At 40.2% G+C, this 144,179-nt stretch overlaps 1 protein-coding gene and 1 pseudogene across 7 annotated transcripts; one reads left to right on the forward strand and one right to left on the reverse strand.

The window, feature by feature from the left end:
- Window positions 1-14,976: 14,976 nt before the first annotated feature.
- On the reverse strand, window positions 14,977-76,855 carry DEG15 (protease-like protein). 7 transcript variants are annotated; one of them, XM_087699635.1, is made up of 17 exons: window positions 76,581-76,843; window positions 76,091-76,171; window positions 59,551-59,597; window positions 38,274-38,427; window positions 38,067-38,132; window positions 37,322-37,411; window positions 37,074-37,217; window positions 36,387-36,518; window positions 19,327-19,381; window positions 19,183-19,250; window positions 18,822-18,925; window positions 18,656-18,741; window positions 18,483-18,577; window positions 17,369-18,170; window positions 17,098-17,284; window positions 15,723-15,817; window positions 14,977-15,638 (listed from the first exon to the last, which is right to left on the reverse strand). In XM_087699635.1, exons 3-17 carry the CDS (start codon window positions 59,577-59,579, stop codon window positions 15,319-15,321), a joined length of 2,427 nt encoding a protein of 808 aa, XP_087555761.1. In that variant the 5' UTR covers window positions 59,580-59,597; window positions 76,091-76,171; window positions 76,581-76,843; the 3' UTR covers window positions 14,977-15,318. The 7 variants fall into 7 exon arrangements, 6 of the variants coding, with proteins under 6 accessions (XP_087555761.1, XP_087555753.1, XP_087555756.1 ...); XR_015694845.1 differs by lacking the exon at window positions 76,091-76,171 and adding an exon at window positions 15,958-16,039 and having other exon boundaries at window positions 15,501-15,638; window positions 76,581-76,855; XM_087699627.1 differs by lacking the exon at window positions 76,091-76,171 and having other exon boundaries at window positions 76,581-76,842.
- Window positions 22,579-24,392, forward strand: LOC148040467 (uncharacterized; annotated as a pseudogene).
- Window positions 76,856-144,179: the final 67,324 nt, after the last annotated feature.

A 144,179-nucleotide genomic window follows, 5' to 3' on the forward strand; every position in this document is an offset into this window, starting at 1 on the left:
ACATCGCTTGTTGTAGGCTATGGTTCTGCCTATCCTTCTAATCCAATAATCTATCCTTTTCCATCAAAGATTGTATATTCCCTTGTAATCTTGTCTACATATTTGTCAAGGCTTGATGAACCCCTGCTAATCCTTGTGTAACAAGTCCACATGTGTATCCTTACAATTCTTCATTGCCTTCACAAACAAACTTTACAAATGATGTAAGCTCTTCAAATTGTGGTGGCCTTTGAGTGATTGGATTGGGTGGATAAATGCACCCATCAACCCAAAGGTCCACATTTTTTTTCCCTGCATTTATTTCTTGTTGCATCTTGTATCTTATTGCATAATCCCTTTCCGCAGTTATTTTGAACATTGGTGCATATTCATCCTTCGATTGAAAGTGAATATCTCTCTTTCTCTTGGTATGTCCTGTACCTGCATTCTGTAAATAAAAATATATGCCAATTTTAATCAACATTCAAATCACACAATTATACCCCTTTGATTTACTATATTAGTGTTCTTTTTTACCTAGTTGGATATTGTCTTTTTCTCTTGATTTTAGTCATGATAGACCCTAATCAACCCTAATTAGTATGTAATCTTAGCTTTTAATCTACCTCTAATTAGCATAAAATCTTATCTTCTGTTCTATCCAAAATATTCACACACACACACACACACACACACACATACTTACTCACTCACACACACACACACACACTCTCTCTCAAATAAGAATTGATCAAAGATATTTAAACACATTTATACAAAAGCTTGGCTAGTGGAGAACAATAACATCATCTTATATTATGCCCTGCTTTACTCTTTGTTACTCTATTACTTATTTTCTTAGTTCATCTCACACAATCCTCTCTCTCTCTCTCCCCTCCCCCCCTTCTCCCTCTCAAGAAACTCTCAAGTAAAAAAGGTGTCTTTGGGTAAAAAATAATATTAAAATATGACGTATATACCATTTTATATTATTTTTAACTTCCGTTCTTTTAAGAGCAAGAATGAGAATGATTCCAATATAATTTAATGTTGAAAAGTCACGAGGGCATAAAAGAGTCGTATATTAATGATTGGCTCCATTTTAGAGAAAATAAAATTGTATTTTTTTAGTTATGAGGATTTTGAGAAAAAGTGACCTTGTCCTATGGTTTGGGAATAAAATAATAGGTGAAATCTATTGAAAATACAAATACGAGATTTGCTTGATTGTAAAATATCTCCTATTATAATATTATTTTAGAATCTCTTTTTAGAGAGAGAGAGAGAGAGAGAGAGGTGAGAGAAATCCCTTAAGGGGCAAAAAAGAGAGTCCATATTTCTCCTAATGATACATATATATAAGTATATATATATATATCATATCAAATTGACATATAGAAGTTTAAAAAAGTAGTTTAACTTTATGAAATTGTGATTGATTAAAAAATACATGCACATTGTATTATACATAATAAATTAAAATAAAAACATATACATTTTGATACTAATTTTCATAAATTATTTTAATCAATTTTATTTTTCACTAAGAAATTTGTTTATCATAAATTGAGTCAAAATACACTTTAGTGTAAAAAAGATTATTACCAATGCTATCAAATACATAATAATATCTAATTTGAATAAGCATAGTAGTGATGAAATGTTGAAAGTAATTAGAAATAATGTGTAGATACATAATTTTGAAGAATCTATAATGAAAAAATGTTGAAAATATTGGAGTTAGAAAAACATGAAGAAATATAATCTATGTTTACCTTGCAAATTTTAAATGATTTGGCAAATATTAGAGACTATGATTAGAAATACACAAAAAACATAGAAATATCTTGGTAACAATGTTTAGAAAAATATAGACGTATCAAAATTAAAAGAATAGGATGATATATGGAATAATTATAGATGCATATATAAAATAGAAAGAGTATTGGAACTTCAGGTTGATGTTATCAATAGAAAATGGAATGAAGCACAAAATGATGTTTTTTATAAGAATGGGCCTGATTGTACGTATAGTAATTTCAAAGTAGTCATCTCGAAAATACTATAAGAATGCCAAAATCAATGTTATTTACAAGCTTATCACATAGCGCAATCAAGTTTAGAGAGAAAATTGTAGTTGGAAGTCTTGGAGAATGCTATATTGTCAATGTTGAAGTCATTTCCAACTTTATAAGCAGCAATGCATATTGTGCAAAGAGACATAAATGAAATATAACTGAAAATATATATTCTTTCTTTTGTGAATAGAACATGCAGTTAATCCTTGGATGTCTGGTAAGATGTATAGGATTTACTAGATATTGATTGTTTGTAACAATTTTTCTTTTTCTACAATGGAGGCACAATTCATAATAAATATGTTTGAAAATATATGTTCTTTCTTTCACGAATAAAACATGCAATTGATCCATGGATGTCTTGTAAGATGTATAGGATCTACTAGACATCGACTGTTAGTAATAGTTTTCCATTTCTTCAATGGAGGCACGCTTCACAACATGCTAACATCTTTACCTTGTACAGAAGATTCATACAAAATGCATATTATTAGATTGTTATTTTGAGAGGAATATAGAAGCTATGTTCAAAATCTAGGTTCCAAGCTTGTATTGAATGATTCAAAAAGCAAAAAAAGAAAGACTATATGCATTTATAAAATCTATACCAAGTGTGATACATGGAACAATAGATGCAATGTTTGTGGCTCATAGATTCCATTGGATACAAGGAGATTTGCATTTTGGCAACTTAGTATTGGTTTTTACACAATCAGAAAATGTCTATATTTGTATTATTGATGGGGGAAAAACTATGCAACTAGTGGGAAAAAGAGCATCTTATGCTTATTTAGAAAGAGAAACAAGGCAAATAAGAAACAGATTGGTATACAACGATACGTAATGTTGTTTCATCAATGAAACATAAAACATGGCTAGCACCAAAAATTTCGGATTCTACATGTAAGAATGAGTTTTCGAAAGTATCATATATTTATGCTTTAGGATGGATAATATTGTAGATATATAGATTTGGGACAAGTATATGTATGCTTATATTTATACAAGTCCCAAGTAACCATGAAGATGTTGTAGTAATAAAAAAGGTTCAAAATGTTAGGAGAAAATGAAAGGTTTGTTCAAAATATTAGTAGTCATTGTGTACTTACAAATGTCAAAAAGAGATATAAAGCATGGGAATCCAAGCCATATCTTATTATGCAAATAACGTAAAAAATGTGATCTTGTTTATAAGAGTCTTGATTTTTGGTACTTCATTATATATATGAAACTGAATGCAAGAGTGAAATTTTACTTGAGAAATATTTGATTCTAGTTTTTTGGAAATGAAACCTTGTTTGTAAATTTTTGGATTTTTGATACTTCATTATTGTATATATTAAACAAAATGTAGGAGTGGTATTAGAAATTAAGTTTTACTTGAAAAATATTTGATTATAGTTCTATTTTCACGTGTCAAGTAGAAATGAAATGTTGTTTATACAATTTGTAATTATAAAATTCAATTATGTATATCATACAAAAATGCTAGTATACTATTATCAATCGAATTTAAAATATGTCATGATATAAAATGTAAGATTGATAATAAGAAGTACATAATTTTTACTTTTTGCCACTGAATTATATATATCAAACAAAATAAATGAGTGATATTAGAGATTAAACATGATTTATTTTTTTAACTTATAAAATAAAAAATATTACTTATGAAAAATTTAATTTAAAACTTAATTGTATGTTGAATAAAAATATTGGCATTGTATATGGTCTTTATTTCATATATTGAATGAAAATTCTAGTGTAATGTTGGAAAAAGAATTTAAAATTTTTAATTTATAGTATTTGATTCTTTATACATAATAAAATATATGATTGATATTATATAGTGATTTTCACTTTTAAAATACTAGATTTTACCTTTATTTTCACATATTCAATAGAATAAAAAATTATTAAAATTTTTAAATCTTGAAAATTGAAATCGATATATCAAATCAACATATTGGTGAAATATTAAAGCAAAATTTCATTCATAAGATATTTTATTTTAACTTGATTTTGTTACATGAAATAAGATAAATGTATTTTGAAATTTATTATGAATTATAATATGTTTTAAAATAATAAGTACTTTCATTAAATATAATACACTATTTTTATAATATATGAGAAAAATGGTAATTAATGTATATAAATAGAAATTAATATACATATAAAGAATTTCTGAATATAGTTTAAAATAAAATTTGAGTGTATCAAAAAGTATATGATTATGTCTTCATAATTAAATAGTATGTAAAGAATATATTTTTAGAAGAATAAATATGATTTATTTATTGTAATATAAAATAATTTAATAATATATTTTAATTTTTAAAAATGATACAAAATGCCACAAGTTTGGAGATATTGAAATTTCAATGCAAGAATTTAAAGGTATGCTTTTTATATTGGTATAAATGTACACTTTTTATGTCTTTAGAAAAATTGATGCAACAATGATTAGTTTTTTTTTTTTGGGGAATTTTTTTGTAGAACAAAACATCATAGTAAATCTTATTATAGAGTGTTTGTGTATTAAAAAATACATTTGCTTGATTGTATTGATGTTGATGTAGAACAAGTGAATCTTGCACCTAAACATTTTTAAAAAGAAAATACAAACGATATATATGAAACATATCCTATACAAACAAAAAAAAGAAAAAAAAAGGATGATTGTATTATAACATATAACAAGAATGTTGAGACTTTTGATGTTTCAAATGACAATATTTTAAATATATCTGATGTGAGGCCTAAAATTCAAAATGGATATTTTTTGGGGAGAGTGTTTGTAAAGTATGGTGCATATGCAATCCCTATTCCAGTAGATTATCCAAAACAATTGAAATTCAATCTTATAGATGTGCATGGAGAAGGTTCAATCACAATTTCAATCATGGAGCATCACTTTAAAGATTTTATATACATAATAAATTTAGATGATTGTACAATTTTTTTTGATTTTGTAGACATGATAAATTTAGATGATTGTATACTTTTTTTAATTTTTTGGAGTTTACCCTTGACAAAACCAAAGAGATGGCAAGATTAGCAAATATAATTTATCTTTTATACCTTCAACAAAAATAAAAAATGTTGTTAGTTTTATTTTGTTTTCACTATTTTATTGCTTCAGTACTATTAAAAACTATAGGAATAATGCTATACAATGGTTTTTAAACAATGACAATAAAATATGCCCAATAATAACACTTATTATCATCATATTATCTTTAAAAATTTAGAATAAGTACTTATAGCTTGATCAACATTGCTAAGGGGAGTGAACTAAAAGATTTTATAATGGTAAATATATAAAAAAAATAATAATATTATATTATCAATATTAAAAATATTTTAAAATTAAAAATATTTTTAAATATGTAGGCATACTTTTAAAAGCCAAAAAATATGATTTTGCGAATCTATTAAAATCCTTCACAAAATTAAATAAGGCATATCACATATTTCGAAATATGGAAGTATATAAATACTTATCTTTTGATGTTATAAACTTTTATTTTGGATGGTACTACTATAACACGAGTAGTTTGTCCTCAAACCTTTGCTCATCTAAAAAATGTGAAACTAATATTTAAAAATTTTCTTTAAAAAGGCAAGTTTAATTTAAACTAATATCTTGTTAAAAGTTGATCAAGTGAATCATTAAAATATTAATGTTAATTTGAATGATTTTTATGTTTTGTAGGTCAGAAGAATCTTACAGTTCATTGAGGTTGATGGTACAATCTATGAAAAAGTTTGTTGCAATTGTGAAAGCAATCATTACTTGGAAGAGTAACGTTTTAAGACGTCAATAATGTAATCAAACAATGACATTAAATTTATGATTGAAGCCTTAAACGAATTATCCAAAGTGAAGAATGTGATGTAAATAGGGCATAAACACCACAATTGCTGGAGTGCTAATAGATGAACTGATTGGTTTTAATGTAGTACAATTAATAAACATAAATATATTTGAAACAAGAGAGAAACTATATAGGTTTTATGTGTTTGGCACATTTGAAATCATAGATGAAAAACATACAACATTTTGCAAAGAAGTATAGTCTTTATATAAAAAAAACAAAGAAAGCTTATCCAAATATACTACTATTGAACTTGTTGTATATAAATAAATTACAAGTTTGTATATGTAATAGCCTTGGACTTTGACCACACATATCAAGTGATAAACATGTACATGTTGAACGTGTTATATATAAATAAAACACAAGTTTATGCATGTGCTACATTCAATTTTCAAATAGGCATGAGACAAACTCCATCTTGTAGAAACATGTATCAATAAAAAAAGTTTGTAGTTGAAACATGACTTAAAGAAGAAAAAAGAGGGTACACATCTTATAATTTACTTACAAATTTATTTCTAGTTTTATTTTAGTTTTCGAACATGACATTCAATTGTATATTTGATTGCATATCATGTGCATTAGAAATCATATAATATCACTAAGTTTACAAAAAACTATTCTAGTGATTTTTAAATATAATTGAGATAAAAACAATCAAAACTTAATCAATTACACTAAAGAAATTACAATGTTTGTAAAAATGATGAAGAAATTTTGTTTTTCAAATGTATATTGAACAAATGATAATTGATTTGAATATGAAATACTTACAAAATAACATTATATTATATTATCTAGCAAACATCTATAATTTATATATAATCTTAACGAATAACAATAGCAAGTAGAAATAATCAAAAAATGGATTAAGAAAATTTGAATAAGTTCAAAAGTGTATCATCAAAATAACACATAAAACATTATAAAGAAAGTTTTTCAGATAAAAATAATCTAGAATCATCTCCCACAATTAAATCTAGAATTTGCAAATCAATTGAGAGCATCAATATAGCACCAAAAAATATTGAATGAAAATTACCATGAGATTACTATTGTTGTTGTAGCCTTCATTCTTTGGTCTTCTTCCATTCAACATCACGGCAAAAGAGATAGCCTCATCCAAAGTAACATGCTTAAATATATTCACCTTCATATAGAAAGTAATTAAGGCCAAACATGAATTTTGATTGGTAGGTATCTTGAAACACTTCTTGTATCATTAGTAATTGAAGTAGAGAACTCTAAAACCACTCAATATACTAAGGAACTATCAATGTTCTTCTTGCTAAGCAAGAATATCCAAGTAGTGTTCTTGAGCTTGTATCTTGAACTATGAGTGGATAAAGCATTCAATAATATTTTCTTGGAAAGTGTCCCGAGTAAGAGGATGGTCAATACTCTTACAAATGACATTCCACCATAAAGGGCCTTTATCCACTAGGTAATGTAAAGCACATTTAATCTTCTCTTGTTCAAAATATTTTTTTTCGTCAAACTAATGAATTCAATAAAGAACACGATGACCATCTCTTTACTACCAACAAAAATACACTTATTGATTTGGACCTCCTTTCCATAAAGCTTGAGCATCAAGATTAGCAACCATGGTAAGAATGATTTGATTGGGATCCATCTTCATGTGGTCATTTGAGTGCAAAGAGTTGTTCTTAAAGTTGAATTTGCTCTTTGATATTCTTCTTTGAGTGGCATTGCTAGATGATTTAGTCCTTATTCCATTATAGGCAATGACAATGGTGAATTGAATACTTCATGCAATGATGAAGAGGATGTAAGATCTCCCATGGGGAAATTTAGATGTGGTGCTTGTAGCACACATTTTAAAAACCTTGGAAACATAAAATTCAAATGAACAAAATGCTAGAATTTTTTGTAAGGATAATTTTTTCCTTATAAATTAACATATATTGTCCAAATTTAAATCTTGAGGTTGATTTTTGACATTTCATCACTTCTTAGTATATCCTTAGATGTGAACAATCTCTTATACAGTTTTAAAGAAAGCCTTAATGAAAGGCTTTAGGGAAGCCTTAGTGGGCCCTCCTATATAAGGCTTTTTGTATTTTTCAAAAGAAAAGATTGCTAAATAGTTGCAAGATAAGCTATGAATTAAGGCTTGTAGTTGCCTTTGGAAGACTTTAACTTAAGGCATCCTCATGAAGAAATCACTTCTTAGTATGTCCTTATGTGTGAACAATCTCTTAGGAAGGTTTAAACAAAGTCGTAATAAAAGACTTTAGGGAAGGAAGCCTTAGTGGGGCCTTGTAATAGGTCATGATGTTGGGTTTATCAAGCTATATAAGGCTTTTTTCTTTAGGATTTTTATATTTTTCAAAAGAAAAGGTTGCTAAGTAGTCGTAAGATAAGCTATGACTTTAGCTTAAGGCCTCATTGTGAAGAAATCGACAACCACTTGTAATGTATAAGCCTATGAAGGTTGTTTAATATAGGCCTCCTACCTTTGCAATGAATAGCATCTACAACTTGGAGATGCGACTTGTGACTAAGCCTTGGAAGGCTTATTTAATAGCCCGTATGCCCATTACAGTAGTATAAAGCCTAACTAGGCAGTGCTTCACACCGAGGGTTTGATAGTTGGATTGTTCATGCGATTCCTTTGCTCAAGTCGGTTCATTCATTCATTAATTGATACTTAGCTTTGCAAACCTTAGGTATGACATGGCCCTCTTTTTACTTTCATATTTAAAAGGATGAGATAAATTGTTCACATAATTGATTCTCTTTCTATACACTAGTGTTCGCACACATGGAGCGCTAGGCCGTTGTGGAAGCGGCAAGTGATGACAACTTCGCTCGACAATCTATTCCTCCTCTTTTCCCCCCTTTATTTCTAAATTTTTCTTCTCTCTCCCTCTCTCCCCCCAATTCCCTATGTTTAATCTTCTCTCTCTCTTTCTACCTCTACCCTCTATTTTAGTTTATTTTCTCTCATCTCTTTGTTCTCTCTCAGTCTCTCTCTCTCTCCCCCTCTCTCTTTTTCTTCTCCCTCCCTATCCTCTTTTTTCATTTTTTTCTTCCTTCTCTCTCTCTCTCTTCATTCTCTTTAAGATTTTTTCTTTTCTCTCTCTTTCTCTTTTAAATTTTATCTTTTCTTTGTGTAATGCTCTCTTTGTATTCATATTCTCTCTCTACTTTTCTTCTCTTCCCTTCTTTCTTTTCTCTCTCCCCCCCTCTCTCCTCTCTTTTTCTTCTCTCTTCCCTCATTTTTTCTTTTTTAAAAAAATCATCTTTTAAATTTTATCATTTTTCTCTCTATAATTCTCTCTTTTTTATTCTTCTTCTCTCTTCCTTCCACTCTCTCTTTGCCTTTTATTTTAGTTTATTTTCTCTCATCTCCTTGTTCTCTCTCTCTCTCTCTTTCCTTTTCTTCTCTCCGCCCTCTATCCCTGCTTTTCTTCTCTCTCTCTCCCCTCCTATCTTTTCTTTCTCCCTCCCTCTCCTCATTTTTAAATTTATTTCTTTTCTCTCTTTCTCTTTCTCTCTCTTTTAAATTTTATCTTTCCTCTCTATAGTTCTCTCTCTTCTTTTTCTTTTCTCCCTCTCTTCTTTTCTCCTCTCCTTGGTTTTCTTCTCTCTCTCTCTCTCTCTCTCTCTCTCTCTCTCTCTCTCTCTCTCTCTCTCTCTCTCTCTCTCTCTCTTCTCCCCCTCTCCTCTCTTTTCCTTCTCTCTCTCTCTCTCTCTCTCTCTCTCTCTCAAAGTTTATCTTTCCTCTCTCTATAATTCTCTCTCTCTCTCCCTCTCTCTCTCTCTCTCTCTCTCTCTCTCTCTCTCTCTCTCAAATTTGATATTTCCCCTCTATAATTCTCTCTTTGTGTTCCCCCCTCTCTCTCCTCTTTTTCTTGTTCTCTCTCCACCTCTCTCCTTGTTCTCTCTCTCTCTCTCATCCCTTCCTCTTCTCTTTTTTCAATTTTTCATTTTTCTTCTCTCTCCCTCTCTCTTCATTCTCTCTTTAAATTTTTTCGTTCCTCTCTCTCTCTCTCCTTTTCTTCTCTCTCTCTCTCTCTCAAATTTAATATTTTCTCTCTCTATAATTATCTCTCTTTGTGTTCCCCCTTCTCTCTTCTTCTTCTTCTTTTTCTTCTTCTTCTTCTTATCTCTCTCTCCCTTTCCCTTTTCTCTCTACCTTTTATTTTAGTTTATTTTTTGTCCTCTCTCTCTCTCTCTCTCCCCCCCATTATTTTTCTTTTTTAATTCTCTCTTTTAAATTTTATCTTTCCTATCTCTATAATTCTCTCTCTTTCTGTGTGTGTGTTCCCCCCTCTCACTCTTCATTCTTTCTCTCTTTTTTCTTTGCTCTCCTTTTTATCTTTCCCTCGTCATTTTTGTTGGTGTTTTAACACAGAGAAACAAAGAAGCAATAATAGGATACACACACAGAAAACCCTTTGAACTACATACAACAAATTTGTTTTTCCTCCATAAAACAATAATTATTCACAAAGCTTGAAACCAGAGGTTTAGGATGACAATGGCAAGATCACCAAAGTGTTACAGCCCCTAATCTATGCGAATGCATAATAGGACTATAGTGCCTCATATGAAAATGCATTTCACTACTATAGGTAGTGTGGAAAATACCTAATACTGCATCAAGAAACTCATAGGAAACTCACAAAATAATGACATAGAGACATGGGAATACATACTTTAGCACTAATAATTAGCTAATCAGAACCATAGATCAGAGAATATGTTGAAAATAGATAGAGACACAGAGAATCATGGTACCAAAGTGTTGCAGCTCCTAATCTATGCGAATGCATAATAGGACTATAGTGCCTTATACGAAAATACATTTCACTGCTATAGGTAGTGTGGAAAATACCTAATACTGCATCAAGAAACTTATAGAAAACTCACAAAATAATGACATAGAGACATGGGAATACATACTTTAGCACTAATAATTAGCTAATCAGAATCATAGATCAGAGAATATGTTGAAAATAGATAGAGACACAGAGAATCATGGTGCCAACAATCAGATCTCATATATCATCATGAATATCCATCATACAATAGGTTATGAGTGTCAGGAGTGATAAAAAAACGTGAGTCATAAGACCTCTTTAGGTCACGCCTGAAAGCTACCTATATAACTATACTTTAAGGCATACAAATTCATTAGGCATCTAAAGACTGCTTCACATATAGAACTACTCTGACTAAGGTTTTAACCATGCTAAGGGGAAACATAGTGCATCAAGCCATGGCTAACACCAATGAGGCCATTAACATAAGGTTCTGCATCATGAAGTTGGGCGCCTATGAGTGTTTGTTAGAAGTGGATTGGGATAATCCCCAATTATGCTCACATCCACTGTGGAAGAGGCAAAGTCTCATTCTGATACCTAGAAAGAAATCAAGTGACTACTTAACATAAAGCTAGTAAGCCAAAAAATTAGTTAGCTAAAGCTTCATGAATAATGCAACCACTAAGGAAATGATTGCTAGTGTACCTAATAAAACTTAATAAAATTAGTCAAGAAAAGAAATCTTCTGGGAAGAAGGAGTATGCAAACATTTTTCCCAAGGAGTTAATTGAACTTCCATCTCAAAGAGAAGTTGATCATAAGATCAAGCTAGTACCAAGAGCTGCTCTAGTTGCAAAAATACCATATTGAATGTCTATCCCTGACCTATTGAGTTGAAAGAGCAACTCAAGAAATTATTGGATCTAGGATACACTTGACTAAGCAACATTGTGGGGAGCCTCGGTCCTATTTCAAAAAAAGAAAGATGAAACCCTTTGTCTTTGCAAGGACTACTATGGGGAAAACCAAGTTACACTTAAGAACAAGTACCCAATCCCTAAGATTGAAGAGTTACTTGATAGATATCAAGGATCAAAGATCTTTTCAAAGATTGACTTGAGGTTTGAATACTATCAAATAATGATAAAAGAAGAAGATATTGCTAAAATTTCCTTTAACATAAGGCTTGGCAATTATGAGTCCATTGCTATATCTTTTAGACTAACTAATGCTCTTGTAATCTTCGATAGATTAGTGCAAGACATGACGACGAACATGAGTTGCAACTCTACATTGTTCTTGAAATAATGAGGATGCATAAGATTTACGCTAAAAAAAAGATGCACACGAAAGACACATTGAGTACTGTAGATTTATAGTTTCAAAAGCAGAAATTATGGTAGATCCTGCCAAGGTCACCTCCTAAGGTCAAGGATGTACAAGAATGGATCCCCCCAATGACAGTCAAAGCGGTGTGTAGTTTCTTAGGATTGACTAGATGGTATCGAGACTTTGTCAAGGATTATGCCTTGATTGTTGCATCCCTCACTAGCTTGCTAAAGTAATAGACTTACACTGTATGGACTCCAATGAAATAATCTATCTTTCAGAGACTCAAGAAAAGTTTAGTAACAACCCCCATTCTAAAGTTTCCTGACTTAAACCAAGGATTTGAGGTTGTGATAGATGCAAGCTCTCTTGCAGTGGGTTGCATACTTATACAAAAGGGTCATCCAATTTCTTATTTCTTAAGGAAGCTAAAGACACATGAAAGAAACTATGCTACCGACCACGACTTAGAATTGTTGGCTTTGCTCCATGCTCTCAAGTTATGGAGACACTACTTACTTAGAGAGAAATTCACTTTAGTAACATATCAGAAAACTCTCAAATGGATCTTTGCCTAATAGGATCTAAATCGATCTTTACCCTACTAGAACCAAACATGAGACAATGAACCCTCCATTTTGGGGACATCTCGGCTTTGCCAAGACACTCGATGCAATTAGGAAAGGCTATCATTGGGTAAAGGTTAGAGGTAATGTATTTATGTATATCATTGAATGCATAAGCTGTGAAAGGGGGAAAACTAAGCATGTTAAAATTTCAAACAAACCTTAACCCATTTGATACCCCTCAGACAAAGTGGGAATTCATTAGCATGGATTTTGTGGTAGGGTTGCCTTCAATGTAGGGAGAATACAACTCTATCATGGTGATTGTGGAGAATACAAACTACAAGGCTTCAAACATTGCAAGGCTATTTGTCAAATAAAATTTTAAGCTTCATGGGTTGTAAAAAAGTTAGTCATTGAGATTTCCTTCTTACCTCTCGATTTTGGAAGAGCTAATTTGAAGCTATTGGTATAAAATTATGCCTTACTACAGCACATAACCCACAAACCGATGGCCAATTAGAGGAAGTCAATCAAGTCATAGAAGTCATTCTAAGGACACACTGTTGGAGAGAACCTAAGTGGTGGATATAATATTAAGATTACTCTATTCCAGGACTTGTATGGGCAAAATGCCTCATTTCTCTCAACTTTTCTAATCCAACGCTAAAGGTAGAAGCCTCCAAGAAGATGGATGAATAAGTTAAGGGCATAAGATAGGATATTCGATTTGCTAAGGATTGCCAAAAAGTGTATGCCAATCTTGAAAGATAGGAGTAAATCTTCAAAGAAGGAGAGATGGTGTTTTTTTGTGACTTGCAAAGAAGAGCTCACTAGCATTGGATGAATTCAAGAAACTAACCGTGGACCTTACAAGATCCTCAAGTGTCTACGAACCAATGCATACAAGTTGCAACTTCGCGAACAGCTAAAGATCCAAAATGTTTTTCATGATAGTATATGAAAGGACTCAATCCCAATTATGCACTAGATGATCAACAAATTTTAATGCTAAGCCAAGGAATCCTTGATCTCCAACTTGAGAGAATACTAGATGTAAAGGAGAGAATCCTTATGAATAGAGCTTTAAGAGAATATCTCATCTAATGGAAAGACTATCTTAAAGAGGATGCCACTTGGATCGACAAGGAAGCTCTATATAGACAACACCTCTAGTTTCTGTTGATTAAAAGGAAAAGCTTTTTGCCCCAATATCAACCCCATCATCAATCATCTGCAATGAATGACATCACCATCACTATCATCATCAACAATGTCAACTTGTGTCTCCTATTCACCATTGCGATGCGGAAAGGAAGGAATCAAGGATAAGAGTGATCAGTCTGATTGGATCATGAGCAAAGCAATGATATGCACCCAAAATGCACGAGAGAAGGAGAGATCCTCAAAGGCTTTATAAAGTCTTAACTAGGCTTGAAGTTACACATGCAAATTCTATTGTGTGCGCGCGCACACACAGTGTGAAGATAGAGAAATAGAGGAAGAGAGTGTGAGAAGATAGAAAGATAGAGAGAGAGGGAGAGATATAGAAAGATAGTGCGTAAGAAGATAGAAGGATAGAGAGAGAGAGAGAGAGGGAGAGAGAGAGGGAGAGAGAGAAAAAGAGAGATAGAGAGAAGGAAGATAGAGAGGGAGAGTGAGTGAGATAGAGAGAGGGAGAGTAAGAGAGGAGAGCAATAGATTGAAGAAGTAAATAGGGATGTGTGAAGGATTCAAAGAGTCAAGCCACTTCATCTCATTCTCCTCGTGAATTACCTTGCCCCTACAAATCACTCTTCTCGCTCCATCTACTTACTCCCAAATTAATCAACTATTGGTGCTCTAGGACCTCTTGCAGATGGTGTTGATCTAATAATGTGGTAAGTACCAAATAATCTGCAAGGCATTGCTGAAACAAATGCTCACTTCCCATGGCCAAGTGGGATACAGCATGAGTGCTCTATGCTGATTCAATCAAGGAAGGTTCTACGTTGGCTGTTGAAGTGCATGAACTTTGTAATTGAATGTTTTCCATTATGTTGCTTACATCAAGCAGCATGCCCTGACATTATGCTGTTGCAACAAAGGATCCATGAGGTAGAAGGTGTACAGTCCTTAGCCTGACCTACAGCCAGATTCCTCAGTAACCTCAACCCTTTATCCTAAATATTTTGATCAGCTAGGAGAACAAGACATTGAAACACTAATTATAGTAAACTGGAAGCACTTACCACCTATAACAAGTGCATTCATCAAACAACTACTCTTGCTAGTAATGTTTTGAAACTGGCACCCTCATTTTGCACATTAGCTGCATGAACAAATTGAATGAATAACAAAATGCTCAAAATGAATCTTTGCACACCGATTGCAAAATTTATAGAAATTACAGAATTCAAAGATAGAACTGTCTGACAAGCAAAGCAAAAAATGGACAAAAAGATGGATTATACATGTACATGTACCTTCATGAACTCAAGATTGTCCTCTTTATTGGTCAGTAACAGCTATAGTCCCAAAGGGCAGTGCCCATTTATAATGCCTTGGGCGATATAGTGCAATTGAATTCCTGTTTTGATGCCTGATAGCACTTTTGCACAACCAGATACCTTGTCGAATAATCAATAAATTAAGAAAACAATCATTGATGAGATCTTTACACTAGAGTTCCATAGGCGCGCTCTGATTACAGCCGGCTATGCAGAACTTGACCAGGTATAAAATCCTTGGAAGGTATGCTTTCAACCAACCACTTTCTTGACACTTGATCGTCTTTTGCCTGCATGGAAGGTGATTGATTTGGTAAATCCACATTCTTCTCGGAGAGGAATTTAGCAAACCGTGATCCTTTCAGTGCTGTCTTCTGATTATCAGTACTATCAACTTTGGGGAGAAAGGGCATGACTTTGGCTGGCCTTGGAGGTGTAGGAGGAACCAGGGCCCACACTGCTGCAAGTTGTTCATTTGGTTTACCGAGTGCAGCAAGCAAGGAAGAATCGTTCATGTCTACACACACAAAGCACCATAACATTAGGACCTTAATGCTGAGTAAATTTTGATTTCGTGTGTAGCTTTGCTGATGACACAAACCTCCAGCAGCATAGAGAAAGATTGGCTTTAGGGCTGCATAAGGTATGCTGAAGTTAAGATGAGGAATAACCGTTCCACCACTGTGCCTTGCATTGCTTTGTGTTCAGATCCAATAACCAATAAAACAAGAAATGTTCAGATTGAAACATGAAACTTTAGAACACCTCTTCTTGCTTGATGACACTAAAAAGTGATACTTCAGAAAACTATTGAAATACTAGCCCCTCCCACTCACCTCGAAACCATTCATTCCACTCCTTCCCAACAAAAATCTCCCAGTTTCCCTTCCTAGTTCTGCCCCCCTTTCCAACCTTGCCCTGCATCATACCTTGTATCAACCAAGTCAAACATATTTGATGATTGGTGGTGTCTACCAATGCCGACTGTCAAGGACACAACCCTTCACAGGTAAGCAGGCAGGTATACAAGGATGTTCTCAACTTAATTATCATTGGTATTTTCATACTTGGGTTTTGAATACAAGCCTTCATAGGTAAGCAGGCAGGTATACAAGGATGTGCTCAACTTAATTGTCTTTGGTATATTCATACTTGAGGTTTGGGTCCTGACTTTCGCATTCCAACTTCAAAAAGTGTTAATATATGCAACAGGCAAGGGATATATAGAGTCTTGTACATAGATGTGCCAACTAGAGGGATAAGTGGTAGAAATGAGACAGATTCCTCAAGCTTTCACCCTTCCTGCACTCATCATAATTTATCAAACCTAAATCCTTGCACTGGGGAAAATAATGGACTGTCGTTCTGCAGCAAAACATTGGAATAGTGGTAAGACTTTTTTTCTGTTCTATGGTGTGGTGCAATTGCAGATGTAAGTCAAACTGCCTGTAGCTTGATACACGGACCTATCCATATTTGTAAATTGAGTTGTCTAATGGTGGAACCATGGACTGGTCAACATTAGTTGTTTGCCAGATTTGATCTGTGTACTCCATCTACTAGAATAGAAGTCAGATTAAGGGGTTGATTCCTTAATGTTTATGATGGTCCCATGTCAAAAATTTCCAGTAGGATACAGCACGGCAAACCCATATCAATACTATTGTATATGCTGAGAGGATGGAATGGACAAATCCAAATTACTGCGAGCAACTTTATTTCCACTCTCACATGCTAATGCAGCAATGAACAAACATACTCAACCAAATATCAGATAATGTTGCAGAAACACAACCCTAAGCCCTGCGGAAGTACAACACATCATTTTACCAACATTGATTGTGATGTATTCTTGGTTTGTATTAAGGGGATAGCTTAGCACTAGAGTGTCATGATTTGAAAACATGGGACTTTTAAAGCACCCCTTTCAAGTTGACAGTCCATTCAAACTGATCAAAGTAAGATAGATTTCAAACCTTGTCACGAGACCTATCAAGAGACCTTGTTCATTTACCACAGCTCCACCACTTCCACCAGGATGAACAGCAGCTGTTGTCTCCAGCATAGCTGGTAGTTCTTCTGATTCTGAATGTCCACCTTGGCATGTGACACCTGCCTTCACGACCCTGGAAACCACACCTGCACTGAGAGAAGGGCACAACTCTGCCCATCTTCCCAAAATTAAACAAACAAAGACAAATGAACTTACATGGGAAGCATTTTTGACTGCCAGAAATGCATCATTACCTGAACGAGGACCAAACAAGCCATGCCCAATTACCACAGCTGTTGAACCTGGTGAAGGACACTCTTCTTCTGGCTTTATTGGTTGTAAACCTAATGGCACAGAGTCCAGCTGCAATAATGCGATGTCTAGCGGTCCTCGGGAGATATAAACCACCCTTGCATTATACCAAGAACGTGGCAATGGATGTTCCAATCTTACCCTTATCTTCCTGTAGCTTCTGTAGTTGATTTCCAATGACGGTTGCACAACGGCCTCATTACTAGCTACACCAGTTATAATGCCATCTACTTTGACAGCCCTGTGCAACTCTAGCTCCCTAACAGGGAAAGGTAAGTCTATCGGATCTACAAGATTGTTGAAAACTTTTAGGCCATCAATCTCATGTGCACTTGAGACCAGTGTAGAATTCCTAATCTGGCCTCCAGTTTGAGTACCATTCGCTACAGCTGAAAGTTCCCTTTCACCTTGTGCCTGTGAGAGCTGGGCTTTCCCGAAGCGCCAAGGCTCTAAAAGATGTGCATTTGTGAGTATCAAACCCCTTTTATTTACAATGACTCCAGAAGCCCAGGCTCCATCACCCACAGTGACCAAAACAACAGATCCAAGAGCCTCAGTAATGTTTGGTGAGAAATTTGACTGTTGTACACCATCAATTCGATCTGGATGATCCACATTTGGCCTGTGTGTGGCTTCAATAAATCCTCTGGTATGTACTGCAGGCAACTTTTTAACAGGCTCTGCCTCAAGGTCAATTCCAATCTCTTGGAGAGCTGGTACAATAGCATTCCAAGTTATTACCAACTGCAAAATTGACAAGGTAAAAGTCAGTTCAAGAATCAAGAATACATCCTCTGTCTGGACATAATGGTTGATGCCATGCATGCATGTGCAACATGCCTGTTACCAGTTACACGTACGGCACAAGTTGCATGTGCTCTGCTAGGTAAATGCCTAAAGAAGATGACAGTTTAAAAATAAAGCCTACAAACCAAATACTGGCTACTGGCAGCTTTCTAGTCACCATCCATGATGAATCAAAGTAAGTACCAAAACATAGCAGATAAAGAAAATGTGTATCTCTGATTATCAGCCTGTGGAAGTCTGTCTCAATACCTGCACCTCAGCACCACCACCACGCTGGCGCAAGGGTCTGGCAAGGATCCCAACAAATGCACCATCGCCATTAAACACAGGTGCACCCTCCATCCCTGCATTACATCAGTAATCTTCTGCAGACTACTCACTAACTACAAAAAACCATCAACACAAAGGATGTAAAAACTTACCAGGAAGGCATCTCAGATCAGCCATTAAAAGAGAAGCTTGAGGAGACGTGGGTGGCCAACAGTTAGCAACTATGCCCACTACTAAGCTGACAAGCAAGCAGAAGTGTTAGCAATGTAACATTTGCACTTGGCTTTAAACTGAACATCGAGCAAAGCAGCTGCAAACCTATTAAAGAAATGCAACGGAGATAATGCCCCAAATGGAGATCCAATCACCAAGAGGAAATTGCCCTTTTTGGGTGAATTCGCCAAAACTAATCCAGGAGTAATCTGCATACAAAGTAATGACCTGAGCAAGCAAGCCAGAGAGAACCAAGGTTACGTAGCAGGATGTACAATTAGATAAATCAGCAAAAGTAAGCTTTCAGACATACGTACGATATGAAGTATTTTATACAATGAAAAAATATCACATCTATGGAGTCACAGACAAGATGCACATCATGAAGCACTCAAAGGTGCTTGGCACAAGTCAAGTAACAGTTAATATAATGAGCAGAGTAAACGAGGTCTCATATCAATCTTACATATGAAAAGAGCAAATAATATCGACCTGGCTTGCTCAAACCATTTCGACCTTTAGCCCAGCCATTTCCTAGCCTTCAAACATGTAAACAGACATTTCCAGACTCCAGAGAAACAGGCTCTGAACATAACCTTACAGGTATTACCAGAATGTTTCCAAACTGAAGGCTTTGGGACCAGCCACTTAACACGACGTGTTTTCTGCAAATAAAAGAGATGAAAAACAGCTTGTAAAGGAAGGGGCCAATTTCTCCCATGGGTGTGAAATGCAAATCAAGTCTAGCTTTTTTAACCTCTTTGAGAGGCAGATTCTAGAACAACTCAAAACAAAATTGTCACATAGATTAATGTGTTAATTAATTAATGTGACAATTATAGGGAACACCTTAAGTAGTCATAACCATGTATGTATTATAGAATATACATGTCCGGGGTTCACAGGGGGCACAAGTAATAGCCCACGTAAGTGACACGTGTGACCAAGAGTGAGGATACACTAGGGTTTGCAGAGAAAATACAGAGAAGGTACGAACACGACTAACACGTAGTATATTCAGACAAGAATACAAATGAAGGAAGAAGAAGAGAATGAATGAATGTTGTATGCTGAAGACATTACAAAAGAGTGAGGAAGAGATTCAGGTCTAGGCTCAAGGAGGGAGGCTGTCCAATAGCCATAATTTGTCGTCAGAGTGGGCTGACAGAGTGTCAAAGAGTGTCGCCTCCAAGGATGGATCACATGTGCATCAAACCACCATTGTCGACGAATGTTGCGAGGCTGAGGAAGAGTTGAGAACAGAAAAACACAGCAATCCACCATTGACGGAGGTTGTCCAGGCTATGCAAACAGGAGGAGGAGCTCTCCAACCAGCTAGGTGGCAGGCTGATCTGCAAAGGCCCGCAGCTAAGCAGATGGTTGACAGGCTGGAGCATGGCAACAGAAAAGGAATGCAGGTAGAACAGATCCCAAGTGCACCGAACCGCCAGCGTCACAGTGAATGTCACAAGGCTGAGGAAGAGCTGTTCTACAGGCTGATCTGCAAAGGCCCGCAGCTAAGCAGATGGTTGACAGGCTGGAGCATGGCAACAGAAAAGGAATGCAGGTAGAACAGATCCCAAGTGCACCGAACAGCCAACGTCACAGTGAATGTCACAAGGCTGAGGAAGAGCTGAGAACAGCAACATAAAGCAGTCCACTATCAATGGAGGCTGTCTGGTGGTGCAAACAGCAGTAGGAGCTCCCCGATCAGCTGTGTGGCAATCTGATCTGCAATTCATGAAGCTCATGAATAGTGTCTTAGGCTTCATCTAGGTCATTGTGTTGTAGCCTTTCTTGAAGTCCTAATCTATAGTAAAACAAAGGAAGAATATTTATAGCATTTGTGTAAAGTGTTCCAATTCTTAGGAGCCCATTCCCTTTTTGCAAAAGAATCTGAGTGTGAATTCTTTGATGTAGAGATCAAATATTAAGCACATTATCTTGAAAGAGGGAATCAAGATAGATCCGAAAAAAAAGTTAGGGCCGGTATGGAGTAGACACCTCCGAGGAACCTAGAAGAGCTGTAGATCTTCTGGGGTTTATCTAGATTTGATCATAGATTGACTTGGGATTATGCCAAGATAGCTATTTCCATGATGGATCAGCTTGAAGTGATAGGGAAAGACTTTAAATGGGAAACATACCAAAGAGAAAGTTTTGAAAAGCATAAGGTAGCTCCTACAACTCCGGTTTTAAATATAGTGGAGTCGAACACAACCTTTTGTGGTTGAAACTACAATAGTTGTAGCATTGTTACAACTTACAAGAGTGTCAACAAATAGCTTTTGAAAGCAAGAAATTTGACTTTGCATAATAGAATTATTTTGTTTATGAGAGGGGGTTGTATGCACATTTTCATGCATTGAAAAAAATGGCAACACCATTTGTATGGTACAGAGTCAGGTAGTGAGGAGCAAAGTAACTCCCCTCTAGGATTGAAATTGGTTTGGCAAAATGTCCCCAAAAAGAATAAGTACTATTAGCATTGCCAAAAGGTTCAACATTTTGATGATGAATGTCGCTCAAAGGCCAAGAGCAGTTAGCCCAAGTCTAGATGAAACGGGTCTATGACTCACATAAAGTGGTAGTTCCTTCAATTAATACCTGGTCTTTTCACACACACACAAACAAAGACCTCACTCCCTCGCTCAACACCACATTGGCCCTGAAGACCGGCGCCCCTCTTGGTATTTCTTTATCAATTAAAAGATGGAAAAAAACAAAAATGAAATGTTCCAAAATACATAACTTGTGAACAATTGGTTTTCATCTTTTCTGAGTAAATCCCAGCTGCATAAGGACAGTACAACATGACCAAAACAACATCCCTTTTAGGAAAACATTTTCTATGACCATTACTCAATGATTCATGTGCAGAATTGCAATCTGCAGAACTCTGTATTTACTGTTCTTACTGTCCAGCATATCCAGAACAACATTCCTTTTAGGAAAGCATTTTTTGTGACCATAACTCAATGTTTCATGTGCAGAATTCCAGTTTGCAAAACTCTGTATTTACTGTTCTTATTGTCCAGCATATCCAGAACAACATCCCTTTTACCCTGGCATCATTCCAGTAGTAAAATAGTCCCACAAACAACACTAAATCAGAGCTGAAAAACCTTGTTCTTGTGTGGCATGGCCATCGCTTTCTTTAGTTCCTGCATTGGAGAAGCCAATAGCTGCTCCTAAACCTGGACAGTGAGGCTCTTGCCTCAGCAGAAGTGCAAAGAAAACATAGAATTGTACCTTTGATGGAATCAGCCCATCATTTAGAGCATTTCCTCTGAGAATAGAGAGAGAGTTGACCAGAGGGAGCAAGCTCTACCTTTGTACATGAGACAGAGACGAATAAGTACTCTCCATAGCTGATGTACTTGTAGCAATCTGCCCTCAGCTCCTCAAAACTTCATTCTCCGATCTGCCCCTCATGCCTATTATGTTTTTTTTTTTTAAATGCTCTCTCTATCATGATGGATTATGGATTAGTAGCCGAGCACTTGATCCATGCTAGAGATTTGGTGGCAGGATTCCTAGCTTACATGTTTAACAGAGCCATGTGTGAAGGCCTACCGGAAAGCTGGAGCACGAACACTATTGTGCCTATCCTCAAGTCAGGGGACCCTACTCTACCCAGTAACTATTGGACTATCATGGTTGGGCATACATTGGCTAAGTCATATGCTTCCATCTTTGAGCATGAGTTAAGCATGTGGACAGAGATGTGGGGTCTTAGAGCCTAGGGACAGGCTGGCTTTAGAAGAGGCTTCTCCACATTGGATCACATCCTCACACTCAGAGCGATCATTGAGGAGGGAAGGGCCCATGGTCGACGGACCTACTGTTGCTTTGTGGACTTCCGCAAAGCCTTTGACACACTACCGAGAGACAGGCTGATAAATAGATTGCATACCATGGGAGTACCGAAAGAGCTCAGTTGGGGTATTTTGGCATTGTATGAGAGAGTTGTGGGCAGAGTCCGGACACCTGAGGGCCTTTCGGCACCTATTTACTCCACCATTGGGGTGAAGCAGGGATGCCCCCTCTCTCTGACATTATTTGGCATGTACATTGATAAGATTGCTGACTATGTTTCACAGGAAGGAGATAGAAGAGCTCCACTAGCTGGCACTTGGATACCTCTCCTTCTGTATGCAGATGACATTGTATTGATAGCTGACTCTCCAGAGGGTCTACAGAGACACTTGGATGCACTACACTCCTATACTTTGGATAGTGGGCTTTCAGTGAACCTTGGTAAAACCAAGGTGATGGTATTTAATACTATACCACAGTGGGTCAAGAGATTACCACCTAAATTCACATATGGATCTGAGGAGCTGGAGTATGTGGATTCTTATACATACCTAGGAGTCTTATTCACAGGGCCCATCTTTTCTATGCGAGAGGCAGCAAACACTAGATTGACTCGCAGATACACAGCACTAGGTAGTTTGGAGAGGATGTGCTCATAAGTGCAATTCCAAGAATCCCGTACCAAGCTATGGCTCTTCGATACACTGGTCACATCCACAATACTTTATGGAGTACAGATATGGGGGCCTAGTCTTGACCACCGTAGCAGATCAGGACGCACTTATGACGAATGGAGGTCGATGGAGAAATCCCTAGTGTCCATGATATCCAAGATGATCAGACGTAAGGCCTCAGTGCCACATGAGATCATCCAAGCCGAGCTAGCAGCTACACTGATTGTGGTAGAGGCCCTCACCCGATCGGTTGCATACATACATAGCCTATGCGACTCACACAGACACAAATATGCACGGTTGGCCCTGGAGTCCTCCAGGCAGCTTGCCAGAGAGAGTGATACTTCATGTTGGTATGCACAGATGTCATTCTGGTTTGAGCTTGCATGGCTTTAGTATGGACAAGTTACCCCCCTTCCAGTACTCCCTTGATGCACCATCTCTTGATTTGAGCAGGTTAGAGATCTGCAAGATCATCAGGATGGATCTTACCCAGTTGGATATCAAGCGGACATGGTTGATGCCAGGGCAGGAGCTAGGGACAAAGATGGCTTTCTACCGTGTGCATTTCCTTCATACTACAGATGATGGATTTATTGTTTGCCAGAGATACATGGACACCCACCTTTCCCATGGGATCGGATGTACTATTGGCCAGTTGCGCACCTCCTCACATCAGCTAGAGATTGAGACTAGTAGATATAGATCCATCCCACCAGAGAAGCGCATATGCCAGATATGCCAATTAGAGCCAGAGACAGAGGAGCATTATATTTGTCATTGCCCAGCGTATTATGAGGTCCGTGGTCGTTTCCACTGTCTCTTTAGAGACAGATTTGGACCACTATCCAGAGTCATGGATTTTACCGAAAAAGGATGCCTTGGCCTCTATCTTCTTGAGATACGACGGCTTCGTGACATGCGCCTTAGGAGTACAGCTGCCCCAGGACATCGAGGCCCTTCACAGAGGCAGCTCACAGATTTCTTTGCAAAGAAGACTCAGAAGACTTCAATACAGTTACAGCCACAGTCCACACACAAACAAGAAGTATTGATTGATCGAGCCGTTCAGCTTAGCCGATCCAGACGTCCTAGGCCTCAGCACAGACACCGATGACACCTTCATAGGTGGATACAGGGGATTATTTCTCGGGCTAGAGCTAGGTCCTCCATACCCACATGAGACTGTACCATTTGGAGCTCCGTGTTACTAGATAGAGCTCTATGTTTTACACACAACTATAGTTAGTTTCCTTTCTTATTTTGCTTTGTGCTACATACATATTTTGCCCAGATAGTTGTACCATCATACACATGATTGTAACTCATGGTCTCATAGGTTATTTTGGCCTTTTGTAGACATTAATATATCATTTCATTTCATCTCTCTCTCTCTCTCTCTCTCTCTCTCTCTCTCTCTCTCTCTCTCTCTCGGAAATTTGTGCCACATGGCATACATGTAACAATTTTCCCATTTAAACCTTCCGGTCTAAAATTCTCCATGATTAGTGCAATATTTGATCTCGGCACAAACCAAATAATTAATCCTTGTGCAAAAACGAAGATAATGACGCGAACAGATTCTGGGGTCTAAAAATAATAACTCCCTAAATTTTAGGGGTGGTGACCCTTGCATTCCTCAAGTTGTTCTAAGAAATTTTTTATCATTGCAACCACATCAAAAAGTGTAATGTGGCTTAGTTACGGCGACTTTTATTCCGTGAGCATTCTCACATGTGCATCTTTTGTCTTGGCCAGGCTCATTGTCCTACACCATCTCCAGTGGGTAAGCACACAGTCCCAAACCATTGGCATTCTATTATTTAGTGCCCATTCAATATGGAACCAGTCCTAAGGACCAGACAAACCATTAGTCCAATTTGTCCCAATGACTGCCTCTTCTCGCCATGCAAAGATCCCGACTTAATCCAAGCAACAGCAAATAAAGAAAAGAAAAATAAAATATTTATACAAGTAAATAAGGAAAGCAACTGCAAAAAGTATCACCACTTCGTGACACTAGATCCTCTTTCCCACCTAGGAATTCAAGCACATTAGGTGAGGGCACTTCGACCCCACCTCCATAGCCGAGAGAGGGTCATCCACCTCAACAGGGTAGATCGGCTAGTCAAATGGCGGAAAAATCATTTGCTCCCACTTCACCAGAGGGGTCATCTAATTAGTGATCCCAAGCCACTACTCTGGACTTTGGTCCTCGAGCACTCCTCATCTCCCTTGAGGATAAACTTGATGAGTCACTAGCTCTTTTTGAGTTGCCCTCAACATTGAGTGTGCAACTAGACCCAATTGAGCCCACTTTCCCTCAAGATTCTCCTCCGATCATCCAGTGAATCGTGGTGTCTTCTACTGGTTCAAATGATGGTTACGCTGACCATAGACCTATTACGTCTCCCCCCTGCATATCTATCGATTCTTGCAAGGCACGCTCTAGTCTAGCTTCACTATTCCGCTACACATTCTTGCTACTTTCCTACAACTTTAGTGTCCCTATCTTTTGGCAGTGGGACATCTCAAAACCCAACACATTGCACTCACAACCACTTTTCATTGAAGTTGAGATATGCATGCTTTATGTTTTATGGTCTTATGTAGTATTTTTGCTCCTAGCTTGTCTTTTGTAGGTTGGCAGTAACCTTTACAAGACTTACAGGTTGATCAGAGCAGAGACTTGGATCGTTTAATACTCTTTACCTTGGTTACTCTTCCTTGATGGGCCTTTACTCTCTAGACCAGCAAGGAGTCTTTTCCTCCCGAGGCCAAGTTCTTGCCTTTCTTGAGGCACGTTTGGAGACCATTCATTACACAGGTTTTTAGTTGGACATGCAATTCACTCTTATTTCTTGGGTGCTTCTCGTTTTCACTATCGACATTAGTATCTTGGGGAGAGAGGAGATATGCTTTCATTTCCTTTCAATATCCAATGGTGAGAGGGGGTGGTCTTCTACTCTTGGTGTTTACAAGATTTTGATTACTTCAGAGATATCATCATTATTGTACTTTATATCATTATCCGTATGATCATGATTGTAAAAGGGTGCTTGGGCAAGTGAACAATTCCCTTACAAGGAAAGTATCCAAGTAGCATCGTTGCATAGCATTTTATATGAGCATGATGATTTGCATTGCCCTTTGCATTACCCCATGCATTGACGTTCTTTTCTTGTAAACATATATTTGTGTATATTATTCCTTTTTTATTAGAAAATGTTTAGCTTTGGATCCACCATATTCGCAACAGCTTCCATGACAGTCTCCAAGGGTAGTCTCCCTTGCTTTTCTTACCCCATATCCCCCATAGCTTTCTTCTTTATTAACATCCATGGGTAGTTGGGCTTAGCTTGTCCCTTTTATGATGTACTCGACCTAACCATTCCTTTTTATTCTCCCCTAAGAGCAAGATTACTCAATAGGATGAAAACTATCATTCAAGATACTCAAAAAAAAAAAAAAAAAAAAAAAAAAAAAAGAGGTTCCATCCACCTTGGTAACTCTTGGTAGGCCGATGGGCAACTGATGAGCATCCTTTGTCTGATACCTTGGCCTCTCTGGGGTGATCACTTGGGCTCCTTTCGTAAGATAACTATCGTCTTTCTAGTCTTGGTAGGTCATTGGGCAACCGACAAGTATCATTTGCCTAATGCCCTGACTAGTTTGGGGTGGGATGCCTTGAGGTAAATAAAAAATTGGATTTGAGCTATCTTGACTATCCCTTTCTAGCTCTAATTTTGGGCTTGATAGGAGTGTTGAGCTACAAATGCATTCCAAACTTAATTAACTCTTAATTACTGCCCCAAAACTCAAAATTACCAACCATTTATTGAAAGGAAATGTGATCCTAGAGAGTCTCTAGGTTCCATAAGCCAAACCCTTGATTTGGGAGGACCCATCCATTTATAAATAGACAAGCAGCCCACCACTCAGAACAATCTTGTTTTTGTAGTTTGCAAGTGCCTTCTCTTTGTTGTCCACACCCTGTTTGTGGAGGATGTCTCATTTCAAGCTGGTCCTAGTGCTGTCCATCATCATCTATTTACTATCCAACCCCCTACTACTATTGGCGACTGTTTCCAGCCTACTATCATCACCAGAACAACTGCATTTACTGCTGCAGATCATATTTCAGCTTGCGTTTCTCCTCTGCCTGCTGTCGCTAACTGCTAAGGTCATCAAGAGACCCTACATTTGTTGTACTTGCATTGCCACGTCAGCCAAATCTGTGTTTTATTGTTCCAGTTTGTTGCCCCAACAGCCACATCATCATGTAATTAGTGTTTTCTTGATTCTGCCCCTGGTTGCTCCATTAAACACCGATCTAGTCTCTCTTGAGCTGTGTTTGCTAGTGCCTAACATCTCTAGAGGCTATCCATCATCACGAGGATGTGAAATTTTGATGCTTTGCTTAGCATTTGATTAAGTGTTAATCAAATGTGCAAATGTGAAGATAAGCTAGGGCTTGCACTAGGGAAACATAGACTGTACAAACACGAATAAAACACAATAACTCAAACAATAACACAAAAACCCTAAATGTAAAATGCGAAACTCAAAAACGCAAAAGCACAAATACAAATAGAGAAAGAAGAGAACTCTAAAGTGAATGAATCAATGTTGTAAATGAAGGAAAGAGTGCATAGAATGCTTGAAGGTAGAGCAATGAATGAAATCAGAGTGTGATGTTCACCAAAGATGGATCCTGAGTACTATAACCATGAGTCGGAGCAAAGAATGTGCTGAATATGGAAGGGAAGCAGGCTGATCACCAAAACGCAGCAATTAAGGCTGAAATATGGTGAACACAGCAGTGTACCACATGTTGGAGGCTAAAAACTGGTCAGCAGAGCTATAGACAGCATTGTGACTTGAAAAATACCAATTCACACATTGAATGGCAGCATTCACTTTAATAGTGGGGGAAGGGCCTTCTCGAGCAATTAATTCAAGGAGGTGTGTGTGTACTGATGCAGGGTGGCCTGCAAAACAACAAAATGCAGGCTATTGATTGATAGTTGAATGTTGACTCGGCAGTACGGATAGGCTTGCAGCAAAACACAGATGTCTAGGACTTCCTACTAGCATGCCAACAATAGTAGAATGGATACCAAGTGTTGTAGATGATGTGGCTGCAGCCAATGATGGCTCGACAGCAGAAGAGTGAGGGCCAAAGGCTCAAAACTGGGTGGCAACAGCGATAGAGGATATCTGGACTGATGTAACTTGGAAAAAAGGATGGGTTGAATGGTGGGCAGCTTGTCTATTTATAGATATAAAAGGATCCTCCCAAGATAGGGTTTTGCTTATGGGACATAGAAACTCTCTAGGACTACACACCATTCAATGAAACTTTTAGCAATTTACATAATTTGGGGCTCTTTTTAAGAGTTAATGAGTTTGTAAGCATTTTTTGTTGAACATCCCCTCTCATGCCCAAAATTGAAATTGAGAAAGGATTGAAAAAAAAGCTCAAGCCCATTCGTAACCCACGGCATCCCACCCAAAAGCAGCAGAGCATTGGACAAAGGGTGTGCGTCAGCTGCCCAATGGCCTACCAAGGCTACAAAGACGATGGTTATCTTACCAAGGGAGCCTCAGCGATCACCCCAGAGAGGTCAAGGCATAGGATAAAGGGTGCTCATCAGCTGCCCAATGGCTTGCTACCACCTACAAAGATGGATGGAACCACATTAAGCTTTTTATTTTGGTTGTAGAAAAAAAGAGATATGGTTTGCGGCATGTTAAGTAACTGTGCCCTGAGGGGAGAATGAAAAGAGATGGTTAGATCTATCGCATCACAAAACAGGCAAGCTATCCCAACTGCTCCAGGGTGTCGATAATGAAGTAGAAGGGTAAAAAAGTATGGAGATGTGGTGCTAAGGTGGTATAAGAACCGCCAATGGAAATAGCTAAAGATCCGCTTAGAGGTGCTCTGCACAATGAGATGCATAGAGTAATGTTACACGATGAGATTGCGCATGCAGCAGGTGCCACTTGGATAGTGTCCCTTGTGGGAAATTTGTTTACTTGCCCAAGTGCCAATTTACAAAGATGATGATGATCATACAATGCAAGGGGGAGGTACAACAAGGAAGGGAGGGCAATATTGAAGACATGCTGAATCCTATAGAATATCATGAGAAGGGTAGAAACCCCCTCTCAACCATAGATATCGATGTCAAAGGAGGAAGAGGAACCTAATGTCGGTCTCAGTGTGCTGTTGAGAACCCTTAAGAAGGATATGGATGAAGCACCTCAAGTGGAGGAGCTAGCGTCAAGCTACCGTTATGATAGCATCAAGAGATGTCACAAGATGTGCCTTAGGAGGGGAAGCCTCCATGCTGGTAGAAGAGCAAGTCTTTAAGGAACGGTGAATTTCCCATGTCTCTAGCCTAGGTAGCACCAATGCAAATCTGCATATTAGTCCTAGATTGAAATACAAAACCCTGCAAAAGAGATCACAATATGCAAAAATAGAGGTTAGTAGTGAGCTACTTCAAAGCAAAACAAAGCAAAAGTAAAAGCTATAAGAAAGTGAACGAATGTGTGAATGGGTGAGTGCAACGGAAGACAAAGGAAAGAATGCGTAAGGACAAAATAACCTATGGGACCAACTCATTAGCCTAAAGAACTGAGAGTGCTAAGTAGTATGAGGCTAGTATAGTGTACCCTAAGGGAGCTAGCCTAACTATGTGGCCACCATCGTGTATGGCCATCAGTAGGTCTCTGCCAATGAAACTCACATTGAAGCAAGGAAATGATCTTAGGTAGAGGTGTAGGAGGAGACCTTGCAATGGATGCATGGAGTGCAATGAGGGATTAGCAGATCAATCAATTAATCCCTTAGTAGTACTGAAAAACAAGGGCTACTAAGATTATTTGTGTGTCACATGTCCAATAGTAGCTGTGCTAGAAGGAGAAAATGTTGCAATAATGAGAGGCATAGCCCCAATTGACTACCTAGGGGGACTCCATGCAGTGGCAACCTCCTGTGGTTTCTTAGCTGGGAGACCTTGAGCCTTAGTACGATACTCATCCACATGGCGGGATCTTTGGTAGTGTGCGAAAAACCTTTTCTTTTAGGGTGTTGTTCCCATATGGGTTTTGCTTCTTTGTTTTTGTCTGAGGAAGGGGTGTCACCCTTGGTTTGTGTTGCGTTCGCATCTTGAGAGTTCTTGCCACCGCCAATTTTCCCCTATAAAGAAAAGGCAACTAGACCCCTCTCTAAATAAGAATGTGGAAAGAACTTGTGGACTTAATCATGCAACCTCGCATAATATAAGAACTAACATTTATACTCATAGAACATTGGTAGCAGGGCAATGAAATGATGTGTTGGATAAAGTGGAAATACTTTTCAAGTAGCTTGTTTAGAAAGAATGTAATTTCATCGTCACCTGTGTTGCTAAGCCAGTAGCGGAGAACTAAACGACAGTGGCTGCATAAATTTGGCCACCTTGACTTTCACGCCATTCCCTTCCTTAAGGGAACTCAAAGTTGAGATTAATATATCGAGTTCGATCTCTCACCACATAGCGGTCAAAGAGATGACGCCAATGCTCAAATGCAAGGGGAAAGTGATATAATTGAGAATAAAATTGAAGAAGCAAGCCTTGAACTAGCTCAAAATTGGCTATGGCATTTTGAGCTCTCCATTGACAAATATGATCAGGGTTAGCCAGTTTGGGCATAGTTTCTAGACAAATGACTAGCTCCCAAAGCCCCTGAGATTGAAGCACTTGTTGCATAAATTTAGACTAAGTAGTGAAATTCAATAAAATGAGTCTTATCCATGAAGGCATTCTTGGGCGTCGCAACTAGAGTGGTGGTGATAAATAGAATAGGTAGGGTGGATAGGGTGGGGGAGTGATGTATAGTTCGAGACTAACCCTAAAGTGCCCACCATGCATGCAGGATGTGTATGCCATGGATCCAAAAGTGGGTATGGGCTGATTGGGCATGCGTATGATAGCCACATGTGTAGCCCATGGAGGAGGGATGGAAACATAGTAGGTAGAGGATGGAAATTCCTACGTGGGAGTGACCCGTGGAGTGAGTGACGGTGCACCATAGACACAAGATGGAAATCTTTGCATTTGAGAGGCCGATGGATGGGATAGGTGAATGTCCAAGGGTAGTGAGGGGGATGCCCATCATAGCCGTCCTAGGGTAAATACATGTGCTCACTTGTGGTTGTGGATAAGGCACAATATTGAAGGGTGGCATTCCCCTTAACGATGTACTAGGGTGTAGAATGGTATTCACTTGTGGGTAGCTAATGTGTGGTGATGAAAAAGAAAAGATACCAGGAACTAAAATAGATGATCCAAATCCTAGCATGTTGGATGCAGATGTGGAGTGCAATCCTAAATTATTGAAAGTAGAAGAGATAATCTATGTTTTGACCAAACGATGGAGGGATGGAGGCAGTTTGAGAAAAATAACTACTAATACCATGCTCAAATGAAATAGAACTGGTAGATAAACTTGCAAAAGTATGTCTACTTCGAGAGCCTCTTCAATTTACATTTACATACTCAAACTTGGGATCCTACATACCAAAAGAAAAAACAAGGGAGGGTTTTGATTCAATTAACTCAAAGGGGTTAGATGAACTTCACACTGGACTTGACTATGATGAAGAAAATGGATCGCCACTCATTCCAAATGCCATATGTCATCCATGATCGGAGAGGTGGTCAGCCTCACCACCAAGCTAGATGGATTAGGAGCAAGGGTTTCCAGAGTTCGAGAGTGGTAGTTGTGACCATACCTGATACGCAAGTATTTTTGGAACTCCTCATCTGCCATGAAATGTATAGCTAGCTAAGAAAAAGAGGGTGAAGGTGAAGCATCATCTTCCTCATCAAGTCCATAATGCCTCCTAAGGGCCTCCAATGATGAACAAGCTTGATAAGACATAGTAGGATCCCAAGAAGGAGGATTTTGAGACATTGTCAATTGGTTACATGCCATTTATGTCTTGCACAAAACCAAGCTCCCCACGATCACCAGAGGATACTCAGCACCAACTTTGATATCGTTTGAAGATAACCTATGGTTTGCACTGACACAACATAGATTGTACCAACACAACTAAAATATAATAACTCAGACAATAACGCAGAAACCCAAAATGTATAAAGCAAAACTTCAGAGCACAAAAGCACAAACATAAACAGAGAAAGAAGGGAACTTTCAACTGAAAGAGAAAGAAGAGAACTTTGAATTAAATGAATCAATTATGTAAATGAAGGAATGAGTGTATAGAATGCTCAAAGGTAAAGCAATGAATGAAGTCAGAGTATGATGTCCACCGAAGATAGATCCCAAGTGCTATAACCAGAAGTTGAAGCAAAAATAGTGCTGAATATGGAAGGGCAATAGATTGATCACCAAAATGTAGAAGTTTGGAGGCTGAAATTTGGTAAATGCGGCAATAAACCACTTGTCAAATGCTAAAAACTGATCAACGGAGTTGTAGACATCAAGATGACACCAGTAGTAATGTGTGTTGATGCAGGGTGGCATGTAGAATAGCAAAATGCAGGTTGTTGACTAAAACCTAGATATTAACATGGCAGTATGGAGAGGCTTGCAACAAACGCGAATGTCTAGGTCCTCCTAATAGCAAGACAGCAGCAATAGAATGGAAAGATCAATTTGTAATGCATTTTTAGCTCAACGTAAATGTGTGGTGCACGTGTTGTGCAAGTTAGTTATTTCAAAAGGATGGGCCAAGGACCCCCAGATGTCAATAGGTGTCAAAGGAAAAAGTTGTAATAAGTTGTACTTGACAACTACTAGGTGGTAGTTGGTGTCGAATTTTGGCCCAAAATATTTTTTTAGCCATTAATGTTAGTGGTGACATTAGGAATTAGACATTAATTAATTAATGCTAGTTTCAAGGGCTAATAAATGCTCAAGGATATTTGGGTGACAAATTGGCCTAGCCAATTTAATTGTTGGCTAGTAAAAATTATTTTTTGAGCAAGAATTAATAATGAAAATTCGTTTTTAGAATTAATCTTCTAAAAATTAATTTAAATGGACTGAAATTTGCTGAAAAATGCAATTAGAAGGCTGCCACTTGGCAAAACTTGCCCATGCAAGTGAGGGAAAGGCTATTAATGGTTGGCGGAGCCTCATTCTACATTGTGGAGGTTGGGGGGGAGAGAGAGAGAGAGAGAGAGAGAGAGAGCTACTACTGCAATTTTCCAGCCATTGGTGATCAGCCCAGCCATTGAAAGATCTCAAAGAGTTGCCCCCAGCTGATCAAGAGGCCATTGGAGGTAGGTGATAACCCTTGTGGGCTGTCTACAGGCAAGTGACAACAAATTTGGGGCCCATAAGGGCAATTGACTGCATGTGAGGCTCCTATTGATGGTGGGCTACAATCAATCAGTTGTTCATAGCATGACAACATTAAATTTCAGCCAATCTCGGCAATGAATCCCTGAAATTTCTCTCTCTCCAACTTCCTCTCCATTCTATCAACCAATTCACAGCTTCCCTCAAGAAATTTCAGCCAAATTCAACCCCATGGGTGTAATTAAAGAATTTCTGCTGCCAAACCAGCCAACCTGAGAAGAGTGCTAAAAAATTGAGGCCTAGTACTTGAAATTCAGCAGCTGAAATCTAGGGATTTCAAAGAATTTCAAGAGGCCAAATAGGCAACAATAAGTTTGGGGAAATTTTTGTCGTGCAAGGAGCTGATTGAAGGCCGATCCCCAAGAAAACCAAGGGGCAAATTGGTTTGAAGGCTTGCTAGTTGTTATGGATAGCAAGATGTATTGAAGATTAAAGGAGATCAAGTTGTATCTCAGTGCACTTCAACCTTAGCAATATAAGTTAAAGATATACCGCAAGGGGTGCTAGTTTTGGGACCAACATGGTGTTCATTATCCAAGATTAAGTGGTAACATTTGCATTTTCAACGTATATTAATTTTATGCTTATTGCAATCAATGTTGCTTAATCAAGTTATTTACCACCCTATCTAAGAAGGAGGGTTGATTTCACTATCTGTTGTGTTTTGGGATCCATCAAAGTTTGATACACTTTGAACCTCATACTCTCTACCTCGGTCCTTGAGACAGGAGAGTTCAAGGGTTAGTATTTTACCTTTGCATAGTGTGTTTCTTGCATTGAGCATCGTACATATATTCATTTATTATTCATTCATTATATTCTTTAGTGTTCATTGTCTCTGAGTTACCATAAGCCTAATTGTTTTCTTTATTAGTTTGCACATTGTCATATGATTGTATTTGTTATCCATACATGTGATTTTTTACAGGCATCTCCATGGAATTTTTATTGTTAGATTACCTATGGTGCAGACAGGCATGACTCTTATGTGGGTGTTTGTAAATACATAAATCAAAATGGCTAGATTTATTCTAACTTGATTTGACGTTGAAACTCCAAGCTGGCTTATACCATTGGATGACTTACAAGCAAATATTATTTCCAATAGAGACAGTAAGTTTAATGGTCACTTTTAGAGAGCTATATTTAGGAGGTTGGACACTAAAGTTAGTATGAATGCTGCAGATAATCCGCAAACTGATGCACAAACTGAAAAAGTTAATCAAATCCTCAAAGATATGCTCAATGCCCAATGGATATAGTCCCTTTATGCTAGTGTGTGGATTTCAGCCTAGAGCTTCTTATACATTAGGACCGCAAAAGAAGAAGGTTCAAGCACCCAAAGATTCCTTAGAGGATATGAATGAAATGCTAAACTTGCACAAAGCAGCATTAGAAAGGCACAAGATAGAGCCAAAGCCTGGGGAAACATTTTAAGGAGTTGTGACCATGCATACATTATAGACAAGGGGTTTAGGGAGGCATGACTAACAGCACATGTAACTGACGTATGTGACCAAGGTCTCATACAATTTCAAACATGGGGCTCCAGCTATACAATATGTATGCACAAGGGCTAGAGCCAAGTAAATCGATGATGTGACAAGCATTAACTAAGGATTAATGCAATTTATCACAAAAGGATTGTGCCAAGTTTGGGGGGTGAATTGTGCAGCTCACATAGGTTTCTCTCTCACCTCTTCATTGAGCAACAACTGAAACCCTAGTCTACAGATCAGACCAGCAAGTAGTAAGTTTTATTTTACAGGCGGCAGCTTCATTGAGCTGGCAGCTGCCTCTCCAGATCAAGATGGCAGCTAGGCAGTAGGTTGGCACCTCCAAGCAGTGGCTCTAGAAGATTGTGACATGGCTGAGTAGTATAGAGAGAAAGGCTGGAAAATGCTGGTGATAACTCCTCCAAGCAGAATGGCAGCTTCAATAGGTTGGTGGCAGCCTCAGCAAGTCATGGCAACAACTGGGCAGCAAGTCATGGCGACAGCTGGGCAGCAAGATGGCACCTCCAAACAGCAAGACTTGAAAAAGGAAATTTACAATATTTTTTTTGTATATGGTACCAAAGTAATGATTGTGTCTGAGTGAGAAAGCAGAGTATTTCAATGGATTTATTGTTGGATTGCATAAGATATAGATGGGGCACGACTTTGTGTACATAATTGTGGATAGGTTAATCAAAAAGGCTAGGTTTTCAACCTCATCTAATGTTAAAAATCCAAAACTGACCAGATCGTTCGTAGAGAATCTGTACTGCCTGTTCATAGAAAAATTGTCTCCTACGTATTGTGGTCAATACACAATACTTCAAAAGATATAGGAAATGGCTTACAAGCTCCAACTTCCTGCCACAAGTAAGATATGTCCAATTTTTCATGTAAGCAAGCTAAGGAAAAGTTGAGTGAAGCTAATAATCTTGTGACTCCTCTCAAGGAATGAGATAGTGAAGTTATTTGATAAACAGTCGCTTCCACTTAATACTAAAAGGATTTTACATGTTTATAATAGACAAACAAACTGAATATAGTTTATAGTTTCCCCACTGAGGGTTTGAAGTGACAGATGATTTACAATCCAAGCTTAAAAGTAAACAGAACAAACCGGTGATTTGTCCACTGTCTTTGAAGCATCCCAAAAGGTCAAATAAGCCAATACAAATCAAGTCTATTTAGTGTATGAGACTGATCAAACCAAGGAAAACAAGACTAAGCTGGCATAAAACTTAAGGACAATAAAAGACAATAGTTGAATGTGAAGTCTGAAGAATAATACTAAAACGCACCTCTGTCAGCTCAAAATCCAGGCTCAAGACTGCCATCCTTGTAGTTGCAGATGCCAGGTCATTTCCAAAATTCTGGATGCTAACTATTGTATCCCAGCCACCACTTTTGGGAAGCACTGTGGGATCATTTCCCTGTATGGATTAACACAACTGTCACATTGACTAACAGGCCCAGTCAATGAAGCACACTTGCTCATTCATTGAACGGAAAAACCTGACAATTCTAACTGGTGATAACCAGCAGATGACGTTCTTTAAAAAAACTTCACTTGTTGCAGATACCAACTCAGATGAAAATTATGAGTGCTCAAAGGTGCATCCCACACACCACTTTTGGAAAGCACTGTGGAATCACTTTCTTAACATAATGTAACATGAATTAAAGCACTACAGTATACTCACCTCCTAATACCAGCATTAAAGAACCTGGAAATTCTGAGAGACGACAAGCAGCTACTTTCCTTTCTGGTGGGTTATTTCTATTTCTTCTAGGGGGACGTGTTCTGCATTTTAAAAAAAGGATGGAACACTGCCCCTTGTGTGCACCACATTGTAGGTTTCATTTAGTGGTGGAGAATCAGGATAATCAGGGCCTAAATGGCCATCTTTTAGCCTCCAAATCAACATCATTTTTTCACATACAAATATGGACATCAGAAATCATGGTGTAAGGTTTCAGTTCCATACCTTGTAAGATAAAGAGCTCGATGCTTGAGATCGAGATGTGTCTCCATGAGCCAAGGCCCAACCAACTTCCCAAGAACCATCTATGCTTCCACCATGTGCATTCAGTAAAGCCTGTAAGGCTGACCCAGCTAAGGGAATGTCCACCTGGTCATAAAAGATGCAGATGCCAAATGCAATCAGTCCATCAATCATAAGCCTGCTGATCTGTTGGTCAAGAAAAGGCAATGAATTGAATAAAAGGCACACACCAGGTCTACAAGCTTGGCTGGTAGCCATGCATAAGGAGTATGATTGTGACCATCAGCCCCTCCACCCATGTAGTTCTTCCTTGACCTCTGCTGCAAAACAACAAGCTGTTACATACGGCAAATCTAAAAAGAAAATGACATATTGTATGCAACTAATTCTGATGCATTTGAATGGAAGCTATCAAGACCAACTAGAAGTGGAGAGATGAAAATAAATATTGAACAGGTACATTTGCTCTCTGATAAAACATCTAGGTTGTGTGCTGCAGGTTGTTTCTGATTATAGGGGAACAAATGAGTCCATCTAGGGATCATTGCATCATAGACACCAGCTAATTGTAGGCCAAATCCAGTGACCAAGTCATCTATTTAACAGTACATGTTACGAAGAGTTAAGTTTCTAGGCTGCCAAGTTACAGCATAAATCACAGATATTTAATAACAAGCCCTAGAAATCAACCTTTTCAAAATCTGCTGCACGGGACTTTGCACATTCACTCAAATGATACTTAATTGAGTCTATCAATTAACTGCACTGCACAGCTGAGTTGCTAGCAAGGAACTTTTAAATCATGCATGTTTTCAAATTAGGTGCTAAATTACCTTTCAGATAAAGCAGTTTTTTGAAATTACATCTAATTCTACATCAAGAAAACCCCATTTCTTAAGGCTCTAAGCAGAACACAGTGTCAAGAATCCTTTTATTACATGAAATGAAATGGAAACATATAAGAAAAACACTCACCTGATCTACATTCTCTATAAGCACATCAACCTCAGCTCCGGCGATTAGAGTGTGAGGCCTTTTAACCTACATGGTACATAGAGAATAGTAAGAGTCTTATCATATCAGCTTTATTTCTTGAAGAACTTCCATGTTGAAAACATCACTAATGTAATCCTTAAGCAGGTAATGTTTGAAGTCTTGAAAGACTAAGATAAAGAGATATACTGTATCTTTAGGTCCCCCTGGTAATGACTTCTGAAGGAATGGCTCCACAATAGATGCACATGTCAATACCGCCGAGTTAGATTTTGAAGTCTCATTGGCACTAACCCCAGCAGGGAGTAATAATCCAGACGCTGAGAGAGTTGTGTCTCCAAACCTAGAAGGAAACATCACGAATGACAAACATATTGATCTGTATAAATAGGTGTTTGAGTCACACACACCAGATGGAAAAGAACTATGTTGTGAGAGGAGATACACAACATAATACTAGAGAAACAGACCATACAAAGACATGAAACAGCCACAAGGATCAAGGCAGTAGCAAGCAAGAGATTTATGTGATTAGGCTCCTATGTAGGCACATAAGATCACAAATCAGAAATATTAGGCTTTCCTCTACCTTCTTCTCCTAATCTGCACAGCCATATCTACTCACAGGTTCCACAGAACCTGCCAGAATACGTGTCAGAATACATGGCATCAAGATGATGTTTACAAGCATTGAGGAGCAGAGAAAACTGCTGCAGAGGTGGAAATTTGATTGTTCATGGTGGCTTCTGTACAAAGAGCTCTCATTATGGGCTTTCAGGACAGATTTTGGTGTCAAAACTTGTCCCACAAGTCAAAAGCTTGGCCAAAAGTTAATGTAGCCTGCACAACAGAAGTGGGCAATTGTCTATAATCCTCAACCTACACAGATATGCGAATGTAAGTTAATCCAGATTCTCAAAAATCAAGGCATTACTATATCACATCATACTTTGAATAATCCATGAAGCAAACGTCATCTCCTAAAAATTGTGCCCCTATTACTAGGTTACCACTGATGTAATATATTGGAGATGTCCTTTGCAGCATTAAGAGAGACATCCTAGGGGAGCAATAATGGCATAGAACATAACATATTCATTGCAATGTCAAAGAAACTATGAAATACAAAGATGTAACTAAGGATAAGAGGTTGACGTTTCTGCATGGCTATAAATATAACATGCAGATTAAAGTCAAGATTTTACTTGATTTCATGCAACCAACCGAAGCAAAAGGTGACATTTAGCTTATGAGATAACCTGGAGGCAAGCATGAATGGAGCAATATTGACTATGGAAAGTTGACTGCATGCAGGGGATGGAGATGGGATTGCAAGAGGTGCAGAGGTCAGGGGGAGGACTTTCCATTGAGGTTCAGAGCTGCTGCAGTGGGTTCATATTACCAAAGGTTGGAGCAAGAGGCTAAGACAAAAGAGAGTGCTGCTTCTTGGCTCTAGGTAGTGTGACATGAGATTATAATCAAGTGCATGCAGGGACCTCAGAGAAATCCCTCACTCTTTCATCTCAACTCTTTTATCCCAACATCCATGTATCCCAGCTATCTGAGCAGCATCCGTTTGATGCTTCTGTACCTCCAAGCATATGAGCTTGACTTGGCTCTGGTTGATCAGTAGATAGGAGAGAACTGATTGCTGATTTAATCAGAAATTAAAGTTTCAGCAGTAAAGTGAAGACCAGAGAGAGAGAAGTTGTGTTGAGCTACTCAATTTTCCCTCCCAATCTTTGCACGACCTATTTTTGCAATCAATGACATTAATCCCTAACAAGTGTGTGCATGTGTAAATGCTGGGAAGAACATGAGAATGACATATTTTGAGCTATCCAACTTTATCGATTATCACCATAAAATTAAAATGTGGAGAGAGTATGAACACACACACACACACACACACACACACACACACACACACACACAGAAAGAAAGTATATATATATATTGTCCATTACAGAATAAAAATGAAAGTATATTTATGTCTGCTGAGGCTGAAAACAGCTATGAGACAAAACCTATGTACAAAGGTAATAGTTCCTGGATATCAAAGTGTGATGTGCTAAGTGGTAACCAGTGATAATATATAGTGCAGAGCAAAGTGTAAAGTGATGTACAATACAATGCCCATACAGGGATACTCCAGGAAAGAAGGGGGATGGATGGGTGGAGCACTACATGACTAGATGTGTAACTGAGTAATGATATGTGACACCATGCAGCACCATCCTACTGTCAGAAGTGGAGCAGCGGTGGAAACATAAACATGTGCTGAAATAAACTGCTGAAACACAAGACAAAAAGAGAAAAGAAAAGAACACGATATAGGTGAGAACTCAGATGTATGCACGGGAAATGGAATCCATATATCTGAACACGAGACAGTCGCATACAACAGTGGGTCACTGGTTGCGTGGGCACTGGCACTGGCTCCTCTCTCTACAGAGTCTGCAGATGGTGAAATGAAGTGACTGACTGAGGAGGAGCCACTGAGTATAAATAGGCTGAAAAAGTGGGGAGCAATAATGCTGGTCGGACAGCATTAAAGCTGGCCGACTGGTGCATAAAATGCTCCACTAGCATAAAATGCCACACCAGAAAAAACCTAAAATACCTAATAAAAATGCCCAGCCCAGATCAAGCTCAGACTCACACATGAGCTGACAAATACTCTGCTAACACCCTCTTTGAGATCATGAGTGATCTGATACAATACAATAGTACAATGAAAAGGGATCAGAAACTATACAACATAGAACCACCAAGTAGAACCATGGATACCCAAACAGTGGGTGATCAAGCCACCACCAAGGTGCCTCGGAGAGAACGTGATGTCGATGTCGATCGTACCAAACACCTGAAAATAGAGAAGATCATAGCATGTCTCTGTGTCCATCATCAATGTCTCGCAGTAGCATACAAGACCATCCGGTCAAAAATGCCTCTGAACATAGGTGACCATGGAGTCCCTGCCTTTGGCTAGAACGCCAAAGTGTCCCCTCATCTGAGCTCCAGACGAAAGCCTCCCGCTCTCTGTCAGATAACCAGCTCAGCATGAACCTGGATGTCAATCCCAGCTCCAGGATTTGATTCCGCCAGACTAAAGTCGATGCTCAAGGACGTCCCTCTCTGGAACCTGTGCACCTGTATAAAAATATAGATGAGGCGCAGCTGCCCCATCTGAACACCTGCTCACACTCCCTCTCTGGCACAAGAGAGTCGTGAGGGATGACCTCATCACCACCACTAGAAAGCAACCGAGGAAGGGGCCACGAAGCCCTTCCCACGATCCGAAGAAGAGGATCCCTTCCGCGCCTTGGACTTCACCTTGGTCGGAGGATCTGAGTCGGAGTCTGATGAAGGAGAGGACTCATCAATAGAGATAGCATCCCGCTTCGTCTTCTGCTCCTTCTTCCTGGAAGCCGCTAACTTCTTGCAGTCCTTCCGCAAATGTCCCTTCTTGCCACAGTGGTAACACTGGGCCTTCGACTTCGTCTTCCCGTTACCCCTCGCTGAAGCTACATAAGCCTCACCTCCATAATGTGCCGGAAGCCGCCCCTGTAATCTCAAGGATGTCTCATGCAACTTATCATCAGGGGAAGTGCACGGAGGAGCCATATGGAGAGGAGAAGAAGAGAAGTAGAGAAGAGATGGAATTTAGAGAGGAAACACAGTCAAAACACAAGCACAGACTGCAGAAAATGAGAGTTCACATGCAATATAACCCAAAATCTGATCAATAGAAGACAAAATCTGCTGCAGAAAGTCAAAAAATCAGTCAAAAACTGCCAAAAACAGAGAAAACGGCCTAAAGTAACAATCACCCAGCCACGAGAGACGCTGAATCAGCAAAACGCAGGCTGTAAACTGGAGAAAAACAGGTAGAAAACTGTCGCCAACAGCTGCAGATGAAAAACGCAGGCAGTAGAGGGTGCGTAGGCAGCAGGCGATGGCAAGACTGCAAAAAACGCAGGCTGAAAACAGCCCCAAAACAGGTCGCCTAGCTGCGACAACAGTCGTCTGATCAGCAGGGGTACAAAACAGTCCTGAAATCAGCAAGAAAACACAGCAGAAACACAAATCCTGAAAACTGATACCATGTCAGAAGTGGAGCAGCGGTGGAAGTATAAACACGTGCTGAAATAAACTGCTGAAACACAAGACAAAAAGAGAAAAGAAAAGAACACGATACAGGTGAGAACTCAGATGTATGCACGGGAAATGGAATCCATATATCTGAACACGAGACAGTCACATACAACAGTGGGTCACTGGTTGCGTGGGCACTGGCACTGGCTCCTCTCTCTCCAGAGTCTGCAGATGGTGAAATGAAGTGACTGACTGAGGAGGAGCCACTGAGTATAAATAGGCTGAAAAAGTGGGGAGCAATAATGCTGGTCGGACAGCATTAAAGCTGGCCGACTGGTGCATAAAATGCTCCACTGGCATAAAATGCCACACCAGAAAAAACCTAAAATACCTAATAAAAATGCCCAGCCCAGATCAAGCTCAGAGTCACACATGAGCTGACAAATACTCTGCTAACACCTACCTAGCTCCATCTGTTGAGGATCGATACACAGTATGTCATACATCCCTGACAAGATTGGCAGCATCTAGACTAGACTCTCAGCACTCTCATATGCTGCTCGTGTCGTCGTCAGATCTCCATCATCTCTCTATGTTGTAGTCTCTGTGTCTCATACCCATACACCCTCAGATGGTGTGCAGCTCTGATCTACCCTCTACTCTTTGGACTGTCACCCCTCTTTGTGTAGGTGCAGTGTGTGTGGTCACTGTCTAGAAAAAATCCGTGAGCTATGAATACCAGCCCCCTCTTTGCATGGTGCCTGACTCAAGAAATGTGTGCAGAGCCTCTCAAGCTCAAGTAGGAATTGGCCCAAGCATTGCTTGTCAAGGGGACGTTGAGCTAAAACACACGTTACAACTGATTAGCATCTTTAAATAACCCCAAAACACGCTTAATTAAAACACAAATTTGGTGCACGGTTTGAGAGAGTTTCAGTGGTCCCCCCAAAACCCTAATTTTTGGGGCATCCTTCAACATCTATAGACAGGCTACCCACCATTTAACCTCATCCTTTTGTGCAGGTTTCTAACTCTACCGTGCAGTTTTCAACCATCAGCCACCGACCATTCGCTGTCCAGCCATCATCAACTGCAGCCTATCACTATCCACGTGATGGCCTATTTTCAGCCATTGCCCTACTGTTTGGTAGGCCTCCATCTGCTGCATCATCATACCACCCGATCAGCCTGCATTTTCAACATCTCCCACCAAGTGACTACTACAATACCTGCGTTTTTTTGTTCAACAAGTTGTCTATATCAGCAAACCTCTCCTGTTGTCACTTGACAATTCTCTGCCTTGGGTGATCAATTCTCGGCCTTCCTCTAGTGGTACACTGCTTTGTTTACCAGAATCAGTCTCCAACTATTGTGTTTTGGTGACCAGCCTGCTGCCCTTTATTATCCAACACTCTCTCATAACTTTCCCATACAAGGCACGAAGAGGGCTGTTGGGCAAGCTGAGGCTGATTCCAATCATTTTGTGCATTGTGAAGGCTGAGAGAGAGAAGAGAGGCTGTAGACAGCAGGCACCAGCTGCTCCAGGTCATTTCGAGCCAGCAAACAGCAGTCCGAGGCTAGATGACAAAATCTAGAGACTCGAAAATTGCTGGTGACAACATATTGGGCTAGGCAACAACATTTTCTACCCTGTTGGCAATAGGCGACAGCTTCCAAGCTCATCCCGAAAATGGTGGCAGCAAATCTAGCCCATTTCTCACGACAGAAATACATAATCTCTCTCTCATGAAGTTTCTCTCTCACTACCAATCATCCTCGGTGGTTCTCAGCCACTTCTAGATTTCGGTAAAGAGCAATTGAAGAAATTGCTATTGAACACTAATTTACATATCACAAGTTAGGGTTTCTCGGCCATGTGCCCAATTACTAAGACCCTGCACTCAATTTAGTGATTGAAGACAAAGAGTTTGCAATTGATCTGAGGTGTGAACCCATTCTCCATTCACTGTGGCCCACATGCAAGAGAGTGAAGATCCAATTGTGCCTGGATTGTAGGACAATCAAGGGGAAGATTGATTCCAAGAGGTTCTAGTCATTTATGACAGCCATTGTATTGAAAATCAAAGGAGATCAGTCCATATCTCATGGTATTTCAAATTTTGGAAATACAAATTTAAGAAATACTACAAGGGGCACCAATTGTTGGGGCCAATCAGGTGTTGGCTATCCAAGATTATTGTAGTAAAATGTATCTTTAGTTTTGTATGTGTTATTGCTTACTCTAATCTAAGCTAAATCACGTCATCTACCACCCTTGCCAAGAAGGTTGATTGGTTTCAAGGGCACTAAAGTTATATTTTTGAACAGCAAGCTTGTTTTTTACTTTGGGTTTGCGTCATGACGCATGGCCTTACCTCATCAATGAGTGGCTCACCTGCATCTGCCACCATCACATAATCAATCGAGAACTCAAACCACTCAAGAGGACATCTAGCTCTAGCAGATGAGTCAAGGCTAAAGAGCTTGCACATTCTGTCTACCATCATGGTCATGGGCACCGAAGCACCAACTACTATTATAGAATGTCTAGCTGGTTGTATGGGAGTAGGAGGCTCCTCTTAAAATATAACCCTACATATCTTACCTATCCGCTTAGAATAATTATGCATCTTCTTCTCATGGAAAACTACATCATGGCTGCGGATGACTTTTCAAGCCTGTGGATCCCATAGGCGATAGTCCATCTCACGTGCATCCCCATAACCAAGAAAGATGCATTTCATAGACTTAAGATCGAGCTTTGTGTGCTTTTCCTTGTGTACATGGCAGCCGCTACATTAACGGTGCTCTTTTGTATACAATTTTTTGATTAAGTGAAGGAATACCAAGCTCATCATCTAAGCTCTCTAAGCTACTAGATTCTCCATCAAGAATTGTATGATTGGTAGATGTATTATTACCATCTAACACTTTCTTCTTCCCTTTTACATTACTCTGCAACACTAATAGATGCACCCGAATATGTTAAGTTTTGGCATGTGGACGCATCCCATGACCCCAAAACATCAATTGATACTAAAGACAAAAGTTGTCAGAGTGAAGCAATGCGGAAGCGAATGACCGTGACAAAGAGTGAACAAAGAGAGGAGAGAGAGAGAGAGAGAGAGAGAGAAAGACAGTGAAACATAGAAAATCTATAGTAAAGAATGTTGTATAAGGATGCAGAATTATACATGGGTGCAGAGAAAATATCTGCGTATGTCTCCACCTTGAGAATCTCGATCTCCGACAGCCCTGAGAGCAATCTCCACAATTAGCAGACTGAAATCTGTCAAAGACAATGAGTAGACTGCTGAAAACTCAGCCTATTTATAGGCTGTAAATAAACCAATAAATGATCAGGTCGGCTGCATCAAATGCAACCACTGTCCGCCGACTGCTGCCACATGGCACTGCTGGCGTGGCCGCGTCCAGGAAATGACTCTCAACACCCCCTCTCAGATCTTGGACAATGCAGCAGACGGAGAGATCTAGAGTGTCAGTGAAGTAAAGCTTGGAAAAATGCCTTTGTAAACAAATCTGCAAGATTGTCTTCGGTCTTACAGAATTCCACATCAATGGTCTCGTCCAAAAGCTTCTCCCTGATGAAGTGATACTGGATCTCTATGTGCTTTATCCAGGCATGGAAGATGGGATTCCGTGCCAAGGCAATGCAACTCTCATTGTCGCACTGCAAGATAGTAGGACGAGTCTTGGGGCACCCAAGCTCCTCCAACAACTGCCGAAGCCACACAGTCTCACATGTGGTAGAAGACGCAGCCCGATACTTTGCCTCAGTCAAAGATAGGGATATCGTGGGCTACTTACTTCTTGCTACTCCAAGAGATAGCACCTGCACCCTAGGTAAAACAATAACCTATAGTAGATCACCTTTGATCCACATCACCACCCCAATCTGAATCACTCCAACCTACAAGAACAAGATCAGAAGCACCTGTACCTGCTGGATAGCAAATCCTGAGGTCGGAGGTCCCCCTCAAAAACCAAAGTATCCTCTGAGCAGCCTACCCATGGACCTGTTGAGATACACTCATGAACCCAACCCAAAGACATACAACAAAACACAGATCAACCCGTGTGTTGAGGAGCCAAATCAATGATCCAATCGATTGTGACGCTAGCGGGCAGCATCTGCCAAAGGAAAATCTGCGTGTGAAATGGCCTTCCAGTTCAGATCCATAGGAGTAGAAATGGACCAATAATCCTCCATCTCAAAAGTCACCAAGAGCTCCTGTACATATCTCTGCTGAGAGATGAAAATCCCCCTCTGAGACAAATAAATCTTGTGGCCCAAAAAGAAATGGAGAAGTCCTAAATCCGTCATCTCAAACTTCTGATGTAGGGCTGCCTTCGTCTCTTCAGCCTTCTGGGCACGATCACCTGTAACAATCAAGTCATCAACTTACAAAACAAACAACACATGACCACCCTTGGAAGTGTGCACATAAAGCTGCGGATCGGCCCTAGAGCACTGATATCCCAACTTGGCTTGGAGAAACGAATCAATCTTCTCGTTCCAAGCGCGCAAAGCTTGCTTCAGGCTATACAAGGCCTTCAGCTTGTAACCTTCCCATCTAAGGAACCAAAGCCACGAGGCTGCTCTACATAGATATCTTCCTTCAAATTACCATTCAAGAAGACCGACTTTACATCCAACTAAAAGACACGCCATCTCCTATGACCAGCCAAGGCAAGAACAGCACGAATAGTCACCATGCGAGTAGTAGGGGCAAAACTATCATGGAAATCAACACCTAGGAGCTGTGCAAAACCTTTAGCAACAAGGCGAGCCTTATGCTTGTCCAAAGAGCCATCACTATGGTACTTGATCTTAAAGACCCATTTGACACCAATCACCTTCTTATGAGAGGGACGAGGCACAAAGTACCAAGTGCCATGCTGCTCAATAGCCTCCGGCTCGGCTTTTATTGCTTTTCGCCAATGATCAAACTGTAAAGCCTCCTTCACTGATATAGGCTCTCTATCCTGCATAACACGAGACATCAAACAGTAGTAAGAGCAAACAAACTCCACAGTACCTGCCTCGTGCCGCCGTGACCTCCGCGGTCCATCTTGCAATTGCCAATCCTCAGGGACCCCCTCGATCCCTGGATCTCAAAGCGTGTCACGGGCCCAACAAGGAGAAGGCCGAATCTCGCCTCGGCACTCTCCATCCGCTAAAGTTCCTAGAAGATCTACCAGCAACAGAGGACCAATCAATGAATCCAGTGGCTGGGTAGGAGGCTTCTCATCTAAAGAAGAGTCCTCAAAAGGCACAAGCTCGAGAGGAACAGTCGGTTGGGGCCCAGCTATCACCGTGATCTCCAAGTACAGGGTGATCCTCACCCCCCTCTAGGCCTAGAATCCCACGAATGGAACATCACGGCTCGTATAGACATCCCACTTAACAAAATCATACAATCGATAGCCTTGAGATTGCGAGCTATAGCCCACAAACACCTCTCTTCTACAAGCCACTTCAAATTTGTCACGCTGTGTCTTCGGTATGTGAACATAAGCATCACACCCAAAAACCTTGAAATAAGAAACATCAGGCTTTGACCCAAAGTACGCCTCAAAAGGAGTCATACCAACAATAGTGGAAGTAGGAGGATGATTAAGGATGTAAATTGAAGTAGCCACAACCTCAGCCCATAGACACTGAGGTGTCTCACGATGCTCCATCATAGTACGGGCCATCTCGATCGCACTGCGATTCTTCCGCTCCAAAATGCCATTCTCTTGAGGGGTGTTTGTATTGGCAAACTCCTGGTGTATGCCACGATCTGCACAAAACCGAGAAAACTCATTAGAAACAAACTCTCCACCCTTATCCGATCGTAAGGTATTCCACTTCCGCCCTAATCGCTTCTCCTCAAAGAGCAACCAATCCTTGAAGTTGGAGAAAGCCTTGCACTTCAGCTTCAAGAAATAGGCCCATGTCATCTTGTTGTAATCATCTACAATGAGCATGAAATACAAACTCCCTTGAAGGGATTCCGTTCTCATCGGTCCACAAAGATCAGTGGAAACAAGCTCCAAGGGTGCTGAAGACCACCTCGAAGCCTTGTTGGGAACAACATCACGAGTCTGCTTTCCATGGATGTAGGATACACAAAACTACTAATTCACCACAATATTCGGCAAACCTCGAACAAACTGGTCCCTAGACGCCTTCAGAAGGTATTCATAATTAAGGTGACCAAACCAAGCATGCCAAAGCTCGGACTAAGTTTGGGAGGTAAGAATAAGAGAAGTCAAGGCAAAAGAAGACCATAACTTGTAGACTCTATTCTCCTTATAACCTGAAGAAAGAACAGCTCTCAATCCTTGATTAAGAATCCGAAAAGAATCCACATCAAATTCGACCAAGAGGTCGAGGGCACAAATCTTGTGCACCGAGAGAAGATGATACCCCAAAGCTGACACATAAAGTATCTCAGAAGCATAGGCACCACCACGCCCATCTGGAATAAGATGCATGTTGCCCTATCCCTGAATAGGAATAGACGAACTATCACCAATAAGAATCTGATCATGAGAAGGCCGCAAATGAGTAATACCTGCTAAAGAAGGGGTCATGTGCCTAGAGGCACCATTGTCAACAATCCACTCCTGAGTAAATGGGGCCGTCAACACCACATCAGAAGCCAACAGGGTCGAATCCTCAACCACCTCCAAATGGAGGAAAGCAGCTGATGAGGAAGCAGCCACCACTCCGAAATCCTTCGAAGATTTCTCTTTCTTCTCTTTGTCAGGGCAATCTTTCTTCCAGTGACCTGTTTTACCACAAATGTGACAAGTAGACTCCTTGACTTTGTCCTTCTTAGATTTCTCTTCCTTCTTCTTATTTTGGTCCTTCCCCTTCTTCTGATAGGATTGACCAACCAAAGCTTTAAATTTTGAAGCATTGGTTCCTTTCAATTGCTCCTCTTAGTCCAAGACCATAGGAACCAACTCTTCCCACTGAAGAGTCTCAAACCGCCTTGAAGCAATCAAGGTGGAATAAAAACCACTGAAACAAGGTGGTAACTGTGAAAGAAGAGTTATCGCCATGTCTTCAAAAGTGATCACCTTCCCTACGTTTTGAACCTACATCTAAAGCTACCTTAGCTTGTTGATATGCTTCCACATGGATGATGACTTGTTGACACTCATAGTCCTCATTTGCACTTCCAAAGAGACGCGCTTCGTGTCGGTCATCCAATTATACATCTGATCCAACTCCAGCCATATCTCCCTAGCCACCATCAAATGCTCTATGTGAGAGATAACAGTTGTAGTACATTAGAGAAATAAAAACGAGTGAATATGTGCATTGAGTTTATCCCAATGTGCCTGAGTCTTTGCCAACTCCACATTCTCACTGAAAGAGAGTCTAGACTCATCTCATGAAGGATAATTGATAGCCTCCGTAACAAGCTCCGCCAAATCATAGGACTTAAATATGGCAAGCACCATGACCCGCTAAATGCGGTAGTTCTCACCATTGAGCTTTTGATCTAAAGGAATAGCCGGTAGAATGGCCACCTTCCGGTCCATGATCGCCTGAAACTCTATCTCGGCCTTAGAAGACATCTTCACCTACAATGCCTACACAAAACACAAAAAACAGCCCCCTCTAATTGTGAAAATACAACTTGCTAGGGCTGAGGTTCACTCATCCCATTTCTTCTTCACCTGCCGGAGGTGATGAAAATGTAAAATCTGCTCTTGAAGGCCAAAAACACAACCTTCTTTCTTCTCTAACAACCATCATGACCCGCCAGATGTGGTAGTTCTCACCATTGAGCTTTTGATCTAAAGGAACAGCCGGTAGAATGGGCACCTTCTTGTCCATGATCGCCTGAAACTTTGTCTCAGCCTCAGAAGACATCTTCAAAGTTCACCTACAATGCCTGCACAAAACACAAAAAGCAGCCCCCTCTGAATATGAAAATACAGCTTGCTAGGGTTGAGGTTCGCTCATCCTGTTCCTACTTCAACTGTCGGAGGCGATGAAAAGGTAAAATCTGCACTTGAAGGCCAAAAACGCAACCTTCTTTCTTCTCTAATAGTAAAAAAACAGCAGCAGCTTCAGCAAATCTTCTCTTTTCTTGCACGCCCATGCTCGCCTTAGCCTTGTTCTAATGCGCAGCCCACCTACTCGCACTTGAACACGCTGAAAACGCAGCCTTGTGTCACACTGAAAACTTCTCTTCAGATAGGTCTACCCTAGGTTAGTCCTTGAATGCTCTGATACCATGTCAGAGTGAAGCAATGCGGAAGTGAATGACCATGACAAAGAGTGGACAAAGAGAGAAGAGAGAGAGAGAAAGAGAACCTTTTACGAAAAAAAAAAGAGAGAAAGAGACAGTGAAACATAGAAAATCTGCAGTGAAAAATGTTGTATAAGGATGCAGAATTATACACGGGTGTAGACAAAATATATGTGTATATCTCCACCTTGAGGATCTCGATCTCCGTCAGTCCCAAGAGCAATCTCCACAATCAGCAGACTGAAATCTGTCAGAGATAATGTGTAGACTGCTGAAAACTCAACCTATTTATAGGCTGTAAATAAATCAATAAATGATCACGTCGGATGCATTAAATGCAACCGGACTGTCCGATTGCTGCCACGCGGCACAGTTGACGTGGCCACGTCCAGGAAATGGCTCTCAACAAAAGTTGTAATAAGTTATGTTTGATAAGTACTATGTGGTACCCAATGTTAATTAATGCCGGTCTAGGGTCAATGACTACTCGTGGACACTTGGGAGACAATTTGGCGTACACAATTTATTTATTGGTTGGTGGAATTATTTTTCTCAGCACTAGAATAATTATTAAATTAATATATTTTGAATATTAATTCAATAATTTTGATAATGCTTAAAAACAGAACTAGAAGGCTACCACTTTGCAAAACTAGCCTATACAAGGAAAAAAACGCTATTGGGGGCTTGTGGAAGTCTATTCCAACCATTGTGAGAGAGAATGAGACTCTTAGAGAGCAAGAAGATGCTATTGATATGATTTGTAACCATTATGGACCACTTCTACACTAGGCAACAGCAATTTGGAGCCTTCCAAGTGCAAGTGACAATAGCCCAAGGTCCTTCTTGTACAAATGACAATATACATGAGGGGGCACTAACCTTTCTAGCGGTCCTAAGCTGTAGGTGAGCTTCCATGGGTATTTGAGTAGAGCAATAGTAGTTTTTCAGTCTTTCTCACAACGAAACTCTGAAATTTCTCTCTCTACAACATTCTCTCTTATCCCCCAACCATCTCTTAAGTTAGGGTTGTCATGAGAACGTGAAATTTTTCTTGCTTTACTTAAAATTTAGATAGATTAATTTTTAATCAAATGTTTAAGTATATATTGCACATGTGAAGAGTGCAATTGAGATTATTTCACATTTACAAGCCAAGGATCCAAGGAAATTAGTGGATGTCAAAGGCAAAAGTTGTCTTAAGTAATGTTGTATAGATACTAGGTGGTATTTGGAGCCAAAAATTGGCCTTAGACATTTTATTAGCCATAAGTGTCAGTTGATAATACTAGGAATTTGGCATTTAATGGTACTTAATGTTAATTTGGGGACTAAACAAGACTCACAAACACTTGGGAGATGAATTGGCCTAGCCAATTTAATTGTCAGATGGTCAGACTAATTTTGAGGACACTAAGATAATTATTAAATTAATTTTCAAAATTTTAAAGCTGAAAATTAATTTGATAATGCAGATAATGCTAAAAAATGGGATTAGAAGTCTGTCACTTGGCAAAACTTACCTATGCAAGTGAAAATGACATTTTTGAGGTTGGAGGGAGAGAGAGAGAGTCATTCCAACTTTGGGCAAGCTAAGAGAGACAGAGAGAAGGTTACCATAGCTGCTACAACAATTGACAAGCCATTTCCGGCCAACAAGGGACCCTCTAAGAGCTGGTCACATGCCCTGAAGAGACTATAGTAGTAGATGGCAGCAGTTTGAGGGTAACATCATATTCAATGTGTTCCAACAATGCAAACAGCTTTCATGGTTATCTAGACAAGGCAACAGCTTGATTTCTTCCATTTTCTCACAATGGAAGTCTAAATTATCTCTCTCTTCAACATTCTCTCTCATTCTTCAGCCATTTCCCAACCTTGCTCTGAAGATATTAGCATTCTAATCCTTGGAGACTGAGAAATTTGCATTTTTCTCTGCTACAAACCTTATTTACAAACAGAAATTAGAGTTTGACGGTAACCTCGAGAAACATGCCAAGAGATTGAAGCCTCAAGACTTGAAGTTTCATGGCTGAGAATTAATTCTCAGCAAGATTCAAGTGAGGGACCATCCAACATTCAAATTTGCAGCAAATTTCATTTCCCAAGGAGTTAGTGAAGGCCAACTGCCCAAGCAAATCAAGGGGCAAATCAATTTGAAGACTTGCTAGTCATTATTGATAGCACAAAGGGGATTGAAAGATTCCATTGTATTCGAATTCAATTGCAATTAAAGATTTAAAAATACCGAAAGAACTGTCAGTTTTGGGGCCAACAAGTCTCCAATGTCCAAGATTAATTGGTAAATGTTTATGTTTCAACATTTCATTAATTATTGCTTGTTGTAATTAGGTTATAATCAAGTAATTACCATCCCTCCATGGAAGGAAGGCTAGTTTCACCCCGCATACCCCCGTAGTTGCTTCACCACACTTAGCCTATTTTCTTTTTCATCGATACCCAATAGTGGTTGGGATAGGTTGGTTTGTTTAATGAAGATCTTCAGGCTGACGATCCCTATCTCCCCTTGAGACACTGTTACTCAATCAACTGAAACCTTCTTTGAAAACCCTCACTCCCTACTAAATCTTTTAAAAAACAACACAAAAGCTCTCTCCAAAAGTTTAAAAAAAGATGGGCTTGAGCTTGTTTATAGTCACTTTTTAGTTCCAGTTTTGGGCCTAAGAGGGGGTGTTGAACTAAATTACCATTAGAATTCATTAAATAGACACTTACTTAATGAATTTTAACTATTCTTTTAAACCAAGAGAAATTCGAAAGAGTTTTCGTATCCCACATGTAAGTCCTAATTTGGAAAGTCCCAAACTTTCTATAAGTAGACAATCCGCCCTCCCATTCAACCAATCTCGTTTTAGGAAATTTCACATACTCTAGCTTCGTTGCCCATAAACTGTTTGTAGAGGACATCTCAACTGAAGCTGCCTGACATTGTCTCCATCCATCCAATGCCTCTTTCCAATCTCCAACTCACAATTTGTGCACCCTTTTGCTATTTGCTGTTGTCGCCAGCCCTCCAAAGGCTGCATTTCCAGCTGGTGACAACTTTTTGATTGCGTTTACTGCCCTAATGTCATCCCCACTAGTTGGCAACATCATTTGGAGGCTGCATTTGATACTTGGAGGCTGCGTTTGACATCATAATATTGTGTTTACCTCTTTTTTATGCTTTTCTGCCCATCGCCCTATACTAGAGGATGCATTTGCTATCTTTCTCTCTCCTCTACATGCCTATCCATACTACTGCATTTATTGCTGCCAGACATCTTAGAGAATGCCTTGCTACATTTGGGGAAATGTTCGGAGTATAGCACACTCTCCAACTCATTGCCTCTACCTCAATCCTCAAGACACGAGAGTTCAAGATACAATATTCACTCACTACCTAGTGTGATTGCTACATAAGCATTGTATTATTCAGATCCATTCATTTATGATCTTCATTATGTTCATTGTCTCCACCTTACCCTAACCCTAACTATGTTTTATTCAATTTGTACTTTATAAAGATATTGTGTATCCACCAATGTGGAGGCAATTTCAGCCTATAAGCAACATCATTGATCCTCTTAAACACAACACGTAATCTCCCTCTGCAAACTGCAAAGCACGTCTATACCGATCAACTATTTTCTTTTGCTTCTCTTGAGACCTCTAAACGGCATAATTAACCTTTGCATAGGCTGTGTCATGGTTTTATACCAAAAGGGCAAGAAAACAAAGTATGCAAATTGAAAAGGATTTTTGAATAATCTAAATCAAGAACCTTAATCTTGGTATGAGAAAATATATATATATTTGACTACTGATTTTCGAAATAGTCCCATTGGAAGTACAATATGTGTCAAACAACAAAGGGATGTGCCTTTGATCATTTTGATTTATGTTGATGACTATTAGAGCAATTCTTAGCATTAGACCATTTCAGACCCTTGCACACTCTACCTTGTCGTACTGGCCACTGCACTAATGGTTGTTGTGGTCATATCTATTTGACCTGCTTTTGACTCTTAGCTAGATATCTTAATGTCGCTCTTATAGGGGTTTATTTGTTCAAACTACATTGAGAGTATGTGGTACAAGTGCAAGTAGTTACAAAAGTTTCTACATGAGATGATTAGTTAGTATAACAAAAAAAATTGAAATTAATGATCAGAGTGCTTAAGGGAGTGGAAACTCATCCCTACTTCTTATTGTCCAGTTCCTCTTCATGAGCAAGTGGAAAAGTATGTATGTGGGCTACCTAAAGGAATCAAGGATTTTTGCATTAAATCCACTGTGTCTAACATGTCTTAGCTCATGGAGTCTACTACTACAACTAATGCTTTGCTACATGGGACAGATTCAGGCTTCCAAGAGAGTGGTAAGAAGCCAGATAAAAAGTTTTTAGAGGCTAATAAAAAGGGAAGATCTGAAAATAGGGCTGAAAAGAGGCCAAACAGTAGGGTAGACCCTATAAATGTGTTGCACATCATAGGAAACTCATGGCGGTGAATAAATGTTTCATTTGTGATGAAGAGGGACACATGGCAAGGAGCCATACTAATGAACAATAAGCAAATAGGGCTGAAAATAGGAAAGATGCAAGAGGGTAGAGACCCAAAACTTCAGCAGGTTTAGTGCTTGATGTGGATAGTGATCAGCCCAATGATGATGCTACAAAGCTTTGTGGAGCATGGGGGGAAATCAGGGACCACCATGAATTAATCTTCTTTCATAATGGTGCTAGAGCGAATTATATCTCCATAGACTTGATAACATGTCTAGGCATTAGAGACAATGAGATGGACCCATGGGACAAATTTGAATGGCTTGTAAAGGCCATGTAGAGCTTGTCACATTGCTCATTGGGAAGCGTCGCTTGCATATTTAGAGTTATGTGGATAGCACAGACTTCTTAATTGCACCACTTGAGGGTTGTCAGGTTTTGCTTGGTATGCCATGGTGCCATAGAGTGCATGCAGTCATTGATTCTCATGACAAAGTGATTATATTTTAGGGCAAGCCCCATACCTTTGATGTAAAACTTAAAGGGGAATCGGTCCCTATTGTATCTACTTAAGCTATTTCAAAAGCAATGAAAAATCATCCTTCTGTGTACTTGGTCTTCGTTAAAGATAAAGACCAATGATAATGTTGATGATGGGAATGTGACTAAGTTGGATAAAGATCGCATTTCATTTCTGAACATGTCTGCTGATTGCTTTTCTCAATCACTTACAGGGCAGCTACCACCTGAAAGGTCTGAAGATCATATAAGATCTGTCATGTAGAAGGCAAGGGACAAGACAACCTGTGGATGTAGCAGACACAAAGGGGGAACACCACCTCCAACTGACGAGAGTTGAAGTGCAAATTCATATTATTGAACCAGCCAGAATGAATTAACCTCTGTAACATGGAATGATTGAAGTGTCAGAATAAGCAAGCATGGGGTTCCTTGTGAAACCGATGCATCTTGGACATGATCCAATGCCCCTGCTCAGATAGAACAATATCAAATCTGGCTGAATCTGTCAAGCACCAATTCAAGAATAGGGTCTACTGGGGGGATCAGAGGGAGGGGAAACTGATAGATGAATGATGCACCATATCTCTGTCAAGGATGAGCATCACATTGGGCTCTGCATTTGACAAGCTGCCCAAATACAAAATACAACCAGGGGGATTGGAAAAGAACCAGCATGTTGCCGTATAACACAACTGGCTCAAGTGTCTCAAGCTTCTTGTTGGCAGGATCTTGGTAAAATGCAGCTGTTCTGAATTACATGCTGGTTGGGCCTTGGCAAGGGTGCAAAAAAATGCAGGAAGAGCCTCTGCTAGAAATGAAGGTAACCAGCCTGCTCAGAAGAAGTTTGCACTGGACAGCATACTGGCACAAAATGGAGTTTCTTGATCAGCACTGGTCTGAAACCACAGTAAACCCATGTGGCTGACCAAAAAACACAAGTACTTGTACCACATTGCCCAGAAATGGTCTGAACAGCAGTCCCTCTCTTGTAGACAGCACCTGCAGAAGGTGAGAAAGCAGGAAAACAGGAAAGCAGCTCTGATATGCTGCAATCTAGATCTGATCCAATTGTAATCTGCAGCCCAAATTGCAAAGGGCCTACATACCTGCTGAAAAACACAAGCACCAAACATGTTGTACATAAACAATAATATGTTGAACACAAACACATGAATAAAACACAGAGGGCACACTGGAAGATGCCAAAAGGTGATACAGAGCTCATGGAGATAAGGCAGCAAACGTCAAGTTGTCCTAAGTGGAACCACTCTGTTTTCATGCACAGGTATGTAATTTCATTTTAGAGCTATGCCAGGAGATCAGATCAAATTTGAGGTCAAGGTAATCACTCGGAGAAGGCGCATCTATCTTCAGAGAAGTTTTTTGATTGCTGAAGCTGCGTCCTTTTCACCAAACAAGATGCCAGATACACTCTAGGGGGAATCTTTGACAGCTCCAATCTGACCTGATCAGGAGTTTGTTGGCGGGTCCACATTGTGCCAAAAGGGCCGATGCCCAACCTACTGAACTGAATATAAGCCAAGTAAAAGATTGAAGATGCACTGAAGGTTTTGGCAAAAGGCCCGATGCCCAATCTGCTGAACTGAATCTGAGCTGAGTACAAGATTGAAGATTCACTAAAGATCATGATTGTGGACTGATTTGACTGATTGACTCATGGAGGATCATGAACCTCAAGAGGCTTTTAAAAGCCAAAAATTCGAAGTTACATGTAGGCCAACCTTCCTAAAAGTAAATACAGAGTCGATCAAATCATAAGACGCTGCTTTTTAAAACAAACAACACAAGCATCTAGGTTAAGTTCTTACGCCCATAACTTTGACCAATTATGTATCTATGGTCTAGAAGCCATTCTCACAAGGTTAGGCTCAATCTTAGTTGCACTAGTACCACATACAAAAGGTTTCATACTATACCATGCTTTAGGTACCGTACCTTACATATTAGTACCATAAGGTAACAACTTAATGGATACATCTTTTCCCGTTCGAATTGCACTTTGGGATGAGCTAAATGCTCCTTATATTAATATGCTTCTCCCATGAGAATTAGAGATTCAAACAATTTTCTCTCAACCTTTCTCTCTCAAGCCCACACTTCTCTTATTTGTATGATCACTCGTGTATGATGAATCCACTTCCATCTATGTAGTTGTAAGTTGTAGGTAGTAGTAGCGCATGTTGCCCATTAGGTTTTGGCATGTTACCCTCAAGTATTCATCTTATATACTCTAATAACATTGCTATTTAGACTTGAAATATCTATTATATTATCTTTAGTCCTAAATAACCAAGTTTTTTTGTTCGTACTAATATCATATTGTACCTTATAAAATCTTCAAGTACCATTTAGTATCATATTTTATTGTACCGTACCGTATCATACCTTTTGTACTACCTGACGACTATGGGCTCAATCCATCACTTGAAACAATCTATTTTGCGAGGATATCTATTGCCACAATCACACATGCAATACATTCTTTGTGTGCATTCTTGGGGCATTGTATTTTCATTGCCCTTTGGTTTACAACCATTACTCGCTCTATTGAGTTAGGAGTTTTTCCAACTCCATATCGAGATGTCTTGGCCCCAGTCCAGTATGATCAGTGTCATGAGCAATTTTACCTGACTAGGTTGGCCCCACTTGGGGCTGTTGCAAGTCAACCGTATTTGTCTATATCAGATAGGCCAGCTCCATTTCTCCTACCTATACATAGGCCACCCATAATTGTACTTCCCATCAGCTTGGACTGGGAGCTAGTGTGGGATCTTTTTGCCTCCATTTCATCATCTCCTTGCTGTCCACTCTCGTCAAGCTTGTCACTGCCCTTTGGTTTACCAGCTGTATATAAAGGAATATTTCTGTTCACAGCCTAGATCATTGCTCTGTGTTATTGTGGGGTGGTGGTTTGAAAGGGATTGCTCATGTGATCTTACTTTGATTGATGAAACCCACAAGGGAATAATAAGTTAATTGGTTGTGGCTAATGAGTTATTGGTACAAGCCTTCTAGGTCAACATCCCTATTTTGGTTCCATTATTCACACTTTAATGTATAAAAGTTATGATGCATAATTGCTGTGAAATGCAGGGATAAGCACATTCACCCATGAGCTGAGTCTCTCTTTTGCATGTGACATCTGAGGTAGTGCTAAAGTATCAGCACATCTGACAGCATGATGCACTAACAAAGTCTGCTCAATAGAGAGTGCAAGATTAGCAAAAGAAATGTAGAGTTTCAAAAATTGGTTGCATGAAAAAATGATCATACTTTCTGTCTTATCAGCAGAAGAGATTGTCTGAAGAACAATGTCCTTGTAATGCAGCTGATTGATCAGATTATCGATTGGATGAGGTACATATATTGCTCAAACTGCCACAACTCAATGATCACATCATGAAGGCTATAGTGAAGGGAACACAAAGAAAAAGGAGAATGTTTTGCATGAAGCTTCCAAGATTAATGAACGTCATCACCAAATCTTTTAAAAAGAAGCTGGAGAACCAATTGACTTCATGAATCTTACACTCCTAAGGACGACTACTTTTCTAAAGAAGAATTGTACACTGGACCGCCCCTTGAGGCAGCTACCTTTGGATAGCGAGCTAAAATCTCTTATACATACGCGTAGCATGCTTGTCGCACATGTTCTATACACTGTACACCTTCTGCCCTTCCTCTAGCTAACAAAAGATGTGTTTTTGCATATAAGAATGTTTTGACAAGTTATGTGAATGAAATACTGTACCAGCAATTAAAAAAAGAAAGAAAGTTCGAAGTCAAATAGATGTAAAGTCAATGGATCCAAACAAACACATCCGTACTAAGAGAGAAAAAGTATCACATTAGTACGACTTTTGAGCCATAAGACATGTAACTTTCTCAGTAATGTAAAAGTTTCTGGCACAACTGCACTTTTCATCATCAGATATCTCATGTAAACACTCTTAGTCTCCTGCTAACTTTAAAAACACAGCTAATATTTATGGCCTTCATTTTGCAACCATAATTCACATTTACAAAAATCTGTACATACTCAGAATGATGGAATGCATGGTTCCGCATCTTCCTTCCCTTGGGATCCTACAGCAACAAGAAGAAAAATATTAGCACATTACATATCCACCAAACCATCTCTCCCTCCCTCCTCACACATAACAGCATAGACCATCTTTTACCTCTCTAGTACAACCTAGCTAAGCTGTGCACTCAAAATGCACACAACATGACATCGATGGGACCATTCATCCATAGCACCTTACAAATAGCACTTTCAAATGTGCAGTTTCAAGGACAGTAGTTCATCAAGATCCTCTCTCTCTCTCTCTCTCTCTCTCTCTCCCTACACGACTATGCACCATCTTCCAACACCTATCTATGGAACCATTCATTGCTATCTATGTATAGACAACACCTTTGAAAAGGCAGCTCTTGCTGATATTTGCTTACAGACTGTAGATAACACCTTCAAAGATACAGCTAGACACCTAAAACAACATCTTCAAAGATGTACCATAGAGTCTAATTTATCCAGTTCATTGATAACAAGTTTATTCAACAATTCAATATGTGAGCATCCATAGTGTTATTATTTTCATCTCACTTGTGAGTCCCATCACTAAGATGGAGTATGTCTTGCCTAGGGCATCCAATGATCCCAATTCTTTGTTAGCACCCTCTTAATAGCGTTCTTTTCTTGCCAACACCATCTCAATAGGGCACTGCACAACAATTTCACATGCAAGGCTTGAAATACCTTGGCCTTCATACTCCATTCATCTTGTTTTGTGCCTTTCATCATACATGTTCACTCATTTTTCCATCTTGCTACCAAGGACATCTTGACATGGTAGCTGTGAAGAAAACTGCTAGGGTTTGCACTGAGGACACACAGAGTGTACGACCACGACAAAAACACAAAGAGACTGACATAGACACCGGGCAAAACTCAAACCCTAAATGCAAAACTCAAAACTCAAACCCTAAACACAAAACTCAAAACTCAAACACAGAAACTCAAACACAAACAGAAGAAGGGAGAGAGAGAACACAACTCTGAAGTGAATGAATGCTGTAAATGAATGTAAGAGTGTACAGTGTGCTCAAGGGCAAAGCAATGTCGGAGTATGACATCCAACAGAGATGGATCCAAAGTCTATGACCACCAGTCGAAGAGTGAAGAGAGAGAAAACTGCAAAACGCTGACACCGGGGGCTGCCAAAGACAGAGGTGACAGCTGCAGAGTGAGGAGATGACACCAAGCGGCTCCAGAAGGATGCAAACGCAGGTTGTAGGATGTCGTCTGATGTTGGAGATGCTGGCGATGGCAGCAGGAGGCCAAACACAACCTAGGAGATGGCGCCTGACAGTGAACGACAACTAAAAGAAGGCGCCAAGGCACTGCGAGGCTGAAGGGAGAGGTGGCAACAATCGCGACGAGGGCTAGAGAGCCACATGGAGGTAGACTGATGGCTGAAATCTGCACTAGAGAGTGTGAAACCTGCACAGGCCGAATGAGGCTAAATGGGGGCAACCTATCTATTTATAGATGTGGAAGGGTGCCCAAAACTTAGGGTTTTCACTGAACTCTATCGAACCACTCCCTGTTTTAGGGTTTCCACTGGACTCTCTCGAACCGCTCCCCGTTTTAGGGCTTTTACTCTAAAATAGCATTTTTTTAGTGTGTTTAGGGACTGTTTAAGAGGCTAATCAGCAAGTAATGCATATTTTAGCTCAACACGCCCTCTCAGGCCCAAAACTGAGTTGAAAGGTTAGGCCAACCACTATGATGTTTATTGACACCAAGGCATTCCACCCCAAATTAGCCAGGGCATTGGAAAAAGGGTGCACGTCGGCTGCCCAGTGGCCTACCAAGACTACAGAGGCGATGGTTATCTTATCAAGGGAATCCAAGTAGTTACCCCAGAGAGGACAGGGCATCGGACAAAGGGTACACGTCGATTGCCCAGTGGCCTACCAAGCCCTACAAAGGTGGATGGAACTACATGGAACTTTTTTTTTTAAATAAGTGAGGTAAATTTTATGGGATGCGGCCGATGGAGTAATAGTGACCCAAAAGACGGGAGTAGAGAGGGTATACCCAACACATCACAAAACAGTACAAGCTAACCCATCCACTCAGGGTATTGATGACAAGGAAAAATAGGTGATGAGATATCCATGTGATGGAGGATGGTGGTGTGGTAACAACAATCACCGGTGGAAACAACTTAGGATTCGCTCAAGTGGTGCTCTGCACAATGAGATGCAAAGTATGCTACATGCGAAAGAATGCTCATACAGTAGGTGCTACTTGGACAGTGTCTCTCATGGAAAAATTGTTCACTTGCCCAAGCGCCCTAGTACAAAGATGATGAAATCATGCAATGCAAAGGGTAAGGGACAACAGGGGGGAGAAACTGATGTCGAAGACAAAGTGTTGAAGTCTGTAGAATACCAAGAAGGGTAGGAGCCCCCTCTCAACCTAGATGTAGATGTGCTGAAGAAGGAAGAGGAGCCTGATGTCGATCTTCGTATGGTGTTGAGAACCATAAGGAATGAAAGAAGATAAAGTGGATAAAGTGGATGAAATGGATGAAGCACCCTGCTAGAATAGCAAGGTAGAAGTCACCGTCATGATAGCATCAAGAGAGAGATGCTACGCGATCCACCTCTGGAGTGGAAACCGCCATGCTGGAAGAAGAGCAAGCACTCCTAGGATGATGAAACCATGAAAGGAACGGTGCGCATCCCCACGTCTCTAGCCCAGGTAGGACCAAAGCAATCTGCAAGTTAGCCCTACACTGAAAGACAAAACCCTACAAAAGATATGAGAATCTGCAAACACAGAGGTTAGTGGTGAGAGACTCCAAAGCAAAACAAAACAGAAAGAAAATCTAACTCAAGACATGCAATGAATGTATATGTATGTGAGTAAATGCAGCGGAAGTCAAAATAATGAAAAAGCTAAGGACAATGAATCCTATGGCCCCAACTCTAAGAGTGCGAAAAATGAATGCTAGACTGACCTAGGGTATCCAAAAGGACCTAGAGACATGCTAGCCTAAGAAGGTGGCCACCATCGCGTACGTCTAGTAGCAAGGCTCTGCCAAGGGAACGCCTAACGAGGGATCAAAACCTGAAGAACAATCAGTCAGTCCCTCAGGGGTAGTGAAAGAGATCGGTTGCTGAGGCTGTACTCGAGCTACATGTCCAACAGCAACAACGGGTGATGAAGGAGCGGAAGGCGTAGCCCCACTGAACTGTGCAGTTGCAACAGTCTATAGAGGCTTTTTAGATGGAAGACCTTGGGCCTTGGAGCGACACTCCTCGTCCACATAGTCTGCTCTCTGGCAATGTGTGCAAAACCGGATTTTCTTAGGGAGTTTGAAACCAGCATTCCTTCTTGGAATGGGCGGTAATAACCTGATTTAAGAGTTAATTACAGCAATAAATAAATGCACATAAAATGAAATACACACTTTACCATAACATTCTTGGACAGTAGACACCCTATTGGCCCCAAAATTAGCGCCCCTTGCGGTATTTCTTTAGCTTTCATTCAATTGGAAGGAGTACAACTCGAGATTCTTCAATCTCCTCCTGCTAACCAATTGCTCTTGCTGTCATAAATGGCCAGCAAGCCTTTTGGGTCATTTGCCCCTTGATTTATCCGAGACTTCTTCTCCAATTTGACCTTGGTTGGCCAAATGCTGCCCCAAATCAATTTGGGATGGGTTGGCTCCTGAAATCCCTTGATAATCTTCAATTATCAGTTGCTGATTTCAGTCCCTTGAGCCTTCAATCTTTGGCACGAATCCCAAGGTGGCTGCTAAACCCTAATTTCTACTGTAAATTAGGGCTTACTGCAGAAATTACAGATCAGCCCACCAAAAATGGCTAAGATCTCCTCCGAATGGCTGAGAATTGCTAAGAATGGCTGAGCATAGGCTGAAGGAGATGAGAGAATGTTGTAAAGAGAAAATTGTAAGATTTGTCACGAAGAACTAATCAAAATCAGCTGCTGCCCTGCTGTACCAGCCCCAAACGGATGCACCAACAACAAGACGAGCATCAGAGACTGTGATCTTCAGGAGAAAGTGCATCAGCAGCAATTATTAGCTTCCCAAGGTCAAGAAATATGCAATCTCCATCACCAAAATGGTCTCCAATGGCTGGGAAATGGCCCCAAAAGCTAGCAACAACAGTCCAACAACTCCAAAATGAAAAACCGAGATTTCTCTCTCCCTTCAGCCCTATTTAGCTTTTCCCCCACATGCATGGGAAAGTTTTGCCAAGTGGCAGCTTTCTTAATCCATTTTCAGCAATTTCCAGCCATTTAAATAATTTTCAGAATTAATTAATTCTGAAAATTAATTGTGCTGCCAGATAGGTTTAGATTCTTTGGTTCCATCTGAGGAAGAGGAGTCACCCTTTGATTGGTTTGCCTTCACATCTTGTGAGTTCTTGCCACTGGTGGTTTTTCCTCCCGAAGAAGAGGCAACCAATCCCCTTTGCTCTGAATAAGACTGTGATGAGAATTTATTGTGGACTTGATCATGTAGCCTTGCATAATGCAAGAATTGATACTTAAACTCGTAGAAGGTTGGCAATCGAGGTTGGGAGATAATGTGCTGAATGAAATTAAATTATTTTTCGGATAACTTATTCAAGAAGAATGTAACCTAATCATCATCTAACTTTGGAGAGCCAATAGTGGCGAACTCGGCAAGTAACTGCCTATCTTCAACTAGCTTGACTTTCAGATCATCCCCTTCCTTAATAGAGAACTCTTAAAGCTCAAAGTTGAGATTGATGGGCTGAGTACGATCACGAGCCGCATAGCGGTCGAGAAGGTGAATCCAACGCTCTGACGCGAGCGGGAAGTGCTGCAACTGAGAGTAAAACTCAAGAAGCAATCCCTGCATCAGCTCAACATTGGCTGTGGCATTGCGGGCTCGCCATTGACGGATGTAATCAGGGTGAGCTAGTCGAGGATCCGGCATAGGCTCTAGACCAATGACGAGGTCCCAAAGACCCTGAGACTCAAGCACTTGTTGCATGAAATTAGACCAAGTGGTGAAATTTGACCCGTTAAAACGTGTCTTATCCGTGAGGGCATTCTTGGCCATTGCAACAGGAGTGGTAGTGCTCGGAGATTGATAGTGTGAAAAAGTGTACTAGGGATAGGATGGGGGAGTGAAGTACACTTGGGAATGGGCCCCAAAGTGTCCACCAAGCATGCGGGTAATGTGCAAGGTGGATCCATATGTAGGGATGGGTTGACTAGGCATGGGCATGGTAGCCACATGAGGAACCCAAGGAGGTAGGACGGGGGAACACGAGAAGCAGAAGAGGGAAATCCCTGCATAGGTGTAACCCAAGGAGAGTGTAAAGACGCACCATAAGCTGAGGATGGAAACCCCTGTGTATGAGTGGTCATGGGAGATGTGAAGCTGGGGATAGTGAGGGGGATGCCCATCACAATCGACCCAGGAGTTATGGATGTGCTCATTTACTGAAAGGTGAGAGGCACTGCGTTAAAGGATGGCATTCCCCCTAACGAAGTACCATGGCACAAAGAGGTAGAGAAAGGGGCGGAGAAGGAAAAAGTGCTAGGACCGGGGATGGAAAATCCAACCCCTAGGGTGTGTGATGCAGATGTGGAGTGTAATTCAAGGTTTTGGAAAGATGATGAGGGGTGATCAAGGTGTGATATGGAAGAGGGTGGGATGGGAGGAAAGTGAGAAGTGTGTGTGATATGCTCAAATGAAACAAAAACTGTAGATGTACTTGAATTCCATCTGCTTCGTGAGCCCCCTCTATTGAAGTTCACATACGCAAAGCCATCCACATCCTATACCTCAAAAGAAGAAACAGGTGAGGGTTTTGATTCATGCAACACAAAAGAATTATACAAACCTGACATTGGACCTAACTGAGATGATGAAGATGGATCGCTAGATGTTCTGAATAACGTATATCCTCCATGATCAAAGAGGTGGCCAGCCTCACCAACCGGTCCGGATGTGGTAGCAAAACTGGTAGGAGGGGTGTAAACATGACCGTACTTGTTGCGATAATACTCCTCAAAGTCCTCTGTCATACTAGTGAAATCTGATGAAGGTGGAGTGTCATCATCCTCACTGAGTCCATAATGCGGTCTCAGGGCCTCCAATGATGGAGAAGCCTGATAAGGCATCATACAAACTAGAGAAGAAGGTGTCTGGGACATTGTGTGATTACGAGTCGTATTGTGTGCCTCCCACAAAGACTAGCTCTCCACAATATCCGCAGGATACTCTTTACAAGAGCACCGATTCTGATACCGTGTAAAGAAAATTGCTAGGGTTTGCATTGAGGACACACAGAGTATATGACCATGACAGAAACACAAAGACTGACACAGACATAGAGGGAAAAACTCAAACCCTAAATGCAAAACTCAAAACTCAAACACAAACATAAGAAGGGAGAGAGAGAACATAACTCTAAAGTGAATGAATGCTGTAAATAAATGTAAGAGTCTACAGTGTGCTCAAGGGCAGAGCAATGTCGGAGTGTGACGTCCACCAGACACGGATCCCAAGTCTGTGACCACCAATCGGAGAGTGAAGAGAGAGGAAACTCCAAAACGCTGACACGCCAGAGACAAAGGCGACAGCTGTAAAGTAGGGAGATGACACCAGGCGGCTCCAGAAGGATGCAAACTCAAGTTGTAGGATGTCACCTGATGTTGGAGATGCTAGCGATGGCAATTGGAGGCCAAACACAGCCTGGGAGATGGCACCTGACAATGGGCGACAGCTGGAAGAAGGCGCCAGGGCACTGCGAGGCCGGGGAGAGAGGTGGCAGCAGTCGCGAGGGCTAGACAGCCACATGGAGGTAGACTGATGCTGAAATCTGCACTAGAGAGTGTGAAACCTACACAGACCAAATGAGGCTGAATGGGGATAGCCTGTCTATTTATAGATGTGGAAGGGCGGCCCAAAAATTAGGGTTTCCACTGAACTCTCTCAAACCGCTCCCCATTTTAGGGTTTCCACTGAACTCTCTCAAACTGCTCCCCGTTTTAGGGTTTTTACTCTAAAAGAGCATTTTTTAGTGTGTTTTGGGGTTGTTTAAGAGGCTAATCAGCAAGTAATGCATATTTTAGCTCAACAATAGCATTGCCCTACTAACTTCGAGCCTATTTTTAGCTGTGTTTTACTAGTTTTGAGCCTCCCATAGCTGTATTTTCGACCTAAGTCACCTCACATTGTGTCGTTTACTAGTTTGCTTGACAACTCAATGTTTGTACACAATTACTACACTTCCTTTGTCTATCACCTTGACTTTCAAGAGAGAAATTTTCTATGCTTTTGTCCCCATAATAGCTTGTGTACAAAAGAAATGTAGTTTGTAACAGTCCCATATAACTAGGACTAACTATGTTCTCACAATCAACAACATCTATTGTTTCCTAGTCCGGCCAATTTCTATCCAATAGGATGAAGCTTCTAGTACTCTACTTTTCATGTCACAATGAATCAAGGGGCAAAGGTGGCTGAAGGAGTGGGTGTTGGAGTGTGTCATACTCGTTCAGATCCTGAAAATGCAGCAGGCAGTCTCTGTGATGATCAGCTGGCTGAAAATGCAGATCAGTGTTGATGATGTCAATCACACCTGTCAGAATCAGTACGGATGATATCAGTCGCACCTGTCTGAGTCAGACTGAAAGCAGAGCTGAAATCAGAGGCCACCAGAAGTCTGCTGAGCAGTAAAACGCAGATGAACAGCTGCTGAACAAGACCTCCAGACTGAATCAGGCTGAAAACAGAGCTGAAATCAGAGGGCAGCAGCACAGGGAAGTCTGCTGAGCAGTAAAACGCAGATGAACATCTGCTGAACAAGACCTCCAGACTGCAAAATGCAGGGCTGAGAGTGAAGCCTGCAGTGACTGCAGAAAATGCAGGCAAATCTGGTCCCGATAAGCAGGAGACGAGCTCTCACAAGTGGGTAGCAGTTGGAGACTGAAACACAGGCAATACAAGATGTCAACCAGCTCCAAAAAGGCTCCAATGAGGCAGGTGACAGCTGAGAGCAGGTCACCCGGCATGAAAAAGACCGTAGATAGCAAGAGCAGCACTCGAACACACTTCACAAATTGGTGTCGGCAACAGTGGATGATGAGAGGGCTGAAGGTGGGGCAGGCTGAAAATGAGGGAATCAAGATGTAGGATGTGCAAAGTGGCTGGACAGATCCCTATGTATGAACATGGGAACCAACCAGCCGTCTAGGGTGGCACCTAGGCTCTATTGGGTAGCACCCACACATTTTGGATGCATTAAATGTCTAGGGTGGCACCTAGGCTCTATTGGGTAGCACCCACACATTTTGGATGCATTAAATGTGGCCACTTGGACACTTTTGGTACATTTAATATTTGAGTTTTGAGGATGTTTAACAAGCTGAAAAAGGGGATTAAAGTTAAGTACCCCTTTTTGGCTTAAGTCCCACACATAGGGTTAGAAGAACAACACTATACTACAACAAATGGGAAAAAAAGAAATGCTGTAAAATACATAGGTAAATATGAAATACATTCAAGCATATGGAATGGTAGAATTGTTATTAACTACTGAGTGAGCACTCGAGATAAAACAATCCTCCATGCATGCTAGGATGCGGGAATGTAAGTGCTTCAAACAACGTACTATGCTTGGAATTATATATTCAATCATTTTCAAGGTTTAATCATTTAAGAAAATAGAAAGAACAAGTACTTGAGGGCTCAATATGACAATTATTTAGAAAACACAGTCATGAGTACTTACAAGAAAGGAAGACCAAATGAGGATTAAAGATGGGCCACCCCTCCAGGAGCGTATTTCTACTTAACCCATGTCCCTTACAGGTTAAGCTCAATTACAATCAACCTATGAGTGAGAAGAAGTTACTCTCACTCTCACAAGATCATGTGAAAGATGTACATGCACACATGAATCACATATATACCCTTGCTATAAAGTAAGACAACTAATTTCTTTACAAATTGAGAGTGAGATTAAGAGAAAAACGGCCCTTCTCCATGATAGATCAGTAGTATATCAAGATGGATTCTTTCTTGATCTTGCAATGAAAGAAGAGCTTCAGAAGAAGATATTGTGTTGGGTTTTGGGGATATTTGATGATGATGGGAGTTGAAAATGATGATGGAGATGGATGGGGCTAACTAGCTTCAACTACTATACATGAGTTTACAACCAAGAAATTTGATGTAAAATGATGGAAAATGAGCTTCTTTTATAGAAGAAAGGGAAGAGTTAGTGAAAAATAGAAAATTGGAGTAGCACAAGACAAGTGTCCCAACCACATCATAAGGTGTAACAAGTGGTGGGACACTTAGAAGCTTGTGTGACAAGTGTCACACTTGTCTCTTCTCTGTGGCCTTCATTTTTGTATTAAAAGCTATCAAGAATAGAAGCAACCAAATTTAGCGAGCATTGTCAGAACACAAAACTTACTATTTTTAAAATGTCATCTCTTTGTTTAAAACTACTATCAAGAATAGAAATAACCAAATTTAGCAAGCACTGCCAAATACAAAATTTACTATTTTTAAAATATCATCCCTATGTTTAGAACTAGCATTTTTAGGCCAATCCAAGGCTCCTAAGATTTAGGAATCTCCTAAAATCTAACAATCCTCTAAAATTTAGAAAGTCCCCCTTGCCCCAAATATAGGTGTCATATAAAAGCTATTTTTAAGTATGTTATAAAAACAGTGTTAGAATCTTCATACAAGTTTTGTACACAAAGATATGCATTTTAAGCTTTCAATCTACATATGCACACGCATTGTACAAACATTTCATGATCATGTCATCTTGTTAATTGAAATTGTCTTATCATAGCAGATCTAGCCAATACTTCAAGGTATTAATCATTTATATGTTTAAGTCCTAACTCTCATATGCTTGAGTTCCGATCATACATGCCCAATTGAGCCATATTAGTAAAATTGTGTACTATCTTTTTTCTAACCCACTGTATGGGCCCACCATACTTATGACCACTCAATAGTAACCAACTCTAATACATTTTTCTATATATCTAATAAGTGCAAAGGAAACAAATTCAGTAAATAATTAAATACGCAAATTAATAGAAGAACATAAATTATTTTTCTATTGTGTTATGGTAGATTCTTCTTTTGTTGTGTTGTGACAATCCTCTAACTTTTATTCAGTTGTCCTCAGCTGAAAAACTTCTTTATATGACTAAAGGATATATGGGTAATCCTTCATAAATTTTTCATCTACCCACTGTGAATATGTTACGGATAATTTTTGAATTTCACAAGACTTCTTATGGTTTGATCCTTGTGAAACAAAAATCTATTTAGGTTCGAAGAGTTGTTCTATTGCTTTGACTTCTGGGGGATCTTCAGTAATGGGTTCCTCTGATTTTGGTTTTGTGCAAGGGTTTAGCAAACTTACATAGAAATGATTGTGTATTTCCAATGAGGAGTAGAAAGCTTTATTTTGTCAATTACTTTGAAGGGTCCAAAGTATCTACTAGAGAGCATAGGAAAAGATGAATTTTAATCCAAACTTCATTTTAACCTGCTTTTATCAAATTTGAGTAAGATATATTGACCATTTCCAAAAGTCAAATGTCTTCTTTGTTTGTCTACTTGCTTCTTTTGACACTCTTGGGCATTTTTTATAGTGGCTCTTTACTACCTATAGTTGCATTATTTCTTGCTTGAAGATTTTATGCATATTTCAAGTTTCCTTGAGTGCTAGAAGTACCAACCTCCTATTTCTTTGATGATGACATAGCATGCGTGGACATCCAACCTATGACATCGCACAAATAAATGCTTATTGTGCCTCATCCAAATCAGCAACCTTGGCATCAACATTTGCCTCGTTTGGTTGCATCCGCATATGAATTTCCAGTTTACTTCTTTGACATTAGTGGTGAAGCTTCACAAGCTTCTGCACCATACCATTGTAAGAACAAAATATCTGCTCCTAAGTGCAATGGACTACCATCCCATGTATGCATACAATACTTGCATTTCATTGTACACATGCCTTTCAAAAGCTTTTGGAGAATGGTGACAAAATCCATGCTTGTCTTTTTTCCCCTTTCCATTCCCACAATCTATAGAGGAAAAGAAAAATCTTCTTCAAAATCCAAATTGAAAGACCAAGAGACAAGAAGAAAAATTGTCCAAGGATCGCAAATGAAAGCATGCGTTAACAAACACGGTAAATACAAGAGAAAAACAAGCTGAAACATGACATTACATTCATTACAAATGTGAAGCTGAGAGAGGGACTGTGAACTTTAAGGCTGCTGGTTTGTGCAGTCAACAGCTGGTTGTGGGCTGGTCTGTATAGTCAACCGCAATCGATAAGCTCCAAAGAGTGCATAGCAATGTTTGGAGACAAATTGACAACAAAAACAATCCAAAAAGTGCCAAATTGTGGGGGGGGAAAGGCAGTTTTCCCTTTTTTTTCAGCCAAGGCAAAGTATGGTATTTTTTCATATGTTTTCCATACCAACTATTTGCAAATGTTTGATATTTCAACCATATCCATATGGAGAAAACAATGCTTGATACCATTCTCTCCCTAATCCTCCTTGTGTGGTCATGAGTCTACAATTGGCTTGTGGTGTGACCTATTCAAGTGCCCATATTAAGCTAAAAGAGGTGCATTATACCTTGAACCTTCATTAACACATTAAACAATCCCAAAACTCAATTATACTGAATGTGTTTCAATGTCCCATAAACAAACCCCCGCACTTTTGGTTGGCTCCATCTCTACAAATAGAAAGCGTGCTAGGTCAATTGTATCCTTTGTCATCACTTGGACACCCAATCCCATCCTATCCCACTCTGTCTACATCATCACATGGCTGCCGGCTCCATCACCTGTTGTTGCCACCATCTCCAACTACAACCATGACCACTTGCTACTACCACCTTCACCATCTCATGGCTGCCCTCATCGACATTTATTTCCAACCGGCTAACATTACCTTTATGAGTTGTCATGGTCATCCTACTACTCTCGCCATCACTTCCAAGTGGCTGCCACAATTGTTCTTTCCTAAATCATAAAGGCAAGCATGCACGCATCCAATTCCGCCATGCACACCCTAATCCTCGCTAGTTACACACTGAAGTCAGCAAATCAGCAACCATAACACAATCATGTTCCAGTCTAAGGCCCAATCTCCAGTTTCCTTCCCTAGATGCATCAACTCTAGATGAGAAAGAAGTGTGAGAAAATTCTGTGTTTTCAGCCCTAAAACAATGACCACCATCAAAATCCCCAAATTTGCCTCTTGATTTTAGCACATGCAGGTACACATTGGGTCTTCTACACTTGCATACGAGTCAACTTGGCTATAGATGAGCAATCCTCCCCCAATCTGCTGTCATTTCTCAGATTTTCAGCAAATCCCTTATTATCTGACTGAGATTTGATGGCACGCTTCTCGAGACAAGCTGATAAAACGTAACTTAATTTTTGCTAAAGTTAGAAGTAGATCAAGCCTAAGAAAATTTAAATCCACCAAGGAAGAAGAGATGAGCATAGCCAAGAATGTCCATTGTGGAAACAACTCCTCAGTCATCCATGGCCTAGGTTGCGTCCATTTTGATACTAACAAGGGGCAAGATCTCGCCTCACTAGGAAACATGGTATTTCTCCATGTCTACCCAAAGAAAAGCTCAGATAAACAAAGATCTCGCAACAAATCTTGTCAAGGAGTCATATCACTCGAAGTACCACTCTCAATGAGCCAAGGTCTCTCTAAAGATGAGACAGGCGACGAAGAAGGCTCCTCCATCTCGTAGATGTGAAAGAACACAAACTCATGAGTAGGAGCTCGTGAAAAAGTAGAGAGGGCTCAGATGTTTTAGCTCCATCCTTTGCTCCTAGACAAAGGTGAGGGTATCTCTTCCAATACTTCTCCTCGCGATGGGTACCCTTGCCATAGTATGGGCATTTAGGCTTTCTCTAAATCAGTGTCAAAGCCCAGGGAAGAGTCTGAATGTTTAGCCTTCTTGTTCTTGTTCTTGGCCTTCTTGTCCTTATTCCTCCTCCTGAACCTTCAATAAAAGCTTTAGAAAGGTTGGATCCACTGTCACCAATCTCTTTGAGTCTCTCTTTATGTTCCCAAATAAGTAGAGCTAGCTCTTCCCATAGAAGAGTCTCCCAAACCCTAGAGGTAATCAAACTCATGTAGAAGACATTATACTTGGGAGATGGCAACTAAGTAATGAGAATCATCGACATGTCCTCTAACGAAACTGTCCTGCTAAGGGATGCAAGCTCATCTTACATGTCCTCCATCTTGTTGATGTGATCTTGCATAGAAGAGAAATCATCAACAAAAAGGATCTGGAGTTTTTTTTATCTATGATGATATGGTGGGTAAAGATCTTCCGGTAGTAGAGGGAAGAGAGCTTCGTCCACACCTCCACTGTAGTCTGAAGTCTACACACATGCACAAGGACAAAATCCTATAGACTGATGAAGAGAGAAGATCACGATCTAGAATTAAGCCGATCCCAAAGTAATGCTTCATCCATCGTAGAACCAATGCAAGGGTCCTCCGCTGGATGAGGGATTGGGATAGTAACAAAGTCCCATAAGTCGAAGGTGTCAAGGATACACTCCACTTTGCAAGACCAAAGGGAGTAGTTCACACCATCAAATCCATCTTTTTCAGGAGAGAAGTACTAGCACATGAACAAAAGGAGCCATCAGGGCTATGTGAGGACCTATAGTATGGGCCCTGTGAGAAACATATGGTGCAGTAGGGAGAGGAGAAGGGGGCTCTGATCTTCTCAATCTATCACAGCAAAACCAGGCTCTGAATATCGATCTTCACGTCATTCTTTGTAATGGTCTGACTAATGCGACTGCCTATCGGTGGAAGATTAAATGGTCTCTGCATTGCAATCATCAAGAACATTAAACTCGTGGTAATCCATAACTCTTCAAGAATTGCACTGTGCAAACACACTTTAAATAATTTTGTGTTTGGAGTCGAGTTGGCCAAATGGAGAGAAAATCAGCTACACCCTACAAAGGGAAGTTATAGATGCCCCAAACACTTCATATGACTTATAAGGCCTGAACAAGGCAAAAAACATGTATGTTCTTTGCCAGAAATCTACTCCAAATAGAAGTTGAATGTGATTCTCTTCATGGAACCTCTAAGTTCTCACATTGGTTCTAGTACCATGTGAGTGCACAACCGAAGAGAAAACATGAACATGGAGAGAAAAGGAAAGAGAAAGACTACAATGAAAGAAGAGAATGGAAGAAGAAAATCTGCACTGAACTCCAAAGGAATGCTGAATACAAATAAGACCGATCAGTCTCTCTGCATGCAGCCCAAGGTATCAGTGAGGGCAATGGATTAGGCTAATGATGGAAGGCAGCACCAAAAGATGGAGGAGTATCCCTGAATGTTGGAAGTGTACTGAAACCTACAAAGTTGAATGTCCAGCCAATTGAGGGTCGGGCTATAAATAGCCAATTAGCAAATAAACTGCCCGACTGCTCTATAGGAGTGCCAAAAATCCAGCCAACTATTTTAAAAAATGAAGAAAATGCAGTCATCTACAATATGAGCTGATCACCACAAAAAAAAGGCATGAATACATCCTCCAGTCCTAAAAAAGAAATGCAAGGCTAGAAATAAATTTCACCCACTACGAACACACCTAAAATGACTGAAAAAGAAATGCATGCAATGCATGCTCTAGAAAGGGCTGCCTCTTCCGTTAGAATACATGACAAACTGAATATTAAGAGCTCCTAATGTCCTCATCTGACTTGACTTTGACTACAGAAGATGATTGTGCAAGGCACACGACTACTAATAGGATTTAGGATTGCATGAATGTACACACACAGCTTGGAGAAGAAGAAGCTTGAGCGCACACAACACAAGGTGTATAGACAAGTATCAATGTAGAAGATCTAGAAGACTAAGCTTGCCCTATAATAAATTGGTATATATACATGGTACAGCCATCCTGCTGGTTGTAGCGTCTCTAACAATTTGTGCTTCACCTAACAGCCTAGACAGCAGTGGACTGCTGTGTTTTGCTGTTCTCAGCTCTTCCTCAGTCCCTTGGCATCCTTCATCATCAATATTGGTGGTTTGCTGCACTCAGGATCTATTCTCCGAGGATGAAACTCTCTAATGCTCTCCCTCAGCCCACTTCCACAAGAGACAATGACCATTCAACAGCCTTAGCTCGTTGAGCACACTTTCATTCTTGTCTGAGTTCTCACTGCCTGTGAGTTGTGTTTATGCACTTGGTGTTTTCTACTAGAAGGAAGGAACTGCAGTGTCTACTTAAGTTTGAGAGGTACTCTATGAAGAGTTAGTCTGGGTTGATAAGTCACGGTTCAGCAAGGATACTTTGTGCCTTCTTCAAGGCTATCAGCAGGTGATGCAATTAAGAACAGACTTAATTCTAGTGCAGTACAGCACAACAAAAAAAGGCCTAGTTGGACTGCCACATGGTAACAATAGTTAGGCAGACATTATGGCAGGTCGAGCACTTCAGGCAAGTCAAGCATATCGAGCAGCATTCAGGAAAATTGAGCCCATCAAACAACAGTCAAGCAAGTTAGACATGGACTGCACTGTAGCAGTCAATCACATTGGGCACGCCAAGCAGAAGGCAGGCAAGTCTGGCAGGAAGGGGCTCAAGAAACACAGAGAAAGGTCAAGAGAAACAAAGAGGAAAAGCTCATTCAGTACTTAAAATCGTGCATTGTGAATGAAGAATGAAAGATACAGGGTACCTATGTCAGCACAGATAGCTCTTCCGAACCATGAAGACCATGTGATCACTTTCCAAAGTCAGAAGTCATAGACTATTTTGCAGCCTGTTTTCACATTGTTTAGAGCAGCCAAGTGAAACAGGTAAGGCAGGGAGATCCTCATATGTTTTGGGCATCCATTTCACTGTATTATTAAAGGTGAGTTTCAATTTGAATAGAGATTCAGCCATTTTGCTCATAAGTTGTTATTGCTAGTAAGCACTAAGGCTGTACATGCATTCTTCTGGATCAATTCAAGATTGGTTCTTTTTCATTTTGACTCAGTCATAGACATTCAATGAAGGTCAATGTGCTTATTGCACATATTGCTAGAACGGGTAATCTATGTTTGCAAATCACATATTGCAGTATAAGTGTACCCACAGTAACTGTCAGATTTTGTGGAGCAAAGTGGAGAAGGCAAAGAGTGTAAGCACTTAAGCTTTTGTCCATGTATGAATTCACCTTACTTAGAGCCAGTTTACTAAACGATCCATAGGTTGAGCTGAAAACTTTGATCAAATCTGCAGCTTAATAGCATACATATGCCACCTCTTCCACTGCCAATTAGAGGTAGTCCATGATTTTGGTTTATGGTAGAAGCTAACAGTGATCTTCTGCCGATCATGCTTATGAAACCCTTTTCTTAATAAATTACTTACAGCTTATAGGCATGCCTTGACTAGATTGAGAACCCATTCATGGCAATTAGAACATGCCTTGGCAAAAATTTGACCACCTCATTTGAGCATGCATGCCTTGACCGGATTGAAAGCCCATTCTTGGCGATTGGAATGTGCCTTTGCAAAAAAAAAAATTGAACACTTCATTTGAAGAACAGACTAGTGAGACAAGCACATAGCTTGACTGAATTAAAAACCCCATTCTTAACAATCTGGGCAACATTGCTGGTGACACGGATATGACTGATAAAATCGTCAACAGCTTTGCACCCCGAAAAAAAAGCATCTAAAAGTCATTAAAAACTCTGATTAAGCAAAAATTGAGCAACAAAGAAGAGAGATAAGCACATGGGTTGACTGAATTATAGACCCATTCTTGGCAATGGGGATATTGCTGGTGACACAGTTATGACTGATAAAATCATTAACAGCCTTGCAAAAAGAAAAACAAGAATAGCATCCAAAAAAGAAACATTAAGAGCTCTGATGAAGCAAAAAGTAGACAAAGAATGATGGGGGCACTTACAGGGCCATGTACTCGGACCATCACAGCAGCAGCTCGAGCAGCAGAAGTGACCTCCTTGGGCACCATTGCTGCTGCCTGTGATTGTGGGGCAGACCTTGTCTTCTCTTTTAATTATGTCAGGAACCCATGGACAGAAGAGGGCAAACACGCCTGAATTGTCAGAGGAAGAGGAGGACGACCCCTCTCGCGCTTTGCGTGGTCTTTGGGTTGCCGCAGAGAAGACTAGCCATAAACGCATCTTTTATAGGTGCATCAACCATTGATTGTAGTCATAATTGTCATCACGGTCGTAATCATAGGCCTAATCATGATCGTTATCTCGATCATAGTTCGTTATCATAGGCCTAATCATTGGTAATAATAAATTATAATCATCATCATCATCGTCATCAAGGCTCATAGGGCTGACTCACATATGGCCCACAGAAATATACCCGAATATTAAGATCGATATCTTTCTTATAGATAAAAATAAGGTTGATATTCCTAAATAGATGTTAACTAATAATAGCGTTAGGCATGTCCTATTGATAAAAATAAGGCTCGTCTATATATCTACATTTACCTATTCGAATGAAAGAACCTTACCTAGGCATTGAAGGTAAGACCGAGCCTACCTGGCCAAAAAAGGTTGCTTTGGAAGTCACACACTTATTTGTACTTCTTTTTTCTTTTTTCTCACTTTGATATTGGAATTTGGAGTCTCTTATAATATAAAACTAAGTCTGACATCTGCAGCTCGTTTTAGGTTTTGGGATTTTGTTTGTTAGACAATTTGAGGTGGATATTGGAAATTCCACCTACCTTGCTGGGGTTCCTTGCCAAAGGGAAAGGAATTAGGTATGGAGAAAGTAGGCTCTAAAACAACATCACTATTGTATAGTAACCTCTTGCAAATATTTTTTCATGGGTATGTAAGTTGTTATTTGGTTCTTCCTTAAACCCTCCTTAAAGGCATCAGTGTGATGACTCGTGGGCTCCTTCTCCATCTATCTACCCAAAGGTAGATGTTAATAGACATCATGAGGAAAAGATAGGAATGCCTTATTAATTGGGCAAAAAATAACTGTGCAATAGTGCAGCCCGTAGCTCCTAAGAGATCTGCTTGGGTAGAACCATACACCTTTGGATAGCCTCACTTGTAGATGCACTTCATGGTGAAGTGATAATAGGATACAACGGGTCATTCTCCTATTCTACACTCATTCCATCTAAAGTTTCAAGGCAGGGCCAATGATACATTGGATTATGTATCCAAGCTCAAGTTTCTCAAGGAATCGCTAAGGATCCTCTTCACTTGAACCATGAAATTCAAGGACAAAACTGGCTAGTGAAAATGGTCAAAAAATCAATTAATCAACTGTCAAAAACAAAGTCAAATTGTCACTCCTCATTGGGGGCACCAAAAACAATTTCACATGAGTGGTGATCAAGGATAATCCTCTCTCACAACCCGAAGACACGAGCGAAAAGGAGTGCTGAAAATACGTATGACTTTGCCAAAGTGAAGAACTCAACTCAATAAAATCACTAATGCATAGCCAAACACAAACGAGACAACAAAAACATCAATGCCTCTTGTAGCCATCGAACCCATAGAATGTAAAGCGTACATTTCCATAAAAACAAACTTGAAAGTCTTGAGTTCAATATTTGAAAAAATCTTTATACAAAGAATTTTTCAATACCAAAAAATATATCCTACCTCTCCACTAAGGACAAATCTCCAAACTTCCTGGTTTCAACTTTGAGTAAATCTCCACCTTTTCAACAGGCCTTAGGCCACTCATCTCCAACTTAAGATTTGGAGTGACCCTGCTCTCTCTTCACATTAGTATTCTTAGTTCAGAAAGAGGAGGCCTCCACTCCTTTAAAACCAATGTTTATATAGCTTCTTCCTCCCTCTAACACCACTTCTCCTCTAAAAAGCTTTATTGATTTTTCTTTACATTTAACTTATTAAAGAGCAGTGAGGCTTTTCTACTATTTTTTATGCTTTTGATTTGAAAGCAAGCCACCCCCTACTACTCTCCTTCATGGCCATTTATTGCACCGATGCTCACAAGTCATCTTCTTCGCGTGTGTCGTCATTGTCCTTATTGGCCTTCACTCTCAGTCTTTTGTTCTCAACATCCAGCTGTGCATAACACCCTCTTGTTCTATCTTCATTCTTCTTCTCTCACGCAACAACAACTTAGCCTTGGAAACCATAGCTATGGTCACATCATTGGAAGCTTTCACATGTGTGCTCTTTTATTGTGCCTACTTCTGCAAAAAGACATTTTTGATTTGAATAGATGTTGCCAATAGCTCATGCCAATAGTACCTGACATTTAGGGATGAATGTAGACCCATTGGATAGGGATAATTATTTTGGTTCCAGAAAAAAAGATACACGAGCAATAATGAATATTTATAAAAATGCCACAAAATACTATAAGTTACTAAAATGACAACGAAGCATGTGCTCGTGTTTGAAATGATTGCAGGCCAAATAGAGCTAATGGTATCTCATGGGCAAATAGGGCCTAGACTATTTCACTTTACCTTCTATAAAGAATTTGTAAAGACTTGTTTTTTGCTTGAAGGAGATCTTTACTACTACTTTGCTCAATATTTAATTGTTGTTGTTGCTCATGAAAAACCACGTCATCTTCAAGCCACTTCTAGTGAGTTGCATCTATCAAAAGAGCCTCCTCCTCTCTCCTAGCTCTTTCCTAATTCGTACTTCCTCACATTTTGCCAATTCAAAAGCAAGCCACTTCTGCTGAGCCTCCTTTGATGTTGTTTTTGTCTTTTCATCTCTTCTTCACACTCCACTATGAGCATCAACCTCTCTTGTTCCTCCTTCCTTCTCTCTACGAGAACCTTCTAGGCCATAAGCTTTTTATGGAGTCTCTTTTTCTCACCCAAATCTATTGAGTGTTTCTACTTGCTACATATATCACAGTAATCCTAAAAATAATCAAGGAAGGAAACAAAAAGAACCATTCATATTGAGAAAAAAGCTTGATCAGAAATTACATTACTTGGACCTCTTCATATAGGCAAATGAGTACATCCAATGCATTGTTTTTGGCTTAGTTTGACTTGCCAACTTGGATCCTTTATCCTTCCATGTCATCATCCTCATCTCTTCACACTCTAAGAACTGGTTCATATTTGCATACAAATAAGGCACCACTAATACATATGCTTAAATAAATATTTTAACACCCCCCTCGGTGTCTCATTCGACTACAAGGTGATCAGGTGATTACATGATTGATTTTACAAAGATTGATTGTCCCCTCTTCACTAGGTGCATTCTATCGCTACTAGTAGTGGGTGGTCAAGCTCTTTGGCTCTTTGTCTTTAGTCTTTAGTCTTTAGAAATGGTGTCCTTCTATCCTTTTATCTTGGTTATTTTCTTCCATAAAATTTGTTTCTCTCTTTAACTTGCATGCTTCTTTGGAGTGACCAATCTTCTCACAATGATTGCATTTGGGGAGATGCTTCAATCTTCATTCAATGTTAATGTGTCCTCTCCTTCTACAAGGTAGCACTCTTTAGGTTCCTTCTTAGTAAAGAACATGGTATGGTGTCTTTGCTTGTGGATACATCAACCTACTCTTTAAGCTCCTTTGCTTTCAATAGAATTAATGAAATACAACCCTCTAGGTTAAGTGCTTCATATGTAAGGGGTGAGTCCTTTAAGGATGCATACTCTTTAGGTAGACTAACAAGAAGCATTGCTATTGTATCCTTTTATAGAATTTTGACATGGATGCCTTCCAGTTGATTAATTAGGCTCCTTAATTTTGAGACATGCTTGACAAGTGAGTCTTTGTATTCATGACACAAGCTATAAAAATCAATATTTTGAAACATCTCTTTGGTTTTTAGCTTTAGTATCAAAAATTTTATTAAGCTCTTCATATGCTTCCTTCATTATTTCTTTAATGTTGATGTGATGGGTCAAGCCTAGGGCAAGATGCAAACTAATTAAGGCAAGTGTTTGTTCATCTTTTTCTACCCATTCTCCGATTACTTCTATTGGTGCATTATCACATATTATTGTCCATCATTTGTTATACATAAGCAAGAATTGCACTAGAGTTGCCCATGTATGGTATTTTTCCCCCCCTTCAAAATTTTGAATGCATAGGAAATATTAGAGTTTAAGGCCATGGCTTTTGGAGAGGTCTTACCAAGTTTATAGTAATACTTGGTAGTGTCTAACTCCAAATTACACAAGATGCTTACATGCAAATAATTATGTATGCTTTTACAATTCTCACATATGAGCTGCCTTTCATAGATTAAGTTGGGAAGCAATTAGTGTGAACAAGGCTCTAGACCAATTTAAAGAGGCAATGTGAATAGTGGCTAGGCTAAATTGGCTCGAGTAAGAAATATGTGAATAAGACTCGAGGAGAAACCAATTCAGATGATTGCAAGTGTGAAAGGAGCCTTACACTATTTAAGGGTTAAACCATTTTGCAATCGAGATAAGTGACTTTTCTTAAAAAAGGTTATCCTAATTGAAATGGGCATATTGCAGTCAGCCATATTTTTTGCAAGGTCTTTGAGTTGCACTCAAGGCGCTTGTGAGCACGTCTAATTGGGAAAGAACATGCAAAATTAGCAAGGCAACCATAATCATGTGTTGAGATCCCTCCAACATCAAATTTTCTTCCTTCTTTTTTGTCTCTTAATAGAAGAAAGGAAGGTGGAAGTTGGACAAGTGAGTATGTCAGTGGAGCCAAAGCATGAGATTTTGGGGGTTGGGAGAGGCTATGCACCTATAGCATCCGAATGTGCAATTGTATACGAAGACAATGCAACATCAGCTAGTATACACACCAATTGTCTACTCAAATAGAAGCTCCTTCTCCTCTAATATGCAGCCCTCCAACAAGCTCCTCCTTTTTGCCTATTGGATCAATTCCATGACACCCTCCTGCACACTTATATGAACCACGCCAATCAAGGCATCTCCTGGCACAACTTAACACTCCAATGTAAGCTTCACACTCCAAGCTTTTGGCCTCTTGAGCGATAGTTTTCTAAATAGATTGTAACAACTAGGTGGGAAGTAGAATATGAAGGAGAGTAGAAGAGGGTGTGGCTTTGACACCACATGAAAACAATCAAGGAGGGAAAGAGAAAGAAACATTCATATTGAGAATCAACCTTGATCAAAAATTGCATTACTTGTGCCTCTTCATTCAAGCAAATGAGTACATCCAATACATTGTATTTGGCCTAATTTGACTTTCCAACTTGGATCCTTAGGCTTCCATGTCATCATCCTCATCTCTCCACTCTCTAAGAACTAGTTCATATTTGCATACAAAGAAGGCACCACTAATACATATGCTCAAATAAATATTTCAACAAATCCATCCCTGTTTCTCATTCTTTGCTTTGTCTTTTACATCCTTCAATTCAATTAGTTGAACCTCAATAGCCTAGATAAGTGAGTCAACATGAAAAGGCTTACAATCCAATTCAATATGAAGTTTTCATTTTGGCAGTTTAGCATCTTATGCAAAGAGCCATGATTGATGCACCTCTTTTTCAATTCTTCTATTTTCATGTCATACTCATGAACACTGGCCATTGCCATAGTTTTGATATTTTTCCTTCTTATCTCATTGCTAGGGGTATAAAGTTTTAGTAAATTCTCCCATGAGCCTCTTTGAAGAGTATAGCATAGTCATGCTTGATCAATTGGAGTTGTGAGATAGCTAGACATAAAATTTGATGGAAGATTGAGGATAAAATGGAATGGACCAATTCCAAGATAATGTGCATTAAATTCATGGAAGTATTTCCTAGACTTGTTCTACTACTTCATGCTCATCAAAATCCCCTAGATGACACTCATAAATAGGGTAATGTGTAAAGAGTTAAAATGGCTTCTACAACTTTCTTCTTAGTGAACACGTAACAAGTTTTTGCATTTTGCAGTAAGCTTTCTAGATACCTTGCAATATTATTCATATAATCTAAAAGGCATGCCTGTGAGATGCCAGACAAACATTGACAAGATGCTACACCAGATTGCTACTTCATAGGCATAGGAGAATCTATATCCTCCAATTGTGTGGTATCACACCTCAATGTGCTTCATCTTCACATGGAAGACTTGATTCTTGGTTAATTGGATAGCACTCATAGAATCTGAATGTATTGTAGGAACCATGTCAGTCATAGGTCTGCCACTAGATGGCCTGACTAGAGAGCCTCCTTGCAAGCCTCAATAGCTACAACATACTTGGCCTTTCTAGTCAAGAGTGCTGTGTATTTCTGCACCTTGGACATCAAAGAAACAACACCCTCCCCAACAAAGGTAAACACATAGCCAGAGGTGGATTTTCTATTGTCTACATGTCCTACACATAATCAAAGTCAGTGTACCCCCCATGACCCTTGTATCTTGGCCACCATAACATATCCACATATCTATTGTGCTCCTTCAGGTACCTCATGATACCCTTGATGGCATCCAATGCCACCTCCCAGGCGTAGCCATATAACATGCCACAACTCCCACTGCAAAATCTATGTCAGGACGAGTGGCTATCATGGCCTATATCAAATTGTCCACTACATATGCATAAAGGATCTTGGCCATCTCGACCTTTTTCTCATCAGACTGCAAATAATCGGCATTGTCACCTTTACATGAGACGGCAAGGACAACCAATAGGCTTAACATACTGCATATGAAACCGCTCAAAGACCTTTTGGGTATACTCCTTTTATGACAAATAAAGAAGACCCTGAGAGTGGTCACGCGTAATGCGCATCCCTAGAATATGTGAGGCATATCCCATGCCTTTCGTCTCAAAGCTCTTCTTGAGCTGACTTTCAAAGCATCCAACTCATCAGCAACTCTCCCAGCAATCAACATGTCATCCACATAGAGTGCCAAAATCAAAAAGCTGCCATCACGAGCCTTCTTGGTGTATAAACACGGATCCATATCACTACATGTATAGCCCTCTGAATGAAAAAAAGCATAAAACATTTTTTTCATTCCCTAGGTGCCTACTTAAGGCCATAAAGGCTCTTTCTCAATCTACACACTAGGTGCTCCCTACCTTTTTTCTCAAAGCCCTTAGGCTCGAGGCATCCAAGGGTGCTCTTCAACTTGTACACCCACTTGCATGGCAATGCACGCTTTCCACGAAGCAAAGGAACCAACTCCCATGTATGATCTTTTTGTAAAGAGTCAAACTCTAACTACATGGCCCTCTCCCAAGAGTGACTATCACCATGGCGCATAGCCTCATTATAAGTGAGAGGCTCACCTGCATCTATCACCATCATATAATCAACAGAGAGCTCAAACCGCTCAAGAGGACATCTAGCTCTAGCAGAGCATCTCAAGGCAAGTTGAGGAGCTTGCACATTCTATCTAACATCATGGTCATGGACTATTGGAGCATTAGCTACTGCAGGCTATCTAGATGGTTGTAGGGAGCAAGCTCCTCCTGAAAGATAACCCTACATATCTCGACTATCTGCTCAGGCTGCTTATGTATCTTTTCCTCATGTTCCTATTGATCTCCTTTGTGTGTCAGGAGTGCACCCTCTATATTAGACAATTTTAGCCCATTCTCAGGCATATTTGCACACATAGCAGTACGGAATGTGTTCATAGACTCAAGCAATGTGACTAACAACAGCAAAGGTGGAAGATTGTTCTTAAAGTCAATACCCTGCAATGACAGCTGGTCAACAATAGTATAAAACTCACTCAAATGTTAAGAAACACTAGTACCTTCCTTCATATGAAGGTCCATAAGCTGCTTTATCCAACACATTTGAGAAGCAGGCTCTACTTATAATAGAGATTAAGGATTTTCTCCCAAAGGTCCCATGCAGATTGCCCATCTGTGACAACATTATAATAAACCTGCTTATTGAGAGACATGATAATCATGAACTCTCAAAGCTCATCTAAGTCATCCCATACATCCTGATCATGATCTTTAAGCTTAATGCTCTTACATAATTTTGGTCTACCAAATTTGGGTCCTCCAACAGCCATAATTGATGCCATCTAACTTTTCAATGTTGAAGATGGCACTGTCATTTGAATGACCTGCCATACTGCAAGAAAAAGAGGCATAGTACAAATCAAACAAGTTGTTGTAATACCTACAAACGGCCCTAAAACCACTGCAAAAACAAGCTGAATGAAAGGTGAGAAAGATCGAAGCTTGCACTCGAGAGCTATGGCGGGAGAGCAAGAACAAGAAAGAGAGAGACAAGAAATGGGAACTCCAACAGTCACAATGTGTGACCGGACCTTCCTTTATTCAAATTGTCACTAAAAGAATAAAGAATAAAGTGATGGTGATAGGCGCTCACCACCTGCAGTGTGTAGTGGCAGTGACTGTTAGTATAGTAATACACGAGCGGCTAGGCGGAGGCACCTTTACCCCCAACAACCTCCCACTTAAAGGCAAATCTGCCCTAGTGAGGAGTGAAAAGAAAAAGAAAAAAAAGATAGTACAACATGTACACATGTACAACAGGATGAGGAAAGACATTATATTCATCCCACGCCCATCAACCTCCTGAGGGAGGCAAAGCGCTCTGTAGAGAGGCTTTTCGTGAGTAGATCTGCAGGATTCTGGTCAGTCGAGATCTTGACAAGATCAATAGACTTGTCCTCAACGACCCCACGTATGAAGTGATACCTCACCTCAATGTGTTTTGTCTTCGCATGGAAGACCCAATTCTTGGCTAACTGAATAGCACTCATAGAATCTGAATGCAATGTAGGGATAGCATTAATACCAAGGTCAGCAAACCAAATGACCCAACCAAATGGCCTCCTTGCAAGCCTTAGTGGCTGCAACATACTCGGCCTCTGTAGTAGAAAGGGCTGTACATTTTTGCACCCTGGACATCCAAGAAACAACACCTCCAACATATGTGAATACATAGTCGGAAGTGGACTTCCTACTATCTGCATGTCCTGCATAATCAGAGTCAGTGTACCCCACGACCCCTGTATCCTGGCTGCCATAGCATATGCACATGCCTGCAGTGCCCTTCAAGTACCTCATGATACCCTTCACGGCATCCCAATGCTTCTTGCCAGGCGCAACCATATAGCGTGCCACAACACTAACTACAAAGGTAATATCTGGATGACTGGCTATCATGGCATACATAAGACTGCCCACTGCGGATGCATATGGAATCTTGGCCATCTCGGCCCTCTGCTCATCTGTCTGTTGACAATTAGCCTATGATACCTTCACATAAGAAGGCAATGGACAGCCAATAGGCTTTACGTCCTGCATGCGAAAGCCCTCAAGGACTTTATGAATGTACTCCCTCTGTGACAAGTAGAGGAGCCCCTTATGCCTGTCGCGTCTAATGTGCATACCAAGTATGTGAGAGGCCTGTCCCAGATCTTTCATCTCAAAGCTCTTCTTGAGCTGAGCCGAAGAGCATCTAGCTCATCATGAGCTTTCCTTGCTATCAGCATATCATCCACATAGAGTACCAAAATCAATAAAGAACCATCATGGGCTTTCTTCGTGTAAAGACACGGATCCATAGTACTCCTGCTATAGCTCTGTGACTGCATAAAGGCATCAAACTTATGATACCACTCCCTAGGTACATGTTTCAATCCATAATGACTTTTCTTCAATTTGCACACTAGGTGCTCCCTGCCAGGTTCTGCAAAGCCCTTAGGCTGCTCCATATAAATCTCATCATGCAAGTCCCCATGTAAGAAAGCCGTCTTGACATCCATCTGGTATAAATCCAAGTCAAGCTAAGTAACCAAAGCTAAGACTAAGTGTAGGGTGGTCATCTTAACCACTGGAGAAAAGACCTCATCAAAGCCCACACCGTGCTCCTGCTTAAAACCCTTTGCTACCAATCTAGCCTTGTATGCCAGCTTGGGGTATCCAAGGGTACTTTTCAGCTTGTACACCCACTTGCATGGCCAAACCTTCTTGCCCGTAGGCAAGGAAACCAAATTCCAAGTGTCATTCTTATGCAAGGAGTCTATCTGAGACTACATAGCCCTCTCCCAGGAGTGTCTGTCACCCCTGCACATAGCCTCATCATAAGTGAAAGGCTCTCCTGTATCTGTAACCAAGACATAATGCATCGAGGGCTAAAATCTATCAGGTGAACGTCTGTCTCCAGTAGACCATCTCACGGTCTCAGGGTGTTGGACAAGCAGCTGGGCAAGTAGCAGTGCCTGCCCAGCTGCCTGTCCAACACCCTGACCATGAGCATGTACTGTAGCTATAGGCTGTCCAACTGGCTGTGCGGGAGCTCTCGGCTCCTCCTGAAATATGACCCTGCTGATCTCAACAACTCTCTCAAGCTGCCTATGCATCTTGTCTTCATGGAAGACTACATCATGACTGCAGATGACTTTCCGTGCCTGTGCAGATCCCAAAGACAGTAATCCATCTCGCCTGCATCCCCATAACCAAGGAAAATGCATTTGACACTCTTAGGATCCAACTTACTTCTCTTGTCCCTGGGCACATGGCAAAATGCCTCACATCCAAAGACACGGAGATGCGCATAAGAGGGAGGTTTTTAAATCCATACCTCCTCTGCAACCTGGAAATCCAAACCACTAGAAGGTGATCTATTTATGGCATGCACAGCTATACTAACTGCCTCAGCCCAAAAGCTCTGTGGTAGGCCTGCGTGGCTAAGCATACTACGTACACGCTCCTGAATGGTTCTATTCATCCACTCAACCAAACCATTCTAGGGGGGGCAGTCAATTGACGCTTAATACCCCTCTCATCACATAACTGCTCAAAAGCACGTGAGACATACTCACCCTCATTATCTGTCCTTAGGCATTTTAGCCTATACCCAGACTGGTTCTCAACCAATGCAAGCCATCTCTGAAACATAGCCAAGACATTGGATTTCAGCTTAATGGGATAAGCCCAAACTTTCCGTGAAAAATCATCTATGAAATCAACAAAATACTTAGCACCACCCATAAACTGACAAGACATGGGCCCACAGACATCTGAATGTACCAATGCCAAGGGCTCACTCATGTGTGGCCTACCAGACTTCTTATGCGTAGACCTAGTCTGCCTGCCATAAAGACAATGCTCACATGAATCAAAACATGCATAATCAAGGGGCAGTAAGTACTGCAAACCAGAAAGCCTTTTCATTCCCTTCAAAGACATATGGCCCAAACGGGCATGCCAAAGAGATACATGTGGGATAGAGCCCACAGACAAAATATGATCAAGGGAAGAAGCGGATATAGTCAAGGGATAGAGGCTACCAGCCTTGGCACCTCTTGTAATCACAAGTCTGCCACGACTGATCTTCCATGCAGAGTCTCCAAAAGATACATGATAACATGTGTCATCAAGCTATCCAACTGACATGATAACCTGCGTCATCAAGCTATCCAACTAACATCAGACTGCGTGTCAAAGCAGGTACATGACGTACATCCTGCATAACAAAATTGTTGCCAGAAGGAAACTGCAGTCTAACATCACCAATGCCCACGTTATCAAGAGAGCTGTCATCACCCTAGCATACAGAACCCGAAACAATACGGTATGAATGAAACCACTCTCGGCAAGGTGTCACATGAAAGGACGCACCTGAGTCCAAGAGCCAACACTGTGCATACATAGAGTGTATCTCTGTCATCTGCGAATCACTAGAAGAAGCTGAAAGGATATAATCATCATCATCAACATCCTCAGGATGCATAACATTGATCTCTTCAATTTTAACAATGGACTTTGCAGGCACTATGCTGCGATCAGAAGACTTATCCTGCACTTTGTCTTTTTCCTTATTATTGCGCCTTTCATTGCACAATTCATGGCATTGTGGCCTAATATGGCCCTTTTTCCCACAATGGTGACAAGTAACATCTGCATTCCTGCCACAGGATTTGCTACGTGACTTCCCACGAGACTTGGACCGATATTTCTCAGAATCTTGTCCACAGCCACTACCACTGCCATGCTTTTCCATATCCATCATTCCTGCCTCTAACTGTCATAGCATGCGACACACGAGAGGCATCCGAATTCTTATGGTTAACCTCTTCCTGCAGAAGAGCACTCTCAACATCAGATAATTTCAAGGTAGCAGTAGAGGCACATAATGCAGTGCGGAATACATCCCATGACTCATTAAGAGTACCAAGCAAGAAAAGAGGAGTAACATCCTCTGCAAAGGTGATGTCTTGCGAAGTCAAGTTCTTGAGTATAGCATGGAACTAGCTCAAGTGAGCAGACATGGTCACATTCTCCTTCATGCACAAATCCATAAGCTACTTCAGCTAATACATCTGACTCACTGGACTTTCCTTGTCATAGAGATTCTTGATTTTATCCCACAACTGCCATGCACTCTGTTCTTCCTCAAATACATTGTAGTGAACCTGTTCTGTGAGAATAATACAATAGTGGACTTGCATAACTCATCAAGCTCAAGCCATTCCTCATCTAGCATAGTTGCAGGCAGATACCCGCTCAACCTCAAAGGTTTGATCTGCGATTTCTGCACCAACACCTGTCAAATCTGGCTCTTTCAATAAGAGTAATTTGTATCATCAAGCTTAATGATGTTGAAAATAGCATGTTCAGTGACGAACTCGCCATAATGCAAGCGGGAAGACTGTAGACAATTCAAAATTGCTTGCTGTTTACTGCAAAAAATGACCAAAAAGTCACCAAAATCTAGAGAAAATGGCGAGAAAAGTGTAACCAAAGCTGCTGTCTACCAAGTACTAATGAAACTACATCATTTCAAAATATTTCAGCATGAAAAATCCATGTCAATCCATACATATATGCTTGCTGAAATAAATTACAGATTTCAGTAAATGAGAGCTAATAGTGTCAAAATCGGATCCCAAGTCAATCAGATACTGCCAAGACCAACGGGGCAAAGTGTTCCTGCCACTACCAAAACTTGACACAAGTAGGTGTCAGCTCACAAAGATATGGATCCAAATCAGAGACTTAGCTCATAAGCATACAGTGAACCAAGACATATAAACCATGCATCATCCCAAAGGGTAAGAAATCCCAAAGTCTCAAGTGTATGTAACTGCTCAATAGCATGTAACTGCTCAATGCATAAAAGCACCACCTGTTCAATGTCTAGTAATCATTCAAGAATGCTCCCACTGGCACAAAAGCCATATGTACGAGATCAAGAGCTCAAACCAAGGCAAGACACAGTGCCAATGACATAAGTCCAAGACAATACATCAATAATGCATCCCGAACATGTAGGCTGTAGAGCATCCGTATGTAACATCCATAAGCATATAAGACATCAAGTACATCCCAATCCAAACTCTGACAAGCCAAGTAACATCCAAGACAACTCCAGATAATCCAAAATGCATCCAAGGTAGAGCTTCAATGAGCACTCAAGCTCAACGTATGCATAGGGTAATCAACCGGGACATGAGCATCAAGTCGTAAGCAATGGGTATGTATAAACCCAAGGAGCATCATTGTCAAAGCATATACCACTATCAAGCATGAACCATGTCAATGAGTGCGTAATATCAAAGCTCTTCCAAAAGAATCCGGAATGAAATCCAAGCTCGAAGTCGTACCCTAAAGATCAATACTTCATGGCATATATCCGAGACATAGGCCGGAACCAATAGGCATAACCCAAAGCATGTGTAATAGCTTCAGCCCACTTTTATTACAACAAGAATGACTGTCAAAACTGAGAAATTTTAGCACCAAAATCAACTCCAAATGGTTTCCAAACAATAGGCATACATTCCCGTAACATGTAGTAATGTAGCACTGTTATAGACTACCTGTGGACTATTATGATAGTCCCAAAACAATGCTAAATTAGACCATAAGAAATGTCAATGCTCAAACCTTCGATACCAAGCATCAAAGCATGTGCAAATGCCTCAGATGAAGCATGTTTAAGTGCCTAATGGCCTGGAGCTTGAGTAATACCCTATGATGTAGATAGAGACCAGCCTAAAAATCAGGTGCAAACAGCGTGCTACTGTCCTGGGTGGCTTGCAGCCCACGTGGCATAAATGGGGTTGAGGAGGGGCTCAAGTAGATGCCCAAGGGAGCACACAACAAGCCTCAAGAGGTCTTGATCAATGTCAATGTAGATATGAAGCAAGGGAGCTTCAATGGTGGCTGCCCCAAACTGTTCACAGCCTGTGTGACCTAAAAACAATACAAAACCCTATGGATAATGAAGCAATACATCTGATGCAATGCCTTAAAGGTGCCCAACAATGCCGGGAAGAAGCTCGGGAAGCCGGGGAGTGATGGGAGCTTGAAGGAGTCGAATATGGCTGTCGGGAAGGAGACCCAATGCGAATAGGGAGTCGATGGGAAGCTGAGAATGCCACGAGCCAAGCTCAAGATTCGGGAGGCCGAACTCTGATACCAGTTGAAAGGTAAGAAAGATCGAAGCTTGCACTCAAGAGCTATGGCGGGAGAGCAAGAGCAAAAAAGAGAGAGACGGGAAATGGGAACTCCAATAGTCACAATGTGTGACCATGCCTTCCTTTATTCAAATTATCACTAAATGAATAAAGAATAAAGTGACGGTGATGGGCGCCTGCCACCTGCAATGTGCAGTGGCAATGACTACGAGTGTAGTAATACACGGGCAGCTAGGCGGAGGCGCCTTTATCCCCAACACTGAAAACAAGATGTATGGACCAAATAATGAGCTATCCACAAACTATGACCAAAATAGCATTAAATGAAGGAGACTGCTCTCATAAATAATACAATAGATTGTAATTAAAGCATGCTAAAAAAGAGGTACAACAGCATACTCAAGCTCACTTCAAATAAAATCCAAAGCTCAATGTGACATCCAAGTGTCAAGTAAGCAACTCCCACTAGAACAAAAGTCAAATTCCAAATGAGCAAACAAAGCACAAATCCTCATGTGAGTGGCATCCAAGCATCCAAGATACATTAAGTACATAGCCGGGAGTATAAGATCCAATAAAAGCTTCAAGCTTGTAGGGTCATAGACCTCTGAAGCATCCAATAAAGTAACTGACAACCAATGTCAAATGTCCTAAGCTCAAATCAAAACTCAATCGTATTCAATAGCATAACCAAGCATAGAGCTTCAATGTCATACACCAATACATTCAATAGAATGCTCAAATAGCGTGAAAGAGCATTAGACATAGACTATCCCTATTAAAAGCTTGTTGTCCACTGTATATACAACAGTAAAATGATAGTCAAGACTAAGCAAAAGCGAGGTCAATCAAAGCCCAAAAGCATTCCAAGAGCATGGCCAAGGATGGGGCATCAACCATAGACATCAATGTATCATCCCAAGTAGTCGGGAAGCATCAACAAACAATAAACATATGCTTTCATTGATAAAATAACCTTCAACCCTACTTATTACTTATTACAATAGTAACAAAGATAGTAAAACTAAGCCAAATATGGACTCAAATCAATCCAAAACCATTCCAATACATTGGCCAAACATTCCCCAAGTGTCCTACATCAAATGAGTATTTTAGGAGCATCATATAAGCCAAGAGCATGACATTTCCTAGATAAATGGCATTTAGGCTTGTTATGAAAGTAGTGATATCTGTGAGAAAAACGAGCTAAAGGAGTGCTCAAATCCGTCCAATAGCATCTCAAACCAATGACATATGATCCCCCAAGTATCTGACAACAAAATATAGATATATGGGCATCCCAATAAGCATATATGAGCTCCAAACATTTAAGATATGGATGTCCCTATTTTATGACAGCATGCTGCCCTGTTTGCACAGTTAGCTGAAGCTCAATGACTCAAAACCAATGCTCAATGTTAATGGTCAATCCCGGGAGGAGTGGTAAACAATGCCAAAGCTTTTGTTCAACGTCAGGGAGTGGTTGAGCAAGCACAAGTGCTTGAAAGTGGCCACAGTTGAAAAAACGCGTTTATATTTCTAGCCCTGAATATTGACCTAAATGCTCTCTAAAATAAGCTCAATATAGGCTCAAGATTGCCCTGAGATAGCCCCAATAGGTCCTGAGAAGTCCTAGAGCAATGAACCTCAAGAGGTGGAGCTGTGGCTACTAACCATGCTATAGGTAACTCAAATGAGAGCTCAAGCAATGCAAAATTGAGCTCAAGCTCAGGAAGAATGTGACTCTGATACCAATTCAAGGAAGAAGCCCAAGTGGAAGCATGAGCAAGCAGAAGCAAGAGAGGTGTGAGCTATGGAGACGAAGCAAGAGAGCAAGAGAGAGAGAGACTCAAGATGTGGGAATTGCAACAGTCACAATGTGTTGTTGAGAAGCACGGATCTAGAGCTAGATCAACTATGGTGGACACAAGTCAAACACACGATACATTGTTAGAATGAGAAATTGTAACTCAAGTGAATTAGGTTCCAAGATAGATTCACTTGGACTCATAAACACAATCTTGAGTGACTCAAATCGATAGTACCATTACATTGAAATGAGTGTCAAGTACGTGCTTATATAGCTTTTTTTGAATAGTACCACTCTTTTTTACTGTGTTTATGGGATTTTTGACATCTCTTCCTAGAGCATACCTCTTTGTCTATCTATCATACAAAGCCTCTTATGGGCATCCACTTTTAGGCATACATCCAACCCCTACGAGCGTACATGCAAGCATCATTTGCTATTCTCAACACCCCCCTCAATTGATGAGTCTCTACCTTTGCTGGCTTTTGCCCCCCCTACATGCAAACATGGACCAAGAGACTAGCTCTTTGGTATCCTAGTCAAGTTAAGGTTTCAAACTTTACATTCTTTCTAGGGTTTTTACATCCACTATGGGAACAAATTCCTTAGAACAATTTGTCAGAGTTGTTGATGGTAGCGGAAGCATCTTCTTCATTCATGAATTGACTTTGGTGGTGCTCATTCTGCATCTAATGTGCTCTTTTCTTGTGAAAACATTCATTGGCAATATGGCCAGTCTCACCACAATAATGACATGTCATCCGACTTTTGTTATCGGTGTTGAATCCTCGACCTCTTCCTTTGGGTCTAGCAACTCCTTTACTGTATAAGAGATTCTCCCTAGATGAGGGGATACCATCTTTTACATTCTTGTTTTCCTATTTGTTCTCTTCATCAAGAAGAGAGTGCTCAATATCTTTAAGTGAGAGACTAGGAAGATTGCCTAGTGTTGAAACAAGGTTTTCATATGGTTCATGATTAACACTGGCAAGTAGCACTGGTATTGCCTCATCCTCATCAAATGTCTTTTTAAGAGTTGCTAGTTGAGTTTTAAGGCTCTTGAACTTATTGATGTGTATAGTGATAGACGAGCTTTCTTTTGCATCCAACTTATAAAATTGCATAAGTAATTTTACCTTCGAGTTCTTTGCTTGTGTACCAAAGATCTTGTCAAGTTCTTCCCATGCTTTCTTTGCATCCCTGATGCAAGAAATATGATGTAATACATCATCGGATAGAATCCAGGTAATAATACCTACAGCTTTATTGTTCATCTTCTTCCATGCCATTATTTTAGCCTGGTCTTCTGTAGCATCTTCTGCATCATCTTCTTCAAAGAGATCCCAGAGGTCTTTCCTCATGAGATGATGCATGGTTTTCTCTTTCCAGGCATGAAAGCCTTCACCATTAAAATTTGCTATCTATTCTACTTCAATCATCTTAGAAAGAGGTCTTACCACGAGAACACTCGGGCAGTGTCTATCCTTTTATAGAATAATTTGTGGGATTCAAAAAAGATTTTGATTATGAGAGCTCAATTTTACCAAAAAAAATGATGGATATCAATAGAACCCGCATACAATAGCCTTTCAAAAAAAATTTGAGAAGTGCTCAAGCTTCAAGTATGAACCGCCTTTTAAAATGAGTGCACAAATGAGTTTGGAGTAGAAGATAGTGTGAATGGTGTTTGTGAAAGGCTTTATAGCTTAAAAGAGAGATAAGCCTTTGGGAAAAAAAAAAGGGTTTATTCTCGTTGATATCGCTGATGATTGGAGTACAAGATAGTGTGAATGGGGTTTATGAAAGGCTTTATAGCTTAAAAGAGAGATAAGCCTTTGGAAAAATAAAAAGGTTTATTCCCGTTGATCTCAATGATGATTGATTGTATCCTCTCTGGGAGTTGCATTGAATGCCACGCTAGAGCTAAGCTGGAGCCATGATGATGTATGTGTCAGCAAAAGATAATTGTTGAACAGCTCCACTTGCAGAGAATAGCACAGCAAGAATTCGATGATGCAGTACAGCGAGAATTCGATGATGCCTCCTGTGAGTTGCAATGTTTCTGCCTTGAGGCTTCACCTCAACCTTCACGCAAGCCTTGAGAGCTCGATTGCTATTTTGGCCCAGTAGTGTTCAAGTCGATGTGCTCCTCGTTGCCTTGCTCTCCTTCTTCTGCTGGATGGAGGAGATGACTTCCTAGAACAAATGCACCTTCAACTTTTGGAGTTTCTCTATAACACACAGACAACACTGTCATCTTTCCTTTTCCTTGCAACACTTAGCCCACACAACAGATCTTCTCAAGTAGCTTCCGGATTGCATCCAGGAAGTAGATGATTTGATGGCTTGAGTAGAGATGAGAATGAGACAAGTAAAGTTTGGAAAGTATGTCCACTAGTTACCTAGCTCAACCATCGCTCTGATACCATGTTGAGAAACACGAATCTAGAGCTAGATTGGCTATGGTGGAAGCAAGTCAGACGCACAATACATTGTCAGAATGAGGAATTGTAACTCAAGTGAATTAGGTTCCAAGATAGATTAGCTTGGACTCATAAACACAGTCTTGAGTGACTCAAACTGATAGTACCATTACATTGAAATGAGTGTCAAGTACATGCTTACATAGTTTTTTTTGGATACTACCACTCTTTCTTACTATGCTTGTGGGATTTTGGACATTTCTTCCTAGAGCATACCTCTTTGTCTATCTCTCATACAAAGTCTCTTTTGGGTAGCCGCTTTTAGGCATACATCTAGCATCTACGAGCGCACATGCAAGCATCATTTGCTATTCGTAACATGTGTGACTGGCCTTCCCTTTATTCAAATGTCATTGAAAGAATAAAGAATGAAGTGACAGTGATGGGTGCCCGTCATCTATAGTGTGCGAGTGCGGTGAGTATTGTCAGTATAATAATACACTGGCGACTAGGCACATGCAAATTTACCCCCAACAACAACCAAAACTAGCGCTATGCCATCACAACCTATTTTTCCTTTGAAGCCATTTAAGAAATGGAGAATCAATTTTGTGGGGCTGATCGATTTGCCAACTAGAAGGAAGTAGAACAAATACATTTTGGTCTATACAAACTATGTGATGAAGTGGTGTGAAGCCAAAGCTCTCAAACAAGATGATGACAACAATGTGGCCTTGTTCCTGTATGTGAATATCATCACTTGTTTTGGCAATCCCTTAGAGCTAGTAGGTGATAGAGATACTCACTTTCTGAGTAAGCTTATGGAAAACCTGACAAACATTTACAAGATCCACCATCACAAGTCCACGTCTTACTATCCCATAGCCAAATGCCAAGTCGAAGTCACCAATCGCATCCTTTGCTTGATCCTGAGACGAGGATGATTACTACACATTGTCAAGATTGGGATGATCAACTTGCAAAGGCCCTCTAGGCATACAGAACCTCCCATAGCACACAAAATCCATCTTCCCTGTTGACTTAGAGCTACCCTCTTTACGTGTGGCTATCAAAGAATGACTAGGTGATGATGAGTCCTTACAACACCACCTCCTATACTTGGAATGTCTAGATGAGACTCATAGGATGGCTCTACAATGTATGAAAGCCATACAAGCTAGACAAAAGGCCTATCATAATAGCTTCATCAAGCACATGGAGTTTAAGGAAGGTGACCTAGTCTGGGCCTATGATTCACGATTTGGCAAGTTCCCATGAAAGCTCCAACAACACTCGATGGGCCTCTATAAGGTATTTCCTGTCAACCCTAATGGATTTGTCCAAGTGCAAGCTATTGATGCTCCTAATGATCCCTTTCTTATTGATGGCTATCACCTCAAGAAGTATTTCCCTTCCTAGGGATCCTAACAATCACAATCGAGTGACCCTTTCTATTTTGGGTGTCGCATTATTATCCTTCTCATACTGCTATTGATAGTCGTCATGCTCATCCTAGTGAGGAGGTCTTATTCTTCTAGCCCCTCATAGCCACCTCCCACACCTACTTTTCTCCCTTCTCATCTGATCCAATAAAGGTGGAGCGGATGGTTTTGATACATGGTATTCTTGCTATTCTCCTCTTGGAATCTAAACAACTATATATATATATATATATATGTATATATAGAACTTGGGTCCCTATCATGCCGACCTATTCTTTGAGAAAATGTAGAAACACCCTTTGGAGTGGGGGAAAAAAAAGAAAAACAATCTGAACTATTACGAGAGAAAAGAAAAAAAATTCCATATTATAATAGGTCTCATTTCACGAAAAGATGGCAAACACCCTTGGATGGGAAGCTACTTGTGGAAAAGGCGGCAACATCCTGCAGTATATAGATCAGTGGAATCATTAGTCAAACTTTCCATGATACAATTCCGAAGCCGTCTCCCTTAGTATGCTGTATCCTGCAACTCCATCAGTGCATCTAACTAAGCAGATGACATCTCTCACAGGTAATCGAAGTTTCAATTATGTTCGCTACCTCCCTGGGTATGCCTCTTCATCCAACCAAATGAAGTTGATCCACATCAACAATCCCTTGACTGACGCCAGCTTTCATTCTAACTAGATGGAGGATGTGAGTATTGGCTGCCCTCTGCATTTATCAACATAGTGTGAGACAGAGGGTGGGGTGACTGACTAATCCTTATCCTTTAATTTCAAAAGAAAGTGAAATGTGTGAATGAAGTATTGCGTGCATGGTTTGGGCCTCTCAACGCACAATGCATGAAATGTTCATGTGCATGGCACTATAAGGTTCCCTGGCCTTTCTTCTTGCACCATATGCCAACACAAGGTGGGAGTTATATAATCTATACACAAGTGGTAGTGAGGATTACATCAATGGGTGTCAAGAAGTCGGCTACCCTCTTGTATTTATCAATAGAGCATGAGACAGAGAGGGGGTTGAGTGTGATTGATTTCTCTTTCATCAATTATAAGAGGTGAGATTTGAGAAACATTAAGACAATTGGTGTCAGGTATGTTTTTGTTTCCTCATGCACACACGGGACGAGTCTCTACAAGATCACTATATACACATCACTTCGCTCGACACACTGCACTACAAGGCACCCTAGCCTCCCTTCTTGCACCTATACCAAATGGGTTAGGACGCGCTGATGCACCATCACTTGTGCACACTAGCATACTCCTTTTATACCACCCCTCTTGTCAATTTCTAAACCAGGTGTGAGATATGGGTTCCAATCATTCTCCTCAAGTGATGTGAATTATGGGGTGTGCCTTGGATCTATCATCCCAACATGAGTGACTATTGAGATTGAGTGATGTATTCTTCACCATGGATGGCTTACTCCGTTTTCATTAACAACACTACCTCCTTGGGTATTGTCGCATGGTCCCTACCATGATAGAAGTATACTAAGGTAAATTTTGTTACCTCCTATGGATGACTTCAATTTCCCAATTCATGTTTTAAGTATGAGGGCACGTTTGTGCGTATCTTGTTTGCATACATTCATGAACACCTTGCTAATTGATCCTTACATGACATCTTGTTCTCCTTATGCCTTGTTGAGGTTACTTCCTCCCCCACCCAGCCTATTCTCACCCATTCCTGTGGTCTTTTCAAGCCCTTTCGGTGGTTTTATCATTTTGTTGATCCTCCATGTGAAAGCATCCTCCATTCATTGAAATTGCAATCCGCCCCTATAACCCTATTTGTCCCTTTGAATTGGCCACTTTTTCTTTTTATGGCCCTCTGTTTCGAGCAATGGTTCATGAGTTATTAATTTTTGAAGACTTTTATGTGACTAGGATATATTTCCATGCGAACATACATTTTTCATGCCGAAAATGTAGTTTCATGTTTAGCCTTAATCTTATCCTTTTCTCAAACACTTTTTTTCTTTAGAACCCATATTTTCGATGCATAGATTGGCCATTATTTATTCTTGTGTGTTTGCGGGTTTATTTCTATGTGATTTTTACGTTTTTTTCAAGTGAACATGGTCTTTTCTTATCGGAATGGCATCCTATTTGGATAGCCTTGAGCTTTTGGTTTCCCAAAATATTTTTTATTTTTTTCTCCTCTTTCCAACCACATGATTTTGTGTTATTTATTTTTAATTTTGTTTTCTTATGCATTTTTGCTCCTTTTTTATGTGAATGTGTCTTTCTTCCACCGTAATTGCATTCCAACATGATAGTCCTATCAAACACCATTCCTTCGACATTTTTCTTCTTGCTACACCTTATTTTGCTTATCAAATTGTTTGAAATTAATTTTTGTTTGGATTTTTGGGTGTGTTTTTATCATTTTTTTCATACAAACCACTCCATTTGTCATCGAAACCATGTTTCACCTTGATCACCATATCCAACTCATCCACCAAACTTTTTCCTTCTCATTCCATTCCATTTTGACTTTTTCATTTTTAAAAAAAATTAATTTTTATTACTATTTTAGGTTTTATTTTTTTATATTTTCCATGCGAATAGATCCTCTTCTCATTAGAACCATGTTTTGACATGATAGCCCTATGCAACACCTTTGCCTTGACATTTTCCCTTCTTTTTGCACTTCGTTCAAGTCAATGGATTTTGTGTTATCAAATTTTCCTTGTATTTTCATTTTTGTTTTGTTCCTTAATTGTATAGACATTGGTTTTTGCCTCATCTTGCATGTCAGGGCATCCATTATGTCATGTCCGATCCACGCCTCCCTCCCTCATTCGCATCCAATCAAGTCTCAATAAATATTTTTACATGTGCCTCGCACCACATTGGTGCACGGAACGGGATGGCACACTTATTTTTTTATTACATATGTTTTTTTTAAGCTACCACAATTTTTTTTTAAAACACCTCCCTTTTTTCCCCTCCCAACCATCCTACCTACCCCCTATCTCCTTCTCTCTCTTCTCTCCCTCTTTCTCTCTCCCTAACCCCCATTTTCTCCTCTCCCTCTTTCTCTCTCGTACCATCCTCCCCTCTCTCTAGCTTCCTCTTTGTGCTCCCTTCTCTCTCTCCTCCTTCTCCTCCCTTCTCTCTCTCCTCCTATCCTCCTTCTTCCTCCTCTCATGCCTCCTACCTCCTTCTCCTTCTTCCCCCTCCTCCTTGGCCCCCTGCTAGCCTGGGCTCTCCCCTCCTCTCCCCCGCAGCAAGTGCTGCAGCCCACCACTCCTCCCTTCACTTAGCCGCTATTGTGGGAGCTTTCGCTCAACCGCCAAGACCCACGGACCACTTATTCTTTCAAGCGTTCCAAGCCGAGCACTAATGGCTACCTCTCACATAGCCGACGCACCATCCATATCTACGGGTGTAGTGAGCTTACCTCTGTGCCGTTCGAGTTACCTCCTCTCCCGCGCACTCCAGTGGCTCCACGGTCCAAGTGCAAGCTTCAAGCAAGCTCCATCCTCAAGCTCCATCGCCGCGAGCAAGACAAGAGAAGAGAAGAGAAGAGAAGAAGAGAGGAGAAGATGGAGAGCTTCTCCTCCTCGGTCCCTCACCCTCACACACTCACTCCCTCACACTCTCACACTCCCTCTCTCAAGCACAAGCTCAAGCAAGCAAGAAGAAGAAGAAGAAGAGAGCTACTTTTTGCCACATACAAGAATGAGCTTCTCATTCACTTTTCAACTTTATATACAAAACCCTAAATCCCTTTTGGGCGGTCATCCCCTTTTTCCCTTTTTACATGGCCGGCCATAGCCTAGGCCCTTTTTCCCATTGTCATTCTATCTTCCTAGCTTCCTTTCCACCGCCCGTCTACCTTTACAAATTGCATGGGTGGGAGCCCGGCGCTCTTTTACAAGATTTCAGGGTGCGCCTTTTCATTTTAAAATGCGCCTTTCCCATTTTGCCTTTGCCTTGGACTTTTAAGGTTGCCCTTGCGCTTTTGGCCTTTTCTCCTTTTCTTTCTTCAGTCGAGCTACCTTTTTTCCGCCTTTGCCCTGTGTCTTTTCCACTTCTTTTTGCTTTCTTTGTGTTGGGGTTAACATTACCCCCCTCCTAGACGAGTGCCAGTCCCATGGCACTCACCGTCGGAGGTAGTATGCTGTAGCATGCACAGAAGATGTGGGTAACAAGGACGCCTGTGGTTTCCATGGAGGAGTGTTGGTGGTGGTGTGGCAGAAGGTCCTGGGGCCTGTTGGTGGCCCAGGTGGCTGGCGGAAGTTGTTGGAGTTGGTGGTAGGGCTATGCTGTGTTGTGGATTGCATTGATGGCCAGCACAAGTGTTGGTTTGTTAGGGATTCTGCACATGACGACTCTTTGCGGGCTTGTCGGATGGTAAGGGACAAGCGTTCACAGTTGAGTGTTGATGAAGAGCGAACAACACCTTATACCTGCAATTGGAAAACCTCACATATGGTCTCTCCTTAAGGGGTAGTGCTAGTCTTCTTATCGTGCACAAGACATATTTGATTAGTTTGGGAGACAGGTCGAACTCTAAGCAAGCAGAGAGTATTGTCCTGCACTTGAGGACCCAAACTGTGCATATACTTTGGTGCAGATATTATGTAAGTGCTCGTGCATACTTAGATATTACGTAGTTAGAAGACCATAGGCTAGTTTCTCATAACAATTCGTGTGATGAAGCAAAGTTGTCCATGTGGAGGAGTACGCGTGAAGGCATATGAGACGTCCTTTGCATTGTGACTGCATGATGTAGCATAAAGGAATACAAGGACACCGCACTTTTAGTAGCTGGAAACCATTGGACTTACTTTATGAGTACGGTGTACTTTTCATGGCCAATCGTGCGGTGGTTATCACCACTGATTGCAATGGTACGTAGGCAGAGTGCAAAAGAAAATTGTGCAAGTGGGTCAAGGTGACAAGTCTAACCCTAGGCGAGACAAGCTCCCTAGGTATGTCCTGCCCTTGATGTGCCCTGAACAATTGTGGGTGATTGTAAGGGGCTAGGGGACTAGGGACAAAGCCGGTCAACCAAGGTCACTAGACGTACCTAATTTGAGGACCCCTAGGTGCTGTGCTGTGATCGTGGGTGCTCTTATTTTTTCTAGTCTTTTTTTCTTTCTTTCTTTCTTTTCCTTTCTTTCTCTCTCTTTTTTTTTTTTTTGCACCTGAGTACAACCATTACAATATGTTGAGGCTATCAGCCTTTTAATGGGTTGGAAAATGTCAAGCTTCGAAGGCTCAGAAAATGAATAGTACAATGATGATGGTGCCCTAGCCTCGTTGTTAGAGAAGCAGTTGGCGAAAGGGGAAGATACACTTGAGATATTGCAATCCTCCGTGCGGCACATGCGATGTGGGTACAATTGAGGTAACGACTACCGTGAGCCAACTATAGAGCTTGACCCAGAAAGGAGGCATGGCCCAGGAATGTTTTGCGGTTGGCAAGGGTGCTTTCGGCAGCGTGGCTTTACCACGGCTCATTGTGGGGTTGTGGGTGTTGCGGTGATTTGGGCATTGAACACTTTCGCACAAGGACCTGTATTATCCTGCATCCACTTGTCGCTTTATGAGAGCATATGCATTGTGTATGCCGCAACTATAATAAACTAGTGCAATTCAGGGAGACATCACTTATTTGAATTTTATGGTGTTGACTAGACATTTATCACCTGCGCTTGATTAGCTTTTTCTTTTGCTAAAGGCGTAGCATATATTAAACGCATATATGATAAGTTCATACAAGTCAGGAACATGTCAATACTTAACAAGTCAGGAACACTCAACCATTTAAAACAAAAAGTCATGGTCAGTTATCATTTGATAAGCCCCTTATGCATTATGGGCTACTCGATTTGTATGAGGCGGGGCGAGTCTGGATGGCCGGGTGATTGGGGCTCTGCTGGTGTGGGGCTCCCGTGGGGGTGAGCAGGGAACATGTCGGCCGGGATATGAATGGTGTAATCCCGGCTCGCTACTGTCTCCAGAATTTCTTTAAATAATTCATTAAATTCTTCTCGTTCCCGAGCTGCCTTTTCTACCTTTGAGCGTCTGGGGCCCGAGCGAGAGCTGGGAGTGCGTACCACTAGTGCTGCCACCTGTTGCGTGTTTCGAGTCTCAACTTTCTTGACTCGAGGATTCTTCGGCCTTCGCCCTGGGCAATGTCGCTTAGGGCCTCGCTTCTTGGCATACCTCTTGATGGTGGGCACATAGCGCTCCGGCGGAGGGGCGCGTGCCACGTGCTCTCGCCTTCTGCGAAGAGCGTCTTTGCATGCTAGATCCCCATGATTTTCCATGCGTTCCGCTGCAAAAGGAAACCTGCAAGATGCAATCCAAGGGTTTAGGCCTTGATACCAGATACAATTGTTTTCACAAAAGGGATTTTAGTGTGGTTTATGAAGCGCATATGACAAAAAAAAAGGGAGGGGTGAGGCATGCGGTGTTTGTTGTAGGGGAATGGTCCCCATGCTGATGTTCGCGTTGCCTCCAGTCATTAGCGGACATTAGTTTATGCTAAGTCACATGGACTGGTTGTCATGGAGTGGGACAGGGCACATGCTCGAAAGGATAGACCAAAAAGGGAATAAGGTGTATAGAAAGAGACTCCACCCTGTCTACACCATCAGAGTTGTTGGTCAAGGCCTCCTATGGCAGCAATATGGGTTGCATGTCCTTCACTTGGAGGTGGGGCTGGTCACCCGACTTGTAAAAGTGTGATGTGAGGAGGACCTGAGGAGCTTAGCCTGTCAAACCCGACTCTTCTCCCTGCGCTTGACTATCATTGCTTGTGTGTGTTGATATTGTTTATACATGGTGACACAAAAATCAATGTTTATTTATATACATATCTATGAATCCATGTCACATCACGAGGATAAGAACCAAGTGTAGAACTCAGGGTTGTACCAGAGCATGGCACGCACATCTAGTATTCGTGGCAGCTGACTTAATACTAATAGATATTTTGCCATGTCGAGTAGCATGGAACCTTGACCGAGTCTATTGGCAATATGTAACTCCTCCTCGGTGAGAACCTTATCAATGAAAGGGCCCTGTAGCCTAGTCCCAGCTAAGTCCGTACCCCGAATGTCAATGAGCACTCAAAGGGAAGTTGGTGCCACGTAGGTTGGGTCTCTTTGAGACCGCCATTTGGCCAATCGCTCTTCTGAGACCGTCATGATCTGAGCCCCTAGTTCGGCCATTACGACGCGGCTTTCGTACCAACGCCGCTCAAATTGACTCTAGCCTGCTGACAGTCGCTTCAGTAGCTCTATGTCTACTAGATTTGGTCGACAGAGCACTTCATTGAACGTGACAGTTAAGCGTAGTTCGTGAGCCTCCTCGTCAGGGATGAGTCGCATCTGTTCATGCAGGAGCCTATCGTAGTGCCCGTTAAGATGTTCTTGTTCTTCCCATGATAGAGGAAAGGTCAAGTAATCTCCAAGCTGTTCCTTGGGGATCGTGCCCACATCCGCAAGGACGTAGACACGCGCGACCACTTTGAGCTTAGCCTCCAACTCAGTTAAGCATTCTGCGACACTTCTATGTTCAACGAGGGCTTGCTCGGTTGCTATCTCATGCAAAGTTCTAAGAGTTTCCTTAGGCTTTAGCATGGCTGGGGGCTCAGGCCTAGATGAGCAAGATTGGTCCACACTAGGTTTTCTTATGCTCTTGGGATTCTCACGTTTCTCCTGAGGTTTTGCTGTTATTTCATCCTGGTTCTTCTCGGATGCGACTGGTATAGATTTGTCACCCTGTTGTGACAGCGTTGTATCCACTCTTGATTGATCAATGCGAGTTCTATTGTCAGTGGATAGAGTGCTGCAAGCAACTGTTGATGGCAACGGTTGCTTTGGTTTATCAGAACACATGGATGTGTCTGGGGTTTCACCGCTATTAGGAGAGGCATCAGTGGGTTCATTGGTGGGTGGACTTGATGCTTTATTCATCAGCTCTCCAGTGCCCTTCGTCTCAATGTTCTTGGGGTCCGCACCCACCTGCATCTGTTGTTGTTTTCTTTGCTTTCTCCTCTTTTTCTTGGTCAATGAAGGTGCCTCTCTCAACAACTCAGGACCCTGGGCTATATTGACCGTTGATGCGCTTGGTCGGGCCTCAGCATTTCCCTTCTCTAATGTGTCCTGATGGGACATAGCCGTGGTTTGCTGAATAGCCTTGCCCGGTTGTGAGGGCACAACTGCCGCCCTTTTCGGAGAGTCTAGCTTCTCAACCAACTCCCTTGCGTTTAACTCCTCCAGCCTAGGCTTTAGGCCCTTTGAAAGTGCTGGAGTTTTCGAGGAAGTTGGTTGCAACACCTCTTCCATAGGTGATCTTCTAAGGACACGTTCCACAATGGGCATTGTCACGGCCAACGGCTGTGACTGCTGTGATCCCGGATTGGAAGTAGTAGCGACTAGTTTAGTGGGCTGGCTACCCTTGGTGGATTGTGGTGTCAAGTCCCTAGGGCGATGAGAAGTGGTTGTGTCTTTCGTTGGCCTTTGAGCACTCATTTGTGTAGATCGAACATGAGCAGATCTAGTCGCTTTAGGTGGCTCAGGCATATTCTTGGGTCGAGAGCTACAGATGGCATCATGTCCCACTTCTTTGACAATTGGAAGCTTAGATGGAGATAGAGATTGGAATTGAGCAGTCGCACTTGACAACTGCTGTGGTGCTTCCTGTGTCTGTTTGGGAGAAGAGGGTGTAGGAGATCTAGGGGTCCTAGGTGGATGTGGCACTAGCTGAATGATTTTCTCAAGGCTATTAGATGATTGTGCCATTTGCTTTGTTGAGTGAGTAGCCTTGCCATGAGCAATGTTGTGCCTATGATGTTTGTTCTCCCCTTGGGAAATCAAAGGCTTCTTGGGCACTAACGATCTTTGTGCATGCTCAATGGCTGCATCTGATGTCCACTTGTCAAGCACACTAGGCTGAGGATCTACTTTTTGATAGGCCATGTTTGGTTTCTTGATTTCAGTAGTGATGGGCTCAATCACTCCAATATTTTTGGTTTGAAACTTGGCCTTTCGTTTAGTTTTCCTCCTATGCCTCTTAGCTTTGGACATAGTTTGGGCTTCTGATAAAGGTGGCCTAGCAGGGAGTTTGGGCACCCAAATCCAATGTTTGCCTGCATAATACCCTTGAGCACGAAGCAACGCTTTGGGTATCCATCGCGGTGTTGTACTGACCCTCCATCAATGCCTGCGTCTATAAGGCTTGGGCTTCTTTTGGGGTCTTCTAGATATTTGTAAGTCCAAAGCCCGTCCTTGGCATTGTCTCTTGACCTTCTTTTTTCAGGCTTGGCCTCACTCAACACTGGCTCTTGTTGTTCGACCTGTGCTTGTATTAACTCTTCCAACAAGTCCTTGCCCTCGTTTGTAGGCTTGACTGTTATGTCATCACCTTCCTTGCCTTTCCCTTGAGGTTCAATGAGGTCACCCTTGCTAAAGGTTGTGACTATCCTCACACCCGGTAGTGTCAGGTGTATCCTCTGTGCTACATAGTCGGCCTGACACTTGGTTGCCCTTTTGAAGGGTCTATCTAGGAGGGTTTCTTTCCCGCAGCTAGCACTATTTGGAGGAACATGGAATAGGATAGGCAAGCTTTCTGTTTCAATTGTCGCAAGGATTTTGCACTTCCCTATGAGTGCTTGTGGATGTCCCCCATAAGGGCTAAGAGTTGCACTAGTCGGTGTGAGCTCTGGTTGGCCTAGTAGGGTCCATGATTCATAGGTCAAGATGTTAAAATCTGCCCTCATCAATTAGAGCATTGATAGTATGTTCTCTTTTCGCGGTGAGTTTGACCCTCAGATAAGCAGGTGGTACTATGTCTTCATCTTCCGGGTCTTGGCTTGTAAATTTAAGCCTTCTGATAGATGCCCTTGAGTTCTTGACTGCACGACTAGATGTGGATTCTCCACTACTGTCTTGGATCGTCAATGCAGTGCTATTCAAGGTATATCTCTCATCAAGAGTGTCCTGCCTAGTCATCTTGGCCTTTGTAGTTTGCTGATGTTGCATTTTGCTCCGACTAGACACGGTGTGAACACAATGTCTTTGTGTTCTCGTGGTGTGGCCTTTTTGCCCTTGATGGCTAGATTGGCCCGTTGAGGTTCTAGGGTCTCTGTTTGTCTCTGTTCGGGTATGGGCTTTTGGCTGCTCTTTTGCACGTGAGAATCCATGCTCATGTAGAGCCATTACTTCACTAGGGTCCAATTTGGAAGACCTGTCACGGCGCACGTTTTCTCTCCAACCTACTCAGGGGAGGTGCGGAGGAGCCAGCCCCCTCTGCAGGGGTCCGGGGGGGGGGGGGCAGTCCCCCCCGGCCCGCAGGGCCATTACAGTAGACGCCATATGCAATTTGGAGGACCTTTTATAGCCAAATTTTGAACTACGTGCTCTAAATTTTAGCCCGATTATGGATCTGTGATGTGCCTTTAGCTCTACGTAGCCCTTGGGGTCAATTTCAGGGTTTAGGTGCGTCAGAATTTGTGTTCTGGACACCTGTCCGATTTTGATAGTTTTTGGTCCGATTCTAAGATGTCCGATTTTCAGGAGTCCGATTATCAGAACCGGACGTCCGATTTGGGTGGGTCTGATCGGACCAGTGGTCCATTTCAGTCACGTTCGATTCTAGGAGTCAGATCAAAAAGTGGTCCGATTCTGGCAATCGGTTTGGACAGGGTGGTCTGATTCTAGCTGGTCCGATTCTGGGACTCGGACGGCCTGGTCCGATTGTGAGTGGTCCGATTATGGACTCGTCCGAGTGTCCGAGTCGGACGGATTGGTCCGAACGTCCGATTCTCAAAATCGGACGGGTTGGTCCGAGTGCCACGTGGCGGGTCCGATCGGACCGGTCCGATTCTGGGAATCGGACCACAGCGAGTTGGTCCGAGTGCGTCGACGGCGGGCGTGATTCCAGCGTGTTTGACCTCTCCTCACTGTCTGGTACATGCAATCACCACAACCTTTCTAAATCTGATCAGGGCACTTGTTGGAAAACATCAGACTCACCTGGAGCAGCACGAATCACCGATGCCTAGAAATCGGGGCAATGCTTCCTCGTCCTATGAACCAGAAGTTCTCTCTCTCTCTCTCTCTCTCTCTCACACAAGGCAAACCAAGGAAATGAGGTCTGTCCTGGCCTCCCAGGCCTCTTAAGGTCTTTTCCGAGCCCTGCAGAACCTCAGAGCTAGTTCCTTGTCCCTATCTTACCCAGAAACTTGAATCTGGTCCCCTGTTTCACTGTTTTAGCCTGTTATACAGCAACAGATTACCCCACTGTTTGCCTGTTTTTTTCTTCTTTTTCTTTGTTTGTTCCTACCCTAAATGCATCAAATCACAAAATAAATATCTACACTACTCCATTCCACAATATAAATCTCAGAAAGCAACAAACCTACTTGCCAAGGAGATCGAATACCATCTTCAATCCCCTTGCTTCCTACCTATCTACCTCAAGCACCGGTTCGGGGGAAACCCCTTACTTTGATGCTCGATTCGAAGCGCGCAAGCACTCAAGGCTTGAATCCGTTGGTCCCGACAACGGAATCAAAATGTGGGAGCTTTCGCTCAACCGCCAAGACCCACGAACCGCTTATTCTTTCAAGCGTTCCAAGCCGAGCACTAATGGCTACCTCTCACATAGCCGATGCGCCATCCATATTTACGGGTGTAGTGAGCTTACCTCCGTGCCGTTCGAGTTACCTCCTCTCCTGCGCACTCCGGTGGCTCCACGATCCAAGTACAAGCTTCAAGCAAGCTCCATCCTCAAGCTCCACGCCCGAAGCTCCATCGCCGCGAGCAAGACAAGAGAAGAGAAGAGAAGAGAAGAAGAGAGGAGAAGATGGAGAGCTTCTCCTCCTCGGTCCCTCACCCTCACACACTCACTCCCTCACACTCTCACACTCCCTCTCTCAAGCACAAGCTCAAGCAAGTAAGAACAAGAAGAAGAAGAAGAAGAAGAGAGCTACTTTTTGCCACACACAAGAATGAGCTTCTCATTCACTTTTCAACTTTATATACAAAACCCTAAATCCCTTTTGGGCGGTCATCCCCTTTTTCCCTTTTTACATGGCCGGCCATAGCCTAGGCCCTTTTTCCCATTGTCCTTCTATCTTCCTAGCTTCCTTTCCATCGCCTGTCTACCTTTACAAATTGCATGGGTGGGAGCCTGGCGCTCTTTTACAAGATTTTAGGGTGCGCCTTTTCATTTTAAAATGCGCCTTTCCCCTTTTGCCTTTGCCTTGGACTTTTAAGGTTGTCCTTGCGCTTTTGGCCTTTTCTCCTTTTCTTTCTTGAGTCGAGCTACCTTTTTTCTGCCTTTGCCCTGCGTCTTTTCCACTTCTTTTTGCTTTCTTCGTGTTGGGGTTAACAGCTATCTTGGTTGTCGCTTGCTCACACTCGCCGCCAATACAATGCCTCCTCTCTCTTATCTCCTCCTCCCCTAACCCACATCCTCTTCCACCCCACCCCTCGACTCCTTTTTCACCTACCACCTCCCTTCCAAAACCCCCACCCCTCCAAAACCACCCGTCCCCCCAATCCACCTCCTCCTAAGCCCCATTCTCACCCTTCCCTCAAACCTCCACATTCCCCTTTCCTGCCCCATCCCTCCTACCCCTTGCAAGCCCCCTTTCCCACACCTACACCCCCCACTAAAAACCCACCTACTAACCTCCACATTAATCCACCTGTCAAGACCCAAAATGGGTGCAACACTGACTCTCTAGGCACTAGTCGGGCCTCACTACACTCAAAGAACACACCCTCTCGACCTCACGGCTAGGAGCATCTAAGAGACACATTGCCCTAACTTTTATCATAAATGTCGCATTTGTTTTGGATTGTAATCCAATGGTTAAGCCTTCACCACACTCCTTAGAGGGAGTCCCAACACATATCAGTGTAAAACACCATGTAAGCACAGACAAAGGAGGCACCCCTCGACTAAATGTTGCGGCCCCATTGCGGCTCTCTTACACCTCAGGGATTGGCCCCTCGATGTGCCGCTAACACAAATAGCACGTATGTCACAAACTCCACTCTTGTTTTCAAACGTTCCAGGAGATATAGATATTGTCCTCACTTAATAGTCCCCAAGGAAACTGGACGTCTAAATCTACAGCTTAGGATATCTCACATACTCAACGTACGTCATACGCATGAATACAATTGCAACACATCCAGTAATGATACCATGAGTTATGTCCGATGCAATTGCGTATAAAGCATAATGCTTAATCATTTTATCATTTAGAAATTAGCATTGTGAGGTGTAAAGACATTTCTTTCAATGATTTTAATCTACACTTAATGTTATGTTGTTGAGGGTCAACACTAAGAATTCTCGTGCTGCTAGACCCTCTTAAACTTAAACCATAAACTATATGCCATGCATCATCAAAAGATCAGAATTTAGATTCTTATCAACAATTAGTCGCCCTCAAAACCCCTCCTTCTCCCTACCGCTTAGGTTATGCATGCGTTGATAGGTGTAGGAAGCATTTTTAATGTGTTTTTCTTTATAAAAGTGATAAAGACTCTACTTTAACACAAAGACACGACAGAACTGAGGCTCATCCCTCATACTGTAGCCATGTCACATATCCACACACATAAATCCCATTTTTTCTTATTTTTCAAATGTAAATTTTTTTATTTTTTTCAATTTTTAATTTATTTATGCAAAAAAATTATTTATTATTTTTTTTTGGTTTGAACTGAACATGTGCATTAAGAATGAATTTTATATCATTTTTATTCCATATGAACCCCATAAACACCACAAAAATCCCAAAATTGACCAATTTCCTTAAAACTGCGTAGTCGTGGGTTTTGCGAGTTTATGTATAAATTATTGCGTGATTGAATTTTCTTATTTTCTTTAGCATCTTTGATAGGTTACATCATTAACAATCAAAGACAACCATTTCCAAACAACTTCAACCAAAATCTATCATAAAACAAGTAGAACAATCGGTTACGCATAAAAACACGCTCTTTGAGACTCGTATTTCAAGGTTGGGAGGCCACTAACTCTCTTTCTTGGCTGCAGACGCTCTTCCACATCCCGTCATTCTACGATCCTTTGTGCTCTAGCACCATCACTCCATCAGAATCTTTGATCAAACCGCACCCACTCCTCTCATAGAATCAAGCATACGAACATGCAATAAAGGAGAGAGGAGAGAGAAACACTAAGAAATCAAAATTTCATTTACTTAATCATATTGCGCATGCTTATAGTCAAAATCTTGCTCTTGGCATGTAGATCAAGCTTCCCTCTCTCTCTCTCTCTCTCTTGATCGGGTGTGTTAAATGGGCACAAATCCATCCAAAAATGGGGCACAAAACAAAGAACGTCCCATCTTCCTCTTGCGCAAGAATTTGCATGGTTTTTGAAAAGTTGCATTTCATTTCATGTCATTTATTAAATGTCCACTTTAAAAAAACCACTTTCACACTGATCCGCAAAGGTTTTTGGCATGTTTGGAAGGGCAAAGGGACTCGAAATTGCGATCCAATTGAACGACTAGCTTCGTGACATCAAAATCTATAAAGCTTAACCCTGTTGCACACTTTCTGACTCTCGAATCACATAGTTGCTTTGGAGCGCTAAACCTTGCAAGGATTAAATCCAATTGATGAACAAAGACTTGCATTGGATTCCTGGCATCGAAATCCACTTAGGAAAACTCTAGCTTGACCATCTGCTATACCGTTCAATTTTGCATGAAAATTTGGTCCTTAACATCTTCCAATCATTTTTTTACTCCAAGAATGGGCTCAAACGGTTCAAAAATAGGTCCCAAAATCAAGCTCTCACCACCCCGAGTATATACATTCCCATAATTTTAAATTACGAAAAACACTAAAAATATTAAAAATCAAAACAAAAACCATAAAAAATCAAATTAAATGGAAAAAAGCATTAAAAATACCATTAAACTTTTTAAAATTTTGATCATATATATCATCTTAAAAATATAAAAAAATAATTAAAATAAATAAAAATATCTCAAAATTTTTAATTTTCCATTACAAATTCATAATAAGTTGTAAAAAGACAAAAAAGTACCTAAAAATCCAACAACTTTTCATAATCAATTTTTAATATTTGTCTTATTCACACACACACACACACACACACACATACACACACACACATACACACACACACACGTAGTGTTATGATATTTTTTTACTTATGATGTATATTTTTCAGCTAGCTGGAGTGCATTTTGGATTACATTGTGCTCGTGATCCTTCCTTGTCATATCAGTTGATTTTTTGTGTGCACATTCAAATACACTTGCATTTACATCCCCTCCAAGTACTCCATTTCTTTTCCTTATTTTCTTTTTTGCTACACTAAATATTACAAGTAATTGGTAAAAGAAACTAATTGACCACATTTTTCATGCATATCCATGCTACATACACATATAATTTAATTAAAATGAACCAACCATTCACATAGCAAGTGCTTTGTATGCTAAACACATATTTTTAATTTGTAATAAAATAAACCTGTCGTCACAAATGCATGTGCTAACAAGAAAGTAATCTATAGAGATTAATTTTCTAAAAATGAACCTACATTTAGAGACCTTGAGTCAAGAATGATGTCTGGAAAACATTAAAGCACTGTAAAGCTTAATAATTTTTAAGCAATAGGTAAAATGAACAGTTGTTTTCTTGCTAAGGTTTATCACTTAATCAAACTCATCCATTTTTTATTAATTATTAAAATTTATACTCAATTAAATTTTCTTTCCCCTTACATTGCATAATTCCCCTTCTAAATGAAGCGCTACGTGGGGTGGGTAACATGGTTGTCAGTCTTAGTCCTTGTTGACCCTCTTAGCTAGTTATGGTCTAGTTATCAATGTGTTGTGGTTTGGTTTAGTCTACTTTTCTTTGGTCATGATGATTTAGGTTAGGGATACTGTGTGACTTGATTATATTTTATTTGGATTCCCTGATAATGGGGGATATTGGGTGCATGTATGTCTACATAGCATGAAGCTTTCAATCACATAAGTAGAGAGGTCATGTTGAAATTTTTCAGGATGTGGCAACAATTTGGAGTTGTAGATAGATTAGATGTTCCATACATATTCTTCCAAAGTGGCTGGCATACAATGATTAACTCCGTGATTTTGAATCAAGGTCAAACCAAAGCTTCTGCTCATGTGCAAAACACTAAGCAACTAAGGATGGATCTCTTGTTAGCCTACCTTTCTAAACAACCTCCGTTTGATTGCTCTTTATTTAATGCCTATCATCATAGATCTATGATAGGTCCATCAATGCCTGGTTTATCTTATATCAGTATAGATGGCCCATAGATATGAAGTCTACCTTTCTATTTATTAATCTAATCCATAGATTATTCTCACCCGTTGTTCTTTTATTAAGGATTGTGTCTTTTCCCCTCCTCCTTCTTGTCCTTTCCCATCTACAGTTGTTATTTCCACTTTTCGAGCATACTTGTTAGCAACCTTTTTAGTTGGTTCTCTTCCATCTCCTACCACTTTTATCCCTCATCCCCCTCAGTTGGTTAGTGGTTACATATGCTTTGATCTCAAGATCCATAAACATCGAGGATGGAGTTCAATAGATTCTCTAATAGGACCTCCAATACTTGGTTTGCTGATTCTAGGGGAATGGATAACTGCTAGCCAAGCTTTTCTGAATTATCTCCACTTTGCTCAAAAGTATTCTCAATCTCTAGATCCTTTAGTAATTTGCTTGGTATATTGCCTACATGCGCCGACATCATTCGCATAATGATCAGATTCCAACCCCGAAGTTGTGTATGAATGTGAATGTGGATATCGATCCCCAAAAATTAGATATTTTATACTTTCATGCCCTTTGCTTGCCTAACCGATATCTGGTATTAGTGCAGAGAATGTGTTGCTTGCAATTTTTCCAAAATCCTCATAATACTTTTGTAGATGAATCTCTATCTAGGGATCATTTTCGAAACCACCAACCTTTTAAAAGGGGTCACCTTCATTGATATCCTTGGATGTATTTTGAGGATTTATAATGTGATATGTGTCTTTTGAAGGTGCCATTCATATGGTTATTTTGTGTTTAGTGTCTATATTGTGTGCATTATTTGTATAATGGGATTGTGATTGGATATTCAAATTGTTTGAGAAGATACCATTTTGGAGATTCATGGTTATGATAGATGGATGGATGCAGATGATACAACTCTCATATCCTTTAAGAGTTTTTTTCAATTTGGTTGGTTTGATTAAGTATTTTTCATGATCTCTTATTTTGGGAATTTTTCCCTGAGTAATGGATTAGATATTGATTTTCTTTTTTAGAGATGAAGCTAGAGCCCTTCTTGGTTGTTGATTACATATTTGAAGATAAAGTGATGAGCTATTATTTTGAACTTTTATTCTCTTTTTCTAAGGTTATGAGGATGCTCCCTGATTAAGTGTGGGGATATGTTGAGGGTTAAAATGATTGTGTTTTTTTGTTAGATTTTTGGGTGATTTTTGCATGATTTAAATGGTGATTGATTGGTTTGGAAGTATTTAAGAGAGTTTTAGATAAGGTTGAATAGGTTTGGGAAGCTCATGATGTTTTTCAGTGGAGATATGATGTGTGAAAGGTTCTATTAAGTGCCTAATAGGTTCTGATTGGTTTTGTTTAGCTTCTATTTTGTTCTGATTTCTTTCTATATGAGAGGTTGAAATGAGGATTGATAGACTTTAAGAGTGTTTGGAAGATTATTGAATGATTCTTGATGGTTTTAGTTGAGCTGAATGCTTTTGGATGACCTTCTACATGGTACTATAGAGCCTCTGTTTCTATTCTGTATGCCTTTGTAAGTGTTCTGTGGGATGAATGTGTAGCTTGGAAAAGTTTTCTAGTTTTGGAAAGAGATTAATACAAGTTCAAAATAGCTCAAAGAAGTGGAAGAAATAGATGCTGAAGACTCAAGTAAAGACTGAAGAGCTATGAAATGACATTTTGGTGCCTTTGATGACTCTTCATATCAAACATATCTCTTGGGAGGGGTATCCATGACCAAAGAGGGATTATAGAGTGTTATTCTTCATTATTCCAATGGACTATTGAGAGAGAGCATATATGAGAGAGATAGAGTATGACATATAGTCAATTTTCTATGAGAAACATTGTATCTACATGAGAGAGACTATAAAGATTATGAAATATGAATACCATGTGATAATTTCCATTCAAAGTTGATCTTCCTTTTGTATCATTGTGGTTATTTTGATAGTTTCTATGAAGAATATGCTGAAGTTCTGTTGTGATAAATCTACAGGAGAATTGCTATGTGATGCTACATGAAGATTTGAGAAGGTTGGTGTTGTTTTTCTTCTTGTGGTTGATTAAATTATGAAGAACATGCTTCTTGATGATACAATATAGATTTTTTTGTAGTAGCTTTCCTGTTTTCTTTGTGTTTCTCTTGGGGCTCCATTGGTGGATTTGATTCATATAGTTATCTTATTAATTTGTGTGTTGGTAGGTGGGCACATGCTAGGCTACCAATGACAATGCCTGTATCAAAAGCCATACACGACCAAGGTATGCCTCTACTTCACAACAAAGGGGCATGTGCTAACACATGTCTCGAATCGGGTTGTGGCTATAGCAAAGGATTTGCCATATCAATTGGGTCAGTGATGGTATTAAAAAAACAAAACAAGAAGGAGAGATTACATGTGTGACTCTCTAAGGAAAAGAGATAATAAGCAATAATAAGAATTATTACATTCAAGCTTAGTGTCAATCATACACAAATTAGATCAGTGGTAGCATAACCATGAGTAAGCTTCATGTCTCCACCGCAAACATGTTGTCTATTTTTTCAAATATACTACTGCCACTTATCATGCAAGCTACTACCTTGTGGAAAATTTGAATAACTCACCCTTCTCCAAATCTATCCCCTACCTCTTTTTCACCTTCTTAGCAATCGTAGTTGCATTTACCCTACCTTATTTAAACTTGCAACCTTATGCCCAAAATACAATATCCATTTCACTTCAATTGCAGATTGTGCCCTATTGAACTTTAACACTTCAGTGTAGTCACTCCATACGTTCATGATCTTCCCACTTAATATGCTACTATTGTGGCCTATCTTGCACACTCATCCTTCATAATATTACAAAAAGCAAAACTATGGTGCACAACTTACTACACAAGGTGCACGGCGCCAGGTGGGAGACACGATTTGTTCACTAACAACACCTGATGGCAACTTGGGCTATGTTTCCCTAGGGCATTTTAAGTTCCTACACAAGTTTGGTAGCGTCAATATTGAGAGTATGTATCTAATGGATTTGGGAGGCAAGGGGTGTTGCTTCACGGTGAAGGTAATGGACAAGAGGTCAACCAAGACAACTACACAATTAAGCATGGGATCAATTCTACCACTATTAATAGATAGCCAACATGAATATATCACAAAGTAGCTTTATGTCCAAGTGGTGACTACTTAGATAAAGAAATGGCACTCATTTGAGGAAGATGCCCACATTTGCTTGGGAGGAGACCCAAACACCCACATCATTGACAAATCAAAGCTATCATTAAGCACCTCAAAGAACATATTCCAAGGCACCTAGGTCACACTCACCTACATTTCGACTTGAGGAAGGTACTTCATTGAGGAAAAAGAATTACTATCTCTTCTCTTCTTTTTTAATATTATCATTTATATATGTATCATAGGAATACCCTTACATAGAGTATTGCCTTATATTTTGTTTCATAGGCATGTCTTTTACCTCTTCAAATGAGAGATACACACCATTGTACATATAGGCTTCATCTCATACCTTAGCCTTTCAAGTACATTAGCTCTCTCTCTCTCTCTCTCTCTCTCTCTCTCTCTCTCTCTCTCTCTCTCTCTCTCTCTCTCTCTCTCTCTCTCTCTCTCTCTCTCTCTCTCTCTCTCTCTCTCTCTCTCTCTCTCTCTCTCTCTCTCTCTCTCTCTCTCTCTCTCTCTCTCTCTCTCACACACACACACACACACACATTACATTGACTCCATATTCGACCATCACTTCCTCTCAACTAGTATCGAAGCAACATCCATGGGAGCTCATGGTTGGAGCAAGGAGCTTGAGGAGTCAAGCTATGTTGCATGTTTGAGGAGTGAAGATTCATTATGGCATTTGTGCTTGCTATCCAGGTTGGAAAAGAGGTACAAATCCTATCATCAAGCTCTTTGCTTAAGTCAAATAGATGATTCAATTAAGGCAGCCATTGAGGTTCAGTTTTGAGGCTTCTAGAGGCCAATTCTAATGTCTCTTAATAGCCAATAGTGGCTCAATTTGGAGGCTTCTATAGGCTAATTCTAAAGTTTTTGGATAGCCAATAGTGACTGATTCAAGGCACTTTAGTTGGTTTTTGAATTGCTTGATAAGACATTTGGATTTATGTATTGATGTATGCAAGCAAGATGGCTACTTAACCACAAAGGCACCTTTTTCTTGAAAGTAGAGAGTCAACTCAAGTAGAAAAGGGGTACTTGCTACTTTGAAGCTCAATGCCTACTTGTGTTTGTTAACAAATAAGTAAAAAAAGAGAATGAGTTTGTGTTTGTTGAGATTGTGATGTCTATGGGCTCTATTGTTCATTGGAGTGCTACATGAGGTTGTTTTTTATATAGACAACCTACTTTTTTATGCATTTCTAGGAACCATGTTATTCAATACGTTTTTCTCTACATTTCTTGCTCCAGAAGGTTCCATGGCTACTAGTTTTGATGAAAAATCACTTTTGTTAGCCTTTGGATTAAGGCCAAACAAGTCAAAACTACTTTCACATTGTAGGAAGAAAATACAAGTGTCTGGGAGGTTGTTTTACTTGAGATCAATAGGTTGAAAATTGCATGAAATATTTGAAAAAATATTGGTATGCATTGAAGAGTACTTGAGTTGTTTTGGTTTGATTTTTCCATTGGTTGGCCATTATGATGGTACATGAATTGCAAATGTATTTGTCTTATTGCATGTGTAGCCAGATACTATTTTGTTTGTTGGTTGGCTTGTGCATATGGTAGTCATTATGGCTGTGTATCTGTTTGGGAAATGACTTTGCATATAGCATTTTTGGAGGGGAAGACATACATTTATCATTTGCCAATGGTTCCTCTTTAGTGCTTAATAATGTCCTTCATGTACTAAAGTAAATCTTAATAAGCATAATGTAGCTAGATGATTGTGATTACACTTGTATTTGATAGCCATGCTTGAAGACATACAAAGGGCTAGTTGTGGTTGCTTGAGGGCCAAAGTCTAGTACTTTCCACTCTTTGCATGTATCTATTGTGAAGGTTCACATCATAACTACTACTAAACAACCGGCTATATCTTTTTGGCATTTGCCATTAGGACCATATGCCAATGACCAAAATTAAAGTTCTTTCTCATTTGTAGTATCTTCTATCTTCATTTCATTGACTTTGAAATAGTGAAACTACATGTATAGAAAACAAATTAAAGTGTTGCGTAAGGAGGGTTTTTTAATGAGAAAATCCCAACCATTAGAACTAGTGCATAGCAATGCATGTGGGCCTAACCTACAGTTCCATTGCAAGGAACATCTTCTTTTGTCACATTCATTCATGATCCTACTAGAAAAGCATGCACTTATTTTATTCATATGAAGAGTGATGTATTTGATGCATTTCAAAAGTTTTTAGATTATGTAGAAAATCAATTAGATAATGAGCTTAGATACTTGATGACTAATAATGGTGCGGAGCATACCTCTCACCTATTTAAACACTCTTGTGATATGCATGGTGTCAAAAGGGAGTTGATTACTGCTAAAAAACCATCTCAAAATGGGATGGTAGAAAATAGATGAATAGGGCCATGCAAGAAAGGGTTTAGAGTATATTGGCAAATCTTGGTATTATGGATTCTTAGCTAAGGATATTAAGAGATCTATTCTTTTAATTAACTAATCACCTAGCAAACCATGGGAAGTAAAAATTCTTAAGGAGGAGTGGTCTAACAAGAAGCCCTCCTATGACTACTTATGAGAGTTCATTTTGTAAAACTTATATGCATATTTTAAAGGACAAGCAAAACAAGCTTGATTCCAATTCTAAAATACATTTTTATTGGAATGGAATATCATCTATGGGATCCAAAGGCTAAAAAGATAGTGCACAATGATGATGCAATCTTCATAGAGGAGAAAACATATAAACAAGCCATAAAGACTATTGAGATCCACAATGTGGCATTTCAGAAGGATGGACAACTACCATATAAGCAACATGTATAATCTATTCCACATGATACACGGTTAGAAATTTTTAGCTTGGTCCTAAAAATCCACTTCATCCTGTAATCGGCTTATGACGATTAATACTATCACGATTAATACTATCCAATTCCTTCTCAATGGCCTCACGCCATACAGAGGATCCTAGAGAGGGTCCTGCCAACAATCCAACTCAAAATGTGCAATATAATTAGCCGTAAATAACAATGCATACGAAGCATGAGGGGCAAGCTGAGTAGACCTTCTAGGGCCCTTTGAAGTGAAATCCATTGTAAGGATTCCTGAATCTCTCATGGTTTGCTAGTACCAGCAATGTAACAGGTCTCACAAAGGAGGCTTGGGAGTTGAAAATTTTGCAAGAAGGTTAGGAGTGGGTAGTAGACCGAACTCAGTAGGCACGATCTCAAATTATGTGAGGGAAGGTGAGGATAAAGAATCTAGTGCAGAGGACTACACTATGTCCCTCTCATCAAACACAACATCCATCCAATGATCACCTTGTTTGTCCGAGGATCGAAAAAATGATAGGCTTTCGCTTTGGAAGAATAGCCCACAAAAATCAATAGATTAGCTCAAGGGATGAGCTTTCCTATCTTGTCATCAGGAGTATCGAAAACTTTGAAGTGGGAAATAACATGGCAAGAGCCAAAATATGCCTCCTATGGAGTCTTTCTAGGGACCAGCACAGTTGATTATTGGTTGAGGTTATACACTGAAGTGTTAACAGTCTCAACCTAAAGGTGCTCAAGGAGCTATTGCAAACAACATAGAGCATGCCATATTTATGATAGGCTAATTACTATGCTCTATGACTCCATTCTGTGCAAGGAAGTTGGTAGAGGTGAGCTTATGGGCAATGCCTCTTGTAGAAACTCAAATAACTGGTGGGAGGTAAACTCACCACCAAAATCACTTCTCATAACACCCACACGATGACTGGTCTCGTCATGAACCAATAGTACACAAGCAATGAAATAAGTAAAAGCATCGGACTTTTGCTTGAGGAAGTACACCCACATGTATCTAGAAAAATCATCCATGATAAAAAAGAAGTATAGTGCACTATTTAAGGCGACAGTGGATGTGGGAGCACAAAGATCTACATGAATAAGCCTAAGGGGTTTTGAAGCATGAGTGATAGATTACTGAGGAAAGGGTGTACAATGTTGCTTACCTAGTTGACATGCTTTACAAACCTCTCGAGATAGTAGTACGTGTCAAAGACCCTCAATCATCCCCTAATGTGACAGCTCATAAAGAGAGTCATAGCCAAGATGCTCTAATCGAAAATTCCAAAGACACTTAGAATCCATGGGCTCCCCTGTGGTGGCCAAAGTGTGGAAGGGATAGAACTCCAAATCATCAGCAGTCAGCCATATAAAAAAGTGGATCATTTATAGAGGCCATTAGGCTATGCCTTGCAGCAAGCAATAACTAAACCAATTTGAGTATCGAGGACCTCAACAATGGTCATGGTGAAGAAAACTACTTGCCCCAACTAGCAAAGTTGTTGAATAGACAACAACTGCACCCCAAGCTAGGGGACATGATAGACATCATCCTATGAAATAAGTTTGGGACCCAGGTCAGTGGGAAAACTAATGTGACCTTGGGCTTGAATCTTGACCGAGGAGTTGTTTGCTATGTGGACACTCCTGGCTAGCAATGGCTCAAGAAATGAAAATGTTTATTCTAGGAGTCATGAGACAGATAGCTCCATTGTCCACAAGTCAAATAGGTACTGTCGTGCTCAATTGTGACAAGTGCGCCTCTGTAGGCAACTCGTAAGTGTGAACGAGACTCGCATCTGATGTCTTTAAGGAGATGATGTGGGCCTTTCTAGACCAATCACACAAAACCTTTGGAGTTGAGTAGTTTGTTGACTGTGATGACTAACTAGTGCACTCTAGGTCTAACTCGCCTTGCCACTGCCCCTGCCCTTGATGATACTTGCAACCACCCTGCTTCCCTTACTGGAGGTTACCAGACTCGGGTATGGGGGTTTGATTCTTGGATTTTGGCTATGTGCCTCTTGCCTTAGATCAACACTTGTCATCATAATGGCCAACCTTTTGACAATGTTGACAATACCTATTCTTTTTAGGTACATTCTAGCATGCAGGTTTAAGTGGACATTGATTGGTCCCTTGGAATTCACTAGCCCTATTGTGATTTTGATTTGATTTGAGTTTTGTGTACCCTTTCCCTATTGTCCCCTCTAAGAAGATGCAACTAGAGCCCCCTCTATTGAGGACATGTTAGGAATTTGATCGAAAAACCGTACATAATGCAATAACTAATATCCAAACTCATAAAATGTGGGCATTTTGAGGCTATGAAATCACCTCTTGCAAAAAATGGAAAGTTTTTATTGGTAGCTTGTTAAGAAACAAGGTAGCCTAATCATCATAGGACTTGGGAGCCCAAGTGGTTGATGAGAACTTGCTAAGGAGATGCCGATACTCAGCCAAGTTGACTTTCAAGTCATCCTTGAGGGTGATTTTGAAATTTTGGAGCTCATGATCCAAATTGTCGTGACATGTCCTATCTTGAGCCGCATAGTAGTCAGTTAAGTGTGCCCAATTCTTAGATGCTAAAACTGTTGAAGTTGAGAGTGAAACTTAGGCAACAAGCCCTACATAAGCTCGACAATAATGGAGGTGTTGCAAGCCTTCCATGAGCAGATACTTAGCCAACTTGACTTCCAAGTCATCCTTGAGGGTGATATTGAATTTTTGGACCTCGTGATTCAAATTGACGTGACAAGTCCTATCCTAAGCCACAGTGAGATCAGTTAAGTGTGCCCAATACTTAGATGCTAAGCCAAAATGTTGAAGCTAAGAGTGAAACTCACGCAACAAGCCTTATCTAAGCTTGACAATAATGGAGGTGTTATAAGCCTTCCATGAGCAAATGACCTCATATGGAACAAGGGTGGAATCAGGTTGGGGTTCCAACCCCTACACTAAATCCCACATGTTCTAAGAGTCTATGACATGCCTCATTGAATTTGACCAAGTAGTGTAGTTTGACCCATTGAAACGGGTCTTGTCATCAAATGCATACTTGGTGAATGAGGAGCTAGAACCATGAGATGTCTGTGAAGATGGAAACATGGGATAAGATAGAGGACAAAGATAGTGGTGGTGGTGGAGAAGAAGGAGGAGGGGGTATAAGTGGATAGGCATAAATAGGCTATTGATGTCCAATGAGTGCCAATTGCTACAAAGGTACCGAAAAAGACATAGGTCCATATGATACCGTAGCTGTAGATGAAGGCACTAGGACACGATAGCCTTGTCCAAATGTCAGCTAGGGCACAACATAATGATCAAATGGTCCACTACGTAATTCCATAGAGACAAACTATGATACCAAACGATCCACACTCAAGTATGTTTGGGATGCACTCCCAGAGGGATAACCCGAAAGTGTGTGTGTGGCAGGTCGAGCCTCTATCACTCGCACATCGCCCAAAAACAGGTATGCAAAGATCCTAAACACAGTGCCTAAATGTGCAGAACCCTAGGGTGTGGTGTGGGTGGATAATGTGGTGCACTTAATGGAGACAGGAAAGGAAGGTGCATCAAAGGATGAGGGAGGGATGGGTGGGAACCCAAATGGATTTTTGATGGATGTTGTTGTGGGAAACATAGTTGGTTCGTTTTGTTCATTAGTTGCACTTGATGAAGATGCACTTATGTCATATTGACCATGAGAAATAAAATCATTTGAAGAAAAAGGGAGGGTAGGAATACTTACAAGTTTTTCTTTTAGCTTCTTACCTAGTTTTGAGTTCATGAAGTAATACATGTCTTCCTCATTATTCACAAACCAAAGCTTGTTTTGAATAGTCCTTTCTTGATGAACATATCTTGATCCAATAGAAAATAAAAAATCAATCGGCATAGAATCTAAAATAATAGAGTTTGTACCTAGCATTGGAGAAAAGAGGTACCATGGAAGTGATATGTAATCTGAGCTAGGTTCCACTTATGGATGACCGGTGTCTGTAGTGGAGATTTTAAAGGTCCTACAAGAACATTAGTTCTCTACACTGAATCTAAAGGAGAAAACTTAGGCTTACCTTCAACCTCTTGTTGAGCCTTATGCATAAGAATGAGATCATACTCAACCAAGAAAAAATTTATTATGGTATGTGGACTCCATGTAGTCCGACTGCCCATTTTAGATCGGCAATAGCAAGCTAGGAGGTCCACTCTTGATCGTTTCTATCCATATTTGGTTGTGGAGACTGCGGTGTTGTGAATGTGTTCAAAGTCATCTGACCCTTCTATTGTTTCTACTTTTGTGAATGAGATTTCCAATGAAAGACCAAGATTTCTCAGAGAGTACCTAGCTCTAATACCATGTGAATAAATACTTTAAATGCAAAAAGGACAAAACTAATTGTACGAAAAAGCACAGAGACTAATAAACTCAGAACCCAATTAGGGTTAGGGTTTAGGGTAACTCAGAGATAGTGAACGTAATGAACAATAAAGTGAATGAATAATGAATCTATAATGTTCATGTAACAAACACACTATGTAGTGAATACTGAATCTCAAAACTCTCGTATCTCTGGGATCAAGGTGGAGGTTATGATTTGCAGAGTGTGTCTCATACTCCAAACAGATCTTAAATTGTAGCAAAGATAGCCTCTGAGTGTAACACAATGAAGGAAGGCTAGATTTGATGCAAACAGTAGTGTAGGAGAGAAAAATACTAAAATTACAGGTACCTGAGGAGAGGGAAAATTTGAATGACAGTTTAGCTAAGGAGGCTTGAACTCGTAAGCAAGAGACATGGAGACTGATGACTGGACATAGACTTTCACAAAAGTGAATTAGGTTCCAATATAAATTAGCTTGGACTCATAAACACAATCTTGTGTGGATAGAGCTATAAACTCTAAGTACAAAGTACAATAGCATTGCATTAAAAAGTGAACCAAGTACATGCTTTTATTGCTTTCTAGCTTCTCCACTATCCTCATTGTGCATATGGGATTCAAGACATCTCTTCCTAGAGCATACATCATTTGTTATTTCTTAACACCCCCCCTCAAATGATGAGTCCCTACACTTGTTGGCTTTTGCCCCCCCTACATGATTAGGTAGCCTAGTCAAGTTAAAGCTTGAGACTTTGCATCTTTGGCAAGGATTTTTACATAGCAAATCCACTATGTGAACAAATTCCTTAGAACAATTTGTCAGAGTTATTGATGGTAGAGGAAGCATCTTCTTCTTCTTCTTCTTCATTCATGAATTGACTTTGGTGGTGGTCATTCTGCATCTAATGTGCTCATTTCTTGTGAAAAGTTTCACTGGCAACATGGCCAATCTTACCACAATAATGACATGTCATCTCATTTTTATTGTCGGCGATGAATCCTCGACCTCTTCCTTTGGGTCCGACAACTCCTTTGGTGTATAAGAGATTTTCCCTAGATGATGTAATGCCATCTTTTGCATTCTTGTTTTTCTATTTGTTTTCTTCATCAAGAAGAGAGTGCTAAATATCTTTAACTGAGAGACTGGGAACATTACTTATAATGTTGAAAAAAGGTTCTCATATGGTTCGTGATTAACACTGGCAAGTAGCACTGCTATTGCCTCATACTCATCAATGTTATTTTTAAGAGTTGCTAGCTAAGTTTTAAGGCTCTTGAACTTATTGATGTGTACAGTCATAGATGAACTGTCTTTTACATCCAACTTATAAATTTGCATAAGTAATTTCACCTTCGATTTCTTTACTTGTGTACCAAAGATCTTGTCAAGTTCTTCGCATGCTTTCATTGCATCCCTAATGCCAAAAATATGATGTAAGACATCATTGGATAGACCCCAAGCAATAATACCAAGAGCTTTGTTGTTCATCTTCTTCCATGCCTTTGTTTTAAGCTGGTCTTCTACAGCATCTTCCTCTTTAGCAATGTCATCTATATCGTCTCCATCAAAGAGATCCCAGAGGTGTTTTATCATGAGATGGTACATGGTTTTCTCCTCCCATGCATGAAAGCCTTTAAACTTTTCTATTTATTCCACTTCAGTTATCTTGGACGGAGGTCTTACCACGAGGACAGTCGGGCAGTGTCTATCCTTTTACAAAGAAATTGAGACTTACAAATGGATTTGATCAATAGGGCTTTATATCATTACAAGTGCTAAGAATGAACTTTTGAGCAGCTAAGGTAAAATTAGTGAATTCATGAGTGAGTTAAATACACAAGTGCCAAGAGACACTAATTGAGTATCAAGAGATACTATTGATGTTGAGTCTCCTTGTTGAGCTAGATGTTGTTGACTTGATTCTTTCAAATCTTCAAAAAAACCTCAAAGAATTGTCCTCCTTATTGGTTAATCAATGGCATTGAGTAGATAAGAGTTGCAAGGGTCCCTTGAGCCTTCCAACTAGTAAAGATAAGCAAATGAAGTGAGAAATGAAGCTTAGTCAACTTTTGGCTATGATGGACTGTGATTAGGGTTCTCAGTCCGACTAGTTTTTTCCTTCTAGCAGCGCAACCTGTCAATGATTTGGGCTAAGATTTGATAGGAAGATAGCCTATAGTATAGGCTTTCAATGCCTTATATAGCCAGGACGAATCGCAACCTCCACAAGTAACGCAAATAGTATGACTATCACAGGGTGCAGCAAAAACAATAAGATGAAATTTTTGTAATGCCAGGCTCTACAGTGAACAATGTAACACTTTGATGTGATAGGAAACTACATTGATAGTAGATGAAGAGTTTTCCAAAAGACACCTTGAGCTGAAATCACCCGTATGATGAGATCTAAGTGCTCAACTGAAGGTAGGTGCAGTTTGGCTATGGTGGCCAAGAAGAGGTGTATGAGAATAAAGTAGGAGATGAACTCAAACACTTGTCCTGAGCTGGAGATGAGCTATGAGAAGTTGGAAAAGTAGGGAGAAGAGATAAATTGAGCTCACCATGGCTCTAATACCATGTTTACAAACATGGATCTTGAACACAGTTTAGTTATGGAGGCTTGAACTCGTAAGCAAGAGACATGAAGACTAATGAGACTAGACACAGACTTTCACTCAAGTGAATTAGGTTCCAAGATAGATTAGCTTGGACTCATAAACACAATCTTGACTGGATAGAGTTACAGTCTCTAAGTACAAATTACAATAGCATTGCATTAAAAAGTGAACCAAGTACATTCTTTTATAGCTTTCTAGCTTCTCCACTATCCTCACTGTGCATATGGGATTCAGGACATCTCTTCTTGGAGCATACATCATTTGTTATTTCTTAACAAGCTAAAGATAGGTGGTGAAGGCTAGAATAAAGTGGTGATGGATGGTAGCAGATGGTTGGGGGAAGCTCTGACTGTAATGTCTTTTGTGAATGGGATATGTGTAGCAGAGATACGGCTTCTAAAACCTGCTCAAACAAGATTTAGGGAGAGGGATGGATTTCATGCCTATTTATAAAAAGTTTGGGACATCCAAATTAGGATTTTGTATGTGGGACATAGTAACTCTCTAGGATCGCATTTCATTTTAAATAAGAGGTTTTTTCATTAAGTAAGTATGTTTTGGGGTAGTTTAAGTTAGGCTAATGCATTTTTTAGCTCAACACAACTCCCGTAGAGCCTATTTTAGTCCATATAGACTATTTTCAAGCTCACATATAATTTGTTTTTGCCTTGCATAACAAAACCCTTTCGCCCTTATGTGTAGATGTCCTCATGCAAGTCTCCATGCAAGAAAGTTATATTTATATCCATCTAAACAAGCTTCATGTCCTCCTTGGGAAGAAATGCAAGCACTATACAAAAAGTGGTCATCTCAACTACTGGTGAGAATATATCATCAAAATCTATCTCCTTCTCTTCCTTAAATCCTATGGCTACCAGCCTACCTTATATTTATGCAATGTAATGGATGGTATGTTGGTTTTAATTATAGTTGTTGGGACATTGGATAAACTTCTATTCTTTTAGAATTACAAATTGCTTTGGCAATAATCTCTCACCTTGTCTTCTCCACAATCCACTTTAACAAACCCTGCATCCTTCTCCCTATCCAAGAAAGTAAGAACACAAGACTAGCTTCAAGATGTAGCGAAGTCACCTATCTTACCTTCCTATATTGTAGTCTAAAAGCGTGAAGACTCAAAGATGGTTCCATGACCTAAACAACACAATCTCATGCAATCACTCTTTCACATCCTACATCAAGCATGGCCGCGATTAGAGAAGATAGATAGATAAGAAGAGGAAGAAGATGGGAGAAGAGCTTCACCACACTAGACCCCTCACTCTCTCATACTGTCACAACCTCACATACAACTTCAAACTTGATCATCTTACCATGGATGGGAAAAAAAGGAAAAAAAGGAAGAAGGAGATGTAGAGCTTCACTTTTCCTCACTCCCTCACTTTACATACCTCTTAGTCACTTCCTTCCTTGCTCTAGACAATGCAAATAAGATGATAGAATAGAAGAAGTGAATGGAAAGTTTCAATAGTTGCAATGACAAAGATTCCCCAATATGGATACACCAAAAGAGTAAATAAAATCAAGACCTCTTACACTTATATAGACCAAAATTAGGGTTAGGATTAGGTCCCTTCTCTAGGGTAGCACTCCATTTGCATTTTAGGATTTTTTGCACTGTAAGGTTTTCAGCACTGCAAGTTAGACTTTGTCCCTTTTTTTGGGTATCCTATCCACTTTGTGGGATCTAAGCTAATCCTTCCTTAAAGATGCTTGTACCTTGGCCTAATTAGACCTCGCATATGCTAATCTAATCACAAACTCATGTTTGCAATCCATATAACAATTGTGGGTCCAATAATTACAATTGTGTGAATTAATATAATGTGCATGGGAGTTAGCTTGGCTCTAACAAAATAATACACCAACAATAATAATGTATCCATGAAGTATAAAAATGATACAAGTTCTCAAAAATAAAACATTGAAGTGCTCTAATAAATAATATCCACAAAAAATAATTTTAATACTTATACTTGGATTGTCTTTGGGTTTTCTTAACTTTGACCATCACAAAATATTATTAACATTAACCCACCTTTGATACAAGTACTAATCCCATTATTCATGTCAAAGGTAGATATGAAATGTTGAAGGATTGATGCAATAGTCATGATGGAGAAAAATGAATGCTATTGTTGGGGACCGTTTATTGATAAGGGGGATCTATCTACCTATTGATGGAGGATGGTGATCGTGCTAATGCTATAAATGATATCTAAAAAGATGGGGCTCAATGATGGAAAGATGATGGTGGCATGAAGGATGATTGATGGAACTACCGAAGAAGGGATCATGGGGTGATGAGGATTTAAAGGCCACTAATATTGAGGGGCATTCAAATCATCTTTCACAGAAGATCGTGCAAGCCAACTTGTGTTCTCCTAAGGGGTGTGTCTAACTAATTTCTATAGTGATTTATACACATCCAAGTGCAACTATGAGATGGATCAAAAGGTTGAAGTGTTGTCCTGCACTTGAGGACCCATTTAGTGGAGAGTTATTGTGTTGAGCAAAGCTTAAGGTGACAGAACGTCCAAGCAAGCCTAAGATATCTTGCCATTGATGTGTCCTAAGATTGTGTAGTGAGGGAAGAGCTAGGGATTTAAGACACGAAGTTGGCTAACCAAGATCATCGAACACACCTAGCTTGAGGTGCCCTTGGTGTAATGAAATGTGAATTCACAACTTTTCTTTTGTTTATAATCTATCTCAACCTACTGATTATACTCATTTGCACAATTGCCATTGTGTGGGATTACTACAACCTTGGGTTGATACATAACTCTACCATTCTAGATCGTGGGGCTTACATAGCTTTCTTTCTTGGGTTGTGCTTTAGCCTTGGGATGTGCCTTAGATCTTTAACCATGGGTTCATTAACATTGGGTTCATGTACTATCTCTTTATGTTGTCTATTACTCATATGCAAGGAAACGACCTCCAAACATTGATTTGATGTTACATAAAGAAGAATAGGGCTATAACTACATGCTTGAATTTTTAAAGCTTGTTTCAAAGTGGTTAGTCTGTTGAATTGCCTCTCAAAAGTTCAACATACAAATAGGTGCTAGAGTAAGTGAGTTCAAGGTAGTCTAGGTGTGAATACACTTTATAAGAGGAGTAGAATTAGATGTTTGATACGTGAGAAGAAGAATTATCAATGTGAAGGTGCTAATTTTTTTGAGATATTAGAGGATGTTGCATTTGGTCACTATGAATTGAGCATACCATCAGGACTGTGTCTTCATCACATATCTCTAGGGATTTGGTATGATTGGAATTGTGGATGGATGTGGATCTATTGGCCACCCAAAGAGGGAAGTTTAAATAGATTTCTAGGGAGGGGAGAAGAGCACAAATGTTTTTCCTCTTTTTACATTCAAAAGCTATTTTATTTTTGCTTTGTGAGCCTAGCCTTTTATCCAAAAGTAGTTTATTTAATTTTCTTTTTTGCTTAATGAGCCTTTCCTTTTCTTAAAAAACAATTGTTCAAACCCTTCCCTATTTTTTGCTAAAGTAAATTGGGAATTTCTTTTTGCACTCAATTTCTTTTATTCATTCCACTATTTATTGCCTGAAAAGCATATTCCTCAGTTGTTCCTAATGTAGCCTTGGTACATCAGATCAAGGTCATGTAAAATCATAATGTGACTAACTTTTGAGGACAAAAACACTTATCTAATTGATTTTTTAAGGTTTTAAAATAAATTAATAAAAATTTGATTTTGGATTTTTTCATCTTTTAATTACACATGTTAAAGCTTATTAATCATACAAGCATTTGATAATGCGTAAATGGGAAAATGTGCTAATCATTCACGTTTCATCAATGGAAATACTCAATTGATACTTGTTGCACATTGAGTTAATTTTCTCGAGATCTCACATTGCTTTATTAATAATATTTTTACAATAGGAATATAATATCCTCTCCCCCTTAGAGACATTGTGATGTCCTCACACGAGAGAAACTGGGGAAATTCTTTTTAAAGGCTAGCTTCATCCACCCAAGTGGCATATTCTTTAGGATAGTCCTTCCCTTGTACAAGGTGTTCTCTTAAGATTTAGCTTCTTAAAGGTTTCTTCCTCATCTCATGGTTCCTTTCTAGTTGTTGCATTTTAAGAATCCCATGAGCTAGCATTACTATCTACTCATCATCTAATACACATTATACACCTTGAGATGGGATGGTAGTTTGGGTTTATAAGCTTGCTTTCTCATCACCTTGATTATTACATTGTCAAAGGGCAATCCCATCATGCCACAAATCTCTGGAGGATCAAGAGCAAAGCAAGACTAAAGAAGTTATGAAAGCTGCATCAAGTGAGAGTCCTTATATGAATTGTAGAAGCACAACTTTAAGAATCCAAGGACTTAGTCAATATTAGAAGTACAAGTCCTTTGACAACTCAATATCCTCATCACATATCTCTTGAATTGTTGCTTACAAGGGCTAGCAATACAGGCTACAATGATTTGAATGCAAATGTTCTGAAAAGCTTCAAACTTGTGTAGACTAAAGAAATAAGAAGTTTGGCTTCAATAAAGATGAGAATGAATCATATTAAGTGGGGATACGAGGAATAAAAACTTCTTAATACATCATTTTAGCTTGGATGAGCTTGGTCATATTTGGGTACAAGGAGTTCATGACTCAAGCTAATAACTAAAATAAAGTAGAAAATAGGATTAGCAATGCTCTAAATAAGGAAGTGGAGTCAGTGGAAGAAGGACACTCTTGCATGGAACCTATAAACTTTGTTTACACCTCATATGCTCAGTAATCAATTGTGGGCATTCTCTAATCAATTCGATAACTACAAGGAACTACTTTTGACCAGAAGTTAGCTCCAAGTCTCTCATGTTGATGTGTGTGTGATAGCGATAAGGCAAGTGGCTAATGGAATGGTGAGCTTGAAGGGAGTGAACCCGGAGTGGAAGCATGTAAGCAAAAGCAATAGCTATGGTGGAAAAAGCAAGAGCAAGAGAGAGACACACACACACAAGATGTGGGAACTACAATAGTCACAATGTGTCATCAGTCTTCCCTTTATTTAAGTGCCACTGAAAGAATAAAGAATGACATGACTATTGGGCACCTACTACCCACAATATATAGATCTGTGGGTATTTCCATTGTAGTAATACACAAGAAACTAGGCATAGACACCTTTACCCCTAACAACATCCCACTTAAAAGAGAATGTTCCCCTAGTGAGGGAAGAACAAGAAAAAAGTGGCAAAATACAAATGTACATAAGTCCAACAGGATGAGGAAAGTTGTCATCTCATCCAACACCCATCAACTTCTTAAGGAAGGCCAAATGCGATTTTTTATGAGCAGATCTCCAAGATTCGGTCGATGGAGACCTTGACAAGGTCAACAAACCCATCCTCAATTACCTCTTTGATGAAGTAGTAACGCACCTCAATGTGTTTCGTCTTCACATGGAAGACCAAATTCTTAGCTAACTAGATAACACTCATAGATTTCGAATGTAGTGTAGGAACCAGATCAGTACTACCAAGGTCTACCACCAAACAGCCTAACTAGAGAGCCTCCTTAGTATGTTGCAAGCCTCAATGGCTACAACATACTTGACCTCAAATGGTAAAGAGAAGCGTGCATTTCTGGACCCTAGACATCCAAGAAAAATGGCATGTCTACCAAATTCAAAGACATAGCCAGAGGTGGACTTCCTATAATCTGGATGTCTTACATAATCGGAGTCAGTATACCCCATGACTCTTATATCCTAGCCACCATAATATATGTACATAGCTATTGTGCCCTTCAAGTACCTCATGATACCCTTGATGGCATCCTAATTTTGTCTACTAGGTATAGCCATATATTATGCCACAACTCCCATTGCAAATGCTATGTCAAGATGAATGGCTATCATAGCATACATTAAATTGCTCACAGTGGATAGGTAAGGGATCTTGGCTATCTCAGCCTTTTGCTCAAAAGACTGTGGACAATCGGCCTGACTAACCTTGATATGAGAAGGTAGAGGACAGCCAATAGGCTTATTATCCTGCATATGAAACTACTGAGATCTTTTTGGATATACTCCTTCTATGATAGATCAAGGATCCCCTTGAAGCAATCGTGCACATGATGTATATCCCAAGAATATGTGAGGCATGTTCCACGTCCTTCATGTCAAACCTCTTCTTGAGCTGAATTTTCAAGGTATCCAACTCATCATGAGTGCTTCCATCCATAAGCATATCATCTACATAGAGTACCAAAATCTTAAGGTTACCATCACGAGCCTTTTTCTATATAAACACAGGCCCATAGCACTATGCTATATCCATATGACTGTATAAAACCATCAAACTTGTGATACCATTCCCTAGGTGCCTACTTAAAGCCATAAAGGCTCTTTCTCAACTTATACACTAGTTGTTCCTTGCCTTTTTCTTCAAAGCCTTTAAGCAGTTGCATATAGCTCTCATCATGCAAGTCCCCATGTAGAAAATCCTTCTTTACATCCATCTAATAAAGGTCCAGATTTAGAGCAACCAATGCTAGTGCTAAGCGTAGGATTGTCATTATTGACCATAGGAGAAAAGACCTCATTGAAGTCAATACCATATTCCTACTTGAAACCCTTATCTACCAATCTGGCCTTATAAGTGGGCTTGGGGCATCCAAGGATACTTTTCAGCTTATATACCCACTTCCATGGCAATGCCCTCTTATCACTAGGCAAAGGAACCAAATCCCATGTATGGTTAGTTTGTAAGGAGTCAAAATTACTGCATAGCCCTATCCCATGAGTGACTATTAGCTCTATGCATGGCCTCGTCATAAGAGAGAGACTCACCTGCATTTGTCACCATAACATAATTCATAGAGTATATAATTCTCTCCAAGTAGGTTGATCCTGCACAACAAGCGAGGCCTCGGCCATTGGAGCACTAGCTATTGTAGGCTACCTAGTTAGCCATATAAGAGTAGGAGGCTCCTCCTAAAAGAATACCCTACGTATCTCAATAACTTACTCAAGCTACTTATGTATCTTATCCTCATGGAAAAGAACATTATGGTTGTGAATAACCTTGCAAGCCTATAGCCCATCTCACATGCATCCCTATAACCAAGAAAGATGCATTTCACGGACTTAGGATCCAACTTATTTCGCTTGTCCTTGGGAACATGGTAGAATGTCACACATTTGAAGATGTGCAATTGAGCATAGGATAGAGGTTTCCCAATTCATATCTCCTCAGCAACCTAGCAATCGATAGCAATGCAAGGAAACCAGTTAATCAATTATACAGTAGTAGTAACTGTCTTTGCCCAAAAGTGTTGGGCTAAGCTTGCCTCGTTGTTCATGCATTGGGCAATACCATTTCGGGGAGGAGTGTAGGGGGCGATCAACTAACGCTTAATGCCCCACTCATCGCAAAACTACTTAAAAGCTTTTGAGACATACTCACCCCCATTAATTGACCTTAGGCATTTCAGCCTATACCCTAACTCGTCTCAATAAGAGTAAGCCAACACTAAAAAGTAGACAAGACATCTAATTTTCTACTTAATAGGGAAATCCTAGGCCTTATGTGAGTAATCATTAGTGAATGTGACAAAGTACTTTGCACCGCCTAGCGACTAATAGGGTATGGAACCACATACATCCGAATGAATAAGAGCCAAACACTCACCAATGTGCTCAATTCCAAACTTATTATGCATACTACGTGTCTACCTACTATATAAACAATGATTACAATACTTAAAATATTTACAATCTAGGGGTGAAAGATATTGCAAAATAGTAAGCATTTTTATTCCTTTCAAACACGTGCGTAAGGTGATGATACCAAAGAGATACATATGGAATTGCAGGTACATCGAAAACATGGTCAATTGACCTAGATACAAGTAAAGGATAGAGGGTACTAGACTTGGCATCATGTGCGATAACAAAATTCCCATGGAAAATCTTCCATGAGAGATCACCAAAAGAGACAACATAACTTGCATCATCCAAGATGCCAACAAGATAAGGCTTTTTGTGACAGCCGATACATAACGTACATTACAAATAGTAAATGTGCCACCTGAACCAAACTGCAGCTAGACATTACCTATATCAGCAATATCAAATGCCAAATCATTACTCAAATGGACAGATCCAATTATGCTATGATAGGAGTGAAATCACTCTCTATGAGGGGTCACTTGAAAGGAAGCCCCTAAATCTATGAACCAACACTGAGTATACCCTGATAAAGCATCAAACAGCTATGAAAGATCAAGAGAAGAATCTACCAATATAATATCATCGAATACATCAGGTGTGGTACCACATTAATCTCCTCAATATTGACACTAGGTGAAGGGAGTGAGCCCTAAAGTGAAAGCATAGAGCAAAAGCAAGAGCTATGGTAAAAGGAGCAAGAGCAAGAGAGACAAAGACACAAGATGTGGAAACTCCAACAATCACAATGTGGATTGGCCTTTCCTTTATTCAAATATCATTGAAAGAATAAAAAATGAAGTGACACTAATAGGCGCCCATCACCTGCAATGTATAGGTGTGTGGGTATGTGAGTACTGTCAGTATAACTAATACATGGGCAACTAGGCACATATGCCTTTACCCCCAAACAACCTCCCACTTAAAGAAGAATGTGCCCCTAATGAAAGGAGAGAACAAAAAAAAGTGACAAAGTACAAATGTACATAAGTACAATAGGACGAGGAAAGATATTATCTCATCAGATGCCCATCAACTTCTTAAGGCAAAATGCTTTTCTAAGAGACTTTTAGTGAGCAGATCTATAGGATTTTAGTCAATTGAGATCTTGACAAGCTCAATGGAATTGTGTTCAATGATCTCTCTTGAATAAAGTGGTAGTCTACCTCAATGTGCTTTGTTTTTGCATGGAACATTGGATTCTTGGCCAATTGAATAGCACTCATAGAATCTAAATGCAATGTAGAGACCACATCAGTAATACCAAGGTCTACCACTAGCAGTCTAACCAGAGAGTCTCCTTGCAAGCCTCAATGGTTGCAATATACTTTGCCTCTACAGTAGATAGGGCAGTGCATTTTTGCACCATAGACATCTAAGAAATAGCACCTCTCGCAAAGGTGAAGACATAGCCAAAGAGGTAGACTTCCTATTGTCTACATGTTCTACATAATCAAAGTTAGTGTAACCCATGACTCCTCTATCCTAGCCACCATAATAGATGCGCATAGCTGTTGTGCCTTTCAGGTATCTCATGATACCCTTGACAACATCCCAATGTCATCGACCAAGTGTAGCCATATAGTGTGCCACAAGTCCCATGACAAATGCTATGTCAAGATGAGTGGTTATCATAGCATACATCAAACTACCTAGCATTGTAGATGCATAAGGGATCTTGGCCATCTTGACCTTCTACTCATTAGACTATGAACAATCGGCCCGACTAACCTCCACGTGAGAAGGTAAAGGACACCCAATAGGTTTAACATCCTACAAAAACTGCTCAAGGACCTTCTGGATGTACTCCTTCTGTGACAAGTAGAGAAACCCCTTAGAGGGATCGCGTGTAAAAGAATATGTGAGGCTTGTGTCCTTCATCTCAAAGCTCTTCTTGAGTTAACCTTTCAAGGCATCCAACTTATTGTGAGCACTCCTAACAATCAACATATCATTCACATAGAGGATCAAAATCATAAGGTTGTCATCATGAGCCTTCTTCTGTGTAAACACGAATCCATATCACTGCTACGGGAATATCCCTCTAAATGCATAAAAGCATCAAACTTGTGATACCATTCCCTAGGTGCCTGCTTAAGGCCATAAAGGCTCTCCCTCAATCTGCACACTAGGAATTCCTTGCCATGTTTTGCAAAGCCCTTAGGCTGCTCCATGTAAATCTCATCATGCAAGTCCCCATGAAGAAAAGCCATCTTGACATCCGTTTGATAAAGATCCAAGTCAAGTTGAGTAACCAAAGCCAGTACCAAGCATAGGTTAGTGATCTTCATAACAGAGAAAAGACTTCATCAAAGTCCATATCATGTTCTTGCTTAAAGCCCTTAGCAACTAATCTGGTCTTATATCCTAGCTTAGGGCATCTAGGGATACTTTTCAACTTATATACCCACTTGCATGGCAAAGCATGCTTGCCACTAGGCAAACAAACCAAATCCTACATATGATTTTTCTACAATGAGTCATACTCTTACTGTATGGCCCTCTCCTAAGAGTGACTATCACCTCTATGCATGGCCTCATCATAAGTAAAAGGCTCAAACCACATAGAGGGCTCAAACTGTGTAGACTAGTGTCTATCTCTAATAGACTGCCTCAAATCTCGCTATGAGATCTATACATCCTGTGGAGCATCAGGGCATGGGCCACTGAGGCATTAGCTACTGCTATAGGCTCTGTCTAGCTAGCTGCATAATAATAAGAGACTCCTCCTCAAATATCACCCTATATACCTCAATGACATGCTCAGGCTGCTTATGCATTTTCTCCTCATGGAAAACAACGTCACGTCTATAGATAACCTTCTATGCCTACAGATCCCATTGGTGATAGCCCATCTCATATGAGTCCCCATAACCAAGAAAGATGCATTTCCTAGACTTAGGATCCAACTTATTGTGCTCATCCTTGGGTACATAGTACGAAGCCTCACAACCAAAGACACGCAAATGAGTATATGAGGGAAGTTTTCTAGATCATACCTTCTCTACAGCCTAATAGTTAAGAGTAGTGCATGAGGACAAATTTATCAAGTATATGATAGTAGTAACTACCTCAGCCCAAAAATGTTGTGGTAAGCTTGCCTAGCTAATCATACTGTGAACTCACTTGTGAATTGTCCTATTCATGTGCTTAACCATACCATTCAAGGGCATGGTGTACGGGGCAATCAACTCACACTTAATACCTCTCTTGTCACAAAACTACTCAAAGGCTTTATAGGCATACTCACCCCCATTATCTGACCTTAGGTATTTTAGCCTATACCTAGACTAGTTCTCAACCAAAGCAAGCCAATGTTGAAATGTAGCCAAGACTTCTAATTTCTGCTTAATAAGATATGCCTACACCTTATGCATATAGTCATCAATGAAAGTAATGAAATACTTCATACCACCTAACAACTTGCAGGGCATGGGACCACATGCATCAGAATGAACAAGAGCCAAAGGCTCACCCATACATGTCATACCAAAACTTTTATGTGTATTGTGTGTTTGCCAGCCATACAAACAATCACAAGACTCAAAATATTTATAGTCAAGGGGTGAAATATACTACAACAAACGAGTAAGCATTTTCATTCTTTTCATGGACATATGCCCAAGGTGACAATGCCAAAGAAATATATGTGAAACTACATCCACTGCCAAAATATGGTTGATTGACCCATATATAAGCAAGGGGTAGAGAGTATAAGACTTAGCACCATGTACAATGACATCCCATAGGTATAACCATCATGCATACAGTGGGTCTCACAGGTAACAGAAGAGACCAACTAGAGGCACAACAGACTAAGCGATGTAACAGAAGCTCAATACATAACCAAGAAAGATGCATACATCACTAACAACATTGTGAGAAAAATAGGTGCTGGCCAAAAGTAATGTCAAATCAGCCCACTAAGCATCAACAACGTACATAAAGCATGACAAGAGTATGTACATGTCACCAAGTCCCACGGTCTTACTATAAGACCCTCAAGCTCAATTGTGTAACCAAATGTATAATGTAACATCCAAGTATTAAGAAGTGGCTCCCACTCAAACAAAAGTTGAATGCTAGATAAGCAAACAAAACTCAAAACATCATGTGGAAGGCATCTATACATCCAATATCCAAGTAGCATATATTCAAGAGAATTTGACCCAAGTAACTTGCAAAGCTCTTACACTGAAGCATCAAATAACCATATACAATAGTGAATGACAATCAATGTCAAGATTTAAAGCTCCAATTTCATCTCAAAAGCAACTTGGAAGCATAACCAAGCATATAGCATGAACCATAAGTGTTAGTACATCAACCCAAATAGTTTATAAGCACTTGGGAGCAATAGGGATATGATTTCACTAATAAAATAGCACTTAGTCCTAAAACCTATATAAAACTAAGCAAAAGAATGCTCAAATTAGTCCCATAGTGTTCCAATACATTGGCATAACATCCCCAGATGGTTCGGCATTAAATAGATATCTTGAAAAGCATAAGTGACCTCCACACAATGAATGAAGTGCTATTCTAAACTGTAATACAACAAAATCTCATAAACTATGAGCTAATGGTGGTTGAATCCAAAGAGTTCCAATTGATGCCCAATGTTGAATACAAGTGCTAGAAGGCATTGCCAATGACCATTAGGGATGCCAAGAGTGCCAAGAGCCAGTTAGAGGCTAGAGGAGTGGCCGGGCTGAGCAGGAGAGATCAGGCTAAGAAGAGATGCAAATTACACTGCCTACCTTAGAGGGGCTCTAGGGTGGACTGAAGCAAATGTGGGGAAATGCAAGCTCTAGGGATTACCAAAGAAGGCCTAGAAGAGATCTAATAAGCTCTAATGAACTTGGGAAGAGAGGGACACTGTTACATACCACATCAAGTTGAAGCCATGGTTGCCATTGAAACTATGAGTTGAAGATTTTCTCCATAAGGTGAAGCAATGCTAGGTTGGGCTCAAGCTCTCACGAAAGATGGCTATGATACCAGTTGAAGGGAGTGAGCCCTGAAGTGGAAGCACAAAGCAAAAGCAAGAGCTATGGTAGAAGAAGCAAGTGCAAGAAAGAGAGAGATACAAGATGTGGGAACTCCAATAGTCACAATGTGTGACTGACATTCCCTTTATTCAAATGTCACTGAAAGAATAAAGAATGAAGTGACAATGATGGGCATCTGCCACCTGCAGTGTACATGTATACGAGTATACGGGTACTATCAGTGTAACTAATACACAGGTAGCTAAGTGCAGGCACCTTTATCCCCAGCACTAGGCTTGCTAGGCACAATGTTGTGATCATTATTCTTGTCCTACATTTTACAATTTCTCTTTTCCTTGCACTTGTCTTTGCGTATTTTATGGCACTGTGGCCGAATATGACATGCTTTTCCACAATAATGACAAGTAAGACAAGACTTGCTAGAGGACTTAGTGAGAGACTATCCACATGTCCTAGATTGAGACTTGTTAGAGTCTCTACCACGGCCATTTCCATCCTACTGGCCTCCCATAGTCAATGCATGTGACATATGGGAAGCATTCACATTCTTTCTATTCACCTCTTTTGTCAAGAGGGCACTCTTAACATCCTACAATTCCAACCCATCCGTAGCACAGAGAGCCATATAGAAAGTGTCCCACAACTCAAGTAGAGTACCAATTAGAGATAAAGGATGCAAAGTATCATTGAACTCAATCTCATGTGAAGGTAAATGGTTAATGATGGAGTGAAATTCATTCAAGTGTGCAGACATAGAAGTCCCTTCCTTCATGGAAAGGTTTATCAATTCTTTCAGCCAATACATTTGAGATGTAGGACTCTCTTGTCATAAAGATTCTTAATTTGTGTCCAAAGCTCATATGTAGTCTAATTTTTAGTTACATCATTGTAGTGAACCTTCTTTGAGAGTGATAAATTGTTTGTGGACTTGCATAGCTCATCTAGTTTATCCCAATCCTCGAATGCAATGTTTTTGAGTTTGGCATCCCCATGTTTGAGTGGTCTAACTTACAATTTTTGCACTAAAACTTACCATATCTAGGACTTCCAATAGTTGTAATTGGTCCCATCCAGTTTCTTAATATTAAAGATAGCATTGTCATGAAACACTAGCCATAATGATACTAAGAAAGTACAAGGAAGGACAAGACAGGATGTTGTAATACCTTGCAATTCAACCTAAAAACCACTGCTAAATCAAGCGAGAGACAAGAGATACTAGCCAAAGTAATGAGTTGTCCACAAATTGTAAGCAAAAGACTGTCATGTCTAGCTGATTGCCCTCAAATAAAATGCATAGAACTAAAACAACATGTTGCTTTTAATAAATCGAAATGATATGCTAATAACCAATTGTGAGCAATCAAGAAAGAAAAAGCCAAGAAGAATCAGCACTAGAGACTATTACAATATCATTACGTTAGAAACCATATATGTAATAGGCATATATATCATACATAGGGTAGGTCTCAAAGGTAAATGAAGAGAAGTGCCAGATACATAACCCCTGAGCAAAGCTCAATACATAACCCAAAAACACATAAGTACCACTAACAACACCCAAAAACACATAAATACCACTAACAACACCCTAACATACATAAGTTCTAGGTCCAAGCCAAGAGATTAAATCAGTCCATAATAGGGTAATTGCATCCAATAAACATCAAGAGAGCATGTACATGTCACAAAATGAGTCCCACCATCTCATTGTAATAAGCTCAAGCTCAACTACATAAACCAAATACTTTGCAGTATATCCAAGTGTAAATGTGGCTCAGTACATGAAGCCAAGTAGCTCCAATTGAAGAAAAAGTTAAATGCCAAATAAGAAAGCAAAGCTCAAAACATCATGTGACTGACATCCGAGTATCCAAAATCCATAAAGCATACATATGGAAGCATTGAACCCAAGTAGTTTGCAAGATTCTAACTGTAGCGTCCAAGTAGCATTCAAGGACAAGAATGACAGCCAATGTCAAAGCATCCAAGCTTCAACCTTAGCTTAGGAGCATGTCATAAGCATATCCATAGGCATACATGACAACCAGAGTGTCAATATATCCAATATGTGGTATCCAAGTAGCTTCAAAGCATAGTGAGCATAATCTTTATCAAACAAGTGCTTACTACCCACTATGAATAGTAGAGATATAACAGTCGAAATAGAGTAAATGCAAGCTCAATTGAAGCCCAAAGCCATTCTAGGACATGTGTCAAGCATCCCCAAGTATCAAGTGAACATTTGGGTATCAATACCAACCCTCGAAAGGATCAAGTGACAAGAGGCATATGCTTTTCCTAGATAAATGACATTTAGCCCTATTATTAGAGCAATGAAATCTTTGAGAAAGGAAAGCTGAGTTAAATGAATAAGGGGAGAGAGAGAGAGAGAGAAAGAGAGGCAAAAGATGTGGAAACTCCAACAGTCACAATGTGTATCTAGCCTTCCCTTTATCCAAATGTCATTAAAAGAATAAAGAAACGAAGCGATTGTGATGGGCGCTTGCCACCTGCAATGTATAGGTGCACATGTATTGTCAGTGTAGTATTACACAAGTGGCTAGGCATAAGCGCCTTTACCCCTAGCAAAGCTTTTACTTTTGGTAGGTTGCTATATATACGTCAACTCAGCTTCCTCTAGAGACAGAACTCCATATCATCTATGCAAGTTTTGTAGTGATGAACATGGCTTTGATCATGACCCCTATTTTCACAGCTCTATTCTTTAGTTTTAAGGGGAGGGGTTTCCTTTGTAGCAACATCCTCCTCCACTTCCTTGAGGGTCCTCTCTTCTTCCTTTCATGCTGCTGACACTCCAATCTATTTTAAGATTTGAAGCACATAACTTTCTCCCAAATTGTGGTTATTCCTCCTTCCTGAAGGCTCTCAAGCTATCGCTTATTCCCAAGCAATACTAGCTTCCTCTTCCCTTTGCTATCAAGTGTATGGATTTCAAGTAGAAGAGCCAATGTGTGTCTTCTTACCACCTGATGCTCTCTATGTATGATACACTGATCAAGATGGTTGATAATTTGATATTGAAGGCCATGAATAGTGTTTACACTAGTGCTGCAACCATAATGTATCACCTCCACATAAGATGTCATACTCCATGCAATCATAACCTCTTCTCCTCCACATGCCTTGTGCATGTTGACTTCCACATTTTTCCTCTCTTTTCCTGCTTTTCCAAAAAGAAACAATATTTTTTTTCTTAAAAACTCTCCACTCACAGGACCAATCAATGGTAAAAAGCCATCCTTATAAGAAAAAATCCAAAGTCAATTGGCTTGCATTATAACATGCTTTGATGTACTCCCGATTTGGCACTCCCCTCAAGTCAAGCTCACCCCCTTTTGCATCCATTAAGCCATTCGTATTGATGCCTTATGATGGCTTATCCATAATGCAAACAACATCTCAAGCACTAAGGACATTAGCTATTATCTCAAAGCTCCTCGCTTGACTTGATCTTCTCAACCACAAGCTTTGGCCAATGTCTTGAAGCTCTCAACATGCAAGCACTTTGAGATCGGTGTGAATTGTGGATCATCTACTCCTCCTCTATCTTTCCAATAACATTTTCTTATTGCATCATGTCATTCAGGTATCCCTCCTCTGAATAAACCACCTTATTTCTCCTCGTCCTCAACTACTAAGAAAGCAAAATTGAGCAAAAAGAAACCGGCAAAACACATGACTAAGATGCCGCCCTATTGTAACTATGAAACCTAGGTTTTTTTAGCATAAATGTGCCTCATCATGACAATGTAAGCTCCACAATACCTTAGAATAATCTTTTTGTATTTCCATAGGGAAGGTAAGCTTTTCTCAAGTCTCATCCTTAGGAAAACCATGTTTCCTTCCTTTAGGGATTAGAATAAGACTTTTTGCCTTAATGTCGTGACAAATGGATTAAATGTGTTGGTCCACTTCTTTGAGCATAGCTTTAGAGACTTCCACCTTGAGATCGGGGTTCCAAAAAACCAATGGTATACAACAGTCCTATCCAAATAAAGCTTGAAATGAAGACATCTTAATTATTTATTTGTAGTTGGCATTACATGCAAATTGTGTAAGTAACAAATGTTCCACCCACTTAGTTCTCTAGCACAATAGGATATCAGAATGTCTTCAATGATTTGATTCACCTTCTTAGTTGAGGCATTATTTTGTGTGTTGGGGTTAAAGGTGCCTATGCCTAGCCTCCCATGTATTAGTTACATTGATAGTACTTGCATCGTGTATTAATTACACGCACACCTGTACACTGCACATGGTGAGCACCCATCACTATCACTTCATTCTTTATTCTTTTAGTGACATTTGAATAAAGGGAAGGCCAATCACACATTGTGACTATTGGAGTTCCCACATCTTCTCTCTCTCTCTCTCTCTCTCTCTCTCTCTCTCTCTCTCTCTCTCTCTCTCTCTCTCTCTCTCTCCACCATAACTCTTGCTTCCTACTCCGTGCTTCCACTTCATGGCTCACTCCCTTCAACTGGTATCAGAGCCATTGCATTGGCCTTGAGGATCTCAACTCGACCTTACTTCAACTTGTGGAGAATATACACATTTCACAGGTTTCATTGGTAGCCATAGCCTCACCATTTGAGGCTTGTATTGATCATTCATTACTCCAATGTTCCTTACGAACTCTTGAGGCCTGATATAGGACCTTGTTAGATGTCGTCGAGCATTCTTTTGAGCCCTACTATGAGTAGCATAAACAACAACAATAGGACAATACTTGGTGTGATTTGCACGTGATCTTTAGGTTGTTTGGATAGCACACATGGCAACTCAGTGCTTGTTGTGACACTTCAACAATCATTGGGCATTGCTAGCAACTCTCTAGCATAAGCATTGTGGTCTTGGATACTTCTATTGAGTTGAAAGATCTTTGACATTGGTTTTATATTGTGGACAACTGGTTGTAATATTACTTGAGACAGTATACTCTCAGAGTTTGGAGCTCTTGTTTATGTCTACTAATGCTCATGTGGTACCTCGATGCTTAAGGAATGTCATGGCATTGTCTTGCATGCTTCTTGGATTGATCTGAGTACTTATTTTCTCTCTTTTATAGAGGTTTTAAACTACTATAATAAGCAAGGATGAATGCCATTTTGTCAAACAAACTTTATGCCTATTGCTATTGGATGCTTCTAGAGCACTTTGGATGCTACACTTGGGTGTACCATTGATCTTACATGCTTGTTATGCTCTTGAGCTGAGATTGAAGCTTTGCCTCTTGACATTGGATGTCATCCACTATTATATATGGTCATTTGATGCTATAGTAAGAACTTTGCAAGTTACTTGGGTTGGATGCTATACTACTTGGATCTTGGATATATGGATGTCTTTCACCTAATGTTTTGAGCTTTGTTTGCTTGTTTGGCATT

Source organism: Lygodium microphyllum, chromosome 2 (assembly GCF_053477565.2).
Source record: "Lygodium microphyllum isolate KBCC chromosome 2, Lygodium_microphyllum_v1.1.10, whole genome shotgun sequence".
NCBI lineage: Eukaryota > Viridiplantae > Streptophyta > Polypodiopsida > Schizaeales > Lygodiaceae > Lygodium > Lygodium microphyllum.

What these genes read in the sequence shown, in the direction of transcription:
- DEG15 (XM_087699627.1), bottom strand. Translation starts at nt 76,646, where the DNA reads ATGGTGCCCAAGGAGGTCACTTCTGCTGCTCGAGCTGCTGCTGTGATG. An exon ending in CGAGCTCTTTATCTTACAAG is followed by an intron (nt 36,519 to 37,073) that starts GTATGGAACTGA and finishes TAATCCATACAG; the next exon opens with GGAAATGATCCCACAGTGCT. An exon ending in TTCAGTTTGGAAACATTCTG is followed by an intron (nt 19,251 to 19,326) that starts GTAATACCTGTA and finishes TTTGAAGGCTAG; the next exon opens with GAAATGGCTGGGCTAAAGGT.